The following is a 122,444-nucleotide window of genomic DNA, read 5'->3' on the forward strand; positions in this document are numbered from 1 at the left end:
GCGGCCCCCCTCCCCCATGGCAAATATCCGGTCTGTAGATCCAAAACTAGGACATCCTACGATGGCACCATGCTACTTCCACTCAGCAATCTGACTTGGTGGACCTAGGTGGCCTCCTAGCAACTACCCTCTTGATTGCCTCGTGGGGTGGTCGATGTTCTACATAGACCACTACCAAGGAGAGGTGTACTAAGGAGCTTTGTACATAACCTCATCTATCACTTAGCTCTATCATTGTACCTAGCTAATGTTATCGTACTCTCTCTCTCTCTCTCTCTCTCTCTCTCTCTCTCTCTCTCTCTCTCTCTCTCTCTCTCTCTCTCTCTCCCCTTAAAATATATATGCTCATGTCAATAATATAAAATCAAATTTATCATGTTATAAATTCTTTCATGAAAGAATATAGAATCAATTTTTTCATATTATAAATTCTTTCATAACCTAATTATGTTGCTAAGGGAAACGAGTCTCATTTTTTCATTCTTTTTTAATAGACTATTAAAAAAAGTAGTTTCATTTTAAAAGCTAGCTATGTCTAAAAGACCATATGTTATAGTTTACAATTATAGTTTTTCCATGTGTAAAGCCTTTTCTAACTAGCACAAGCAAGACAAGTTAGTGAAATTATAGCGAATCTAGGATCATTTTAATTTTTACTTATACATGTCGAAATGTTCTCAAACACAAAGTACATGACTTTTACATCACATAAATTATTTTGTGTGTTATCAATCTCTAAATATTTTGAGGAGCTTGAGGTAGCATATATGTGACTACACTTTAAATATTATCAAGAGCATCCAAATTTTAATAATTGTGGCTATCTACAAATAAAATAGGAAAATATAATTACATTTCTCGTGGGTAAGCACACTATTGTGGCTATCTATAAATAAAATAGGAAAATATAATTAGATTTCTCGTGGTAAGCACACTATGTTTGACGAAAGGAAGGTGAAAAAAGAAAATCATCTAGTACTACTTAGAGATCTTTCCTTCACCACCCACAGGAATATCACCCTCAAAATATGAAATTATACTAACTCATTCTTATAATTTCATTTTGGCATGTAGTTCAGCTACATAATCACAATAACATGGGCATGTTGATTATATGGTTTTCCCCTAAAGTGTGTGTGCTTTGAAGGTTCTCAACAATGGCTCCTTTGAAGCTCCAAACTTCATAATTAAGATAAACCACTTTGTTCTCGTATGATTTATATTAGCATTCTCCTCCTTGAATATTTGGTGGTCCATGTATTGAACATTCTTTGTCCTTTTGTGTTAAAAAGTCAATCAACAGCACTCATTAAAAAGTGACAGTATCAAATCCTATGTATCACATTGTGTAAGAAGATGGTAAATTTTGTTGACACATTACTTAAGGAATGAAGAGTCTTTGAGCATAACTTCCATGATGCAAATCGTTGAATTGTGTGGTTCTTTTTTCAAGTCACCATGATAACTTTCAATGTTTTCAAAGTTGTTCCATGTATGAAATTTTATTTCCTCAATTCCTACTACCCTATCATGTTTATCAAAGAGATATCTCGACCTCACCCTTTTGACGTAAAAATGAATTAAATGTGACTTATGAGAACTTCTTTAGTATTGGGATATCTTGTAAAGTCCTAAATTAATATTATGTTTGTGTGTGAGAGACAACACAAATTACATCTTTCAATGTTAGAATTTTAAATCATGGCCTTGTCTTCACTTGTTACTTAAAAATATATAAGAGTTTGTCCCTTTATAGCTTTAAATTTTTTAAATAAACATTATTCATTTGATTTCTTTGTTCATTCAATATAATAAATTCCAAAATAATGATGGGAGTTTTAAGTAAAGCCTACAATATATTAAGATACTTCTTTTTTTTTTGGTACTAGTCAAATTTTTTATTAGAAAAACTCACTATCACTTTGAGAAGCATCTATGTGCCAGCTCATTCTAGGGTACACATTGTTCAAGAATCACACATCTCAACGAGCAAACAATTGGTGCCTATGATAACCCCGTACAATAATTTCTAGTGGCTTTCCACAAATGATACTCTCTCTCTCTCTCTCTCTCTCTCTCTCTCTCTCTCTCTCTCTCACACACACACACACACACACACACATAGGAAAACATACATACGTACATGCAAGGTGCAATAAATGTCTTGTGTTACATGTTTTTTGCACATGCACATGCATGGAAATGCTCACTTTTAAGTTTTCTTTTATTATTAATTAAACCTTATGTTCTTGACCTTGATTTTTTTCAAAGTACTACCAAGGTTTTAAACTCACAACCTCACTTTGTTATAGCGGTTATAGCAAAGTGAAGCAAGCTAACCACTCAGAGGCAAGAGTCGACTAACCTATGACAATTTAAATTATTTTTCTCAATTTCTTTGTCCATCGTTTGTAATCATTTATCATTGCTAATATTTCTTCATGTAAATAAATATGGTACATTAGCATTTTATTTAACTCAAAATTCATCTAAAAATCTCTTCATGGAGGATACTATTGATTATGGCTTTATATATAAGCACATGATAATACATCGTAAGCTTAGTTTCATGGTGACAAAACCACCCATCTTCATTCCAACATATATGAATAACTTCATATTATCTCAAAGTTTATTCTATTTTATAAAGTAGTTACTTTTGTTGATTTTTTAATCATTTATTATCTTTTATTTTACAAAGTAGCTAATTTTTTTTGTCAATTTTTATCCTTGATTTCAATTGGTTGCCTCCTTTTTCAATGAGAATATATATGTTTTACCTTTTCCAAGTAATGCCTCAATTCTATCACCTAGTTAATCATAAAGCTTTAGTCAAAGACTCTTATAATTTCTTATGCTTACATAGAAAACCCACCAATTTCACATCTTCAATGTTTTCCTTCCCTAATTGTGGATGACTATGGATTAAAAACTCCCAAGGGTCTCACTCTTAAGAAAACCCCCATATAGCTTTTGTGTGGAGGGTATTAAAACTTCCAAGGGCCTCATTCTTAAGGAACCCCCATATCACTTGTGGGCAAAGGGTATTAAAACTCCCAAGGGCCTCAATCTTAAGAAACCCCCATATCACTTGCATGTAGAGGGTATTTAAAAGATGTCATACATGGTTTTTAGGAATGTACATATCATTTCCTATATGTATACATTCTTTCAAATACATTGGCAACTATTAAATACGATAATTTCAGTGTGAATGTAAAGTATAAATTGCCTAATTAAAAATAAGGTAGCTCCACTGAATGTAAAACTATAAATGGCCTAATTAGAAATTAGTCCCTAGTTGAACTCACATGATATCATTTTTTTTTCATGTAAACCCCTCAAATAAAAACTACACCACAAATACTAAGCATTGTTATCACAAAATATTCATCATGAAAAAACAAGAAAAGCTAATCATAGATCAAGTGATTTTTCCTTCCTTGTACATAAATCGGAGGACTTATTAAATGTCATTAAGAATCACCGTAATACTTTGCTTATTTAGCTCATCAAAAAGGTAGGGTAAAGCATATTTACAACTACTATTGTCCTACCTTGTGAGAGAAGATCTATATTTGGATAGATGACTAGGATTTGTAATTAATATTCATTAACTATGTATTTTGATATTAAACCATATATAGTAAAGGCTATGCATGAGATAGTAAATTGCTGAAAAGACATAAATTTATGTTAGGGAAGTTAGGTAATGATCGCAATCAGCTTGATTTCAAAAAGATAACCTAAAGTTTTAAGTTGTAAATTAATGCAGGGAAAAATTTTAGTTTGGGTTGGTAGGGTTAAGTAAAGTATTTTTTAATTAAGTTGAAGACACAATAGACAACCATAAGGTCATCCATAAAGGAAAGAATTAAGGAAAAAATAACTATGGGAAAATTTGGGGTGTAAAAATCTCTCTCTCTCTCTCTCTCTATATATATATATATGCTTTTATATATACAAGCTGGTTTAATTGAGGCATTCACATGTGTCAAAGTGTGTGATTGTGTGATTGTGTGTGTGTGTGTGTGTGTGTGTGAGAGAGAGAGAGAGAGAGAGAGAGAGAGAGAGAGAGAGAGAGAGATAATTTGTGTATGGGAATAAACACGAAATGTAATATAGGTATAAATATGTAAGGTATAAGTGAGTGAGTGTGTGTGTTTGTGTATAAACATGCACATGAGTGGTGCCTACAATAAAAAACATAAATTTATATTGTAAAATCCACAAACAAAAATTTGCATTGGGAATTATTGTACACACACACACACACACACACACACACACATGATTATGATTACCTTTTTTGGGACCAATATAAATATATATTAATATACCAAAAAGCAATTACATCTCATATGCCGACTTGACAACCCTCAATTCCCATTCAGCATGTTACAAATCATGTTCCATCTCTCATCTTCAAATATAAAAGAAGAATTTTCCCAAGAAATCTGAAATCCTAGTTGAATGCATGCTTCCATCAGAACCTCTCAGCAATGCATCCTTTGGGTGACTGATTCTCAAAAACATCCCCCTTCTTTGCCCACACTTTGACCACTAGCCTTGAACCCAGTGGATTTTCAATGAAAGCCAATTATGATTACTTTTCATGTCTACTTTAGTTTTTATTTAATCATGTATTCTCAACTTCATACACAAAACAAAAATAGATGATTATATTTAAAAACAATTACTTTAGTTTTTAAATTTAGTCACATATTCTCAACTGTCACTAGATTGAGAATATGATTACTTTAGTTTTTATTCTCAACTTGAACTTTCACTACTTTTTTCACCATTGTATTTTTTGGTCCATTTCTTACTCCTTTAATTAATTGCCTTACCCTTTTATTTAACTCCACCACATCATTTTTTTTCCCATAAAAGCCACCATTAGGTAATCAAATAAAGAATGTAGATGTCATAAGCTTAGGATATATGTACCATTGTGTATACACCCCGTAGGTGGTGTTTAATCAAATAACTAATGTAGATGTCATAAGCTTAGGATATATGTACAATTGTGTGTGGTATTAATCTATTAAATACTGTAGGCTTCATAACCTTAGGATGTATTTATACTAAGCTTAAAATGCTTTATATTGCTATCTTTGTTGATAAAAAAGGGTGCCTAGAAAAGCTTTTAAAGTGCATAAAGTCTTCAACAAGAAAATTTAACTTGAATAGCTTCATTAAGAATTATAGTGTAAATTTAAATCAAAAGTGCATCAATGCTAGTGTAACAGTTCCAACACATAAGCTTCAAGCTTTCTTTTGCATATTTGAAATTAGTATCTTCTCAAACAAGTCTCATTTTTCACTCTCTTTGCGAGCCATTTCAAAAAAAAAAATTGATCCATTTTGAAATTGTAAATCACAAAAGGAAAAGGAGCTATAAATTATTATTTCAATTTTGTAACTTTTTTGCCAACTTTTAATATTTGGTTTCTATTTGCTATCTCTCTATTGCTTTTAAATTAAAGGGTTTGTTTTTCTTTGATTTTTGAAGATTGACTCAATTTTACAATATCTTTTTAAAATTAAGATTCGAATTCAAATTTCAATATGATTTCTAACCCTAGCACCATAGGAACATATCATTTACACATCTTTAGTGCTTTTCTTTATTTCATCATGGATTGATATGAGCTGAAAACTACATCACAATAATAAGAGTTGCTATCATAGAATGTTCTTCATGAAAAAAAAGGAAAAGCTATACGTGAACCAAGAAACCATTCCTTCATGTACACATGAATTTGCCAATGAGAAGTTTTCTCAATCACATGTTGTGCACTCTCATCGTATCAAAAAGCTAGGATGTAACTTATTTACAACTTTTGTGCTACACCTTCAGAGAATATCTTTACTTAGACGACTAGGACATATGATAAAGAATATATAATGACCATCTATTTTAATTATAAAATTATATGTCAAAAGCTATGGATGATATATAAGATGATTTTAGACACATTGGAGGTTCAGTTTGATACGATAACAATAGTCCTATTAAACTTAAAATGAATCAGTTATCTCAAGAAAACGCTCCCAAAAAAGAGCCATGAGAATTTGGAAAGGAGGTAAAAACACAAAAAAAAAATAAAAAAAGGTAAAATCTCCAAGGTGGACATTATTAAAAGAACAAGCTTGGTATAAACAAACAAAAATGAGTTTGCAAATGTAAGTCATGGTCATACTCACACTTCTCGTACAAGGGGTATGTACCACTTATTTTCATTCTTGACAAGAACACAACAACTCTAACAAGGATAATTTGCAAGATTAACATGTTGTAAATTAAGATTGCAAGAAGTCCATAATAGCTCCTTTCACCCTACGATTACATCTAAGCACATTTATTATGTACAACGCTACCATACTACTTATTTACAAAATCTTATCATGAAAGAGATATATTATGTATAACACTACCATACTACTTATTTACAAAATCTTTTCATGGAAGAGGAGTAGCACATTATTTATGAACATATAAATGCTATATAGAGAGTATGTTTCTTTAGTTTAACTAGCAAAGTAAGAGCACGAAAAAAATAAAACTAAGTTTCTATGTTGCACCTAACAAAAACATTAATGTTATCATCCTTGCTATTGTAACCTAGTTGTTTATTACTTTTCAATCATGCATAAAGAGTAATTTAAATACTATTTCCTTGCAAAGAAATAAATCCCACACTATGTATGGTGAGGAAATACTTCAAGCATGTAATAGGGCTTAACTTTGGCATATCTTTTTCTACCCAAAGATGTAGCCTTTGAGGGCACAAAGTATCTAAAATTTTGAATGTGAGGACCTTGTTAATTGTAGCATTATATGGTAGTGATGTGTGAGGACCTTGTTAATTGTAGCATTATATGGTAGTGATGTGTGTGAACACACTTAGGACCGTCGAGGTACTTTTTCCCTCACTAGGAGGTTTTTTTTCCCCCGTACACCCTCTTATCTACTTATTTTTGGGTGTGTACTTATCTTTTGTATCTGGCACACATTTGTTCATTCTAAATCTAGTGAGTTTGTGTGCTCTCAAGCTTCTCTATCTTGTGTGTGTGCATTGTTGCAACCCTAACCCTAATTCCAACAATTGGTATCTGAGCTAGCTTCCTCAACACTTGATCTACTAGTATGCCTCGCTCCTCACGACCCTGTTTTTCTATCTTCGATTGAGATACCCTCTTAGGAGAAGAAGGTATATACTGTAGTGTGCTGTATATAGAAATTTTTGGGGTTCGAAGCGTGATTTGGGCGCATTTTGGGCACCGCAAGGTTTCTGCAGGCGTTCTAGAGAGGCATCATTTTGGATTGGTTATGCTCGATTTTGGGTGTTTGGGTTGTGTAGTGGTAAAGATTTGGTGTGCATCAGCATCTACAGTGTCTTCAACAACATCGACCATCATACTTTCACAAGTAACACTCTATTCTCTACTCTGTGTTATTTTTCATACACTTTGCAGGTCATTTAGTCAGAGTTGGTAGCCATCCAGGGTTGCATTCATACTGTGTACTTGCACTTTGTTGAAAGATTTTGTATTTAGTAGAGAGTCATGGCTGGTAGTAGTGATGTATTCAACATGTTTGTTTGCTGAGGACAAACTTGATGGGATTAATTACCCATTGTGGTCCTATATGATGAGGCATGTATTGGTTGCTAAAGGCCTTTGGAATATGGTCAGTGGTAGTGAAACTCGTCCTGTTTCACAAATACCAGTGCAACCAGGTGCTACAGGTACATCTGAAGTACAATCTGATACAGATGTGGCTCCTCCACATGCACCACCAGTACCTCCCACTGCTGCTCAAACGAGATGGTATGGAAGAGATGCACATGCACATGCATTGCTTACACTTTGTGTGAAGCGAAGCATTATTCCTCATATTCAGTCACGTAAGACTTCAGAACACATGAGTGCAAGCAAAGGCTAGAGAAGGAGAAAAAGAAAGAATCGGACATGGCTGTGGTGGCTGATGCATTTGCACCAAGTGTAGAGAAGAAGGAATCTGCAAGTTTTGTTCAAGATGATTGGGCATGGAATGTACATTGCAGTTATGACCCTTTTGTTCATGATGTACGCATTTCAGTGGTGGCAGAATCGGATGTTTGGTACTTTGACAGTGGTGCTAGTAAACACATTACTTCACAAAAAAAATTATTCTCATCTCTGGACTCTATCCCAAGTGCAGGAACCATCACATGTGCAAATGGTTCCTCATATCCTGTCAAAGGAGTTGGTAGAGTTGTGCTCACTGCTGTAAATGGGGGTGCATTCACTCTTTCTAAAGTTTTATATGTGCAAAAAACAATAGAATGTATGCTTACAGGACATGTTTGATTCACTCCTACCTTTGTTTAATGGAGGGCAGTCATATGTAGAGCAATTGAATGCTCAACCAAGTGCTGAAATTCAGCCTTTGCAGGTGCAAATCAGCCTTTTGATGAGGCAATTATTGAGGATGTAGTGGATGAGGAGAGAGTAGCCATAGAAGAATCTAAGCGTATGCCAAAATGGCTTGTGTAGACATTGAGGGATAGCAAGTTGGCAGTTCCTTTACTTAGCAAAACTTGTGCAGGTTCTCATCATGCAGATTATTCTTGTGTGGATCATGTTCTCATTTCTACTTTATGTAATGAGGAGGAACCTGTTTCCTTTGAGGAAACACATGATGATGATCATTGGGTGCATGCTATGCAGGATGAGTATAACTCTATACTCAAGAATGACACCTGGTATTTGACAGATCTACCTCATGGCAAGAAGGCCATTGGTACTAAGTGGGTTTACAAGTTAAAATGCAAAGTAGATGGTAGCATTGATCGCTACAAGGGGTATGCCTAACAAAAGGGCATTGATTATGATAAAAACTTTGCACCCACATCTTGTATGATTACCATTAGGTGTCTCATTGCTTTAGCAGCACATCATGGGTGGAATGTACATTAGTTGGACACTAAGACTGCATTCTTGAATGGTGATTTACATGAGGAGATGTATGTATCGTAGCCTCTTGGTTTGTTGTGAAAGGAGAAGCGTCTAAAGTATGCAGGTTGAAAAAGGCTCTTTATGGCCTTAAGCAGGCTCCTACAGCATGGTATGAGAAGATTCATACATACTTGGTTGCAAATGATTTTTATAACAGTCCAACAGAGAGTACCCTAGAGGAGTAAGGACACATTTTTGGTCATCGTTCTATACGTTGATGACATGCTGCTCACGAGACTCGATATAGATCAGATTTTAGCCTTAAGGATTTGCAGTCATCGTTTGAGATGTCAAATTTGGGGCCGTTGCATTACTCTTTGGGGATTCAGTTTATGTAGCACAATGATGGCATTGTTATGCTGCAGTCTAAATATATATAGAAGCTATTGAAGAGGTTTAATCTTGAAGACTGTAAACCTATGGCTACACCTATGGAGACAGGTACTCGACTTAATCTTCAAGATGTAGGAGACTGTTTTGATGTTAGATTGTATCAGTAGGCTATTGGATCCCTTCTTTATGTATGCAACACGAGGCCAGATATATAGTATGCGGTCTCATAGTTAAGCATATTTATGCATAGCCCAGGTATGAAGCATTGGCAGGCTGTTAAGTTGGTTTTCGCTATTTATAGGGCACTCAGTATTTTGGATTGTTTTACCCAAAAGGGGGTGAATCACAACTACATGCTTGTAGTGATTCAGATTGGGTTGGATGTTATGACACACAAGTGTCCACTAGTGGGTTTTGCTTTCGCCTTGGTGATTCATGTATATCATGGCTCAGCAAGAAGCAGCCTACAGTGGCCACTTCTTGAAGCTGAGTATAGGGCAGCTTTTACAGCTACAGTTGAGTGTGTGTGGCTAATTTGGGTGTTGGATAGTCGTCTAGCACTACAATTTTCACTGACAGCCCAACACATTAGTAGTTGCGAGGAACCCAGTGTTTCATGCTTGCACTAAGCACATTGAGGTACATTACCACTATGTTAGGAAAAGACTCTGCAGCAGCAGAGATCAGTTTAGTCTATGTGCCTACACATGACAATATGGCAGATTTATTCACAAAGGCTCTTTCTCATGAAAAGTTTGAAGCTTTTCATAAAGCTTTGGACTTACTCCCTTTTCAGTATTGATCGGCCATACCCTGTACATGTTCACATCATCACTTTAGGGGGGATTTGTGGCATTATATGGTAGTGATGTGTGTGAACACACTTAGGACCACTGGGGCACTTTTTCCCTCACTAGGAGGTTTTTTCCTCCCGTGCGTATGTACACCCTCTTATTTACTTATTTTGGGGTGCTCATTCTAATCTAGTGAGTTTGTGTGCTCTCAAGCTTCTCTATCTTGTGTGTGCTCATTCTAATCTAGTGAGTTTGTGTGCTCTCAAGCTTCTCTATCTTGTGTGTGTGCATTGTTGCAACCCTAACCCTAATTCCAACATTAATTACCCACTTAAGGTCACATTTCTTCTTAAAGTACTAAAGATGTAACCTTTGAGGAACATTAAGAGGTTAAAATGTCTAAAATTTTGAATGTGAGGACCTTATTAATTACCCACTTAAGGTTACATTTCTTCTTAAAGTACTAAAGATAGTAAATTATGTATTTCTTGCTAAGGAACTTGGGTATAGACTTTACCCAACAAGCTAAAGTTTAGAATTCTCATCTTTAATTGGAAATTCTTATTTATTGGTAAGAGCATATTCTTTGACAAGCATTTCTCACCAAGAATGAGTTATATATATAATTTCTCTCCCTTCCTCCTTCATTCCCCCCCCCTCTCTCTCTCTCTCTCTCTCTCTCTCTCTCTCGCTCTCTCTCTCTCTCTCTCTCTCTCTCTCTCTCTCTCTCTCTCTCTAGTTCGCAAACTGAAGCCAAAAGTGGAGAACTAGAATGGAAATCGACATGTTGAACGATGAACAGCCTTAAGAAGGTGCAAGGAGAGATTCAACCAAACCACCTCTCTCTCTCTCTCTCTCTCTCTCTCTCTCTATCTATCTATCTCTATCTCCCCCCATATTATTTAAATACACATTAAATACACATTGGTATTATTTAAAAAAAATCTAATACCCCTTGCAAGGCTTTTTACTCTCATTTGCATCTTAAAATTATATGAGGAATTGACTTTGATTTTTTGGACTATGAGAAAATATGTAATATTAAGAATTTAGACATAAGAATTGGTGTGTGCATATTTCAAGGGCTTGAAATATTTAATTTATACCTTTACTCAAAGGTTGTTTATTAATTTAAAATCTAAGCCCTTCGAGTAAGGTTGTTATGAGAGGATCAACTCTTTCAAAAAAGCATGGGAGCCCATGCATTGATGGGTACATGCTCGCTTTAAAAAGGTTGTAAATCTTAGTCTTCACTTCCATGTACATCTAGTCCAAATTTCCTCATTAATCTTGAATTCCCATAGCCATTTAAGTGGCACATGGCTATCTCCTTGGAAATTTGAATTCCCATAGCCATTTAAGTGCTACATGGCTATCTCCTTGGAAATTTGAACCCCACAAGTGGGAGTCCAAGTGGCACTACCTCTTTTGTTCACATATAAATTGGGCATACCATGCATTGTGTGCGTGAGCCACATGTTTTCTTGATCTTACTCAAGTTAAACAAAAAACTAATCATACCAAATAGCCATCATCGATTATGACCATTCGTTAAAAAGATGGTATCATCTATTGTGAATGTTCCTTAAAAGAATAAAAAACTAAATCATATCAAATGGGTATAATCGATTATAATTGTACATAAACTCAATGTGTGTTAGCCTTAGAAAGGTTCATGCTGCGTTTGTTTGCGATCATTGTCCTTTATCTTATATACAACATGTGTTGTAGAGAGTTACAAGAAAGGAAGCTTATAGCTTCATGGATGGCTTCTTTGGCTATAATCAAGTCATAATTGACCCTTTACCAACACAAGATAGCATTTTGGGAGTATATGCCTATAGCAAGTCAAAATTGACACTTTACCAACACAAGATAACTTCAACGATGGCTTCTTTGGCTATAATCAAGTCATAATTGATCCTTTACCAACACAAGATAGCATTTTTGGAGTATATTCCTATTGATGCCAAGTGGGTTATGACATTTGCCTAACCAATGCTCTTCCTACTTTCTAGAGATTAATGTACACTACCTTCAAGGAACTTTTAGAAATCATTGAGATATCCATGGGTGACCTTTGTGTCAACTTGTATTGGAACGAGCACCTCACTTGTCTCTTTAAAGATGCAAATTGTATTATATCTTGCTAAACCCACTTAAATTCCATTTTAAAGGTTAAGAATGGAGTGATCTTAGGATACATTTCCTCCAAGAATCACAATTCCACTAATGATAGTAAAATCCAATTTATCCAAGAATTAACACCACTCTTCCTATATGCTACATACACCTAACCACTATATGACTTGCCATTTATCTTTGAATAGAGGAGTGCCAATAGGCATATGACAAACTAAAAAAGTCATTAGTAAGTGCACAATTATGTTATGGATTATGAAAATTATTGAAATATTTTTGTGGTATATTTTTCATGGATATTTATTTTTGATTATTTGCCACATGGTCTGTGACTTACCATCAGGTGTTTTGGTCGCACCATGTTAGGTAGATAGTCACTGGATATAATCTTGTGCATGTGTTTTTGAGATAGCAGATCAGTGGTGGCAAGGCTAGTGCGAGTGGCATGATGATGGTTACACATTTTTAGCGTGCATACTAGATGCACATTTTTGCATCACTATGTTTATGGCGATATTATGTTTTTGGTGACATTATATTTATGCGACATTTTATGTAGTGGCTTGGTGGCCATCATTATCTTGTACATAAAATGGTGGCACACATATTTATTATGCACATTTGTTATAGGGACATTTTTATTCAAATGGTTTGTTAACCCTTAGTAGATGGCCCATATTAATTCATGCATGACACTTTGCTAAATTCAAGGCCCAAGGATGGTTCACATTACTTCATGCGTAATGTTCACTTTTCTAAAGTTTAGGGGCAAGGCCCAAAGTGGAGTGCAAAAGTCATTTTTGGCTCACAAAATAATAAAAAAATATATCTAAATACAGTTTCTTGAAAGCATGAGCCATCAAGCAAGTGAGAGTAGATTGTACCCAATGTGTGTATCGTGCATCTTCTCTTCTTTCATGTTCATGTAAGTTTATTTCTCAATAATCTATGGTGTTTTGAGAGAGGTAGAGTGAGCTTTGTCCATTATTTTATTGAATTTGTGCATGAGGACAATAACCCTCCTACAACAGTGGTACCAGAGCCAGGCCCATGTCTAGAAGTGCTGCCAACAATCAGTCCTCGGTAAGCATGCCACCTGCCATAGGGCAAAGAATCAATCCTTAGTAAGTGCCACTTGTTGCACAAAGAAGCATCCAAGAGTCACGCTGCGTGAATGCGACAAGTGCCAGCCTAGCTTGCAGAACCAGGTACATCCTAGCACATGCCCATACAGGCTCAAGGCTTTGTGAAAGGGTCAAGGTCATTAGTAGGAGTAAGTGAGTAAAAGCCCACAACCTCTCTCCCTTCTCTTTCACCTCTTGGATACATGCGAATGACTGTTAAGGCTAACCCTAACCCTCCTTGAAACACATCCAAAAAGAGATTACCTGGTGAACTGCAACTATCGTGAGGATCTTTCCAATGGCCGAGCTCGTAACCCTTGAGGTCTCTAAGCTCTACAACTCCTTGAGAAGCAATTCCATCGCGTCTCTGCGAGCGTTGTCACACCGCCGCATTGCACTACGGGTCCTCGTCTCTCCTCTCACCTCACTTCACTCACACACACTCACTAGCATGCATTAGGGAGAGAGATTAGCAAGAGCAAGACTCAATTGCACAATGGGAGAGTAAGTTGTATTATAAGATAAATTCACTTATATACATGACCATAAGTGTTCACACTCATTTAAACTATGGCCGGTCGGGCACTTTAGGCTCATAAGAGACCTAATGCTATTACAATGACTACTCTCATAATATATCCATGAAGTACATCACTTTTTAGGACTTCATCCTAACTTGCTACCACACGCTCTTGAAGCGGGAATTGCCATAAATACTATGTCACACCATTATGAGCACCCATCCAAGTTGTAGCTTTGGAAATTATTGCTTTATATCTTGAATGTATGACCCTTTGGTGTATCTACCATGACTCCTTGATGTAAGATAATGGCGGTAGCTCTTGTGAATCCTAGAATTGGATTAACATTCCCCCCTTCCTGATGATGATCATGTCTACGTGATCGTGTTGAAGATCTTTGCGTGGGGAGAATGAATAAGCTTGTCAATGGCTTTGATGTTGAATGACGTTCAATGGTCTTTGTTCCTTCGGAGGAAATAAGAAAAGCTAGTTAATGAATGAAGAGGTTAGTTGTGTATTGGGAATTTCTAACGGGGTGGGGGGTTTTTGTGAATGATTGCATTTTTATTTTTGTGTGAGCTCTTTTTTTTTTTGGCCCACTTTGTTTTTGGCAATCATCGGCAAAGTTACATGTGATTTTTGTTAGTGGGGACACTAAGAGATGCTAATAATGGGAGAGAAGAGAGAGAATCCGGAGGAATGTAGACTTAATCATCAGAACGAGATGGTGATTCTCAATTTCTCATTTGATTCATTGAAGTGACATTCATCATTTGAAGTAATTAGCTTGTGATGATGTCTCTTTGTGTGGCAGGATTCTTGTCAAATGTTGTTGAGTAGGACTTGATCATGTCTTCTTCTGCCCATGTGCTTTTTATGTTTTTATGCATAATTAAGTGCTCTTAGAAGCAAATTTTCATGAAGTACAAGAATTGAGTCATATAGACTCTTATTGAACTACTCTATGTTGAAAAGTAGCCACTTGTTGGTGAGGATTGAAAGATTTACATCGACTTGCGAGGCTAATATAGATATCTTCACTAAGGATTGAAGATCATTGATTTGTGAAGATGGTGGCATCGTTTGGAGAGGTTTGTAATTTGAAGTAAAATTCCAGGTGATGGTGGGTTGTACCATTGACCACCAGGCTTTCGCCCACCATGGCCCCCCCCATCCCCAGAGATGTACCTGGAAGTTGTCGATGGTGAGGCTTTGGTGCAAATGTTCTCCAGTGCATGAGTATGGATTCGTACTCATGGAGCAGTTGCTACATTAATTTAGCCAAAAGAATAGTAAGCTATAAGCTTAACAAATATATAGTGGCTATTGTGTGATATGGCTTAATCCGTAATGAGGCTTAAATGTGAAAGTGCAGGTTCTTAAGTTGTGAGATGGAACTCCGTGAATTGTAATTCCGTGATATGGAATTCCGTGAATTTGTAGGTTTTGACTGGAGGTTTTTTTTTTGGTCTTCTAGGTCATGACTTGCAAGCAACAACTTCTTGTGCGCGCTCATTTCTCACTACCAGAGGGGTGATAAGAGCATTGTTATTCTATTCTTGATGTGCTCCTAAGTATCCGTGTTGATTCTTGAATTTGTTGTGCTGAAATGATGTTGTGGTGGCAGTAGGGAAGACTGGTGATTGTTTGCTTGAACAGACAAGCTCTTGTGTTGGTGATGAATGCACGAGAGTGGTGGAGGGATTTTCTTGCTATTGCTTGGGATTCATTCTTGTCGAACTATAGGTGAAGTTGTTTGGGTTGAAGCTGTGGTGAGGTTTTCTTCACATTGTTCGATTTTGGCAACCATATGATGGAATTAACATCATAGTATCCTTGTTGTTGAAGTACATGCATAGGCACCCATATTTGATGAACACTGTAATTTGGTTACCGATGTGCTTGGTGTTGAGGCTTTCTTCTTTGTGCAAGCTTAGGGGACTTTGTGATGTGCTTGGGGACCCAAGCTTTGGTATTTCTTTGGTAGTACCCTTGTGCTTGCAGCAATGTTTTTGGTACCCACACTTATTGCATTGGTGGAGTTCTTTGAGGAACTCACATAGACTCTTGTGGACAGTGTTGTGGAGTACTCTTCTTTTTCCTTGGCTTTCGAGTGCTTCGTTGAGGAAGAGTTTTTGACTGTCGAGGCACCCAAATTTGATAGTAGCCTTGAGCTACAAGTAGCTGCTTCTCCACCCACATTTTGATACTATTAAGATATCGTGATTGTAGGAATCTTGGTGGAGTTTTCTTTTGGGTTGGTGTGGAAGTTTTGAGGCCCTCCGTGACTTGGGTTGGCCCTGAGGCTGCAGGTTTAAGACTCATTGGCATTGTTGATGATGAGGTTAGAGTCTCTTGTGGAGTGGTTGTCGATGACGAGGCCTTTGAGCATGTGGCTGTCTCCTTTGGTGAGGTTTGTTGATGAAGATGAATAGGAGCCGGGGCCTTTCCTTTGAGTTTCCTATTAGAGTTAGATGGTTGGGGGCTCTGGGAACTTCTTCAGGAATAGCTGCTGATTGCGAGGTTTTGGCATCGAACTTCATAGGTGAGGATGGGGTTGAAGGAGTAGAGGCTTAATCGGAGTTGGTTGTTAACGCAGATGGTAGGTCATTGTGTAGAGGGGCTTTTGTGGAAGAGACTTGTATCCTTTTACGTTCAGCATCATAGATATCCATTAAAGTTGGATCCTCTTCGTGGCAGTATGATATTGGCGACTTTTTGTTGTTGATCGACATGATGAGTCTATTGCTAGCAAAGCACAGTGGTGCTTGGGTAGCAACAATCCATTTATGCCCCAAGATTAAATCTGCTTCCAACACATACTCAACCAGAAAAAACTTGCAAGTGAGGGGGTTAGTTTCAATATACATTGTATATTCAAAGTACCCCAGACATGGCATGTTTAAGTCTTGTGTAAAGGTAATCCTTTCAGGATGTGCCATGAGTGTTGGTTGACCTAACAAATCCCATAGCTCGAGGGTCATGAGATTGTGTTCTCGTGTTGGATAAAGCTATGCTTGAGCTATGGTGATTTTATTTGCAATTTTCAATCCAACCAAAATCCTAGGGATCTTTTCAGTAAGATATGTTGGAAGTTCCAGCTCTTGCAAGGTTTCTTCCTCCCATAATAATAGCAATTGTACATTACATGCAGGAGTGTTCAAGGTGATTGTTTGCATGGATTCATCTAATGAATACAATGATTCACTTATCCAAGGACCACCAAAGACGACATCATACTCAAGGGAATCTAGGGTAACATGAAATGTAAATTCCATATCGTCACATCGATTGTTCGAGTAGTGTATCTAAAGTAACTTGGAACTTCAATGTTTTGTTCATTGGTTCCTTTTGCAAGACTATTCCTTGTCGAGGTGAGTTTAGGTTGTCCCAATGACACCCGTGTCTATTGTCATGATGTTATGACTTGCTTGAGGGCTAATTAATGCGCGTTTGCTGAACATCATTGCATGTAGGAAAATCCAACCATACCATGATAGAATCTTCCAAAGGAACCATGGGTGTTTCGGTTATTGTTTCAGCTTTAGATCCTGTGTTTGTTTCATATTCCCATTCACTTTCATCCTTTGTTTGGGTCTCAGCTTTTTCAAGAGCACCCACAATGCGTACAATGTCACACTTGGCCCTCTGACAATCCTTAATGAGGGTTGTTTGGAAACTTGCGAATCCTGACATTCTTGTTTTATGTAGTTCGTTATGTCCTTATATAACTCAGGTTAAGCCATTAAAGGTGCAAGTGTTGATGTGATGTTGGCTTTATTATTAGAGAAGAGCATTCCTCCAAATGAGGATTCGAGAGACTGTTTTAATCTAGTAAGGGAATTATCGAATTCCTTACATGCTTTCTCAAGCCTATAGTTCGTATAGTCTGTTTCAAATGACTCTTATGTAGAGAGTATGTCTTCCTCTTGAAAGGGAAAGTGGTACTCCTCTAGGCTTTGTATCTTGGTTGCTGAGGTTTGGTATTATGAGGTTCAATCACAACCGGTGACCTTGTAAGACATTTAACCAAGCTAAGAATACTTGCCTGAGCTTGCTTTTTGCGTTCCGCATATGTCATGTGATTATTATCCATTTGGGGTCGTTGGGTGGGTTCTAGTTTCTTGCTTGGTCTATGTGGTGTATTGAGCAAAGAGCAAGAACTTGTTTTATCCTCGCTTAGTGATGTACTAGAACTTGTTTCATTCTCTGACTTTCTTTGGTTTGTTAGTTTTTCATTATGTTTACCCATGCGACGAGATCTAATTTTCTTTTGGGTTTTTGTATCCTGTGTCGCACGTATGGGTGTTGAGGTTTGTGTGGTGGTCTTTGAGTTGGATGCTTCTGCATCATGTATAGCTTTTGGCTCTTTTGGGATTATGTCCCCTTTTGGGTTTATGTACTCTATAGACTCCTTTTCCCTATCTTTTATTAATGAAATACATCATACCTTTACCTTGATGTCCCATACCATCAAGAGGTATAACTCCAATCCAATAGCATGTAGCTATAGTGTGAAATGGTAGGTGAGTAGATATGTTCCTCTACACAAGAGAGCATAACATAGCCTTGGCCTCACAAGCCTCCAAGCCCCCAAGCCTCCGTTGAGTGTGCCCCATGCCCCTACTATATAGGAGGGCCCTCAAGTGACTCTTGACTCTCCATTTCCCATGTATGACCCTTGGATGCCTGACCCTAACCTTAACCCTTAAGGTTAGTCCCCTAACCCATGCTCCACTAGAGCTTGTTCCCATGCTCCCATGCTCACAAGCCTAATGTGGGTTAGCCTCCTAGTATATGCACACATAATGTGCATATAACATACTTTCCCTCTCTCTCAAAACATTGCACTCTTGTAATGAAAATAAGGAGAATTGCACTGAACAATATCAACCGACTCCCAAGTCGAATCCTCTATTTCCCTATCTTTCCACCTAATTTTAACCTCAGGGATTAGTTAACTACAAAGTTTCCTTTCCCTGAATTCAAGTACCTTATCAGGTTCATGTGGAACATAGGATAATTCTTTGACTTCAACGAGTTCTTGAGGAGTAACTATGTTATCCTCACCTCCCAGTTTCCCTTTCAATCTATTGATATGAAAGACTGGATGAACTCTAACAATTGGAGGTAGTTTTAGTTCATACGCAACCATGCCAATCCGATGTATAAATCGAAATGGACCGCAATATCTAGGAGATAAATTCGAGCATTTTCCTTTTGACAAAGTCAAAATCTTTAGGAACTTTTAAATAAACCAATGCTCCTGGTTCAAAAGACCAAATTGAACGTCCTCTATCAGCATTGAACCGTGCCCTATCCTGAGCACTCCTGATAGAATCCCGAGCTTCGGTCAGCATTTCCTACATATCACACAAGAAATCCCTCGATGCATCAAGCTTGATGTCCTTAAGACTGACATCAATAGGTGCCCTGGGTTGATACCCATACATAAGCATGAACGGACTAAAACTAATAGCCGTATATTTAAAACTGTTATAGGCAAATTCCATCATTAGAAGATATTTTTCCCAATTTGATGCTTTTCCAGAGACATATGCACGAAGCATATACTTTACAATATGATTCATACGCTCTGTTTACCCATCAAATTGCGGGATGATCATAGGAATTCATACTCAAAGTAATTTCCTCATTGTAAACCATTCGAAAATGTTATAATAGCAGAAACCAGGGATTCATCGGCGCCGCGACGTACCCACATCTGTTCATGGAATAATCGACGTCCCAAGTTACCCATATCAACATAGAGAGCCATCAGCGTCTCGATGAGTCACATATGTCCATCCGTAAACCAGCAGGTTGACTGTATAAATCACCTAAAGTACGGAACTAGAGAAAGAAATGCCAACAAAGGAAAAATCCAAATTTCCTTAATCCGAACACAACAAGATAAACTCATTGAACTCTAAAGAAAGAGATTCCAACAAGTGAAAATGCCGACGAGATTACACTCAATCATCAATACATGCAGACTATAGATAAAAGAAGTTTATCTAGAGAATGCCCACACTATAACTTCTAGTGAATTTAGAAAATGAGATTGTCTTTGAATGTTGAGGTCAACATGCTAAGTGATATAAGCAAAGCAATAATCTTGACCCCAAATTATTCCATAAGATAATATATGTGAGAGATCGCTAGTGTCCCATACCACCATGATACCACCCATACATACCTTAACAATTTGAAACTCCCTAGTATGCCGTCTAAGAAAATATGAATAAACTCTTCTATAAAAGGAATAAAATGGCCTTATCCCAGACTTTCACGTACTAAAATCTGTCTCTATATAACTGAGACTACATCAAGGAATAACTCTTTTCGAGTGCATCATTAGAAAAGAAATTGAATTATTGGCACCTTTTTAATGATAACTACCCAATAAACAATAAAGTTAGGGTAGAAAAATAACTCACCTAAGCAACTAGGTATCTGAGTTGGAATATGTACAAGAGTAGAAGAAACATAGTCCAAAATTACGTGCAAAAAACGAAGGCAAATGCTACCTTCAAAGCACATAAAATTATCCAAAAGATCAAAAGATCCTTATAAAACCATGGATAAAAGCATAGAAACTCCTCGAATCCATAAAAACCATAGTTGATCATAAAAATCAATGCATACATCTAATGGACATTAATCATGCCAAAAGAAGCATTAAAATTGGTGGCTAACTCATCAATCTGGAGAATATGAATGTAGTGTTGTTCAAACAAAACTCCAAAGTAAGCACGTGAAACACGTGTGTAGCACTCATTAAAAAACCCCTAAACACAAGTGATCTAGGCAAAACCTGATGAGTCCATATAAAACTTGGAAAACATCCAATAAAATCCACCAAAACAAACAGATCAACTAATCCATGATAGAATTTATCTTAGGCTTAAGAAATTAAGCACAAACCACACTTAAACAAGTACAAAATAAATTATCATGAAAAAATGTCAAAGGTGAAATACACTTTGAACGTGAATTATAGCCATCAAAAGAAATTAAGCAACATGTCCAAAAAGAATGGCTAAACAATGATAAAAAATCATGAAGATATCGTTTAGAATTAATCCAAACAAAAATATCTACTAATACGAGGTATAATCGTATTAATAATATGGGAATAACCTGCAGCACCACAAGAAAACGTACTTCAATATTAAATAACCCTCAAAAATATTAAATTCTCAAGAAAAAAAATTATCATGATTTTTTTCTGAATTTTTCTAATTTTATAGGGCCTTAAAATACGATAATCATGATAATTTCCTAATTATCATGATTTTTTTCTAATTTTATAGGGCCTTAAAATACGATAATTTTGAATTCCACCAAACCTATCTTATGGCATTCCAAACCTATATTTTTCCAGAAAATTTTTAGCAAATAATTTTAACAAAATACCATTGATATTTTAAAAATGCCAATTTTTAGGATTTCTAAAAATAATTTCTAGAATATTCCTAATTTCTCTTGAGAATCCCACCGTTCACGAAATTTCCAATTTCGCCCGACAATTCTCAAATCCAATGAAAAATTACAATTTTAATGAATTTTTTAAAATTTTGGGTCAAAAAATATAATTTTAAAGTAATTTGAATAGTCACGGGCGCCCGAATGGACACACCACATGCCAATCACCAACCCCACATTTTCCATAATTTTAAAATAACCTTTGTCTAATTTTTCACTAATTTTTAGAATTTTTTTTAAAAAAAATTAATTAACCCTGAACGCATTTAGAATATGAACGGTCAAAAAATTTCGGAATCCCAACGGTTGTCCCGGAATATGGAAAGCCAATAGTTTCGGAAAAATGAAAAGACAAAAAAAAAATCGGAATGTGAAAGGTCAAAAGTTTCTGGAATCTTAAAGGTCAAAAGATTTTCCGAAATGCGAAAAGCCAAAAGGTTTCAAGAAAGCAAAAAGCCAAAAGGTTTCTCGGAGGATGAAAAGCCAAAAGTTTTTAAGAGAAAAAAATTCAAAAATTTTGAGAGATTTTTTTCTCAAATCCCATATTTTCTCATAAATTTAGGCTTTTTCCAAGCTTTTTTTTTGAAAAAAAATTCAAAAAGCTCTTTTTTTGTAATAAAAAACTCATTAAAAAAACCAATTTTAATAAGCTTAACTAAAAGCTTATAAAATTTTCTTTATGGGGGGAGATCGTTTTTTGCCGGTGGGTTGCTGTGCAGTCCCCCCCCCCTCCCCCCCGCCTGTGCGTAGAATTGAGAGAGGGAGATGAGGTCTCCCTCTCCACTCTCCTGTCTCCATCTTCTCCAAATCATTCACTCCTCCCCCTCCTTCTCTGTAAGAGGAGGATTAAAACTTGATTAAAATTTTGATTTAATTAAATCACTCCTAATCATAATTATCAATTAATTATGATTAAAGCTTAATCAATTTTAAAAAATCCCTTTTAAGAGAAATTCACACGAGTGAGAGGAAAATAGACGAGAAAAATCAGATTTGAGAGGCGAAGAGGGTCCTACGCACATGAGAGAGCATTTCATGCATCAACATGCTACCCTCTACTGCATTTCAACAGAAAATTGGAAGAAATTTGATCGGATACTCGTGGAAAAACCCACAAAAATGTATAAAAAATATATTTTAACCATAAAAATGCTCAAAGTTTTTCTAAAAAATTAGGAAAAAATTCCTAAAAATTCTAGAAATTTAGGGACTCTGTTCTACCAAAAATATCCACATTAAAATATGTGGTATTTTCCTAAAAATTTCTATTAATGCTTATTTTAAACCACAAAAATAGAGAAAAATAGCATTAAACTCACGGAATTCGCCCGCAACATCGATTCGTTCATTGAATAGTAGTAACAGGCGTTCCAATCTCCATATCGATGATCCACGTGCAAATCATCAACACAAATCAATAAAATAACATTTTTATTAATAAATATCAAAATTTACTTCAAAAATTACCAAAAAATATATAAAAAAAGAAAAACTAACAACAATTATCTAGAGATTGCTCTAATACCACTGTTAAAACCCTAAGATCTCTCTAGATAATTGTTATGCATAAACATGTATAAATCATGTATAAACTCATCCACCCGACCACCCCCGAGCCCAAGGGATGCACACAACATGAGATATAATGAAATACATCATACCTTTACCTTGATGCCCCATACCATCAAGAGGTATAACTCCAATCCAATAGCATGTAGCTATAGTGTGAAATGGTAGGTGAGTAGATATGTTGCTCTACACAAGAGAGCATAACATAGCCTTGGCCTCACAAGCCTCCCTTGAGTGTGCCCCATGCCCCTATTATATAGGAGGGCCCTCAAGTGACTCTTGACTCTCCATTTCCTATGTGTGAAGCTTGGATGCCTGACCCTAACCTTAACCCTTAAGGTTAGTCCTAACCCATGCTCCACTAGAGCTTCCTAGTATATGCACACATAATGTGCATATAACACATTAAGTGGCTAGTTTCTGCCTTGGCTAGAGATTATTACAAAGCATCAAAAAATATATCTCCTAAAACTCAACACCCTTTGACCTATGAAATGAAGACAAAGATTAAGAGATTGGTTTACATGTGTATGTAGAAGATGCTACAAACTTGAAGATGTAGTCCAGATGTGTTGATGAAGCGCTTCACGAACTGTGAATGTAGGCATGTGCTGCATATTAATAGTTAGTGAGGGTGTTATAATTGTGAGAGTTTGTTTTGTTGAAGAGGTTGCACATGTAATGCATGTGCATGGGTAAAAATAAGAAAAGAGTGCCTAATGCAAGCGCTTGAAAGGTGCAAATGCCTATATGTTTCACATAAAAAAGCAGTATCATGCTATGCAAGAAAAGCATATATAATAGGGTTATCTAGGCAAAGGGTAGTTCCTTGGGCGGCCAATGTTTCCCAATGACCAAAGTCTCCCCATTTGGTTATGTACTTGGATGACTTTTAATGTCTAGGCTTCTTACTTATTAGATGTGTGTATAGTGTCAGCCTGGAGAAGCCATTAGTGAAACAAGTTTTTAATAGTTTTTCTTTCTTCTTCTTTTTAAGATTTTTAAAAAAGTATAAGAAGCATGAATGCTTATAATGTAAGACTTAATGTAGGACTATGCCATTCACTAAAAAATCTCAAGCGACTTTAGACTCTTATTCTAATACCCAGATTGGTGGCTTCTTACATGTTTATGCAAAATATGCAAAAGTGTGACTACAATGGTCAGAAAACCAACTCTATTCATAAAAAACTTTTTATGGCATTTTGGGTTTTTTTTTTTGCAAGTGCTGTGCTAGAAAAAGACGATGCCTCCAACAAGATTGATAGGGACTTAGACTTTTAACACATATATGTAGATCTTTTTATGTACATGGAACAAGTTTTTAATAGTTTTTCTTTCTTCTTCTTTTTAAGATTTTTAAAAAAGTATAAGAAGCATGAATGCTTATAATGTAAGACTTAATGTAGGACTATGCCATTCACTAAAAAATCTCAAGCGACTTTAGACTCTTATTCTAATACCCAAATTGGTGGCTTCTTACATGTTTATGCAAAATATGCAAAAGTGTGACTACAATGGTCAGAAAACCAACTCTATTCATAAAAAACTTTTTATGGCATTTTGGGTTTTTTTTTTTGCAAGTGCTGTGCTAGAAAAAGACGATGCCTCCAACAAGATTGATAGGGACTTAGACTTTTAACACATATATGTAGATCTTTTTATGTACATGGATAACATTAATATTAACATATATGCAGATCTTTTTATGTACGGGGAAAACATTCATATTTACTTATAAAAAATGGTTTGTGGAGACTTACCAATATAAATGGTGAAGCTCTAGAGAATATTGACTTTTCCTAAATGCTTTGTAGGGAGGCCGAAACTATGCATCCACCATCGTTTTTCAAAGTCGTAAAGAATATGACTAAGTAAAAACCATAGATGATGGAAGTAGAAAGCTATCTGTTCTGAATTTGGTCCTTCATTTAGGTCAAATAGAAGTTTCGTGTCTCCCCATTTTTGTGCCTTTTTGTGGTACACTTATTAGAGTAATGATTAGCTGTAGAGCTACAAAATATGGATATGGGATTTGATGCCATGCATAGTGATAAACCTTCAACTATTGGTGTTTCAGGTCTATCTCCTAGGGTAAGGCATGTAGCATGGGTTCACCCCACGACTTCTAGGAGAATGGAAGTAAGCGTAATATATTGTTTTACCTTTAGATAGGGAATCCTCCATTCAAGCTCTTTCCCTTGCCATCCTTTGGGCTTATCCCTGTAGCTCTATGGTAAAGAAGTATCCACCTCTATCTTCAATGTATGATGCCTCTTCCACCTTTTAATGGAATATTCTATTAAGAAAACTACCACTTGAATAGCTAATAAATCTTCAATGTGGGTTCCACTTGTGCTTTTGTACATAATCTTTCATATTATCCACTAATGGATATGCCAAATATGGCCTCTTTTCAGTGAATTTTTTTACAGTTGGCGTCTGGACTCCCTAAGTGGGATCATAAGGACAAGTTGGATCACGGGTGGTGATTTGCATTAGGTTTTGGAAAAGCAACGAAGGTTACAACCATGGGTTCCCTTCTATAATCACCTAAAAATATTCCCTATTTAGAATTTGTTCCGTTATATCTTCTCCTATAAATAACATTTCAACACTCTCAGGTGCATTTTTGATCCTTGTAAATCTTGTAAATGGGTTACTCCTTTGGCATTTTATTAGCTATATTCTTAATAGTGGCAGTATCATCTGCCTTAAATGCATCATCTTACCACCGTTTGTGTTATATGCACATTATGTGTGCATATACTAGGAGGCTAACCCAAATTAGGCTTGTGAGCATGGGAGCATGGGAACAAGCTTTAGTGGAGCATGGGCTAGGACTAACATTAAAGGTTAAGGTTAGGGTCAGGCATCCAAGGGTCACACATGGGAAATGGAGAGTCAAGAGTCACTTGAGGGCCCTCCTATATAATAGGGACATGGGACACACTCAAGGGAGGCTAAGGCTATATTATCTTGAGGCTAGGTTATGATATGATGTTCTCTTGTATAGAGGATTATATCTACTCACCTACCATTTTACAGCATAGCTACATGCTGCTGGATTGGAGTTATACCTCTTGATGGTATAGGACATCAAGGTAAAGGTATGATGTACTTCATTATAATCCATGTGTGTATCCCTTGGGCTCAGGGGTGGTCAGGTGGATCGTATTCTAATGCATTCGGGGTAAATTAATTTTTTTTAAAAATTCCTGAAAATTAGTGAAAAATTAGACAATGGTTGTTTTAAATTTCTGAAAAACATGGGGTTGGTGATCGGCATGTGGTGTGTCCATTCGGGTGCTCGTGACCATTCAAATTCCTTTAAAAATATATTTTTTTGACCCAAAAATTTGGAAAATCTATTAAAATTATGAATTTTCATTGGATTTGAGAATTATTGGGCGGAATCAAAAATTTTGTGAACGATGGGATTCTCAGAAAAAATTAGGAATTTTCTAGAAATTATTTTTAGAAATCTTGAAAATTGGTATTTTTAAAATATCAATGGTATTTTGGCAAATCTATTTGCTAAAAAATTTCTGGAAAAATATAGGTTTTGGAATGCCATAAGTTAGGTTTGGTGAAATTCAAAAATATCATATTTTGAGACCCTATAAAATTAGCAAAAATTTGGAAAAAATCATGATAATTCTTTTTCTCGAGAATTTAATATTTTTGAGGGTTATTTAATATTGAAGTACGTTTTCTCGTACTAACATTAGATAAATGCGGGTTATTTGTATATTATTAATACAATTGTACCTCATATTAGTAGATATTTCTATTTGGATTATTTCTAAATGATGTTTTCATGATTTTTTTACTATTGTTTACCCATTCTTTTTGGACATGTTCGTTAATTTATTCAATGATGGCTAGAATCTGCATTCAAAGTTTGTCTTACCTTTGACACTTTTCCATGATAATTTATTTTACACTTATTTAAGTATGGTCTATGCTTAATTTCCTAAGCCTAAGACAACTTCTATCATGGGTCAGTTAATCAGTTTGTTTTGGTGGATTTTATTGGATGTTTTTCAACTTTTATTTGGACTTATCAGGTTTTGCCTAGATCACTTGTGTCTAGGGGTTTTTTAATGAGTGCTATGCACATGTGTTTCAGTTGCTTACTTTAGAGTTTTACTTGAATGACACCACGTTCATATACTCTGGATTGATGAGTTGGCCACCAATTTTAATGCTTCTTTTGGCATGATTCATGACCATTAGATGGCATGCATTAATTTTTATGATCAACTATGGTTTTTATGGATTCGAGGAGCTTCTATGCTTTTATCTATGGTTTTATAAGGATCTTTTGATCTTTTGGATAATATCATGTGCTTTGAAGGTAGCATTTGCCTTCATTTTTTGCACATAATGTTCCTTGTACTTTTGTACATGTTCAAATTTGGATACTTAGTTGCTTATGTATCTAGGTAGGTTTTTTTTTTACCCCAGCTTTATTATGTTTATTGGGTAGTTATCATTAGAAAGGCGCCAATAATTCAAATTCTTTTCTAATGATGTACTTGGAAAGAGTTATTCCTTGATGTAGTCTCAGCTATATAGAGACAAGTTTTAGTATGTGAAAGTCTAGGATAAGGCCATCCATTCTCTAGATAAACTTCTTTTTATCTATAGCTTGCATGTTTTGATGAGTGTAATCTCGTCAACATATTCACTTGTTGAAATATTTTCTTTAAAGTTCAACGAGTTTATCTTGTTGAGTTCAGATTATGAAAATTTTAGATTCTTCCTTTGTTGGCATTTCTTTTTTCTAGTTCCGTCCTTTGGGTGATTTATATAGTCTACCTGATAGGTTTACGGATGAACGTATGAGACTCATCGAGACATTGATGACTCTCTATGTTGATATGGATAACTCGAGACGTCGATAATTCCATGTGTAGATGTGGGTACGTCGGGCCGCCGATGAATCCTTGGTTCCTGCCATTAATGCCATGTTTTCCTACTTTATTTCGAATGGTTTACAACGAGGAAACAACTTTGAGTATGAATTCCTCTGATCATCCACAGTCTGATGGGAAAACAGAGCGTATGAATCAGATTGTAGAGGATATGTTTCGTGCATATCTCTGAAAAATCATCAAATTGGGAAAAGTATCTTCCAATGATGGAATTTGCCTATAACAGTTCTAAACATATGGCTATTGGTTTTAGTCCGTGCATACTTATGTATGGGTATCAACCCAGGGCACATATTGATGTCGGTCTTAAGGACATCGAGCTTGATGCATCGAGGAATTTCTTGCATGATATGTAGGAAATGCTGACCAAAGCTCGGCATTCTATCTTGAGTGCTCAGGATAGGGCATGATTCTATGCTGATAGAGGATGCTCAACTTGGTCTTTTGAACAGGAGCGTTGGTTTATTTAAAAGTTCCTAAAGATTCTCAGACTTTGTCAAAAGAAAAATGCTCAAATTTATCTCCTAGATATTGTGGTCCATTTCGATTTATACATCGGATTGGCACGGTTGCGTATGAACTTAAACTAACTCCACATGTTAGAGTTCATCCAGTCTTTTATATCAATAGATTGAAAGGAAAATTGGGAGGTGAGGATAACACACTTACTCCTCAAGAACTCATTGAAGTCAAAGAATTATACTATATTCCACATGAACTTGATAAGGTACTTGAATTCAGGGAAATGAAACTTTGTAGTTGACTAATCCCTGAGATTAAAATTAGGTGGAAAGATAGGGAAATAGAGGATTCGACTTGGGGGGCGGTTGAGATTGTTAAGCACAATTCTCCTTCTTTTCATTGCAAGAGTGTAATGTTTTGAGGGAGGGGAAGTCTGTTATATGCACATTATGTGTGCATATACTATGAGGCTAACCCACATTAGGCTTGTGAGCATGGGAGCATGGGAACAAGCTCTAGTGGAGCATGGGTTAGGACTAACCTTAAGGGTTAAGGTTAGGGTCAGGCATCCAAGGGTCACACATGGGAAATGGAGAGTCAAGAGTCACTTGAGGGCCCTCCTATATAATAGGGGCATAGGGCACACTCAAGGGAGGCTAAGGCTATGCTATCTTGAGGCTAGGTTATGATATGATGTTCTCTTGTATAGAGGATTATATCTACTCACCTACCATTTCACACTATAGCTACATGCTGTTGGATTGGAGTTATACCTCTTGATGGTATAGGACATCAAGGTAAAGGTATGATGTACTTCATTATAATTCATGTGTGCATCTCTTGGGCTCGAGGGTGGTCGGGTGGATGAGTTTATACTTGATTTATGCATAATAATTATCTAGAGAGATCTTAGGGTTTTAACAGTTTGTCCTACTTAGGCTAATAATAATCATTGGTTGTGTTTCTCCCCATCACATATGGTATGATTTCAAGACCTCTTGTGTAACAAATTTGCTTTGAGGGAGCAAGAGCTTCTAGGTTTTTATGTTCAATTTGACAGGTGTCTATAAGGTTTTCTAGTCTCTTTACATCTAGGTCCCACAGATAATGGTAATTATCCTATAATTTTGTAAGTTTTTGAGGCCTCCACCTATGGGTAGTTTCCTAGCTCTTTATTTACTTCCTTAGTAATTTGTGAGAGCATGTTCTTCAAAAAATTTAGACTTTCATAGTACAGTTTCGCAAAACCCAAAGGATGGTAGAAATTGCTCCCTTTTCCCAACAAGTGTTGGTAAACTTTTTTGACTTTCTGAACTCCATAAATTTCTAACCACAAAATATGTTCCTAAATCCATTTTGTCTGATAGTAGCAGTAGTATAATTCTGCTAGAGTAGCAAAAGTATGATGGGTTCCACATCTTCATTCCATACATGTGTAAGTAAGAGGAGTCTAGCCCAAGCTATAAGGTCAATCTCAAATGGATGGGTGTATTCCTGAATGTCTTTGAATCTGTAATCACCCAAGAATATTCCCAAGACTAGTGTGGACAAGGCATATGTGAGAGATAAGACATCAAAGTTTGTTGAGATATCGAGCTCATCTAGTGAGGCAGTGGACACTGATGACCTGCCTAGGGGATAGGCCCCACACTTACGCCACTGGCATGGTTGGTGAGATCATGGGTGATATGCGGCCAGTGGGATGACAGGCTGTGTGACAGCCATTCTACTGGCATAGTTATAGTGCCAGCTCATTTAGTTGGGTTCACACTATAGAGAACCCTAGTATATATTTGGTTGAGTACCTTTTCATATGGTGTGTACTCTTATCTTTGTATATGGTGTGTTGTGTTGTGTGAAGAAGAAGAAGATTTTCAGTCTCTCACCTTGTGTGTTCTTTTTTAGGGTTTTGTGGGTGTGTGTGTGCTTGCAAGAGCTCAAGCTCTCTTCTCCCCTGCATCTTTTCATGGTATCAGAGCTTGGTTCATGCTAAGGGCTGAGTTGCAAGCAAGAGAAGCACAAGAAGCGGTACGAGGATAGAGCTTCATTTACTCTTCCCTATTTGTGTTGGCGACTACACCCTTGTCAGGAGCTCTACGGGAGGCACTGGCAAACGATCTCTGATTGAGGAGCTTTCTTCGCGGGAGTAAAGCTATTGGACAAACTTTTTCGGGATGAAAAAGCGTTTCGGGCACGTTAGGACCTTCGTGTTTCGGAAAGCAGGCGATTTCGAGCACTGCAAGTAAGTCATCGATTCTCTGCTGCGCAGAACTCTGTTTTAAGAACTGCAAGAAGACAGATTGGTTGTGCAGACATTGTGTGTGTTGCAAGGAGGTCAGCAGTTGCCATTGGGTGTATGTATGCACATTGAGGTCACTGGTTGTGACATTAATACAGTACCACTGCAAAAAATACAGCAGTTTGTGCAAGACAAACCAGAGTGTTGTTTCTGGTAAATTTGTGTGTCTGGCAAGATATCAAATGATGGCATAAACCAGATTGTTGCTGAGAAGCTTGATAAGAACGACTTCCATGCTTGGAGGTTCAGGTTGACAAATTTCCTGATGGGAAAGGGTTACTAGGACTACATAGAAGGTGAGCATGAAGAGGCACCGGAGATACCGGAGATCAATCCGACTGCTGCAGATGTGAAAGAGTTCAAGGATTGGAACCAAGGAGCCAGAAATGTTATGTATTAGTTCTCTATCAATATACAGGACACCATGATTGGGCACATACAGGATGCCAAGTCCCCCACAGGAGGCGTGGGACACCTTGGTAAAACTCTATGAAACGAATACCAAGGCATGAAAGATACAGTTGAAGAATGAACTTCATACTATGGAGAAAAAGAGTATGTCTGTGAATGACTATGCATTGAAGATCAAGGGTATTGTGGAATCCCTTGCATCTATTGGCGTTTTAGTAGATGATGATGATAAGGTGGAAGTCTGTCTATGTGGTCTCGGGCCACAATACAAGGCGTTCAAGACGTCTATTTAGACTCGGGAAAACATTCCCAATTTCACAAATTTGGTGTCTACGTTGATTATAGAAGAGAAGAGCTTGGGTGAAGACCAAGAGTCTTCACAAAACAAAAACAGTTCAGAGCAACAGGCCTTCTACACAAGTTCAGGAAGAGGACAAGGTAGAGGAGGCCGTGGATGCGGCCAAGGAGGTGGCAGAACAGGTAATCAGAATTATGGCCAGCAGCAGCAACAATAACAGTCCCAGAATTCAAAACAACAACAACACATAGGTGGAAGAGGCCAATTCAGAGGTAGGGGGAGTCAAACAGGTCGTGGAAATTGGCAAAGGCAATATAATGATACACGTGGATGCCTTTATTGTGGTAAGCCTGAACATGTGCAGGCAAATTGTTATAAGAAGCAGGCTGACATGCAAAATGGAAAATTGCAGCAAAACAACTATGCATCCTCGAGCAGAAACAATGAAGATAATGAAAGGTTGTTTGTTATGCAGTATGTCGTTAATGCCATGTCTGAAAATGTTAAAGCAGCACATAAAGATGATGTATGGTATGTTGATTCAGGTGCTTCGAACCACATGACAAGTCATGGGGAGTGGTTCAAGGAGATGAAAAACCTTGAAAGACCAGGTTTTATGGAAATAGGGGATGACACTACTCATCCAATTGCCCATGTTGGAGATGTGCCGTTGTCTATGCAGAGGATGGCAAAGTGAAGTACCTTGCAGATGTACTTCATGTTCCTGGTCTTTCAAGGAGATGAAAAACCTTGAAAGACCAGGTTTTGTGGAAACAGGGGATGACACTACTCATCCAATTGCCCATGTTGGAGATGTGCCATTGTCTATGCAGGATGGCAAAGTGAAGTACCTTGCAGATGTACTTCATGTTCCAAACATAACAAAGAATCTGGTTTCAGTTGGCCAAATGATTGAGCAGGGTTTGTAGGTTCGGTTTGTTATGTTGAAGACTTTAAAGACAAGTGCAAGTTGGTTGCAAAAGGCAACGGAGTGGGCAGAATGTTTACATTGAATGTAAACATGTCTGAAGTGAGTGCTGCGATGTTTGCAAATGGTTCAGGAATTGTTGCAGACACAGACATTTGGCATAAAAGAATTGGACATGTGAATGTGTAGAGAATGAAGTCTATGCAGACTAAAGGAATTGTGACAGGGCTGCCAAAGTTTAAAGTTGAAGATATGCAGAAAATATGTGAAGCATGCCAATTTGGAAAGCAAAAAAAGCATGTATTTCCACGTCACAAAAATGTGACCAGAAATGCACTAGATGTTGTGCATTCAGATGTATAGAGTCCTACGAAGACCATGTCTATGGGAGGCTGCAGGTATTATGTGACATTTATTGATGACCACACAAGGAAAGTGTGGGTATACTTCATGAAGGAGAAGGGTGAGGTGTTCACTCATTTTTAGAATTTCAGAGTTATGGTTGAAAAGCAAATAGGGAAATATGTAAGTGCCTAAGGTCAGATGGAGGGGGAGAGTACTTCTCAAATGAGTTCTCTGAATTTTTAAAGAAGAATGGTATTCGGAGATAGTTTACATGCAGATACACTCCGTAGCAAAATGGAGTTGCTGAGCGGAAAAACAGGCACATTGCTGAGATTGCACGAGCATTGATGGGAGAGAAGAATATGCCGCATAGCTATTGGGCTGAGGCTGTTTCTACAGCAGTTTATATCATGAACAAGACTCCAACTATAGCCATACATGATGTAACTCCAGAGGAGAGGTTAACTGGTAGAAAACCTGATTTGTCTTATCTGAAAGTCTTTGGATGCATTGCATATGTGCATGTGCGAGATGAGCTGAGAACTTAGCTGGATCCAAAAGCTGAAAAATGTGTGTTTATTGGGTATTCCCTTGAGCAAAAGGGATACAGGTGTTATAACCCTGCTACACGTGAGTTGAGGGTAAGCAGGGATGTTGTTTTTGATGAGATGAGCAGCTGGTATGCTGCTGAAAAAGAAGATGTTAGGGCTAATGTGAGTGGAAATGTGGTTGCACAGAATACAAGTCAGTAATCACAGTCTTTGAGTGGACCAAGAGAGTCCTCATCTAGTGGTTCAGTTGATAGACCATGGAGTGGCAGGCTGCATCATAATACCAGTCCTGCAAATATGATTAGTACATCACATAAAGGCAAAGAGAAAGTGGTTGAGTCCCTTAGTATGCCTGACATTTCTCCAGGGCATTCTCATGTTGATGGAGAGTCTAGTGGCTCAAAGATGAGCCTTGATGAGGATCTTGGGATACCAGCTATGGGAACACCTAGTGTAAAGAAGGCTATGGAAGTCATGAATGCAAAGCTGCGAAGATCTGGGAGAGTAAAGAATCCTGTGCAGAGGTTTACCTATGATGGTTATGTGGCACATCACTATGAATACATGGCAAAAGTTGTGCAGGTTCTAGAGCTCACATGCATTGATGAGGCTGTTGGAAATGTGTGTTGGGAGAAAGCTATGGATGAGGAGATGGATGCACTATATGGAAATGAGACTTGGGATTTAGTGCAATTGCCTAAAGGCAAGAAAGCCATTGGTTGCAAGTGGGTGTACAAAGTAAAACATAACAGTGATGGAAGAATAAGCAGGTACAAGGCTAGATTGGTAGCCAAAGGATATGCGCAGACATATGGCATTGATTATGAGGAAACTTTCAGCCTAGTTGCCAAGATGGCAACAGTGAGAGTTGTGATAGCAGTGGCTGCGTCAAAGCAATGGTCTTTACATCAGATGGATGTAAAGAATACATTCTTGCATGGGGATTTGCAGGAAGAGGTGTATATGTTGTAGCCACCTGGTTATGAGGATGTGAGTCACCCCGAGCATGTTTGCAGGTCGAAGAAAGCCTTGTATGGCTTAAAACAAGCACCAAGCATGTTTGCAGGTTGAAGAAAGCCTTGTATGGCTTAAAACAAGCACCAAGAGCATGGTCTAACAAGATTTTTGAATATCTTGTCACTATTGGCTTTCATGTAGCCAATGCAGATTTCTCGCTGTATGTGAGACATAGTGAGAGACACAGTGATAGAGGGATTGTGCTTGTTGTCATCTATGTAGATGACCTGATCATTACGGGGGACCATGATGTAGAGATCTTTGATGTAAAGATCTTGCTTAGATAGAAGTTTGAGATGAAGGATCTGGGGGAGCTCAGATATTTCTTGGGCATTGAGGTGATTAGGTCACCACATGGTATTGGATTACTGTAGAGACAGTATGGCTTGGACATGTTGTCCAAGTATGGTATGACAGGATGTAAGCCTATCTCAGTGCCATTAGATCAGAATGGCAAGTTGAGTGTAGATTCAGGAGAGATTTTGGAGGATCCTACTGTATAGGCGCATATTAGGAAGCTTGATCTACATGACGATCACCAAGCCAGATTTGAGCTATGCTGTTGGGTTGGTGAGTCAGTTTATGCAGGTTCCTCAAAAGCCGCATTTGGATGCATTGTTACGCATACTGAGGTATGTGAGGTCTACTTTGCATTGTGGAATATTTTATGAAACTGGGAAAGAGATATGTGTACATGGGTACACAGATGCTGATTGGGCTAGTAGTATCTCAGATAGAAGATCTACTAGTGGCTTCATGTTTTCTTTGGGGAGTGCTGCTGTGACTTGGAGCAGCAAGAAGCAGCCTACAGTTGCTCTATCTAGTACTACAGAGGCCGAGTACATAGGTGCTGCTATGGCAGCATGTGAGGTAGCTTGGTTGAGAAAGCTACTTGCAGATTTGGGTCTATCAGTGGATAGACAAGTTGTCATTTTCTGTGACAACATTAGTAGTATACAGTTGGCTAGGAACCCACTTTTTCTGCTCGCACGAAGCATATAGAGGTCCACTAACATTTTGTTAGAGAGAAGGTGGCAGGAGACGTTGACCTTGTTTATGTCAGCACATAGGATCAGGTTGCTGACATCTTCACCAAAGCATTGGGTACAGAGAAGCTCTGCAGATTCAGGGTTTCACTTGGTGTACATGAGATGGAGTTGAGCTCGAGGGGGAGTAATGAGATATTGAGCTCATCTAGTGAGGCACTGGACACTGATGACCCGCCTAGGGGATAGGCCCCACACTTACACCACTGGCATGGTTCGTGAGATCATGGGTGATATGCGGCCAGTGGGATGACAGGCTATGTGACAACCATTCTAGAGACTGGCATAGTTATAGTGCCAGCTCATTTAGTTGGGTTCACACTATAGAGAACCCTAGTATATATTTGGTTGAGTACCTTTTCATATGGTGTGTACTCTTATCTTTGTATATGGTGTGTTGAGTGTTGTGTGAAGAAGAAGAAGATTTTCAGCCTCTCACCTTGTGTGTTCTCTTTTAGGGTTTTGTGAGTGTGTGTGTGCTTTGCAAGAGCTCAAGCTCTCTTCTCCCCTGCATCTTTTAAAAGTTAGCACATTATCTCTTGTCAGATCCTATGAGTATCCCCTTAATATCTCTATAAAACTATAACACTAGACTAAATCTAAGGGTACAACAACTCACTAGGGGCCTCATGTATCAATATCCTCATGTTTGGCTATCTAGTAGCTTTCACATCATAAAGCTAAACAAGAATAATCCTTATAAAAGGAATTACACATGATTCCTCTAGGTCAGTATTCTCTTCATAATTCCCTCAAGTAGGACCTCATTTTCAGATGGTTAGCTTCCACATGGTTTCTCCACCCTGAGTGAGCAACTCTTGTAATTTTTAGACAAGCTAGGGCCATCTTACTATGATTATAACTAGCTATGTAGAAAATTTATCCATATAGCATCAGACGAGTTTCAAACGGCTTCGGCAAGGTTATTAACTTCACCTAAGAAAGGAACAGGTTGGGATTTATGTAGTGCTTCTCAAATGTCATTATCCAATTCCTCCATGACTGGCACTACTTTTGAGTGGACTTTCACGTGCAACGAATAACGATAATCTTAATAAAGACAAATGATAACATCTTTATTATTCAAATCTTATTACATCACTGGGGAACACAACCCTTCGTCTTCTAAATAATTGAAAGTATCTATTTGTCCAACTATTACAAATTTTTAATGTGGGAGGTATATATGGTTTAACCTAAACAAATACTCATCTAAAAGGTGAATATGCTTCTACCACAAATCTTATACTCCTTTATAAGGTTTAATCTTTCCATAATCATGGTCAAACATAAATTTGAGGTATAGAATGGTAGATAATCAATGCCTATCTTTACACTAAATTTTTCTTCTATCTCATTGCAAATGATATGAATAGAACCGGGTTGACCAAAGTAGTACGAGAGTAGTATTCTCTAGTAGGCAACTACTAGCACTCTATTATTGGCCAAGTGCTGAAATACAACTTCAATAGCTTCTTGCTCATGAGCATTGGGTAAGTTCTGGGCCATTGCTGTATTATTTAATTCACATATTAAAACAAAATACAATTATAAACAAAAGAATAAGGAAACAAGTTTCTAAATTTTTTATAGAGATTGGCTTTCTTGTTTGGAAAGGCACCCATAATCTCGAATCCACCCGGCTTGTTGCTTTCTAGTTTTGATTTGTTTACGACTTTGACCAAATCCATAGACTTATCCTAGCCTCGTATAATCCCATGGGTCTAGCCTTCCACCCAACTAGATCCATAGACTTAGCCTATCCCCATCTAATCCCATGGGTCTAGTGGAAGCTTAACCCCATCTAATCCCATGGGTCTAGCCTTCCGCCCAACCATTGGGCCTATGGAGTTGGTGTGAACTCATTCATCCATACTTTTTTTTTTCATGACACATGCACAAAATTGTATACAAAGTTCACTCATCCACTCCATGACAACATTTCATTTCTTCCATAAGACATACATAATACTTTAACTATCTAATACATAAAATAAATATCCAAAATGTATCAACATAGAATAATGTAGATTTTTACAAAATCCACTAAAATATCCCATCGACTCCATGACCGTGATCCTAAGACTAGTCCTAAGACTAGGAAGATATGTGCTAGTGAGCCCGAATACTCCTGCACCACCAGTGTGCTGACCAAAGGAGCCCAACAAGTCTCACATCCGATTGTAACAACCATAAAAAACATCCAAAGGAACTGCTTTTCATAGCCATTCCACTCCCATAAGTATAATTACTCTAAGCATTAACTTTAGAAGCCACATAGTGCGTCCAAGCCACTTGACCTCCCCTGCCCATCAAAGTTGCTTCCTGTCCCTCATACCAATCATGTAATCTAGTGCACCCACATCTCACTGAGATGGGTCAAGGTCTCAAGCGATCGTCTTCCTGATGTGACTCACCAGTCAGATGACATAGCATGAACCTACATGGTACCTTTACAGGCTTCCACCACAAAAATAATATCTTAAATGAAGACGATATCAAACAATGTAAGACATGATTCATACAACCATACATCTAACGTGCAATTGAGATTATGTAAACTATTGTAAGTTTGATGAGACATTATGTGCTTTCCTTTATAATTTCGAATGAAATTATTACAGCCACATGATTTTGGTGAGGTCTTCATAATAACATAAGTCAAGTCTGGTTCTTAGGGGTTTGTCCAGACTTTCTTAATCTTTCCATCAACCCTTGGATTTACAGCGTATGGTCACTAAGGTCTTCATATTACTTAAGATGAAATCTTCTCTTTGTTTTAAATATCTATAAGGATCAAATCAAATTAAGGATCTAAGATTTTACACATCTAATCATTTGCCTTGGATTCTTACGAAAGTCATTATAAACATTTACCTTGAATTTCATCATTTGCATGGATTTAATCATTTGCCTTCGATTCTTACTAAAGTCATTATAATCTAAGGTCTTATAAGTAGATTTAATAATAAGAATATTTTTCATGATTCACACCTCTTCTTCCATTTTGTTTCCTAAAGTTCAAAATAAGGTTTGTGCCTTTAATTACTAAATTTCTCGTTTTAGAAATCTAGAGAGAGAGAGAGAGAGAGAGAGAGTTTCTCATATTTCTCTCTCTAAAACTATACTCCTAAATTTATTGAATTTATTCTTTCAAGGTTCCCTAAACTTGCATCGGAGATATAACCCTATATATTGAGTAGGACACTCTAAATCTCTTGATTAGAGGTTAACTAGGACTTTGTCTCTCTAAAATTATGCATTCTTTTAGAGAATTGGGGTTTAATCTATTTGTAACTAAAATAATCTTGATAATCAAAAATTAATTTTAGGGATTCAATTCTATCCTCGGCCTTAACTTTATTTGTTTTGAAGGTCATTTTCCTTTCTCTTACTAAAATTTCTTCTTCTCTCTGTAGGAATTACTTCCTTTCACATGGGCAATCCTACCTTTCTTGATTACTACCCTTGATATCTCTATTTATTTATTTCTACATACATTTAGGATCTCTTCACCAATTTATTTCTTCATAAATTGGTGAAGTTTATTCATTATCTCTCTAAAAATATATATAACGGTTACCCTAAAGTTCAAAAAAGATTAGGTCTTTGATGATTAAGCCCAAGGACTTCTATTTATGTTCTACTTACTATTTATAAGAAATTCAAATAAAAATTTATAAAAGTTTGAAGCAATACAAATTTACAAATAAATTTAAATTTAAGATAAGAAATTAAAAGAAATGCTAAATTTACTTATATAGGCATGATGTACCTTTGAATATTTGACTCGGGGGATGTGTAGGAGGATGAATTTGCCTTCCTCTTCAAAAAAGCTCATGCCTAGAATTGTCTTCTCCCAAGGTACAAAAAGTACCCTCTTTACTATACAAGTGTAAAAAAGTGCAAGTCCAAAGCTTACAAATGGGACCAAGGATTCTTACACAAGGTATGACAAGGATCCTTACACAAGGTACGACATTGAAATTTATACAATTTTAACTCTCTAGCTCTCAAGAAGTACGTGTGTAGAAAAAGAGGCCTCCTCGCTCCTTATTTATAAAAAAATGTGGCAATTGGGGAGTCTAAGATAAGCTTAGGTCATATTAATTGGCCTCCATTGCTTTCTCCTTAATTTTGGCTCTGTATTATACAAGTGCAAGTCTAAAGTCTAGGTATGGAACCGAGGACTTTTACATAAGGTATGCGACTAAAATTTAAGTAGTTTTAAACTCTCTAGCTCTAAAAAAGTAGTAGTGTAGAAAAAGAGGCCTTCTCTCCCCTTGCATTTATTGAAAAATGTGATGGTTGGGGGGTCTAATATAAGCTTGATTGGCCTTCATGTTATGAGGAGTTAATTCATGGAATTTTATATTCCCATGTTTCCCATTATTTACCAATTCTCCTAGATGGGTTTAGATTGGGATGCCTTTTTAAATCCGGTGATCGTAGCTTACTTTATGAGTATGTGGGCGATTCCATACATGTGTGAGAGTATAGGTTACATCATCTAGATTTTATGAGTTTCATATGATTATTTATATTTTTAATCAATCAATTTATTAATTGATTAGCATAGTTGATGTAAGTGCAGATCCTTGGGTTGGATAATGAAGGCAAGCTAGTAGTGGTGTGGCGAGGAAGATTTTGAGACACTTGATTTTGGGTGTTGGTGGAATACTATTTGATTTTGTGATAATGCACACCATTATTCTATTTTGGATGACGACCATATTTATTATCGATGTATATATTTATTGGGACATGTAGGAAAATTGGACCCAATCTTGTGTTATGTGTAATTTTTATTCTATGCTTTGTGATTATTGCTTTACAATTATTTTATTGGATAGTTTTCCTCCAACATTCCATTTCTTTCTCCTTTAGCTTAATTTTCTAATTCTTCTAGCTCTTTAGTCTTTTACCCATTATTTTAACTAGTCACATTTAGCCATCCCTTTTTCCAACTTTTATGGGCTAGGATGTATATGACACCACTCTTCTCCATTTATTCTCCATAAAATCACTCTCTTTACTGCTTGAGGTCTATATAAATTCATTTTTCCTTTGTTTGGACCACTCAAACTTCTAACCTTATAAAAATAAATCTGGATTCTACAAATGCATAGTTTATCATTTATTTGACTTGGGCACCATCTACACATGTTCTAATATCATTCTTATGTCCCTTTCTATTTTCTATTGTAATTATTATTATTTATTAGACTATGTTTTAACTCTTTTTCCATTAGTCAAAATTTTGACCTAATTGTGTGTAGTATGTGCATGTGCACACTTTAGGGGATTATAGTTATTTTCTATGTACATAAACTTTTAATTTTACATAAAATAATCCTTTTAAATTAATAATTTATTTATAAGATTTTTAACAAAGGTTTACACATTTTTCTGTGTAACACATTATTTTTTTCAAACTTTCTCTCTTTAGAAGGGGCTTTATAATAAATTTTCATTATCAAAATGACGTGTAAGAGAGAGATTACATATTATGAGATGAATTGTAGCCAAAAAAGTGTCAGCAAGATCTTCTAGTTCTTTCTCATTATGGAAAATGGTCATGAATAGTGTAGTGTGTTATGGAAAATGGCCATGAATAGTGTAGTGTGTTATGTCTACAAATTTTCCTAATCATCCACTCTATGTCTTTATGCTCCACAAGTGACTCCAAATCTATTTCTCTTTCAAACATTGATGACAACATGACATATGTAAAAAAGGCTCAAGTTTGCTCAAGGGTTCTAGGTGAGAAGCATGAGAGAAGAGGGTGTCCATGAAATTACTCATTTTCTTGGGAGATGAGCTTGTGTCTTCATTCTTTGCCTACTTTCAAAGAACCAATTCAAGTTCTTTAGCTTTTGCTTCTACTTCAACGTTGTAGCCAATTAAAGGGCTTCATCCATCTTTAGGGATACTTGCTCATATTTCTCTTTTGCTCTTATGTTACCTTTTTCTTATCTTCTTGGTGCTTTTAGAGTTGTTTTAGAAAATTTTCCCATGCCTCTAGAAGTTATCTTTCCATTTAATTTCTCATAAGACTCTTGGCACTCATCAGTCTAAGTAAAGACAACCAAAAGTCGGTATAGAGAGGACATGCATATCAACATACATGAAAATGAATCGTCGATAGTAATTGGCATGTCCCATAAATCTTTATACTCCCTTAGCATTAGTTGGAGGTGGCAATTCCAAAATTACTTTGATTTTACTATCATCAGTTGAAAAACCATTCTTTGACATAATGTGTCCTAGGATCACACCATGCTTCATCATAGACTGACATCTTTCTAGATCCAAAGAGATCCTATAGAGCCTGCATCTAAGAAATACCTTTCTAAGATAATCCAAATTCTCTTTCCAAAGAGATTTCAAAGCAAGTAGCTAGGAGATTGTGTATCCTTGACATCCCACTTGGCTTTTTCTGTTGAGAGGTATGGAGGTGGATGCCATAGTTACATCTAAACTAGCATCACCATCCAAAGTACTAGTACTATCTAGCACTTATAAGGTAGAGTGTGTCTCAATGCCATTTCCAAATCCCTTTGGCAAAACCAATACTACATGACGCATCATATAGGACAATAAAGGGTAGTTGGTCCCATCAAACTTATCTTCAATAGACAAAAAGCATCCCAAATACATCATTGCCTATCATTTCAGCTTAGAAATAACAAATCTTTGAAATAAAACAAGAATATTCTAATAGCCTACAAGTACTCTCAATGCCCACGAATGCAATTGAGATGGCTACCAATAGAGCACTGATGATGAAGAGACCTACAAAGTATATGAAAAATGATAGAGTGTAAAGTTTAGAAATGTTCTAACAAGGATGCAAAAGTTGATCACAATGATTTGATGATAATGATAAAAATGATAGAGTGTAAAGTTTAGAAATGTTTTAACAAGGATGCAAAAGTCGTTGACAATGATTTGATGATAATGATGACAATATTGACAAAGCTATTGATGACAAAAAGTGGTGATTATGACCTATAACACTTATAGCATATGCACATAATGTCTACACACCAAATTTATGTTGTTGCATTATAGAAAAACTTAAATCAAATCAAGACAATTGAAATTGACACCATAGTTCTAGCTTTTACACCTCCAACTCTTTGATTGCTATGGAAGTCACCCCAATTCCTTTTACCACTCCTTCTCAAGTGATTTCATTTGACCCAATCTTTTGTTCTTTTGCCTGCTTTCAGCAGCCTTTTCATGCTATCCATTGCCCCCATTTGGATTCAGGTTTTCTTACTTATAGGGAACAACTTGGTTGCAGGTGGGTGTGGGTGCTTCCATCATTTCCTTTATAGATAATCTATCATTTGGTTCATCGATTACACAATCTTCCCATTCCTCCATCTTGGCTGCATCTAACTCGTACACTTTAGTAGGTGTATGGTCCTCATATACTGCTAGTCTGACCTCCATCTTGATGAGCCCACTTTTATCTTTGTTTTTCATTGTCTGGATGTCTTTGACTACCTCCAGATGCCCAACATAACTTCACCACAACTTCTGGATTTTGTTCTGTTACTACTCGATTTGCAGTGGCTTCCACCAATCTTGCCTTGTCTCTTGCTCCTACCTAGCCATTGTAGGCTTTAAGGACCCTATTTCTTTTGCTAACTTCTTGTTGATTTCTTGTAAACCCAACATTTGTGCTTAGATACTTTGGTGCTATTATAGTCCATATTTCAAGAGTAGGAGCTCCTTGTGGTCTTCTTCATTTTCTTCTTCTTGCTTTCCCCCACCATGCAACTCTTTCAAGATTAAATTGTCAAGACTTTTAGATCGTATTTCAATTGATCCGTTTCACATCTTCTTCAATAGGGAGAGTAAGTATGGGTTTTCTCTCAAGATTTGGTCTTCTTAATCATCCTCTATGCTTTCCAAGTAGTTCAACCTTTCGACGTGCAAAGGGCTAGCCGAAATGTTTTTCCCTTGGGTGCTACTATCACCTTGACTTTCTTTTGCCTTTTATAATGGAAATCCAATTAGTTTCCTAGTTGTTCTTGATCCTCTTGCTCTTGAGCCATGACCTTCCTAAAAGAATGGGGTAAGCTTTTGATATTTCTACCATTTGCAAGATAATAAATACCACATAAAATTTACAGCTTGCTATTTTAACGTCTTCTCCCCTAACAATGCCAATTCTCCTTTTTTATCCACTACTAGAGTTGGTTGAATTGTTGTGATCCCCAACTTCTTTGCTATAGTAGGCCCTTCAACCATATGTTCACACTAGACCCTGTTACACATTGTCATTTCAAAAGAAATGAAGATTGAAAGACTTCACTATATTCACAATGTATTAGTCAATTTTCCTCCCACTACTAAATCAACAACCACGTACACAAAATGAAATACCTTTTTTGTGATGGTCTTTCTCTCAGACCCCTTATCTACATATGGAATATAACACATTGCTTATTGAATTGGTTGAAAGCAAATCCATATGAATGTAATAAGCAAATCCACACAAATGTAATATACACTAGTCAAAAGTAAATCCACATGAATGTAATACAAACTGGTCAAAAACAAATCCACATGAATGTAATATGAAAACAAGAAAATTGTTTAGCATGGGGGATTTTTCAGAGAGCAATTACGGGCGAGCATAAACCCAAATATGGCGAGCAATTTTTTAATAATGGGAGGCTCTTAGTCTATTCTCAACCTTTATCTGTCTCTCTCTTTCTCTTTTATCTCTCTCTCTCTCTCTCTCTCTCTCTCTCTCTCTCTCTCTCTCTCTCTCTCTCTCTCTCTCTCTCTCTTTGTCTCTCTCTCTCTCTCTCGCTCTCTCTCTCTCTCTCTCTATTTTTGTCTCTCTCATCTATCTCTCTCAATCTCTATTAATAGCAAAATAAAAATACTCCAATAAAATCATACAAGCTCAAATAAAATTACTCCATGGAAATTGTTCCAATAAAATGATACCTCATAACATTTTTGCACATCCCATACATCTCTAAAGATAAATTAGGAACATGAGTTGTCCACTAAACCAATTCAAGGTAGGTTCATTCTCTGCATAGACATTCGGTTACCTCCCTTTCTGTCAAAATTAGTTGGTGAATAAACATATTTTCATTTTGGCTCAATCCCATGACTCTCACATTGTGTGGGGGATGGTCAATGCTCTTTTCCACATCCCATGTATGCATAATGTCATTATTGCAAAACCACATCATTTGACTAGTCTTCCTAGCAGCATGGGACCTTGTTGAAAAAAATTATGATGCAGGTACTCCTTTTGCACATCCTAAAATCATGCGACCACACTTACTACTACCTATATAACCCAAACACTTTACTTTGCTCCCCTTTGGAGTTCTTCTAATTTCTCAAAATATCTTGTGTATGGGTGCTTCCATTATGACTTTGTCACTCGATTCATTTCTTGTGTCCACATCTTCATCCATGAAGTGTATTTTACTGCGACATCTAATAGACTTCCTATCTCTCACGTGCACAACGGGGTCAAGAGACTAAACTATCCTTCACCTGATTAAAATAGATAGAAGGAAAACTATCACTGACTTAATTTGAAGAAATCAACGTTTTTTTTCTAACCGAAATCAGGCGCACAACCGTTGATCTAATCATTTGAGGAAATCAATGGTTTTTTCCTAACCGAAGTCAGGCACAGCCATTAATCTACTCATTTGAGAAATTCTTCAGGTTTTTATTTAACTACTCCAATTCTAAGCATATTCCTATTATTTTAATTTCATTATTAAAACTCCACTGATTCCAACCTAACCCCATCCGGCCCATGGGTTAGCCACCACCCAACCACTGGAATCGGTAAAACTAGACAATTACTCGCCCACCCATAATTGAATGCTTTTCTTAACTTTTGCTTTCGAATACAGATACGCATACACTCCTCTTTAAAACTTTAACATATAAAATAATCCATTGACAAACAGTTATTGGTTACAGATGTCATAACTCAAAAATTCCATCCAGTTCCTTGTTTCTCAAAAAACAGTATCACTCTAGACTCTCCGACTGGTCAGCCACAACGAGATCCAGTAACAGATTACAATAATCATTTTGTCCATCATACATATCTTCCACAACATATGCATGGGCATCCGCGAGCCCGTGCATCTCCTAGTCAGAACCTTCCAGGATCCTCCTTAGGTGTCCTGGCACTTCACTGAGGGACCGCTTCATCGGCCCTCGCACATCATACCGAAAGCGCACCATTTTTCGAGGTTGGTCAAGACTTGGGCATGCTTTGCCGCGTGAGCCATCCTTTGAACACTCCCCGCCAGCTTTTGCAACTGAACTTCCCTTAGAAAAACATATACCAAATGCTCCCTCCAGCATTTTGGCGTAAGACAGTCCTTTAAGAAAATAGGGTTTAAGCAAGTTTTCAGTTTGATTTTCTTTTGAATACAAGGAGCATTTCTTGAATCAGTATCCCCAAAACTTCTTGATCGAAATTCTGAATTTCATACCAGAATTCCTCGAATTCTATAACCTTTATCCACATATCAATTCGAAGGGTCTCAAACTTAGTTTCAGATTTGGCGGGAGTTTTGAGTGTATTTTTCTAAACTGGTCACACCTTCTTTCCTCGAAACTGACGAAAGAGTTTGGTCTTGGTCATAGTTTGATTCAAGGTTCGTGTCGGATAAGATTTTTCCTGGACTATCTTTCTCCAAAAAGTTTGATAATGCAGTTGCTATTTTACTGAATTTCTTTCTTTGAATACTCACTTAACTGATTTCTAAATTAGTTACGAATTCCAATGAGGAATAAATTAATCATTTATCTGAATATTTTGATCTCGATAGATTCCTGAATTTTCTTTTCATAATCCGTGTGACTATAAAACGATAAAAATTTCTCTCTTAGAGTATTTAATTATTCATTTATCAAATACTCATAGAATTTAAACATAGAATTTAAGAGAATTCTAATTTTGATATAAAAATTCTTTATGCATAAAAATACATTTCAATGGGAATAACACTTTTATTTAAAAAAATCCTTTTATTCATCTATTTATGCATAAAATCAATTTTAATAGGAATAACACTTTTAAAATAAAAAGAATTTCTTTATGCATCTTTCTATGCATAGAAATCAAATTTAATAAGAATAACACTTTTATAATTAAAAAATTTTCTTTATGCATCTTTCTATGCATAGAAATCATATTTGATAAGAATAAAATTTTTATAATTAAAAAATTCCATTATGCATCTTTCTATGCATAGAAATCAAATTTAATAAGAATAACACTTTTATAATAAAAAAATTCTATTATGTATCTTTCTATGCATAGAAATAAAATTTAATAATTAATATCAGTGATATCCATGCATATTCATAGGTGAATATGTACATGGAGTAATTAGAATATTTCTTTTAGATGCAAAAATGGTGGAAATTACTCTTTTGGAATAACATAAAAACAAACTTTCTTTTTCGCCATAACCTCCTTTGTATGGCTGACCATTTCTCATTTTTATCTTTCTTCACTTAACTTAATTAACCCAATTTAGAATTATAGAGCTCTAATCTACACAATTTTTAAAATTCAAGAGAGTAAACAATAAGAAGAGTTTAATTAATCACTTAGTTAATCTTTCTAGGATTAAGAAAGGTTGGAATGTAAAGAAGAGAAGGGGGTGGCCTTTTCATCAAAGGCATAGCATGTGAATTTAATTCAATCATTTGCAAAACATAAAAATCAAGACAACCATAGATTTTTCATTAAAATTCATAAACAAAGTAAGAAAATTAGCTTACATGGAGCTTGTAAGCTCTCCTTTGGCTTGAAGGATTGAGGGTTCTACTCTTGTTTGAAGCAATAGTGGCCACCAATTCTCTTTGGAGAGGATTAGGCAAAAAATAATTGAATTATTAAAAAATTCAATGTAGATGGCTCAGGACAGGAGTAGAGTAACAGTGCATAAACACCATTAAGCTTTTACAAAGGGGGAGCCTTCTATTTATAGGAAAAAGTGGCTACCAATTCACTTTGGAGAGGATTAGGCCAAAAACAATTGAATTATTAAAAAATTCAATGTAGATGGCTCAAAACAGGAGTAGAGTAACAGTGCATAAACACCATTAAGCTTTTACAAAGGGGAAGGCTTCTATTTATAGGAAAAAGTGAGCCTCTAACCAAGCAAACTAATTCTAGAATTTTCCAGATCAGTTTGGTCAATTTTTGACCATTTTTGGGTCAGTTCAACTTACTTTTTGGATCTAGATTTGAAATAGGAGAGATGAGAGATGAAAATATCTCATTTTATTGATTAAAAATTGGGGGTAATGATGAGAAAAAGGCGCCTGCTTCATGAGGAGAGATCCCCACACTGAGGTGTCAAAATTCAGTTTTTTTACTTCTTTTCTTTGGTCCTTAGTCCACTCTTTATCTTATGTGAGCATTTACTCATTTTTGGGGGGTTTTTCTTTTATTCTTCAATTTATCTCCTCCCTACATTTGGATTAATCTCGTTGGCCTGTCAAACCTTTGTTTGGACCTTAATCCAAAATTTTCTCAAAACAGGAGCCCTTATAATTTATTTCTAATGCACATTATAATTTATTTTTTTAAACTTCTGTTTCAGGAAAATTTATTTTAATAAGAAGGGATATTTGTCCATCCAAAGATATCTAAAAATTGAATTACTCTCTCTAGAATATTTTCTCTCTCTAGGCCAAAACAGGTAGAAACAAGATCTTCTTTATTATTCTGAAAAGGGGATTGATTACAGGGGAAGAAACTAGACATCTTGAGGGGCTGGGGAGGAATCTTACATCCTCTCCCACTTGAAAAACGTGAGATATCCTCATCTCGCAAACTGGAGGTAATCCCGCATCTGTTCAGCTTCTTTCTCTCCCAGGTGGCATCTTCAAAAGGATAGAACTTCCATTTGACTAATAATTCTCTCAGAATTCTGTTCCTGAGAACCTTCTTGAACATCAAGGATTTCTTCAGGTTAGAGTTCCATCTGCTCTTGGGTTGAAGAAGTTAAGAGTTCATCATTAAGCACATGATTCGAGCTTGGAACATACTTCTTAAGTAGGCTGACATGAAATACATTATGTACTTTAAGATGAGGAGGCAGAAGAAGTTCATAGGCTAAGTCACCTACTTTCTTTGTAATCAGATATGGCCCACAGTATCTGAGGGATAACTTCTTGTACTTCCCAAGAGATAGAGAACTTCTTTTGGGGCGTGCTCAAATGAAGACCATATCTTCTTCTTCGAATTTTCTACCTGACCTCTTCTTATCTGCATATTCTTATCTGCATACTACTTCTGTCTATCCTGGGCAGCTTTTATATCCTTGTGGATTGACTGCATCTGCTGCTGCTCCATGATGTCATCAAGCATCTGTCTGGACATCTCGACCCTAATCAATGGGTCGGACCAAGTTAATTGTGTTAGGCAGTCTTGTCCATACATAGCTTTGAAAGGGCTCATCCCGATACTTCGGTGATAAGAAGCATTGTAGGTGAATTCGACTAGGTGCAGATAGCTTAGCCACTTCTTGGGTTCCCTGCCACCACAGCATGACCGAAGTATATCTTCGATTACTTGGTTCACCCTTTCTATTTGATCATCGGTCTCAGAGTGGTAAGCTGTGCTGAGATCCAAGAAAGTTCCTACTGGTTCGAAGAATGCAGTCCAAAATCTTGACGTGAATTTGGGATCTCGATCACTTACTATTCTCCTGGGTAGGCCATGCAGTCTGAAGATTTCCTTGAGGAACACTCTGGCCACATCCACTGCAGTGTAGGTTTCTTTTACTGGAATCAGATGGGCAACTTTGGTTAGTCTGTCAACTACCATCACGAAGATGGAGTTGTAACCTGATTGCATTGAAGGTAGTCCAGTAATAAAATCCATATTGATACATTCCCACTTCATCTGGGGGATGTCTAATGGATGTAACTTCCCAGGCATTTTTACTCTCTCGGCTTTGACTTTCTGACATATCAAGCATTGACGTACATGATTAAGTACATCCTTTTTTAGTCCAGGCCAAAAAAGCTTTTCTTTAACATGTAGGTCTTGATGAAACCTGGATGTCCTACTATAAGGCTATCATGGGCTTCATTCAGAATTTGACCCTTAGTTCCCTCATCATTGGGAATGCATAGCCTGCTATTATAATACATAATTCCTTCATCCAGGCTGTACCCTTGAACTCGGTTCAACTCCTGAGGAGTTTTGCTTTCCTGCATAAGTAGGGTAGCAATAGGGCCAAATAATCTATCTTGCATGATCTTCTCTCTTGCTTCAATAATCAATGGATTTGACACCACTCTGATTGCAAGCAAGGAGGCTTTTCTGCTGAGGGCATCTACTACCACATTTTCTTTGCCTAGGCGGTACTTGATTTCAAAATCAAATTCTTGCAGGGTCTGCATCCACCTTCTTTGGCGCATGTTGAGATCCTTCTGAGTGAAGATCCACTTTAAGCTCTGATGATCTGTCACATCAAAGTGAATCTTTGACCCAGTAGGCAATGTCTCCACAACTTTAGGGCATAGACTACTGAAAGTAGCTCCAGGTCATGGACAGCAGAATTTCTCTCATGCGTTCTGAGTTTTTGCGATTCATAGGCCACTGCATGACCTTCCTGCATGAGCACACCTTCCAGGACAAAACCACTGGCATCAGTTACTACCTCAAAGGGTAGAGAGAAATTTGGCAACTTCAGAATGGGATTGGTTACCAAGGCGGTCTTCAGCTTATCAAAAGCGCTCTGACCATTGAAACAGGGTATTCTTGAGAAGATTAGTCACGGGAAGCTATGAGCGCATACTTAGGTATAAAAATTCTATACCAACCAGTTAATCCCAAGAATCCCCTGACTTCATTCACTGTCTTTGGTTCAGGCCAATCTATGACTGCTTGGATTTTTACGAAATCTGGAGAAATTCCGTCTTTGGATACCAGAAAGCCCAAGTATTCAACATGGTCGACAGAGAAAGTGCATTTGCTCTTTTTTGCAAAGAGTTGGTGCTTCCTTAGAATCTCAAGAACTTTACGGACGTGAGCTTCATGGTCAGTAGCATTTTTTGAGTAAATCAGAATATCATCAAAGAAAACAAGAACAAAATCATCCAAGTATTCTCTGAGAATGTCATGCATTAGGCGATTGAATGTAGCTAGGGCATTTGTCAATCCAAACGGCATGAATTTAAATTCATAGTGTCCATAGCGAGTATTGACGTGGCTGTCTTCGGGATATCTTGATCATTAATCTTGACCTGGTAATACCCTAATTTGAGATCTATCTTTGTGAAGATCTAGGCTCCATTTAGCCTATCCAAAAGCTCATCAATTCTGGGGATAGGATACTTATTCTTAACTGTCAGCTGATTGCGAGCTCTGTAATCCACACAGAGTCTTAACGTTCCATCCTTCTTTTTCTGAAAGAGAACTGGCGCTCCCCAAGGTGAAACACTGGGTCTTACAAACCCTTGTTCTAATAGCTGCCTAAGCTATTCCTTGAGTTCAATGGCTTTAGGGACTGGCATTTTGTACGTGCGCTGGGCTACTGGCTGAGCTCTGGGGGTCAATTCTATTTTATGATCTACTTCCTGAATTGGAGGCATCTTAGTTAGCTCTACTGGGAATAAATCATCATACTCACTTAACCATTCTGGTTCTTTAGCCTTTAACTTTGTGTCTATCGGATTCATTTTGACAACATAAATGAGCTGCTTCTTTCTAAGTCCTTTCAGTAACCTAGAAGCTTTTACTAATTGCAGATCTGGGGATCTAAAAATTCAAGTTCCTTGAACTTTGTTCCCGTGAAGGTCATCACGGAAGGAAATGGTTCCATTGTGACAGTGAATGTCAGCTTGATTTACGTGGAGCCAATCCATTCCAAGGATTCCATCGAAAACTCCCAAAGGTAAGACTCTGAACTGAAAATCAGTTACATTTCCATCTAGATTAAACTGAATACGATCTGTCTCATGGTGAGTGAAAAGAATCTTCCCACTAGCCAATTCAACTTGCATAGGTTTTTCCCTGATTTATGTTCTAAGACTAACTTACGCAAGCATCCTGGGGAAATAAATGAATGAGTACTCTCCCTGAATCAATCAAAAGCTTAAATGTCTTACCCTTATACTCAGCTAGAGCATGGATGACAAAGAATTGACGATTTGGTCCTTGGTTTTCCATCGCGGCATAAATCTGTCCCCTTTCCTCTTCCACTACTTCTGCTATCGTAACTGCTCTGGCTGCTGCAGATTGGGGCGAAACTCTTTCTCTTTGGTTACCCCAGTTCTGGGAGGGAGTTCTGAGATTACTCTGAACAAAGGCAGATGGTTGAGCTGGAGTTCTCTTGGGATTGCCCTAATTTTGACTGATACAAAGGAGCTAGTCTCTGCACTCTGGGTCCTTGACTTTCCTGTCCTCTTGACATGGCAAGAGTCGGGCAGTCTTTAAGCTGGTGACCGAAACCCTGACACCCAAAACACCTGTTCTCACTTATAAGCTCATCCCTTTGAATCCTTAAAAGAGGTGGGGCTCCTGAGAAAGTGTTCTGAGGGAAGGGTCTTCCTTCACTTCTAAATTTCCCAGCATCTTGATTATTCTGATTAGGGCCTTGTTGCCTCTTTAGGGATGGAAAGTTTGAAGCACTTCCTAAGGTTTGGAACCTTTTAAAGTTTGAGGGTGCAGGCTTCGGCGGGACCTTAACAACAATTGCTTTGGCAAAGTCCTTTTTTTCTCTTTTTCATTTATTTGTTTGAAAATTCAATCCCTTATTTACTCTCTTTTTTTCACATATGGCTCCTCACGTCTCCCTCTTGTTATTTTTCCTAATTTCTCATTTTTTATTCCTTCCAAATCTTTTTTCAAAATTTTTTTAATCTCTTCCACCACCCTTCCCTCCCCCCCCCCCAAAAAAAAAACAATTTTCACAAATTTTCCCTTCCTATTAGAAATACATGGTGTGCAAGAGTTGTGAGAGAAATACCCCTATATAAAGAAAAGCACAACTTTTTTTTAAACAAATTGTTTGGATAGAACACTCTTGGTGATGAGATGCATGCAAGCAATGAGGTCATGGATTAAGGGTGACAAGAAGTGAATTGACCTTGGGACACAATGACAAGGTGTCCCTCAATTGTAAAATACTACACGCATGCAATGCCTAGGCTCACAAGAAGAGAGTAGAGGGTGAGAAGGGAGAGATCATAAGCAAGGCATTGCCTTCTTAAACCCTAAGCAGTAACATGCACACACACAATCACAAATGTTTACAAGAAAGAGAGATTGAGAGAGATAAAAACACTCAATTATATTTCACAAATGAAACCCGAAAATGAATTACAAACATTAGAATTAACTTTTAAACTCCATTACCATTTGATCAATAGGCCACTTGAGAGCCAGTGGACAAGTGGGTGCCCACCATTTACAAAGCCTTGGCCTTGCTTTGTACTTCCTCAAGTTACAAGGTTGACACCCAAGATATGTAGCTGTCCTTTAGATGCTTAGTATATGGCAAATTTTCTTTTACAATATGATAATATCATGACAAAGACACCTTTGATGGAATCAATCCAAACACTGTGAATATGGGTTGTTTGTTGTAGATCCATGTCGGCGAAGTACTCCATATCAACCCAAGTGGTACACATGCCCCCCTTCATAAAGTTCATTATCTTGATCGGTTGGGAAGTCTTGTGCAAGGGGGAGTTGATGATGATGTTATCGACGAGGTTACCATAGTAAATTGCATTACACAATTAGTCTATGTCCCTCCAAAAGTGACGAGGTGAGGGACTGGCCTTGCTCTTTCTTGAAAGCATTCATTTCACTTCTTATTGACAACTACTTACTAGAGTCAACTTCCAGTAGCAGTAATAGAATTCCTAGTGAGTTCTACCTTTTCCAAGAGAATTGTTACCACCTAGCAGTACCTTCTCATCACAGAGTGAAATTCCAAGTAAAAAAGAGTAGTGTTTTGGGTTCAGGATAATCTAACCTTAGTAAAAATAAAGAACTTGAATGGATTAGTGACTAATGCTACCTTTAACCTCCTAGTTCCTACTTACAAGGTAGTATTAAATTCCAATGGTATTAAATGATATCAACAACTTGATGGATTAGTGACTAATGCTAGCTTTAACCTCCTAGTTCATACTTACTAGGTGGTATTAAATTGCAATGGTATGGATTACACTCTAAAGTTATAGCTCAATAATTACAACCACCACCCTTTCCAAATGCATATAAAATTGGATACAACCTTTATTCCCAAACATATTACAGTACGCTAACCACTATTGAATCTTTGATGTCGATCTTTTACACTAGTCCCAACTATATGGATCCACATAAACGGTTTCTGGCTTCAGTGGGGTAGATAGGCAGGTAGAAATGTGGCAAGCTTTCTTCTTGCATCTGGATACACCACCGCCTTTGGATGCGGCGGGCTACTGATGACCTCTGTCAAGATGGCATCCTTTTCCTCTGCCATGTGGCTGCAGTCTTCCACTCCTTTGATCATCTTTATAGAGTACTTCTAGAGCTCGATTCTTATACAATATATTCTATGCGAGGGGAAGAGAAGGGAAGGAAGAGAGGGGCAGGGGACAGCTGCAGGTGCGGTACGGAATGTCTAGGGAGGGGAGGCATGACTCAACTATTTACGTCCCAAAACATAGAATCGTTTCTTTTGACAACTCTCTCTCCCCAAAAACCCAAAAACACACACGGGCATGTGTAAACACAGGTTTTAGCTTATGCATGGTTCACAATTTGCTTCCAAAATCAATTCCTCCTTGCAAATCACCTTCACGTTGTTCTCTTAAATACTACATAACAGCTATCCTCCCCAATACAGGAGAAACAATCCCCAATATAGGAGAAACAAATCCTGCACTACCCCCTCTAAAAGCTTAACTTCAAAATTACATAAGGAGACAGAATGCCAAATGGCATAAGACGGCCTTTGTACTAAGTTCTTGAGTTCGTGAAACATTGTTAAACAACACAGAAGGGCTGTCGAACAGCTCGACCTTCAATCAAGGGCATGCCTTACAACATTAGCCACAGTTGTTATCCCACATGCCATACATAACTTGCATTCTTGACCACTACTCATGAGCTATACAACATGTACATGAGTTTACACATCCCACTGTAGCTGTCGCATCCATAGGAAAAAAGACTTAAAGACCATTTAGATGAGCCCAAATTTCTGAGACAAGCGGGCTTTGGACAGGCAACATTGCCAAAACATATGGATTAGATCTCTCCTTTCTAATGGGCAAACCGCCTGTAAGCAAACTGTCTTACATAGGAACACCTACGCAAAACACTCATCTCGAGAATTCACCTTCAGAAAACCTTATATTATTTCAAGGAAATCATGTTCTTGGCATTGAGACATTTTTTCTCAACCCTTATCTTCATGAGATATCAAAAGAACATCACAAAGTAACTGCACAAGGCAGTTGCTAATCTACATTGCTTAGAAATGAAGTATGACAGATGGACCCTTCATAATTAGAAAAGGTTGTTCTTATGGGATTAATTTGTGATTTGACCACCAGAAATTGGGCATTATTAGGAATGCCACATCTTCACTGTTGATCTTAAAAGCCAGGCTTAATTACGAATGCTGCGTCATCTTCACCATTGATCTTATTAGAGCCTTTGTGATCCGAGCTTATTCTCCACCTCCAAAGTGCTAGAAGAAAACATAAACTGATCTGCTACCCGAAGGCTTCTTGCTATTTGGAACACACAACCTTCCACAGCTTCTTCAGTGGGAAGTAACTCTTTTGGTAGAGAGGGTAGGCACCGAGGTAAATACTCCCGCTTAATTCCATAAACCCTGTGCAAGGCAAAGCAAGCCCTGCAGAAGATAAACCTGCACCAGACCGCTCCAGCATTAGGGTCTTGAATTCGCACGTCAATAACTAGGGGAGTCTTAGTATACTTGCAGTTGGAACTTTTTGCTGCTTAAATGCATAATAAAAAGATATACCTTAGAAGCAGCTGCCTTAAGAATGGGTCCCACATTACACGCACCCAAACAGGGTCCAAGGTTGTCACAGATAGTGTCTTCCCCCACTCTGCAATCAAAGAAGTCAACAGCTTCTGTAGCTGCTCACTTGCACCCTAGCCAAAGTACAGACGCCTCTTAAAATCACACATCATCAACAAGGTTTATATGCATAACTGAAGCCTGTCCTCTTATCGACTGCCGAAAGTCCAACCATTTGCAACATATGTTTATACACATAAATATATACATTTGCATCACACACACATATATGAACCAGCCTCCTCGTGTTTAAAACTCCAAAATCATTCAAAAATGGAACTATTCCATTGGCTACCTGTGCCAGTGTTGTCACTGGAACATTGACCAGTTGGCAAAATGCCAGCAAAGGTGCAGTAAGAAAAAATGTAAAAAAGCTCCCCGCCCCCTTCTGTTGATAGGAGGACAGCTCCCCATGCTCTCCAGCCGGCTGCATTGTAGGAGAGAGCAATAATGCTGCTGGTTCCCCTCTTTCTTCACCATGGATAACCTGTTAAGCCAGCGAATCAAGAAACAAAATTACCTCATATCCACACAGAAATAGCATCTCCTCTTACCTACAACATATGCAGGTTCTTACACCATATCAAAAGAATCACCTCGAAAAACACACTCTTATCGCTATCGATGATAATGAAGAGGGGTCTTCTTGTGAAAGGAAGTATGTCAGCAGGATAAAGATAACTCAGCTCTGCAAGAAATAGACAAAAGGAAATTAAGAATTTCGTGTGCACACCACACAGAAGAAAAGAAAATTACGACGAGGGTCTATGAGACCATGGTAATACATCAAGAGTCTATCTATCATGCACATTTGTATGAATACATGTCAAGGAAAGGTAAAATAATTAAATAACTACTTCACAATACATGCAGAAAATCGTCAACGACTACTCGCCCTCTCCAATAAGAGTGTTCAGGTCATGAGCAGCCCGTGGTGCATCCCAAAACCTCCAAATGACCATTATTACCTGTTGCTGCATGTCCATCTGAAGTCGTTTGGTGCGAGGCCTTGGATGCCTAGCGCCTATCTCTTTGATGGTAACATCCTTGTTGGTGTTGGACTCACACACTCACACACAAACCTGCACATTAGGGTAAGGTGCAGGATGGAGAAGCTCACACAGAAATGAGAGAGAGAGAGAGAGAGAGCCAAAAGTGTGGTAGCCACAAAATGCAAGTCAACCCTTGCATGTGTGTCACATCCATATAACATAGAAGTCCAAAATATTATATGTAGAGTGTCCTTTCACACTTGATATCCAAGGGAAAAACCACATGGGAAAAAGTGCCCTTGGTTAAGCCCTGTTCACACATAGCACTACCATAAGTAAGCATATGCCTACAAATCCCCCCTGTAGTAGAAGTGTGAACCTGTACAAGGTAGCAGATCACTCTCTATATGAGAGTAAGCCCAAAGCTTTGTAGAAAGCTTCAAACTTTTCTCGAGGTAAAGCCTTTGTGAATAGATCTGCAACATTATCCTGTGTAGGGCAGTAAGATAAATTGATCTCCCCTGCATGTAACCTCTCTCTGACATAGTGATAATGAATCTCAATGTGCTTGGTATGTGCATGAAATACTGGATTTCGTGCCACGGCCATAGCACTCTGGCTATCAGCTTTCAAATATGAAATTTGTGCTTTGCTAGTACCTGTAATGAGCATGTCATCTACATACAAGATGACTATGAGAATATCGGCACCGGTTTTCTTCACATACAATGTGCTTTCAGCTGGACTATTCACATAACCTTGGTTGGTTAGATGAGCATGTATTTTATCATACCAAGCTCTTGGAGCTTGCTTTAACCCATACAATGCTTTGTGTAACCTGCATACTTTATGTTCCTCACCAGGAACTACAAAACCAATGGGCTGATTTACATATACTTCTTCTATAAATCCCCATTTAAGAATGCAGTTTTGATGTCCAATTGATGCACTTTCCATCCTTTATGTGCAGCCAATGCAATCATTGATCTTATTGTGGTCATTCTTGAAGTAGGAGCAAAAGTCTCCTCATAATCTATTCCCTTTTTCTGGGAGTAGCCTTTAGCCACAAGTCTTGCTTTGTACCTGTCAATAGTACCATCAGACTTCCTTTTGACTTTGTACACCCACTTTGTTCCAATGACATGCTTACCTTTAGGCAATTCCACAAGATCCCAAGTATTGTTCTTCATGATAGAAGAGATTTCAGCTTGCATAGCTTGCACCCAATGCTCATTCTCATGTGCTTCTTCATGAGAAGAAGGCTCTTTTGAATCAAAGAGACCACCCATGGCTAATGCAGACTCCCCACGATGTATATTCAATGCATGGCTGGAACTAGCCCTTGTTCTACCTGTGAGTGGAGCTGCAAGTTTGCTTTCTTGCAAAGCTTTCAGCAACCATCTTGGCACTGACTTGGCTGTGTCTATGGCTGTTTGCTCTTCCCTGACAAGATCTTCCACTTCTTCCATAGAAGGGGGCTGAATGGCTGGCTGTTCTACATGAGGATTTTCTTGTGTAGGGGCTGGCTGATCTGAATCCCCCCTAATTGCAATGGGTAATAGTCCATCAAACATGTCCTGTATGCCTGTATCATTACTTTTATACAAGCTGTACATGGGCTGTTCTGAATTTTCAACAAATACCACATCTCTACTGACAAAAATCCTTCGTGTTGTTGGACTATAAAGACGGTATCCTTTGCTCTCATTGCTGTAGCCCACAAAAATGCATTTCATTGCTTTGTCATCTAGCTTTGTTCAAAGTTGTTCTGGCACATGTGCATATACCAAACACCCAAATGTACGCATATAATCCACTGTTGGCTTTCGGCTATACCAAGCCTCAAATGGTGTTATGGTTTTCAAAGCTTTTGTTGGACACCTGTTCAACACATGAGTTGCACACATTATAGCTTCCATCCAAAAATTGTGAGGCAACTTTTGTGCTCCATGAGAGAGCTATTTTTCCTTTCAGCTACACCATTCTGCTGCCGTGTATAACGCACAGTACATTGGTGTTTGATGCCCTTTTGAAGCATATAATCCTTCAATGCATTTGACATGTATTCTCCACCTCTATCTGAGCGGAGTGTTTGGACTTTACATCCACACATATTTTCAGCCATTGCTACAAAGTGTCGAAAGCATGTAAACACCTCTGCTTTCACTTTCAAAGGGTAAACCCAAGCAAACCTGGAGTAGTCATCAATGAATGTGACGAAGTAAAGATGCCTCCCTATGGATGGTGTCCGCATTGGACCACATACATCACTATGTATGAGCTGTAATTTACTTTCAGCTCTAACAGCTCCATCTTTGGGGAATGGTTTTCGTTACATCTTTCCCAAAATATACCCCTCACATACATGCCTTGGTGGAGACTCAAGAGGCGGCATATTATCAACCATATGATGCTTCTGCAAAAGCATCAAACTCCAAAAATTTACATGCCCAAAACGAGCATGCCATAGCTCTGCATCATGCATAGCAGGAGTGTGGGCAGCCACTGTATTTGCATCATAAGTACGCTTGTCATAGCTGTCCAGGTTATACAAGCCTTTGTATCGTGTTCCAGAAGTGACTATTTCATAACCCTTTGATGGGTCTTTTACTAAACACTTCCCATCTTCAAATTCAACCTTTAAACCTTGGTCGTTTGTGGCTGAGACGGAGAGCAGATTTTTCTTCATCCCTGGAACATACAATACATTTTTCATACATATATTGGCACCATTGGCTGCAATAATATGACATTGCCAATTCCCTTTACTGGATATGTGGTATGATCTGCACATGATATAGTGTGGCCATTTGAAGCATAAACCAAGTGCTGAAATACATCTTTGCATGAAGTGATGTGGCTCCAAGCACCACTATCAAAATACCATGATACATCCTGTCTGTCAGATGCAATGCAAGACATATCATTGTCTAAAGCACTTGGTGTGCCACTAGTGCATGTGACCAAAAAAGTGTACTCTTCCTGAATTACATTAGCTGATTGCTGTGCTTTGTCATCAAAAGAGTCTGCTGCTGCATTGCCTGCTTCTTTCCTTTTCTCTTTTGCAATCCGCTTCCTACATTCACTGATGTAGTGTCCAGGCTTATGGCAGTAGTGACATTTGCCCTTCTTTTTGGGCTTGTTTGCATCCCCTTTGTCAGACTTTTCACCACCAGAAGAGGGCTGTCCATGACCAGCCTTGCTAGACTATTGTCCCCCATGCTTAAAGCTCTTTGCTTTACCCTTATCCTTGGCTGTAAATGCCTTGTCTCCACCACGGTTGCTCGATAAGTTTGCTCTTGTTTGCTCTTCCTGCAAGAGTAAACCCACTAGCTCTTCAAAAGTGACGGAATCACCACCTCCTCTCATAGAGAGGTTGAGAGAGGTGTGAAAGCCCAAGTAGGAAGGTGGTAAAGAATGAAGAGTGTTGGTGACCAGCTGTCTGTCTGGGATAACCTCATCAATGTTGAGCAATTGTTCCTACAAATCTTTCACTTTGGTGAGATGATCTGCCATGGAGTCACCCTCATCCATAGAAATAAGATCCAATTGCCTCTTCAAGTAGGCAACTCTTGCCTCGTTGCGTACATGATACATTGCTTCCAATGTGTCCCATGCAAGCTTCGATGTCTTGCCAGAACGAATGTGCGGAATAATAGTCCTTTTCACTGAAAGGGCTATCAATGACATGGCATGTGCATCCCTAGAGTCCCATCTTCTGCTCTTGTGTGGGAGCAAGTTCTGCTTCAGGAGCTCTTTGAGCACCTCTCCTTTGAGGCGTGGCTGGCTGTATGGTAAGTGGGCACGTGTCATCACCACACACGATGCCCCAAAGCCCTTTGGCTACCAGCAAATTACGGATCATGAAACTCCAGAGGGAGTAGTTAGATCCATCCAACTTGTCCTCCTGGGTGAGCACACACAAATACATCTGTAGCATTTTGAGCCATGTCAACAAAATATACCTGCAAGCAAACCAAGCACCAATGTGCACTGCCAGGGAACCAAATGTCCTGTGCAAATGCTTGTCTGCAAACTGAAGCAAATGTATTCCTACACCAAATTGTCCAATTACACACAATGTGTATACATATGCGACAAATCACAGCTGTAATGCCCAATTACATGCTCCAATATGAAAAGCCCCAATTTTTATGCACTCCAATCGCTTCAATGTGAGGTTAATTGGCCAATTTTCACAAAAGCCCCAAATTTCGCCGGCGGAGGCGGTTCACTGGCTAGTAACGCAGCCGGCTGGATGGGAGGCGCCGCCTGCGAGCTGAGCGGCGGCAATCCTCTGCGCAGTAGTGCCGCCGGCTTTCGGTGGTTGTGGTGGCCAAGTCTAGGGGAGCAGAGGCGGACGGAACAAGCTACCGGACGGAAACTGCCAACGGACGGTCTGGTTCCGACGACGGATCTATTCGACGGAATTCCACAGGCAACGGAAATTCGCAGAAAGCTACAAAGACAGAATTTCCAAAATTTGAGAACCTCCATTGCTCTGATACCAATTGTTGGTGTTGGACTCACACTCTCACACACACACAAACCTGCACATTAGGGTTAGGTGCAGGATGGAGAAGCTCACACAAAAATGAGAGAGAGAGAGAGAGAGAGAGAGAGAGAGAGCCAAAAGTGTGGTAGCCACAAAATGCAAGTCAACCCTTGCATGTGTGTCACATCCATATAATACAAAAGTACAAAATATTATATGTAGAGTGTCCTTTCACACTTGATATCCAAGGGAAAAACCACATGGGAAAAAGTGCCCTTGGTTAAGCCCTGTTCACACATAGCACTACCATAAGTGAGCATATTGTTGGAAACATGGATCCTCCCACTTCCCGGGAGGCCACCCATCCCAGTTGTGTTCTTGCGCAAGCGCGCTTAACTGAGGTGTTCCACAAATTGGTCTAGCGATCCAGACCCCAAACCCTTAAGGTGTTTGGTGACCTCCGGTAATCCAATTTGTAGAAACCTCAACTTGCCAAGATTCAAACCCAGTCTCACCACGTGAGCTGGTTCTCTCTAGAAGTGTGGATTGCTTCTCCAACACCCCCCCTCAAGCCACACTTTGGTTGAGGTCTTAGCTTCCAACATCACAACCTGGGCTTTGATACCAATTGAAGGGAATGGGTGTTAGGGTTAGGGTTTACAGGAGCTTCGAGCAGGCGTGGAAACCAAGAGAGAGAGAACACAACTTCAGTATATGCTTGATTGATCAAAAGTGAAGTACAATAGCCACATAATAGTGACCCTAAAGATAAGTGTTCACATGTCCGGCCATAAAATGTGCCGGGTGGACCAAAACACTTATAAACTGCATATAAGTGAAACTGAACTAAACTGGGGGAAAAAACCTCCACTAACTGAAGTAAAAAGTGCCCCAGTAATCTACTGATGATCACTAGCACTCCTCTGGGTGCATACACAGCATAAAACCCAACACATATGCCTACAATCCTCCCTAGCTCTAGTTGGTGGACCTAGGCTGCAGTGAAAAACATATCCATGGAGCACACTCATATACTATCATGCAATACCCTACAAGAAACTAGTCCGATGCTCAAAACTAGAAGCTTCCCCAGTGCCTTGTGATTGAACACATGGTCCCTTGTGAGTCCTTATCCAAGGATGTCGGCTTGTGTCACCACGAGAAGGTCAAGGTCATGTGTGCACATCCCGCACTTGTCCCTCGTGCTGGTCCCGCACACCAATGCAACCCTCTTGAATGATGTATTGATATTATAGGCGCTTATTAGGCTAGTAGCCAGCTGTATGTGCATCTGTCACAGTCATGGCACAAGAGCCCATGAGCGTGTGAACCCATTTTGTGTGATGGAAACTAGCAGCACTTGAGGGGGCTATAGTGGCTTTTGGGGCCATGGACTGTGGGCAGCCCGGCCGGTGGACAAGAGGCCAAGGGGGCTGCCCATGCATAGGCACCCAGCCTCGGAAGGCCACATGTGAAACACAATAGATAAATATTATTTATTTGTCCAATTCAAGGTTGTTTCGCGTACTAGTACGGACCTATTCGTACCGTACGGTTCATACGGTACGAGATCGTACGGTTTTGTATGGTACGATCCCCCCCCCCCCCCCCCCCCACCTTGAGAGAAAAATTCCAAATGCTCAAAAAATATATAAATCCTCCCCAACGAAGATCCCAAATGCCCGCAATACTTCACAACTTTCGTGTCCACTCAATATTCCATATGGATGGGGTTGTTGAGAGACCTAAAAATTTTGGCAAGGTAGACTGGTAGTGTACACTTGATTGGTAGGATGAGAGAATCTTGCTACACCACTTGGAGATCCCTTGTATAGGTAGGCTAGACAGTCAGATCCTCAAGTTATGTAATAGGGAGAAGATTTGGACAGGGCCATTTTGATCTACAGAGGAGTCCCTAAACCTATCACCCTAGATGCATTGCCTGTATTTGTGCAAGGATGGTACCTTAGTCATAAACGCTACACTGGGAGACCTTTGGTATCGCATTACCCATGTAGAATCTTTTTTGGAGACAATTGGGAGATCCAACTGGGAGAGACACATCTCCATGTTCTGGTTCCTCAAGCATTGTAGACTCCTCCCTCCCCCCCCAACCTTTCCTCACATTCAAGCTTGAAGCTCCATGGTTTGTAAGTGTTTTAAAAAAAACGTATTTTATCATACAGTATCCCAAAATTTCATATCATACCAAAATTCCCGTACGGTATCATATTTTCGTACCGTGACAACTATGGTCCAATTTCAGGTCAGCCAACCTCATGCACCAGTCGGCTAGTATCTCCACAGCCATCCAGCCCCTATATAAGGGTGCTCCAGCCCTTATGACTGGCATCTAACAACCCTGCAAGTTTGACCAAGATTGTGAGCGGCCCCGGGCAGCCCACACACCATAAATGCAAGGAAAGGAAGGTCCAGCAGAGAGGGACCGGATTCGGAGCCTCGTGCGTGTATCTGTGTGAACACTCCCTATGAATGTTCGTTTGTATGCATGTGTGAACCCACTCGTATAGGGTGGATAAGTATGCATTAAATGCGAGTCTATGAGGTAGATGATCCTCAAGCTATAAAAGCAATGTATTTGGTGAAGGGCTGAGATCAATCAATCTAATCATCATTGAGTTTCATGGCAGTGGGACGAGATGTTCTCCAAGAAGGGGTTTCCTCACAAGTTGGAGAGCTTCATGTGCTGAACCTCGGCATGTCAGAATATGCAACGGAGATGAAGACAAGATCTGAAAACACAAGAGCAAGTGAACTGCAGAAAAAACACAGCAATAGAGATGGAGAGAGAGAGAGAGAGAGAGGCGTGTAACTTTGCTATATACACAAGAAAATCCCGAATACCAAATACAATGTGTGTGGGGGCTGGGGGCCATTTTATATGGCCCCTACGAGCCAATCGGCCAGCACAAAAGGCAGCCAACAGCAACCAAAAAGCTCACGACCTGCTCCACCATCAGTCGGCCAGCACCTATCAGTCGGCCAGCATACAGAGAGGGTCGGGGAGCAGCAAGGGCAGTCAGCCTATGTCAGAACACTCAGACCAGCAGTCGGCCAATGTCTGGATCAGCCTGGAGCCACAGGACAGCCTCCCACACCTGAGGAAAAATAGGGAAAAAATATGGAGAATAGGGAAAAATGAGAAAACACCTAAATCGGGCGGGCACACCCACAACAGAGGCCTTGGTGTAAATATACAGACAGGAGATGACTGCTAACACCCCCTCTCAGCTCCTGGATGTGGAACCAACCCCAGTGAGCTGGAGTGCCACCGGAGCAAAGCCTAAGATAGAGACTTCGTGAAGAGGTCCACCGCACTGTCCTCTGTCGAACAGAACTCTAGCAAGATGTCATCAACAACAATCTTTTCACAAACAAAATGCCTCTAGATGACCGTGGGTTCCACCAATGGAAACCCAATCCTGCCAAGCAACCTCTGCAACCTCACCCCCTCGCAAGCAGCACCACAAGCAGCCCGGTACTCTGCCTCTGTCGACAACAAGGCAATAGTTGGCTGCCTCTTACTGCTCCTGAGCGAAGGGAAAAACTGTAGCCTGATGTCAAGATCCTCGTGTTTGGCTCTCCTCCCCAAACTGAGTCACTCCATCCGCGGAGTCTTGACTCCATGCATCAACCCCCCTCCTGTGTAAAAGAGTCCAAGATCCTTCGCATGCTGCAGAAACCACAAGATACACAATCCTACCTCCCAAAGAGTCCTCTGCAAACATGAGCTCAACAGCCTCATCAGGAAGCTCCCGTCCAATCTGGTATTCAGCAACCAGATCAATGAACCATTCTGCTTCCGAGTCAAGGAGGCATCATACTGCTCACAAGGATCAGCAACTGTTACGGTGGGATGCCAAGTCTTGGAAACCTGCTGAAGACCACTCAACTTTCAAGGCCTTCGAAAACCTATAAACCACCCCCTCTGAATCTGGAACCAAAAAGCCTAGAGAATGTGCAACATCCACCTCCTTGTGCAAGTAATCAACTACCACCTACCTGGCCTTCCAATAGGTCCCCGTGGAAAGAACTTCCTCATCTATAGGAGTTTCTTTGTCCCGAATGCTACGAGACATCAGAGCATAAGTAACCTGTAAAGTTTCCTCTGACTAACGAGTACAAGAACTACCAACATCTGTACTGGAAAGTTCTTGCCAACTGCTGCCATCGTCTGGCAAGCTATCCACCATCTGGTACGGGAAAACCTGCACCTGCAGCGTATCCACACTTAAGTGGCCATTACCAGACTGCCACTCATCACAAAACTGAGGAGAGTGTTGAAAGTTTATAAACTTCATTCTCCACTCCGCCTTCCCAAACAACCTGGCCAGTTGCTTTGTCCCAAGAGCAACAAATTGCTCATCAAACTCCACCCGTATGCCAGTCTTGCAAACTTGATGCACTGCCAACAGATGAAACTTGGGAGGAATGCTTCCCCCCTTTCCCATTGGGAACTATCTCCAACCTGCCCTCACTGTGAACTGGGATAGTGGATGTATCCTCAGTAAGAATGTGACCAGAATACCTGCAGAGATCCTGTAAAGCCGAACGGGAAGGAGTCATGTGCCTAGAAGCACCACTGTCTAGAATCCACTCCCGAGTATCCATAGCGGAGCGTCCTCCAACCTCCTCCCAACACGAAGAAAAAAAAACATCGGTGTCCATTACCTCCAGGTGCACAAAAGCTGGAGTCTTTGATAGGGAGAAACAGTTAGGGTTTCACTTGTGGGAGACATACACAGACAAGCAAGGGAGAGAGAGAGAGAGAGAGTTGTGGGGATAAGTCAACTCATGAGGCATGAGTGAGTGACTCCCCTATCACACATGTATATTGCACTAGTACACATAGTGCACTTAGTACATTAAAAGTACTAAGTGTACTATGTACTATAACTTATGGGCTTGTACACACTATAAGGGTGGGCATAACGCCTTTACCCCAACAACCTCCCACTTAAAGGCAAAGTGCCCTTAAGTAAAGGAAAAGAAAAAATCAGCATGTACATGATAATATACAAGGCCATATCAAGGCTGAAAATGGCCTCATCCAATGCCCATTAAGTGTCTGCAATGAGCAAACCGCTCCGGAGGCAAACTCTTCGTCAACAGATCAGCCGGGTTGTCATCCGTATGAATCTTAACAAGCTGAATTTGCTTGTTCTCTATCACCTCTCTGATGAAGTGATACTTCACATCCACATGCTTCGTCTTTGCATGAAAGACAGGGTTCTTTGCCAACTGGATGGCACTCTGACTGTCACAATGCAACAATGGAATATCCCCTGTATAGCCCAAATCAACCACTAACCGAGATAGCCATAATGCCTCCTTGCAAGCCTCTGTGGCTGCAATATACTCGGCCTCTGTAGTAGATAAGGCAGTGCACTTCTGCATCCTGGATATCCATGACACAGCACCTCCTGTGAATGTAAACACATAACCGGTAGTAGACTTCCGGTTATCTGGATGACCGGCATAATCCGAATCCGTGTAACCATGCACTAATGCATCCTGTTTGCCAAAGCAAATGCACAAATCCTGTGTGCCCTTCAGGTATCTCATGACACCTTTCACTGCTTCCCAATGCTTCTTGCCAGGGTTGGCCATGTATCTAGAAACCACTCCCACTGCAAATGCAATGTCCGGCCTAGTAGCAACCATGGCATACATGAGACTGCCACAAGCTGAAGCATACGGAATCTTGGCCATATCAGCCCTGTCTCTATCTGACTGTGGGCTGTCCATAGCACTGAGTTTCACATATGGAGGCAAAGGAGTACTAGTCTTCTTCCCCCCATCCATATTGAACCTCTGCAAGACTTTGCCAATGTATTTTTTCTGAGACAAATACAACACATGCTGATTTCTGTCCCGAAGTATCCGCATACCCAAGATGTGATTTGCATCACCCAAATCCTTCATATCAAAGGTTTCATGCAGCCTCTTCTTCAAGGCATCCATCTCTTTACGAGATTTCCCGGCAATCAACATATCATCAACATACAAAATGAGAATCAATAGACTGCCATCCAAAGCCTTCTTGGTGTACAAGCAGTGATCTATGTCACTTCTCCTGAATTTCTGTGATTTCATGAATGTATCAAATTTATGATACCATTCCCTTGGTGCCTGTTTGAGCCCATAAAGACTCTTTTTCAGCTTGCATACAAGCTTCTCCTTTCCACTTACTGCATAACCCTCCGGCTGCTGCATATATATCTCCTCATGGAGATCACCGTGAAGAAAAGCAGTCTTCACATCCATCTGAATCAAGTCCAGATCATCATGTGCAACCAAAGCTAACACAGCTCTAAGTGTGGTCATTTTGACCACTGGAGAGAAGATCTCATCAAAGTCCACAACATATTCCTGCTTGAAGCCCTTAGCCACTAACCTGGCTTTGTATCTTGGCTTTGCATCTGGTGCAACTTTGAGCCTGTAAACCCACTTGCATGGCAAAACCTTCTTGCCTGCAGGCAAAGGCACCAACTTCCATGTTCCATTTTTGTGCAGAGAATCCATCTCTGACTTCATGGCACGCTCCCATAGAGCCTTGTCTGCCCTCTGTAAAGCCTCTTTATAACATGAGGGCTCCCCACAGTCAGTAAGCATCAAATAGTCAACCCCTGGAACAAACCTGTCAGGGGCTCTGGAGGGTCTTGTGGACCTCCGTACCCAATGACCATCATTTGCAGGTTGCTGTCCAGCCTGCATATCACCCATTGGTGGCTCCTGTTCCATGCCATAAGGCTGAAAAATCATGCCCGGTATTTCTTCTAACTGTGGTATATCCATAGGGATATCTTCTGCCATATCTGGCTGTCCATTTGGACCATTTTCAGCACCATTTAAGGGCTGGTTTTCCTGCTGTAATGGCTAATTTACAGCCCTTTGTTGTTGTCCATGATGTCCATCCTCATCAAAGATGACTCTGCCAGGCTCCTGTTGCCTTGCAGGCTCCTTATACATGCATGTTTCATCAAAAATGACATCATTGCTGCGTATGATCTTTCTATTCATGGGATCCCAAAGTCTATACCCCATTTCACCTCTGTCACCATATCCTAGGAATATGCATTTGTGAGACTTAGGATCAAGTTTGGTGCGCATTTCCCTGCGTATGTGCACGTACGCAACGCAACCAAACACTCTCAAGTGCTTGTATGACAGAGGCTTCCCTGTCCATACTTCTTCTGGCACTTTCCCACCAAGCCTCGTGTTAGGTGACCTGTTTATAAGGTGAACGGCTGTCATAACAGCTTCAGCCCAAAAACCATGAGGTAATGCAGCATGTGACAACATAGAACGGACCTTCTCCTGTATGGTCCTGTTCATCCTCTCTGCTGTCCCGTTTTGTGGAGGATCATAAGGAGTAGAGAGCTCCCTCTTGATGCCTTTAGCATCACAAAAGTCCTGAAACTGTTTGGACATATACTCTCCACCATTGTCGGAACGCAAAGCCTTCAGTGTTTTGCCAGTTTGATTCTCAACAAGAGCAACAAACTTCTCAAACACTGAGAATGTATCACTCTTCAAACGAAGAGGATAGACCCACACCTTGCGTGTGGCATCATCAATAAAAGACACAAAGTATTTTGCCCCTCCCAAAGAAAGCTGAGGCATCTCACATACATCTGTATGCACAAGCTCTAACTGAGCATCTTTCTGTCCAAGAGCTTTCTTGTGGGGGCACTGTAGTTGCCTACCATATATACAATGCTCACAAAACTGAAAACTTGAAAACTTTAGAGAAGGCAAGTAACCCAAACGAGACAATTGCTCCATTCCTTTGACACTCATATGTCCCAACCGGCTATGCCACATAGAGATTTCCGGCAGCTCGGTTGCATTTACATTAGCATGGTGACAAACACCTGCATGCATGAAGTAAAGAGTGTCCACCTTAGAGCCTCTGGCAACAACCAGTGAGCCCTTACTAATTTTCCACTTTCCACTACCAAATGTGGTAACATAATCAGCATCATCAAGCTGTCCAGTAGAAAGCAGATTCTTCTTGATCTCAGGCACATGCCTGACATCATGGAGCATAAGCTGTGAGCCATCTGAAAACACAAGCCTCACATCACCTCTGCCAAGAATCTTGCATGCATGGTTATCACCCAAATAAACCACTCCTTCATTGCCAGCAGTATACCTGACAAACAAGTCTCTGCAACCTGTGACATGAAAGGAGGCACCTGAATCAATGATCCATGAGTGCATACCATGACCACCTGTAAGAAGTGAATGGACATCAAGTGAAGAAGTAAATAGGACCTCATCCTCACTGCCACCTGCATGTGACACATTGATTTCTTCAATCTTGACTCCACTTTTGCCCTTTGGCTTTACATCTTTGGCTTCATCTTTCTCTTTGTCTTTGCCTTTTCCCTTTTCCTTTTGATCATTTTTCCATTTGCAGCATTGCTTTTTAATGTGTCCCTTCTTGCCACAATAATGGCATTCCATATCCTTTTTGGAGCGAGACTTGCTCCTTCCCCTTTCTTGGCTTTTCCCCCTTTGCTGGGATCTCCCACGTGCATTCATTGCATTGGACTTTCCAACAGAGTTGTTTTTCCTGTTCATCTCTTCTTGAAGAAGAGCACCCTCAACATCTGCATATGATAGCATAGCATGCGAATTGCTAGTGGCTGTCCTAAATGTGTCCCAACTCTCTGGCAAAGTGCATAACAAAAAAGTGGCTTTGAACTCATCATCCATGGCCAACTTTTGATTAATGACTTGGCTGACAATACCATTAAACTCATTTAGATGGGCTGTCATAGACGCCCCTTCCTTCATCTGAAGACCTATGAGTTTCTTCAACCAATACACTTTGCTTGAGGCACTTTGTTGGGCATACAAGTCCTGCAATCTCTGCCACATTCCCCAAGCTGTCTTCTCTTCACGAATGCTGAAAAGTAATGAGTCTGACACAGACAACATGATAGTAGATCTTGCCAGCTCATCCATATCTTCCCACTCTTCAGCAGTAAGAGAAGCGGGCATCACACCCCTTTCTTTGATAGGCTTGTGCTGCTTTTTCTGGAGCAACACATTGTAGCACTGGGTTTGCCAAATATCATAATTATGCGAGCCTTCAAGCTTCTTGATGTGAAGCAATGAAGAGCTCTCACCTGTGGTTGCCATAGCAATATGCAACCTGTCAATGCCTGACTCCCTGCAAAATGTGCAAACACTGCACCAAAAGCACACAAAGTGCTCACAGTTGTTCTCCCAAGCTTTATCTCCCACTGCGGAAGCACAAATGCAACTTTTCTCCCACTTTATGTGATGAAAACACCAAAATCTGGTTGCTGCAGATTTTGGACAGCACCTTAAATGTGCTCTTTTGCCCTTCCAAGTACTGTACAACAGTACCAAGTGCTTACAAATGATGTACCAAACCTGTACCGGCAAGTACAGCAACTGAAATTGAACCTTTTGGTCACTCAAAACAGTGTACAGCCATGCCAAAACATGCACAAAGCTGTGCCAAATCTGTACCAGCAGGTACAATAGCAATAAATGCTCTCCTGGCTGTCCAAATGAGTGAAAATCAGACTTTTACAGTCCCGAACACTGCATAAAACAATCCCGAACAGAAATTGGGCAAAAGCCCCTTGACTGCAAGCTGATTTTTGAGGATTCAAGGCATAAATGTCTTGCCTGCTGCTTTGCCAAGCTCAACAAGCATACAAACTTGAAAAGCCCCTTGATTTAAGATCAATTTCTGATCATACATGGTACATTGGCGCACATGAAGGCATCCAGAGTGTTCACGATGCTTCCCCCTGGCCACATATACATCCAAATAATGAAAGCCCCTTGATTTACAGGCACATTGAGTGCTTGTAAGGCATCAACACATTATCCACAGCATCAACTGAGATTGCCTGCATGCAAATCAACTCAATCGGCACAAAAGCCCCTTGATTTGCACTGCAATTTGCTGCAATTTTGCCCAAATGTGCGATTTTTCACATCATACAGCATGTATGAGTGCTTAATTGCACAATTACATCAAAAGCCCCAAATTTCGACATCCAATTTCCTGCAAATTGATCCTGATTGTGACCAATTTCCTGCAAATTGATCCTGATTGTGACCAATGTCACCCAATTTTGCCAATTTTGCTCAAAATTTGAGCAATTTGGCACCTGTACTGCTCAATTGCAAATAATGGACATAAAAATTCTCGAAATTGAAGCAAAATACCTCTAATTTGGGCTGAATTTGAGGGGCAATTCTGATTTGAGTGCTGATTTTTGATTGCAGATGCTGTTGCAGGAGAGGGGGGCAATTCTTGCTGATGTTGCTGCTGCTGAATGACAAGAAGCTAGTGATTGATAATGGATTTGTCAATGGACTGCGCAGCATTCTCTGTGACTCAACCTTAGACAAGGAATTTGTTGCAAAGGCAATAACCCTCCTTCGCACGGACGCACGGCGCCCAACTTTTTAAAAAAAACGCTGACGTGTTTTCGTTTGTTGACGCCGGGTTCGCTACGATGCGCCTTCGCCACGTTGGATCCAGCGCTTCGCTCGCCTAGCGTATGTTCGCCTACGGCTGCTGCCTTCGCCTCTGGCCTCTTCACCGAGTAGCAGCGCTACATACGACCAGTTGATGGTTGGGCAGCCTGGGCAGCCACGTGGGCTGGCTGCGTGGGTTGTCCTGGGCAGCCTGGTATGCTGGCTGGGGCAGCTGGTTGGCCAGCCCCTTTTGTGCTGCAAGGAGCAGGGCGACCAGGAATCAGCAGGGCGACCAGGAATCAAAAAGGCCCAAGAGCAGGCGACCAGCACAAAGGGGGGGCGGCCAGCAGAGCAGAAGAGGGAGGAGAACCTGGTGACCAAAGCTCTGATACCAGTTGATGGGGAGAAACAGTTAGGGTTTCACTTGTGGGAGACATACACAGAGAAGCAAGGGAGAGAGAGAGAGAGAGAGAGTTGTGGGGATAAGTCAACTCATGAGGCATGAGTGTGTGACTCCCCTATCACACATGTATATTGCACTAGTACACATAGTGCACTTAGTACATTAAAAGTACTAAGTGTACTATGTACTATAACTTATGGGCTTGTACACACTATAAGGGTGGGCATAACGCCTTTACCCCAACAGTCTTCACGATCGCTGCTGAGGATTCTCCACCCTTCTCGATGCTGCGCTTGGGACACTGCCTCCAATAGTGGCCTTTCTCACCACAATCATTACATGTCCTCTCTGCCTTCAGTTTCTTGCGGTCTGAGTCGGACTTCTTCTCAGAAGACTTCTCCGATGAAGCCTTCCCTTTGCCCTTGTTGGTACGGCCTTTCGACCGTTGGCCAGTTAATGAAAGAGTGCACAGAGCAGAAGCAGAATGGCACTAGAATGTGCTGAACAGAGAGTGCAAGAGAGAGAGATATATGGAGAAAACTATGCTGAATATACTGAAGCAAAACAGTCCCAAGCAAGAGACACTACAAGTCTAATAAGTGCAACAGGAGAAACAAGCTCCTCAAATCCAGTGAGCAAAACTGGCCCACTATCCTTTGATACAGGAAAATCTCCAAAAGAAGTATCCATAAGATCACCGACTACATAGCACCCAGAAGCGAAAAGCATTTGCCGATCACTGGCATCACCATACAGGTCACAAAGCAACTACCACACATAGAAAGTAGAAGCATCATCAGGAGCATAGATGAAGTGTCGAAGAACCGAATCCTAACAATTCAGGAGGAGAAAGCTATAGATCTGTCCGTCAGTCTTTCTCCACCAACACATCCTCCGCAGAGGCAAGGTCTGGCAAGCACCGATTCTTGTATGAGAGAAACTCCATCAAACCATACTCCCTGAGAATAGAAGTAACCTGCAACTTCCATGACTGAAAGTTACCACCATCCAACTTGTCTGCCTCATCAAGGAAATAACAAGAGAGTGGTACGGGAGCCAAATCTGAAGTTGTCATCATTGATCCAATCAAAAGGACCAACCCTCATAAGATTAAACTGTCCAAATCAGAAAACGCTGATATAGGGTCTTTCCTCCCACCAAAGCGCAACCCTAAGAGGCTAGACAGCACCCGAAAATCCTCCTGTAGCAAAAACCGCAGAAGCTTCTGTCGACTATACCTCCAACCTTGAGGTCACCAAAAGAGGGAAGCAAAAAATGCGGATTTGATATAGAGAGAAAAGGCAGCCACACAGGGCCAGGGAATATGTTGTAAGAGGGTGCAAGAGGGAAAGGCAACAACAAAGACAATAGCTTGGGCTCTCCTCAAGAAAACACACAATCTCTGAAGAAGAAGTGTCCTCCACAGGTACCAAGAGTGCCACCAAAGCCTGCAACACCAAAGACCCCCTCTGCAAAGGAGCAAACCCACGGGAGAGGAAAAACGCAGCAAAGGAAGCTGCTGTCCTGAAGAAAACAGGCTGCCTATGTCCCAAACTCCACGTGGAACAGAAAACACTGGTCAAACACTACCAGAAGGCTGTGTTGATGAAGCCAAACTGAAAGGCGCAACAACCAGCAGGTTCAGTCCAGAAAATGCAGCAAAGGAAGCTGCAGATCTGAGAGAAAACACAGAGGCAAAAGGACCAGCAGGTTCAGTCCAGAAAACGCAGCAAGAAAGAACTGCAGATCTGTAGGAAAACGCAGAGAAGGAGGTGCTGAAAACAGTGCTGAATCTGGGGCAGCAGAGAGGTTGCTAAACCGGGAGCAATGATACCATGAAAGAGTGCACAGAGCGGAAGCAGAGTGGCACTAGAATGTGTTGAATAGAGAGTGCAAGAGAGAGAGAGAGATATGGAGAAAACTATGCTGAATATACTGAAGCAAAACAGTCCCAAGCAAGAGACACTACAAGTCTCATAAGTGAGGGAGCAAAATATGTACAAGACTGAATGAACAATGAGAGGCCAGCACCCACTATATATAGTAGATGTAAGCTGGCCGACTGGAGCTGCAAAACAAGCCAACTGGAGCTGCTGGACATGCCGACTTGAAAATGCCAGAAAAGCTGGGAAAAATCCCAGAAAAATACTAGAAAAAGGGGTGGCCAGCCCACAAGCAAGGGCCATGCAAAAGGGACCAAATGGGCACCATAAATGAGCAGAAACTAGGGATGAATATGCTAACAAATAAGGCCTCCGAACCTCCGCCTTGTGGAGGGTTCGTGAATCTTTCCTCCTGGTCCAAGACCATGGGCACAAGCTCCTCCCATTGTGATGGTGCTGAGCCTACCACTGGTAATCAAAGAAGAGTAAAATGCTGAGTACTGAGAGGGCAAATGTGACAGCAACGTGATGGCCATATCCTCCGATGATATCTCTTTCCTAGCTTAGAGAACTTCCAGCTGAAGAGCCTGTAGCTCGTTCATGTGCTCCTGCATCGTCGACGACTTTGCATCACCCGCATCTATACTTCCAAGGAGATCCTCTTCATGGGCGATACCCTGTTGTAAAGAGAAGCCAAATGTTGCCATATACCTCTCGCCAGCATTATATGCTTGATATGATTGATTACCTGTGGTGTGCAGTTGAGGAAAATGAAAGAACGGACCCTGGCATTGACATGATTCCATAACTGTGCATGTGCCTCACATTCCTTCCGAATTGAGGGTAACTCCCCTTCCTCTAACTCCGGCCGTGGAACCCCAACAACAATGGGATCAGCAAGGTCGTAAGACTCCAAAACAGATTCCATCATTACATTCCATATGTCATACTTGTTCCCGTCCAACTGACGGTCCACTGGGAACGTGGGGAGTGTCGGGATCTTCACATGCCTCTCAGCCATCTCAAGTAAATCTGCCATTGTGGGGGTGTAACTGAAAAGGGTGGGTGGGTGGGAAAAATGAAGAACTTAAACCTGCAAGTGGCTGTCCAGCAAATCAGCCCGCCTTCCTCTTGCTTCTCCTCTTCCCGAACAGTCCAAAACAGTCCACCAATCAGCAACAAAATAGCCCCCCTCTTGCTCACACAGTTCCCCAAGATCTTCCAAGAGCCTAGAGCTCTGATACCATGTCAGAATAAACAGCGGAGATGAAGACAAGATCTGAAAACACAAGAGCAAGTGCACTGCAGAAAAAACACAGCCATAGAGATGGACAGAGAGAGAGGCGTGTAACTCTGCTATATACACAAGAAAATCCCGAATACCGAATACAATGTGTGTGGGGGCTGGGGGCCATTTTATATGGCCCCTACGAGCCAGTAGGCCAGCACAGAAGGGCAGCCGACAGCAACCAAAAAGCTCACGACCTGCTCCACCATTAGTCGGCCAGCACCTATCAATCGGCCAGCATACAGAGAGGGTCGGGGAGCAGCAGGGGCAGTCCGCCTATGTCAGAACACTCAGACCAGCAGTCGGCCAGTGTCTGGATCAACCTGGAGCCACAGGACAACCTCCCACACCTGAGGAAAAATAGGGAAAAATTAGGGAAAAATATGGAGAGTGGGGAAAAATGAGAAAACACCTAAATCGGGCGGGCACACCCACAACAGAGGCCTTGGTGTAAATATACAGACAGGAGATGACTGCTAACACGGCATGCCTATGAAACATGTCCTTTGGGTCCCTTATGATAATCGGTTTGTGGACTTTGATCCTGGGATCCTTGGAGGCAACTAGCTGTCTGGAGGTTCTGATTGTTGGTCATGACCACTCCCGGCTAGTTCAGGTGTGAACACAGCTTACTCACGAGCACTTTTTCCCTAAGACTGGACACAGGTTTTTTTCCCCATGTGAACACACTTACGTGTGTTGGGCACTTTGCCCTAGGCTACTTCATGTACTCACATAGTACTTTCATTACTATTATTGAGTACATCTTTTCCAGCACTCTTGAGCTTCACTCGTTTTCTCTCTTGCAGCTCTGTGTGTGTCTGTGTGCAGGCTTCTCTCCCCATACCCAACATTGGTATCAGAGCCTGTCAGATAGGGTTAGGGTTTCCCCTACTGCCCTCTGCTCCTTGCCTAGAGCTCGCCTGAAGGCACTGCCCGTACAGGTCACCGCCATACTGCGCCGCCTTGTGTACCTGCCCATACTGCACCGCCGACCGCCGCTGCCCCGTACACTGTGCATTGCACCAACTGTACTTGCCCAACTGCCTTACATGTGTACTGTTGTACCTGCCAAGCCGCCGTCAACGACTGTACTACTATACATGTTGTCCTACGCAGCTGCTGTGCGGCATCTACACAGTCGCCTGCTGACCTGTGCGCCCAATCGACTGAAGCGACTATACCTGCAGTACAAATCGTGCGCACTACTGTACCTACCCGACTGAAGCTGCTCCACAACATTGATATTTCTGCATTTTTTTTTTCAAATACTCAGAAATTACTAGAAACTAGCAAATGCACTGCATTAATTTTGGGGCTTTTCACCATTGAGCTCAAAATTGCAACATTGGTATACATTGACAATGATTTTGCCCAATTCGGTGCGTAATTACACTTGAAATTTGGGGATTTTGCAAAAAATGACAACATTTGCAGGTCTTTTATAGACATTTGCAGGCATTTTGGGTGTTCCAAGCAGATTCAGTTGACATTGGGGCATTTCCCCCAAACATTTCCCCCAAATTTTTGGGTGTTACAACATTACTACTTGTGTGTACACACTTGTGACAACCATGTCTAGGAACACTAGTGATTTATTTGGAATGCTCTCCATTGAGGATAAGTTGGATGGCACCAACGATCCTATGTGGGCATACATGATGAACCATGTACTTGTTGCAAAGAATTTGTGGGTTTATGTATCAGGGGCTGATGTCAGGCCTATTGATCCTGCACGAGCAGCAAGTACTTCAAGAACCATTGATGCAGGTAATGATGTATCTTCAAGTGGTGCTACATCTTCTACAACTTTGCCACCCACTCCATAACAGCTCAGATGGGATGCCAAGGATGCTCAAGCACATGCTTTGATTGCCCTTTCATGCAAAACGCAGGTTATACCGGACATTCGTTCATGCACTTCTGCTAAGGGTGCATGGGATGTACTTGCTTCTTTTGTATCAGGTTCGCAATGAGGCTCGTGTTGCGTATCTTCGTAAGAAGATTGAGTCTGAGCATATGGATGAGGGTGATTCAATGGACAAGTTCCTTACCCGCATCAAGGATTTGCGAAAGCAGCTCACCAACATTGATGAGGTCATTCCAGATGGTTCACTTAAATCTACAATGCTTCAGGGTTTGCCAGAATCCTATCAAGGTTTTGCTACTACTCTTTGTCTACTCATGAAGGGTAATCCAAACTTGTATACCTTTGATGAATTGGTGACTCTCTTATTGCAGGAGGAGCAGTCTTGTTCTAATAGGACCACTATGCTTTCTGCTGATCAGGCATTTGGTGCCTTTGATCGAAACAAAGGTAAATTTGGGGCTACATCTAGTGGTAAGCCTAAGGGCAAACCACATGCCCATTCAGATTCTACCTCGTCTAAAGAGGGTGAAACCAAGAAAAAGAAGAGATGCAACTATTGCAAAAAACCTGGCCATCTTATTGAAGAATGTACGCAGCGCATTGAGAGTGAAAAGAAAAAGCAGCAGCAAGGTTTGGTTGCTACTGTGGACACTAAAGAAGAGGCTAACTTTGCTCACGAGGTATATGCATTAGTGGTTACATGCAGTTTGCCTGCTTCTTGTATGTCTATCTCAGCTGGAGATCGGTACTTTGATAGTGGTGCTTCTAAGCACATCACTTCTTGGAGAGATCTATTTGCCAATCTGCAGGATTCACCTCCAGGTGGCATAGTTATGTGTGCCAATGATGCCTCTTACTCCATCAAAGACATTGGCAATGTGGAGCTAACAACACGTAATGGGGATAGTTTTACTCTTTGTGACACTTTATATGTACCAAGCATTAAGAAGAATCTCATTTCTGTTTCAACCCTTGCATTATATGGGTTTACGGTTCAGTTTTCTCACCATTGTTGCTCAGTGTATGACAGCAGAGATTCAGCTTCTCTTATGCTTTCTGGGACATAATGCAATGGCTTGTATAAGCTTGATATGTATGACAGGAGTACTTATTCTCATGATACTATGCTTGCATCCACCTCCCGCGTGTTGAGTGACACTGAGTTATGGCATGCTCAGTTTGGCCACTTGAATTTCCCATCTCTTGTACGCTTGCAGAAACAAGGTATGGTGGCTCTGTATGTGAGGGATTCATCCTTGGAAAAATGCACAGGAATTCCTTTCTTAAAGATGGTGCTATGAGGGCTGTCCGTCCATTACAGCTCATCCATAGTGATCTTTGTGGCCCCATGAGGGCTCCATCTTCTGGAGGACACTTGTACTTCATCACGTTCATTGATGACTACACTCGGTTTTGTTGGGTGTATGGTTTAAAAATGAAGTCAGGTGCCTTTGCAGCTTTCAGAGACTTCCGTCCCATGGCTGAAAATGCTTGTGGACACAAGCTTGTCACATTGCGTACAGAGTGGGGGGGAGGGGGAATATTTGTCAAATGAGTTCACAACTTACATGCAGCAACATGATATTTCCCATCAATGTACTAACCCCTATACTCCTCAGCAAAATGGAGTTGCAAAGAGACGTAATCGTACACTTATGGAGATGGCACGTTGCATGCTCAAGAGCAAGGATCTGCCCAGAAAGTTTTGGCTTGAGGCGGTTATGTGTGCCAATTATGTGCTTAACCGTTGCCCCATTAAAGCCTATGATTGTCTATGAGGCATGGAATGGCAGGATTCCAGTGGTGACTCATATAAGAGTCTTTAGGTGTTTGGCATATATGCATATGCCCACACAACAAAGACATAAGCTTGATGCAGAGGCAATCAAATGCATTTTCATTGGTTATAGTACTGAGAGTAATAGATACAGACTCTATGTGCCTAATACAGGCAAGATCATTGTGTCAAGAGATGTTATCTTTGATGAATATGCATCTCAACCACTTGTCTCGTGTACCAGACAGCCATCTATTGGGCCAGAAGATGCTTTGTTGCCTTTATTCAATTCCAATGTGGATAATGTAGAGCCAGTTTCAGCTTATTTACAGCCACCTATGCCTACTGAAAATCAACAAAATCAGCAACTGAACTTGCCCCGAATTGATCCTCAAATTGATTAGGATTCCTTGGGTGATGCATTGGCAGAGGAAGATGCAGATACTAGGAAGTCAAAAACTGTTCCTAGATAGCTGGTTGAGACTTTGCGTGACAGCAAACTGTCTACATTTATGCCAGGTCGTACTCGTGTTTGCTGCTTCTCGTCATGCATCTTCACATTATGTGGATACAGCTCTTGTTGCCACCGCTTGTAATGAGGAACCCATTTCTCATGTTGATGCATTGGAGGATGACCATTGGGTGGCAGCCATGCATTCGGAGTTGGACTCCATTGACAAAATGGTACTTGGGAGTTATGTGACTTGCCTCCAGGCAAGCGTGCTAATGGCACAAAATCGGTTTTCAAACTTAAGCGTAAGCCTGATGGCTCAGTTGATCGCCATAAGGCTCGCTTGGTCGCCAAAGGGTATGCCCAACGTGAGGGCATTAACTATGAGGAGACCTTTGCTCCCACTTCACGTATAACTACCATACGTACTGTTATTGCATTGGCTGCCCACAACCAATGGCATGTACATCAATTGGATGTCAAAACTACCTTCTTGAATGGTGATTTGAAGGAGGAAGTTTATGTATCTCAGCCTCCTGGCTTTGTTCAAAAAGGTGCAGAAAGAAAAGCATGACGTTTACATAAAGCACTATATGGTCTCAAACAGGCTCCTCGTGCTTGGTATCACAAAATTCATGCATACTTAACTGCCAAAAGGTTTCAGTATAGTTCAGCTGAAGGTACACTTTATGTTCGCCACATTGGGAACAATATTCTCATCCTCATTCTTTATGTGGATGACATGCTCGTCAGTGGCATTGGGATGCCCTAGAGGACTCATAGGATGGATGTCCTAGAGGACTCATATGGATGCCCTAGAGGACTCATGGGAAGGCTATGGATGCCCTAGAGGACTCATAGGAGGGATATGCTGCCATTGGGATGCCCTAGAGGACTCAGGAGGGATATGGATGCCCTAGAGGACTCATAGGAGGGATATGGATGCCCTAGAGAACTCATAGATGCCCTAGAGGACTCATAGAAGGGATATGGATGCCCTGGAGGACTCATAGGAGGGACTCATAGAAGGGATATGGATAAGAGGGTGATATTTCAGCTTTTAAGGCTGATTTACAGCATGCATTTAATGTCACAGACATGGGGCATTTACATTACTATTTGGGCATACAGTTTATACCTTTTGAGGGGGGTATCATGTTATCTCAGTGCAGATATGTCGAACACCTCCTTGAGCATTTTCACATGACAGATTGTAAACCTGTTCTACTCCTATGTAACCAAGTTTAACCTGTTTCTACTCCTATGTAACCAAGTTTAAAATTGTCACTTGAGCATGCTGGTGAGCCTTTTGATGTTGCCACCTATCAGCAAGCTGTGGGATGCCTTATCTATTTATGCTCTACTCGTTTGGACATACAACATGTAGTTTCTCAATTGAGCACATTCATGCATTGTCCGAGCACTATGCATTGGCAAGTGTGTAAGCGTGTCTTTCGCTATCTTAAAGGCACTACAAACTTTGCCTTGTTTTATGGCAGCTCTTCTACACTAGGCTTGCTTGCATTTACAAACAGTGATTGGGCAGGTTGCTATGACACACGAGTGTCGACCAGTGGTAACTGTTTTCTTCTTGGTGACTCATGCATCTGATGGCTCAGTAAGAAGCAGCCTACAGTGGCCACTTCTAGCTGTGAAGCTGAATACAGGGCAACCTTTACAGCTACTGTGGAATGTGTTTGGCTACGACGCCTTTTAGCCGATCTTGGTTTTGGACAACAGTCCCCTATTACCATTTACACTGGCAGTCAGAGTGCTTTGGCAATTGCATGAAACCCAGTATTTCATGCCCGCACAAAGCATATTGAGGTTCACTATCATTATGTCAGGGAAAGGCTCCATGCAAGAGAGATTGACTTGGCTTATGTGTCTACACATGCCAATATAGCAGATGGGTTTACAAAGCCTCTTTCAAGGGAAAAGTTTGAAGCTTTCCGCAAAGCTTTGGGCTTACAACCTCTACCAGGGTAGTCTGCTGCACCCTGCCTCCTTCACACCATTCACTTGAGAGGGGTTTGTTGGTCATGACCACTCCTGGCTAGTTCACGTGTGAACACAGCTTACTCACACGGGGACTTTTTCCCTGTGACTGGACACAGGTTTTTTCCCCGTGTGAACACACTTATGTGTGTTGGGCACTTTGCTCTAGGCTACTTCATGTACTCACATAGTACTTTTATTATTATTATTGAGTACATCTTTTTCAGCACTCTTGAGCTTCACTCGTTTTCTCTCTCTTGCAGCTGTGTGTGTGTGTGTGTCTGTGTGCAAGCTTCTCCCCCCATACCCAACACTGATGAGGTGGGGGTCTCTCAAGTCTTGTCAAGTGTGGCTGTTTCTCCTCCTCCACATATGCCTCCTAGCTCAGCACTTGCCAACGTTCTGGAAGAATGATGTAAGCACTGGCTATTGTTTCCTTGTCCTCTCTAACCTGTCATAAGTCTATCTAAAAGCTTTTGTATCTCATGGAAGAGTAATGCCACATTTCTTTGATCCTCATATTCCATGACCAGTCCAATCGGAGAGGACCAAACCCCTCTACAAAGGCAGTGCCGATTTCATAGCATTGCCAGAAAAGGACAGTGTGCTACACAGTATCAACCTCATGCATATCACAAACCTGGCATACTCAAAGCTCTTGCTACTCTCAAGTGACTGCCTTCTCTCTCCCAGATTCAATGTGGATCCTGTGTGATGACACTCTAATTTGACCCATGGAAATCCGGAGTGCATGTCACATGTGAGTTCCCAAGTATCTTGGGATCTTAATGAACCTATCTGCCGTACGCATAATGAACTGATCTTGGTATAGGGCCTAGGCTCGTCCACAAGGGTGGGGTTTCTGACTGTATCCATGTCTTATGAAGGTCTATCTGCCAGATGTCATCTCTATAAATCTATGCAATTCTCGGTTGTGTAGTACATGTAGCTGCCCTTGGTACTAAAATGGTGGTTGTGTGTTGTCATCCATCTCGATACTTTGGCATACCAACAATTGTTTATTCCCTATGAAACAAAATGCATAAATTAAGACAAAGCCAACCATGGGAGCTGTTGTGTGGACCCTCTGTAAACAACCAAAAGAGGCATCTGTGTAAAGAGCAAGCACATAGCCAGCAACCTCTCTAGCGAGCTCCACTCTAGTGATGTTGAGGAGAGAGAGAGAGAGAGAGAGAGAGAGAGAGAGAGAGAGAGAGAGGTTCCACTAGGAAAAGTTTCACCTTTCCACATGAACCAAACCAAACAACTGCTTGCATCTACGTTCATCCACAAACACAACACACGTACACGTTTTACTATGAAAAACATTTCACCTGTGCTTCCACGTGAACCAAACCAAAGGCCTGTGTCATGACTGCTTGGATCAGTGCTCATTGTTTCGCCACTAGTAGAGGAAACATGATCAGGAGAGCTTGATGGAGATATCTCATTTGTCTCTAATGTCACCTCCTGGCCTCTTCCACCATGGTCTAATGAAGATGCTGTATCGCTGGTCCGAGGCACATGTGGAAGAGCTATATCTGATCCTGAAGATGCTGTAGATACGGATGCTGCAGTAGATGTAAGTAAAGGGACTCGACTTGTCCCACTCTGTGCTGCCTTTCCTGCTTGTTGGTAGAAACAAGGAAAAGTTCATGATCAAAACCTTAGAACACCACATCTACAACAGTACAAAAACTTGTGCCATAGACTCCTTACCCAAAGCTGACAAATACAACAAAATGATGCTGTCTGCTGGAAGCTCTTCACATGTTGTTGCCATCACCTGTTACCAAATATCTATGAATGAGTCAGTGGTTATGCAGGCCATTTGGTGTACAAGTGAAAATACATTCTTTAAAAAAACTCAAAAAACATATACATACATGTAAGAGCTGCAAAACGCTAGGCCGATACAAGATATATTTATGAGGATTAGGAGGCAGCGATTGATCCATTATGTCATCCAAGCGCATAGGTCCAGAATGTCCAGGCATAGTCCCATTCGATTCCACAACCCTTGATCGATAAAATGACCCACTTGGCTCCCATTCCAAACATTGAAGGAATCTGAAAGTATCCAGTGTGAGCTCCGAGAACTTGACCTGAATTTTTTGACAGATGGAGAGAGATGAACTATATGAGCAAGTGATAAGACAACGACAGAAGGGGGTTAAGTTGGCACCACTTAGATGCATTCTTATTCCAAGACTTGCAGTTGAAAGGTTCCCAAGATCCAACTAGTCCATTCAGGAACATGTATCTGATCCATGGCTTATATATAAAAGTGAACTCCTTGACCCTTACCTCATTATGGTAGTAGCTCGCAAGTATCACATCCTTTAGATTCAGAGGTTTGCCTCCCCCCAATCTTGCTACAGGAGGGAAAGAATTTGGTTGTGGATCTAGCAGCACACTGTATCGTAAAGGCCTGCTATTTTGACAAGGGGCATCTGCCTTCATAAATCTACTGATATCTAGTAAGACACGCTTCCACTCCTTAGAATCATTGCCCTGGAAGAACAAGTGCTTTCAGAAATGCAGTGCCCTTAGCAAGAATCAGCAGCATAAATTTCAATCACCATTTCCGTCATGCAGACTCCATAAGGTTAAAATTTGAGCATACCAGCACACAATCATGGCAACAGAGAGACAAACTGCAACATAGGATCTTAACATCACGAGCATCCAAATGCTGTGACAAATTGACTTATGCCACTAAAATAATTCCTTGATTCTTTAGGATTCAAAAAGAATTAGGGGTGTGGGACAGTAAGTTTCGACAAGCCCTAAGAGTACTATGGTGGCCTGAGGCAATCGAACAAAGAAATGGCAGTACAGCATGCCCACCTGAATTTTCAGATGGCCTAACCACTACTGCTCTTCACAATGGTACTACAGCAGGCTGTGACCTTCTCATGTACATGGTGTCATTAAGTAGCGCTCGCCAAAAGCTTCAAGTTGACACCCAATACGTCATGCGACTAGTCAGTATGCCATGACAGCATCCCATGTCGGTGCACAAATGTGGTATCATGTGATGCAAGTAATTATGCAAGCAATGTCATGTGCATCCCACACTCAGATGCCATGTGGACTTTTCTGTACAAAAGTGCAAGGCATAGCTGCGATGAAACATGTTTCATTCAGTTTCTTTGAAACGAAACATTTCATACAAATGAAACGCGTTTCATTTGTTTGAAACGAAACATTTCATACAAATGAAATGCGTTTCATTCAAGTCCACTGGGAGCTATACGATTTAGGCGTTTTTTATCCAATGAGCTCGTTTTTCGAAGAAGAAGAAGAAGAAAAAAACGCCTACTTGCGCCTGTGAAAACGTTTGAAGGAGATCCTATGTTGTTAAAATCAGCCCCTTCCAACTCCTCCCGCACTTCTCAAGTTCTGTGCCCGCCATCTCTCAAGTTGGTTGTGCTTATTTGTGCCTTTTTTCTTCGATTTTGCCAAAAAAATACAGATTTTGAAACTTGGGGGTTTTCATGCCAAGGTGCCAATCTTGCCCTGTCTTTGTCAAGATGCCTCGCAATAGGGATGCCATGTGGGCCCATGTCACTCCTATATCAAGATATGGTGGTTCAGGCACCCAAAAGTGGAAATGTAATTTTCGTGGGGTTTGCTCAAGAGGATCCATAATCCGTGTTAAGGCACATTTCACAGGTTTAACCACGGAAGGCATTGGTGCATGCAAACATCAAAGCCAAGCTACAAGAATAGAAAAGACAACGATTGGTAGGGCGTGGTTGTGGGCCTCTGCTTGAGGATATTTAGGCTACTGAGGATACAGGTGATGCATTAAAGAGAACACGGTTGGGTTCAGAGGAAGATGCACAAAACCAAGTAGGATTCGAGGGTGCTGGTAGTTCCACTCCCACAACAACACGAAGCCCTTTGCCTGCAGGACCTAGAGCCTCTCTAAAGAGAGCAAGCATGCAAAAGCAAGCAATTAATGATGCAACAAGGAAACTCACTAGGTGTTTCATCCAATTCGCTTTGTCTTTTCACATGGTACGCACCCCACGATTGAAAAAGGCCATGAGGGTGATCAGCCACATTGGATGTGAGTGGGAGGGCCCCTCCAATGAGACCTTGTGCACTAAAGAGCTCAGAAGAGAGCAACAAGCAGTGGAGGTGGAGATGGAGCCATTAAAACCACTTGAACCATGTATTGTTGCACATTGTTATGTGATGGGTGGTCAAATATACGCAAGAGGAATGTGTACAATGTTTTGGTGTCCTCTTGCAAGGACACTGTTTTTGCGTGCCATTGATGCATCTATGCATGGGACAGTGGTGATAGGAGAGTTTATATGGTCACACCTCCGAGAGGCTATCATGGAGATAGGCCCACAAAATATAGTGAAAGTGGTCATTGACAATGGTAGCAACTGTCTCTATTGGATGGGTGCTAGAGGATGAGTTCCCACAGATTGTATGGACTCCATGTGCATTCCATACCTAGACTTGCTCATTGAAGATCTTGCAAAGATTAGGTGGATTGCTGACATCTTTGACACTGCGCGTAGCTTGGTGAAGTTTGTTACCAAGAGGCCCAAGGTCTTGGGAATGTATGGTGCCAATAGTGAGCTTGAGCTTCTGGAGCCCTCACAAACCAGATTTGCATATATGTTCATTGTGGTTGAGAGAGTAGTGAGAGTCCGACATGGACTCATAAGCATAGTGGTGTGCCGAGTGTAGATGAGCTAGGAGAAGCATGAGCACCCAAACACAGTTACTTTTGCACGTAAAGTGATGCAACAAGGTTGGTGGAAGGAGGCAGGGGCTTTGTTGAGCGCTCTTCAGCCAATCTACAGTTTTCTTCGCATCACTGACATGAAGAGCAGCACTCTTAGACTCTTGTACAAGTTCATGGACCGGATTGGAGAGGCTCTTAACCGATGCACTCTCTTGACAGATGAGAGGTACTCAATATGCCAAGTTTGAACTTCCAACTAGTTGCCTTCTGGCTTTAGCTACGAGCTTTGATCATTCATGGCTAATTTTCAGAGTTGAGGACATTCGACGAGTTTGGAACGACCAGTGGGATTGGTTCCATAGACTAATCCACGCAGTTGCCCACATATTGCACCCTCTCTAGCGGAGTGAGGCACAGTATGTTAATGAAGAGTTGGAAGATAGATGGCAAGATTACATTCAGAAATGGACAAGAGGCGACGTGGAGCTCATGAGATGCTTGGAGAATGAGCGGCTAGTGTATCGGAATGCCAGCCATGCATTTGGTAGACAGACTGTTGTCATGGGAGAGAGACAGCTGTAGCCAGTCTCATGGTGGGAAAAGTATGGGATCAGCAGCCCTCACTTGGTGAGTACAACTCTAAAAGACGAGACTGTTATTTCAGGTTATAAGTTTTAACATGTACATAATAAATTGATCGATGATGATTATACTTACAAAGTTTCCATCTTTTAATGACAGAAACGCCTTGCCATTCGCGTCCTCTCACAAGATTGCAACTCGGGTCCTTGTGAGAGGAACTAGAGCAATAGTAGCAGGGGAACGCCATTTCCACCCCTTGGGAATGGTGGAATGCGTTCCCCCAAGGCTGAGATGCCTAAACCAGGTGGAACGTGCATGGGGGAATGATTTGGCATGGGAACAGCCAAGGGAACGTGGGGGAACGGTCACATGGAACGTCTAGATGCCGTTCCCCCTTTGGGGAACGTTTTTTATGTTTGGCCAAGAAAAAAAAGAGAGAGAGAGAGTGTACCTGTTGTCGCGAGCCGCCTATGGATATCCTTGAAAGACGTACCATATTGTCGCCTGCCTGCATACTTCCTAGGCCCGTGCGGCGTGCGTACTTCACAGCTCTGATTCACGAGTGGCCTCTTCTCTCGAGTCTCTTTAGACTTCGACTCCTACTTTCCAAGGCAAGGCAGCAAGGCAGCAAGGCTACTTACTTTTCCCTCTCTCTTTCTCTCTCGTTCCCCCTTACCGTTCCCCTCATTCTCGTTCCCCCTATGGCCCATTCCCATTCCCCTGATGGGGCTTTCATTCTGTTCCCGTTCCTGTTCTGTGGAGCACATGAACCCTCTTCCATACAAAGAAGAGGAACAAGTTGTCTACAGCTCAGTTGGAGCGGTTGGTATATTGTCATTGCAATCTTTGCCTAATTGAGCACTTGGGCAATCCGATAGAGCCTTGCCAAGTCAATGTTAATAAAATCGACATTGGGAAGGTAAAAGATGTCCCACAGATTCCTCAAGAGGAGCGCGACATATATGCCACGTTATATGAGGAGTTGATGGCACCTGCTCATGCCACATGAGCATCAACACAAGCATTATCAGGCACCGGTGCTCTCTATCGCTCCACTAGACACTTGGCATAGTTTGTAGCCACTTCAAGGCTTGGTGGTCTTTCTTCACAGTAAATTCACTTCCATAAAGAAAAGATTTCCACTATTTCAAAACTGTGACAACCCCTAGCAACTCTTTGTCATAGATAGAATAATTTTTTTCTACATCATTCAATTTCTTGTTGTAATAATATGCCACGGGTCTTCCTTCTTGTTGCAATTCGAAGGTTTTTTTTCGAAAGGTTTTGTACGTCGCTAAAAAAACCGCAGGTTTCGAAAAATTATATACATATGCATACATACATATAGAAGCAAAGGGATTGAAGACCTCGAGAGCACAAAGCATGGATCGTCTACCCGCACTCCCTAAGGACCAATTCTTCTCACCAGAAGTTGATTCTCCAAACTCTGATCCACACCACACAAGAAATGGGACTTCTTACTCAATGGAGAGTCCCGTTCAAGATCTTACTTTGGGAGACGATCAACCCATCTACATCACCTTCACCACCTTTGCCATCACGATCGCCCTCTCAGACTTTATCAAATTTTGTTTCCAGAAGTGGATACATTCCTTCTGCCAATGTGTCAGTGTGGGACCCTGGCATCCATCATCTTCTCTCATGGTCCCCTTTTTGGCCTGAGAGGGGGTGTGTCAAAACAGCATTTTTTCCTAGCCCTAAAAAGGAGATTTTACTGGGCTTTATTGGTTTTATTTTGGATTTTGTGTGTCTTTGCTGCTAGCCGACAGCCTTTAGGCTGGCCGACCAGCAGTCCCTCAGACTATATATAGCTTTGCCTCATCATTCATCATTGTGTACCACATCATAGACATATCAGGTACCATCTGCTGCTCACTCCTGTGAAAGCAGGTTGGCAGGAGTTTGGATGCACTATTATTTCAGATGGGTGGGCAGACATTCGCAAGAGGCACATAATCAATATCCTTGTGTCATCTTACCTATTTCTTGCGTGCCGTGGATGCAGGGAGAGCAGGAGACAGGATCACAGGGGAGTTCATTTATGGCCACATTCGACGGGCTATCCTTGAGGTTGGGGAGGACAATGTTGTGCAGGTGGTGACCGACAACGCCTCTAACTGCAAGGCAATGGGTCAAATGGTCGAGGCAGAGTTTCCACATATAGTGTGGACTCCATGTGCTGCCCATTGTCTTTATTTACTTATGGAAGACATTGGGAAGCTTGTTTGGGTGTAGCCCATTGTTGCAGATGCTGTAAAGATCACCACCTTCTTCCGCAAGAAGCATCAGGCTCTTGCCATCTTTCGGAGCCATAGCCCTTTGGATATGGTGAGACCCTCCAAGACCAGGTTTGCCTACATATTCTTGGTCTTGGATAGGCTCTACAAGATAAGAGATTCACTATCATCAACAGTTGTGGATCCAAGGTGGCGATAGATGCATCATTCAGAGGATGAGCGTACAAAATACTTGCAGAGGTGGATCCTGGATGATGATTTTTGCCAGCAAGTTCATAGCCTTTCAGTTGCACTTAAGCCCGTGTATGTCCTTCTCCGACTTACAGACATGGAGGGTCAACTTTGGGGCTGGTCTTTCATTTGTTTATGCAAATGAAAGACCATGTTGCTCAGTGCTCCATGGAAGATCATTCATCAGACTCATAAATGTTGCAGGGGCATTGGTTAACCCGAATGGCATGACCAGGTACTCGTAATGACCATATTTTGTGTGAAAAGCTGTCTTATATTCATCACCTTCGCAAATGCCAATCTGATGATATCCAGACTTAAGATCAATTTTGAGAAGACTTTTGCATGGAGCAATTGATCAAACAATTCATCAATGCGCGGAAGAGGATACTTATTCTTGATAGTCAACTTATTAAGGGTACGATAGTCGATACAAAGGCGCATAGACTTATCCTTCTTTTTCACCAAAAGTACTAGAGCTCCAAAAGGGCTTTTGCTTGGTCGAATATGTCCTTTCTCCAAAAAATCAGTAAGTTGTCGCTGTATCTCCTGAGATTCCATAAAAGAAACTTGATATGGAGCACAAGTAGGTGGAGCACTGCCAGGAAGGATATCAATAGCATGGTCGACTGGCCACCGAGGTGGGAGAACCGCAGAAAGCTCCTAAGGAAAAAGATCCAAGTATGGAGCAAAGAAAGGTTGCCTGAGGTACATCACCTTTGTATCTATGTCCTCGGGAGGATCGTTGGCTGAATAGACCATTAAAATACAATCACTCTTGCGAACCCACCGTTTCACTTTAAGGGCTGAAAGGGTTGGTGTAGAAGGTTGGTCTCTGATTCCTTCGAGTGCCATAAGCATATCATTTTGAGCAAATTGTATGGAATGGTTCCGGAAACTGATCAGGGGATCATATTGATACAACCATTCTTGACCAAGGATCATATCATAATGTGCCAAATTCATGACTTGGAAATCCAATTTGTCACGATAGTGCTGAATTCGGAAGGAGAGGTGTTTGGCAACGGTGTTACACAAGGATGTGGAACCATCGGCAAGCTCTACCTCATAAACAACGGCACTTGGAGAAGTCCGAATCTTCAATCTCTGAGTCAAGGTGGTTTCCACAAAGTTATGAGAACACCCACTGTCAATGAGCACCTGAATAGGGTGATTGGAAATAGAACCTTGAAGAACCAAAACCTGAGTAAACCGCTGGGGCAACGGTGAAGAGACAGCTTGTGCTGTGGCAATAGCAGTAATCACTGAAGCATGTGCAATAGCATGGTGATTAACTGCACGCTTTTCTTTGTCGACAACTAGGGGTTTCTCCTCGGAAGTGGAGGGTTCAGCATTAGAATTCTATCGATGGGTTGGTCTTTTGGGGCACTCAAACCAACGATGAAGTCCATTATAAATTATGCACAATCTTGTCTTTTATTGATCCCGTCCAGAAGGAACATTGGAAGAACAAGGGTTGCGAGATTGGTCACGTCCTTGGTCCCGTCCACGATCCGAATTGCGTGGTTGGAAGGATTGAGAACGTCGGGACCGAAAAGAGAACGATCCTTCTGATCGGCGAGGGTGTTGAGAATTATTCCATTGGGGATTAAGCCGGGAGGTAGAAGTGCCAGAAGATTCTCTGCGACTATCTCGGTTCATATGAGGTCCATTGGCTTTCTAAAAGGCATTAGCTTGACCGGAAGAGGCCGAATTTCGAGAATTAATGTCTACAACACGCTCGGTGTATCGTATGGCATCGGCAAGATCGACAGGGTTATATTTCTGAACATCGGCACGCCGTGTGGGATTAAGACCTTCAACGAAGGCATGAAGTTCGTCCGCTGGGGACAAAGAGTCAATCTCCAGTATCAAGTTGGTGAACTAGGAGATATAAGAGGCCAAGGAACCAGTTTGGTCCAAATGGCGTAAGCGAGTACGGGCTTACAAATCGGCATTGGCAGGTATGAACTCCTTACGGAGGACCCGCTCGAATTTTTCCCACATTGTAACCGATTTTCCGACATGCTGTCGTCGTTGCCACCACAATAAAGCAATGTCTTTGAGGAGGGATACCGAAAAAATCACCTTTTTGGAATCAGAAAGGGTCATGGTTTCAAAGTATAACCGCAGTTTGTAGAGCCATTGGTCTAAGATGCGCTTATTGCGCTGACCACCATAAGAGTCAGGGAGTTTAATTTCCAATTTCTTTGTTTAACTGGCTTGTAAAAGATGATAAAGAGTTTTAAGGTCGTTGCCTTCTACCTCGGACGGAATGACGTCTGCGTCTGCTGGTACTGTTGCTGAAACATCTGTTGCTGGTACGGAACTCGTGTAGGAGTGGCGATCCGTGTGGAGCTACTGGATCTACGAAGCCAAGGATGCCATAGACTCCTGGAGTTGCTATTGGAACTGCTACTGAAGTTGCTGTTGGAACTGCTGCTGAAGTTACTGTAAAGCTGGCTGCGATTCCGGAGGGGCTGGTATGTCAATAGGTTTTGCCATGAGAGAAGATGTTGATGTAGAGACCTCAGGGTGACGAGGCTCTGGGGGTTTTTGCTGTTGATAACGTCGCTGAGCTCTAGTAAGAACCATCGGCTCGAGGGTGCGGCATCTGGAAATCCCGATAGGAGAGACTACGTATTGGTGAAGCGGCTATAGACCATCCAATATAGTAAGAGCAATCCTCTGGGATTGGACTCGCACAAGAGTCTGCTACTGGTGAAGAAGGTACAGGGGTAGGGGCAGCTACTGGTATCAAGGGTGTATATTCTGGTATAGAGGGGCGCACCGTGAATGAAGATGGATAAATGTCCTCAGAATAGGTGCAATATTCATGAAAAATGATGCTACACTCGGGGAGGATAGCGCCCAGATAAGGACGACGCCTGAGTATAAAATAGTAATGATTCAGATCCTGTGCAGAAGTACGAACACGGATCACCCACACGTCGAATTCTCAGAAGTGAGAAGTCAGTGTGGCTATCTGAATGCGGTAATGAGTGGGCTGGAAAAAGGGGGGCACACTCACTGGAACAGGGGTTGAGACCGGTGGAGAAACACGGATAGGAGAGGACACTATGGACTGAGAGGGTGTATCCTGTAAATAACTGAAATCATAGGTTTCCTCTGCCATATGCCGTCGAAGAAGAGGGTAATGTGTGTCCACGTGATCTGAGAGGTGCTCTTGAACCCGTAAAAAGTGATATTGGCCCTGGATGAGTGGAGGGCCCGCAAAAGAATGAAATGGCGGGTTTTTGATATTCTAATACTCCACATTATGTGATATTTTTATGCCCAGGAAAATGGAAAAATCACACATGAAGGAGGTTGCCATAATGAATGTTGTTGCGCAAACGATGAAAGACCGATTTCAGAGGGCTGAATATGATGAAGAGAGGCGGCAGGCAGGCCGATATGCTGACGGTGTGTGCAAGGTGGCGACGGGCGCTGGCTGAAAACGGCTGTGGGTTCTCCTTCTTCTTCTTCTTTTTTTCTCTTGTGCGTGGCGCTCGTCTGCTGGCCGTCGGTTCTCCCTTCTGTTTTTTTTTTTTTTTGGTGAGTTAGCGCTGGTCGCTGCCATGGGTTCCCCTTCTTTTTTTCTTTTTCTTTTTTTTTTGGATGTGGGCATCCTACAAGTTGGAGCTTGTTTGCTCTGATACCACTGTGAGGACTTCCTAGTCTATTAAGACATGATTAAAATTGAATACAAGAACTAAAGATAATTAGAGAGCGGAAAGCTGAGTTGTTTGCATTGAGACAAAGGCCTTTCTTAAATAGAGGCCGAAAGGGTACAAGTGAAGAGACACATCCCTGGGAAGGGGTGTGGCTCTTGAATCAATGGTTATGTATTTTGGACTTAGGGGTGTGTCTTCTAATGAATAGACATGTCCTTTGATAGTGACCCATGTGTAAGGGTGTGACCCTTCACAGGTGTCCTTTCAGTTAATAAGAGATTAAGAAGTAATTAAGGAGAGATTAAGAGAGTTAGTCACAATCGTGACATTGATGGTACATATTCATGGCTTGTCACGTGTTAGATTTAATAAATGCATACTTACCTTCTGCAAAAACTAGACACAAGCTAGTCAACAAACAAGTATGCATCATTCGCGTCTACTGGGTACTCCAAGTACTAGCCAGATAGTCTGGAGCCCAGTGGACTATCACATGCCATAAATCCAAGCATTGTCCACACATCAAAAACAACACACAAAGTCAAAGAAATCCAAACATACATCAGTATGCAGTGCACAAGTAATGATTCTCCTGTTCATGGATTGTCCTGTCTGGACTCTGGTTTCATCAGAAACCGTGCTGAGCTATGTGGCTCCCAAGGGAAACCGCTCAGACTATCCTCAAGGCCATCTGGTCACTAAGACCGCCCAAAAGTTCATCAATCGTCATCTGCACCATTTGGTCACATTGATTGCCCGACTATGAAATCCAATATAGTTATCTAGGACACTTAAAGTATTTTTTAAGTGTCGTTCCCTCCCCCATTCCCGTTCCCGCCCCCTATCCCTTGTGACTCTGACTCCCATCCTTCTTCTTTTGAGACTCAGCTCTTGATGGGGATCGATCTTTAAACTTCTTCCTTTGAGGTGGATCCCAATTGTCGTTCTTTGTCTTGTTGTCCATCCAAGGCATGTACAAGGCCTCAGCTTGTAAAGCTTTGTCTTGGGCTTCTTCTAACGTTTTCAGTCCAGCCATATAAACTAGTCCAGCCATATAAACTGCTTGAATAAGTTTACGTTGCAATCCATTCACCAAATTTCGCATCTCCATTAGTGGTGGAATGGGAGTATATGAAGTAAACTTCAAAGAAACTACTAAAGATGCCACATTCTCACCAACTTTCTGTTTTACCTCATCCCATTCTTTCTGCACATTTGCTTTAAAGTTTGTGGGTAGAAACTTCAAGTTGAACATAGTCTTGAAGTCGGTCCATGTCTTCGGCTCGGTCCCTTCCTGTACCACTTTAAGCCACCAATTCAAGGCAGCATCCTTCAAATGCATACGAACCATTCGAAGCTTTGACTTTTCGCAATAGTCATCTCCTCCAAAAGCGGCATCAAATTGTTTAACAAAAGATAACGCTTTTTGTGTATCCCGCTTTCCATAAAAAGGATCAAACTTGACGCTCTTCTCTCCAGGCTTGAAGTCCATCTTGCCGGTTAATGTAGGCTCCTTCGCCTTTCTTTCCTTTACCTGTCCCGAAGAAGCTGCATCTGAGAAAGCAGGCATAGAAATAGCCTCCCTATCTCCTCCACGAGGAGCGGAACGGGTAGCTCTAGATCCTTCTGCGATATATATATATATATATATATATATACCTAGATGAATCCAGGAACATGCCCAAATTCACCTTATAAGTAAGTGCAATTTATAACCTTATGGTAGTCATCCACAAGACAATAAACCATCAACTACATCATGCATAGTATGGACTAGATACTACGACATCCCCACTAACGTCATCAATGCCCAATAGTGGGTGTAGAACTTGCTATCAATATATGTCCCACACACGCACACACACAGCATACATTCATACAAAGGTCTGTGTATTGAGTTCTGTTAGAGCTCCAGAGATATAGAGTAGACTCAGCCATAATGAAGCCTAGCACCAAGGATCCTTATGCAATAGTGACTTCTTTGGCCCAAAGATAAGCTTTAGCAGCTTCTACTCCTTCGGCTTCGATGGCTTGATCCTTGATGATATCAAACATCCGAGCTCTTCTATGGTCCTGTTCCTTCTTGGCTCTCCAAGCAAGGATTTCTTCATCTTGGAGAAACTGTCTGAACTACTGAAAATCTCTGTACTCTGCCGATGGCATGGCCGTGGTCTCATGAGAAATGGTCTTGGTTCCCATCTTGAAGTCCTGTATTGGCCTCATAATTGTTCCCTTCATTAGGCCATTGGTATCCCTCTACTCTTGCCATGGTTCTGTCACCCCAAGAAAGTTTCTTCAAGAGAAATCCTGCTCTGATACCACTGTAAGCCCAGCGGAGCATGCCGTGACAGATTCAACCACTTGTCCAAGAGACAAAGATAGAGAAATGAAATGAAATGAAATGAAATGTTATATTAACGTCTTTAAAAGGCCATAATGACCTATGAGACCAAAAGTTACATCATGGTGGATCTGATACAATGTCTGGATAAAAAAACCCACAAAATGAAAAATAAAGATGATACTACTGGCACCTAGAAAATGAAACTGGAAATGGAAGGTAATCAGAAACCCTTATAGGGTGTGAATATGGTGGGGGGGGGGGGGGGGTACGCTATGGAGGTGAGTGGAATATAGTGAGGGGATACAATATCATGTGGGACGGAGGGGTACACTATGGATGTGCCTCCATCTCATAATATGTGCCGCATCGGACGCTGGCGGATCTCCTCAATATCCTCTGTGTTCAGCACCCTGACTGGGTGTCTCGCATGCCTCGCAAGAATAATCCGAATCCGCCGCTGCAACCTCCATCTATGCTGGGATGCCCTCCTCCGTAGTCGTGGGCGTCTGGACCACCCAAGCTCAATCGCACGATCAATTAGTGTACCTCTGGTGTGGGCGGTATCCATGTCCTGCTGCTGCTGTGGTCAATCTGGCGCAGTGATGGCTGGACTGAAGAAGTCTGTAATGTGCCTCTGAGTCTGGCTCTCTGTGCGCCTAAGCAGGCTATCTCTATGTCTCCGCAGCTCAAGCAAGAACAATCCCAAACACCTCTGGTCCTGGTACCCCATGACTCTGGAAAGTGGTCCAAAACCCTCTCTGAATAAACAGTGGAAATGACCACGTATCTCATAATATGCAGTACAATGGTATATATAATGCAGCTCTGTCTCTGGCTCCCCATGGCATACTCGGCATATCCTGGCCTCAGCTGATATACCTCTATATCGGCCAATCTCAATCTCAAGCTGGTGTGAGGATGTGCGAATCTGACCAATAGCACATCGTACTGCATGAGACAAGTGTACATCCATGTAACTAGGTCTGATCACAAAACCATCTGCTGTGAGCTGAAGAAAATGCTCTCTGTAGAAAGCCATCTTCGTGCCCAGCTCCTCAGTCGGCTGTATCCATGTCCTCCTAATGTCCAGCTGAACTAAATCCTGACGGATGAGTCTGGTAATCTCTGTCCGTGTGAGAGTGAGAGAGGGTGCCTCCAGAGAATACTGGAAGGGAGGCAATCTGTCCATGCTAAAACCATGTGCCTGGAACCAAGATGTTACCAACAAGCCGTGTCTCCCTGTAAAGCTAACTGTCGGGAGGACTCCAGGGCGAGGCGTGCATATCTGTCTCGGGGGAGATCCCACAAGCCATGTATGTAGGAGACTGATCTCGTAAGAGCCTCAATCACCAGAGGGGCAGCCGCCAGCTCTGCTCAAATAATCTCATGAGGTACCACGGCCTTGGCTCTAATAATCCTAGCAATCATAGATACCAAAGGCCTCTCCATACCTCTCCACCTGCCTGCACTGTGATGGCCCACTGAAGGTCCCCATATTTGCACTCCATAAAGCATAGCTGATGTCACTAGAGTGTCAAAAAGCCAAAGTTTCGTTCGAGGTTCCTGAAACTGAACTTGCGAACACATCCTCTCCAAACCACCTAGGGCTGCATGTGCTCTAGTCAATCTAGTCTCTGCTGCTCTCCTCATCGAAAACACTGGCCCACTGAATACTACCCCAAGATATGTATATGCATCTGTATACTCCACAATCTCCTGCCCATATGCAAATGTGGAAGCTGATCGCCTAACCCACTGTGGCGTGGTGTTAAACACCATAACCTTGGTTTTGCCAAGGTTGACAGACAATCCACTATCATGTGCAAACTCATGTAAAGCATCCAGATGACGCTGCATACCCACAGGGGAGTCAGAGATCAACACAATATCATCAGCATATAACAATAGTGGGATCCATGTACCTGCTAGCTAGGCTCCTCTGTCCCCCAATCTCTCAATGTAGTTAGAAGCCTCATCCACATACATACCAAACAATGAAGGAGATAGCGGGCAACCTTGCTTCACTCCTATAGTGGAGTGAACCAAAGTAGAGACCCCCTCTGGGGTGCATACCTGTCCTGCAACTGATCTATATAAAGCCATAATCCCCCATATGAGCTCTGTGGGTACCCCCATCTCCTGTAATCGCCTCATCAATCTGGCTCTGGGCACTGTATCAAATGCTTTGCGAAAGTCCACAAAGCTACAATAAATCCGTCGCCCATGCGACCTGCCCTCCTCAATAATGGCCCGCAGAGTCAAGATGTGGTCAAGAGTAGAGAAACCTCTCCTGAACCCTGCCTGTCCCTCTGCTCGAATGCCCTCTCTCTCTGCCCATCTACTCAACTCCTGCTCAAGAATGGATACATACAATCGTGCTAGTGTGTGACCAATCATAATAGTGCGATAATTCCCTGGCTCCATAGGGTCCCCTGACTTGAAGATAGGCACGATGGTGGACCTACTCCAAGTCTCGGGTAAGCCTTCGCACATAGCACGATTGAACATCACTGCTAGAAGCTCTGCCAGCATGTCTCTCGCATGAATAAAGTGCTCAGCGACCAATCCATCATGATCATATGCTCTCCCAGTCTTCATCCTATCAATGGTCTTCCTTACCATCTCTGCGGTAAAGAAAGTACATGTCTGTGGGCATGGTGCTGGCGGGTCAAGAAAAGGTGTCTGTCCAGGAACTGTATATAGAGATGCTCCATAACTAGCCCAGACCTCTGTAGAAGTGATGGCCAAAGCAGGGGAGGACTCATGAAACAGACGCCAAGCCTCCCTCGAATCCTGGGTCAAGAACAGCTGGTATAATTCCTGCTCTAGCTGAGCAAGGAAGGCCCGCTTCTTCCTTCGCACAAGGCGTCGGAAGGCAATACGTGACTGTCGGTGAGTAGTGACTCCCAAAGCAACCTCCCGCTGCAGTCGGGCTCTTGTCTCTCTGCACTCCTCATCATACCAGCTGTTCTGGGACATACATCCAAAACGCTGTCTCTGTACAGGCTGAGTATGTGGATATGCCTCTCTCGCTGCATCCTGTAAAGTCTCTGTCAGTATATGGGTCAACTCCTCCAAAGGTCTCCCTGGCTCCTCTGTGTACAGACGTCTATAAATCCCATCTGTGTAGACAGCATCAGTCTCTGAGGTAAAAGTATATCGAGTGTGATCTGCCACTCGTGTCTTCTGAGCTGTGGTAAAGTGAAAAGAGATAGTCAATGTCAACAATGCATGATCCACTACTACCCCAATGGGCCGAGATCCAACTGTGAAGTCCTCAATGCATGAAACAAAGCTCGGCATAGCCATAACATAATCCACTATGCTAGTACCATGTCTATGTGGAAAGCAAGTAAATCCAGCTGCTGACGGAAACCTCTGCAAGCCATTAAGTATGGCCAACCCATGTGCAGTCCCCATATCTACCAAATATCTCCCATACTCTGTGCACTCCACATCCTGTGAGCGTCTGTCTAATCCCATATCCAGAGTGTCCAGCTCTCTCAGCATCTCCTCCGAGGTATCATAAAAGGCTGTCTGGCGGTTGCCCGTCCGGGCATTAAAGTCCCCTAATAGGATGATGTCTCCATCCCTAGAGAACTCCCATATGTCATCATCTAGCACAAAGAAAGGAGACTGCCCTCTAGGTGCTGCATATGTCGATGTACTAGGAGCAAAATAGCATATGGCAATATACAAGAATCTGCCTGTGTCGGCCCTCAGTCTCACCCACATATATCTGGCCTGATCATCTCTCCGAACGATGTGTAGAAGCGGTTGCAGCTCCTCCCTGAAAAGAACTACCACCCCCCCTGATCCTCTACTACTGTGTACCGATCTCGTCCCTACTCTGCAAGCTGTCTCCCATCTGTATCCTGTCACCTGTGGCATCATCTGACTAGGGGCCTGGTGAGTCTCCAAGTAGAAGACTATATCTCTATCTCTGAAGCTGTCCTCAAAGGCACCTACATCAAGTCTGAGGGATCCATTGCAGTTCCAGGCTGCCAGCTTTAATTTGGTCCCATAGGTCTCGCACCGTCATGTAGAGCATCGCTCCACGATGACCACCCTCCCTTCTCTATAAAATGCTATGTTTCCCTTTTCTCTTGCCGCCCTAATCTCTGGCATGACTTCCTTCATATGTGCAAGCTGTGAAAGAGTAAGATCATCACCAAGAAAAATGCCTGTATTCTTTAAAGTGGGTCGTCTCTTCAAGAACTCCTTCTTCGCCTCAATAGAGGGGAAGCGAAGTATGAGAGCTCTTTCCTTTGATGTTTCCCCGTTGCCTCCGCTTTTTTTGCCCACTCTCCAGGCTTTTGCGTGTGCCGGACTATCAATCCCCATCAACACCATAAGCTCTTTCACCTCCTCTTCAACTTTATCCCCGTCTTTAAGGCCGGTAATCCTCACATGCAAAACACGTGTACGTCTTCGTTGTTCCTCTTCCAAAGTCATGTTAATGATTGTAGGTGTAAGGGTTGTTATCTCCTTACCTTTACCCTTCTTGGCGACCTCTATCCACTTCTCCGCTTCATCCATCTTCTTTTGAGTTTTGGTGATGACTTCCACCCATGAGGAAGTCTTTGCTTCGTGTTGCTTCTCTTCTTCCTTAATTGCCCGTACTTGTTCCTTGATAACCTTGAGCTCTTCTATCATGGATGGCTGAATTTCACCTTCTTCAAGTCCACCATTTGCCTTGGCCTCTGCAAGCTCCCTCTGAAGAGCTGAAATTACGCCTTTGAGCGTGTTGACTTCCCCGTGAAGGTCTTTGACTTCTGCTATGAGGTCCTCCTTCTCCTCTTTCCACCGCTTACCCTCATTGAATACCATTTGGAGAAAGTTGGCTTTCTCCTTCCACCATCCCTCCATCTCTGCCTTCCATTCCTTCATCTCCTTTTCCACATTTGTTATCCTCTTGTTTGTGACCATAAAGGTCGCCTTTGTCGGGTTGCGCAAGGGGGAAGCCATGGAAGAAGCGAGAGAGAGAGAGAGAGAGTTATGTTGCTGCCTTGGGGGCCTGAGCAAGGGTGGGTGGGGAAAGGGGGGCACACAGCCTAGCGGATAGAAGGCTGGCCAGCATATTGCCAGCAGAACTGTGCGGCGAACAGCGAACAGGGCAGCAGGCGGGAGGGGGTGAAAGCAAGTTCGAACAGAGAGGGGGCGGCGAGCAGGGCAAACAGCAGGCGGCGGAAGCGAACAGGGCGGCGGCGAGCAGGGCGAACAGCAGGCGGGAGGGAAGGCGGCGGAAGCGAACAGGGCGGCGGAAGCGAGCAGCAGGGCGGCGGAAGCGAGCAGGGCGAACAGCAGGCGGCGGAAGCGAACAGGGCGGGAGGGAAGGCGGCGAGCAGGGGGAACAGTAGGTGGGAGAGAGAGAGAGAGAGAGAGAGAGAGAGAGAGAGAGAGAGAGAGAGAGAGAGAGAGAGGGCAGAGAGAGAGAGAGAGAGAGAGAGAGAGAGAGAGAGAGAGAAGGGTATAGAGAACTTGCACATTACACCACACTGGGCGGGGAACAGGCCTTGCCTCCTTTCAGGAATTTATTCAGGAACAATCCATGAGCTTTTCCAAGCCAAGACCAATACAATCAATGAATATATCAACAAATTTGTTGATGAAGGTATCTGGGTCGAAGTCAATGCCAAGGCACAAGATCTCTAATGCCGAGCACACCACAAGGATGACCCACAAGAATCTCTCACCAGGCTAGTACCAGATCCAATATCCTAAATCAAGATCCGAGTCTAAGTCCAAGTTCAAGTCCAGATTCCAAGCCCAAGCCCAAGCCCAAGCCATTGGAAGAGCTCGGCTGTCCTCCTACCAGATCTACTCTTCTTTGGTGTGACAATCAGAGTTGCATCGCCATCGCCAAGAACCCTGTGTTTCATGCTCGTACGAAACACATTGAGATTCAGTATCACTATGTTCGTGAACGGGTTCTTGCTGGAGATTTGCGTTTGGAGTATTGTCCTTCCGCAGAGAATGCTACAGATTTGTTCACCAAGCCTGTTTCTCAGGCTTTCTTGGCTCCTCATCTTCGAATTCTCGGAGTTTGTTCAGCATCTGGTGCTGAGAGGGGATGTTGGCACACTCATCCCCAGATTCTGCTCTTTTATGGTGCCCATTTGGTCCCTTTTGCATGGCCCTTGCTTGTGGGCTAGCCACCCCTTTTTCTAGTATTTTTCTGGGATTTTTCCCAGTTTTTCTGGCATTTTCTAGTCGGCCTGTCCAGTAGCTCCAATCGGCCTGTTTTGCAGCTCCAGTCGGCCAGCTTACCTCTACTATAAATAGTAGGTGTTGGCCTCTCATTGTTCATTAAGTCTTGTACATATTTTGCTCCCTCACTTATGAGACTTGTAGTGCCTCTTGCTTGGGACTGTTTTGCTTCAGTTATTCAGCATAGTTTTCTCCATATCTCTCTCTCTTGCACTCTCTGTTCAGCACATTCTAGTGCCACTCTGCTTCCGCTCTGTGCAGTCTTTCATCCCAAACCTCAAAGATGTTCAAGGGAACTCAATACCCATTCTGAAGCAGAACCTCAAAAAAGCAAAACACCAAAGTGGCGAATAGGAGTGCCCAACTACCAATCTCTCTGTCGTGGTTCTAGAGGAAGTTACTGACAGCTTGATGCAGCGGGCGACGCTGCACAATGGGGGCGATAGCGATCAGAAGTGGCGGCGATGGCACTACACAGGTGGCGGGCGGGCGACGGCAGCAACAGCAACATCGCTACACAGCTAACCAAGGCGGTGTAGCAAGGTAGCGCAGACGTTCCCAACAAATGGAGAGGGTGGTGAGGCTGCAGATGGTGATGGTGATGATGATCTCCACACACTGACACTCTTCACCCACTTGATGCCCAAACAAGAGGGCTCTAGCTTCTTTTATACTTGGAAAGGGCTTTGCTTTTTGCCAAAAGCAATACTTTATGCTTTGCTTTTCTCTTTTTGCTTTAATATTTTAGTAATGATAAAATATTGCTCATCTTTTGCCGAAGTTCTTGATTTATTACCTTTCTAGCTTCAGGGCCTTCCTTTTTGGCCCTGAAGCTACTTTTTGCTTTTTAATCTAGGTCAGTCTCCTCTTTCCAATGGTGCCCTTGGCTTGCGGTCAACCAAGTTTGACTTTTTGCTTTTCTTTGCTTTTTGACCAAAACTGGTGCTTTTTCTCGTGCCAATTTTATAAACCATGTTTCCATGCTTTCATCAATTTGTCCAATTGTCCAAATAGCATCATTACCCCGTTGGATCCGTAGCAAGTCCGTAATGAAATCCATTGTAACACTTTCCCATGGCTGCGTGGAAATAGACAATGGCTGAAGCAAACCTAGTGTCTTTTGCGTATCAAATTTCACCTTTTGACAGGTGATACATGCACGTACATGTGCCTCTATGTCCTTCCGCATACCTGGCCAAAAGAAATACCGCTCAATCATGTGCGTAGTAGGCATTATGTCTCTATGACCAGCATATGGAAGAGTATGGCACTCGTCCAAAACCTTTTGCCTCAAGTCAGACACCACACATAGGCAATTATCTTTCATGAGATAACTCTCGTTGATCACATATGAGGCATGTGCATGACCAGCCATCAAATCAACCCAAATAGTGGAAAAATCAGCATCCGTATGATACAAATCACACATGGCAAACAAGTCCCCATGAGAGGCAACCGAGATAGCTGCTACATACGGCTTTCGTGACAATGCATCTGCCACTACATTCTTCTTGCCTAGGTGTGCAAGATCTTAAAATGAAACATAGAGAAGAAATTGGCCATCCTCATATGCTTCTCCGATAATTTAGTTTGGGTAAGAAAATACCTCAAACTCTGGTGATCTTTCTTCACAGTGAAATCAGCCCCAAGAAGGTAATGTTTCCATATAGTAAGTGTATGAATTACAGCCAAGAGCTCTTTCTCATAAATGCCAAGAGAGAGCTCTACATCATGCAATCTATGGCTCTCATAAGCCACGGCACGTCCCTCTTGATTTAGGACAGCTCCAATGCAATTTCCAGATGCATCACATTCCTGTGACATGTGAGGTCTTCGACCGTAGTAATCACAACCTTAGTCTAACTAAACTGCACTTAATGATGTTTAAGAGATAGACAAATATGTGTCAATGCAATGTAGCTATATTAGATGACGAATGTGGTTACAATGAGATCTGAATAGATCTATGATGCTGAATATGCTGCCTATATGCTCAATATACTAATATACTGAATGAACTGCTGTCCCACTGTCTTTCCCTTGTTTCCTGGGAAGGAAACGCTGAAGGGATGGCTTTGGGACTGAAGCAATGCTGAGGTGATGCTGAAAACGCAGATACTCTCCTGTTACCTGGGAAGGAAAACGCTGAGGAGACAGATGCGTTGGCTGATCTGGATGCGTTGATGGACTGAATGATGATGATGATGGATGCGCTGCTGTTCTCAGCCCTTCTGGAGTAGAAACGCTGAGGGACACTTGGCTGAATGCTGGAATGATGAGGCGCCTGCTTATATAGGTAGGAATGCTGCTGGTCGGCCAGCATAAATGAGCCTAAAAATTGCATAAATGCCTGTAAAATGCCTGATAACTCCTGATGATGTTTATGATGCTACAATGATGCCATGTCACTGTGCACCTGAATGGTGTACACGTGACAATTCCACACTAAAAGGCTTTTGCAAATCCGGAATGATCAACACTAGACCATGAGTAGTTGCATCTTTCAATCTAAGGAATGCATCTCTCTCTACATTAGTCCATTTGAATGTAGTCTTCTTCTTTGTCAAATCATGTAAAAGAAAAGCAATCCATGTAAAGTGCCGAATAAACCTGCGATAATAAGAACATAATCCAAGAAAACTACGGATCTCATGCACCGAACTCAATTCGGGCCACGAATTGCATCAATCTTTGCAGGATCCATTCGCACTCCATCTTTGGACACAATATGCCCAAGATAATGTATCTCTAACAAAAAGAACTCGTTCTTCTTTGCATTTATGAAGAGTTTATGCTTGCGGAGTTCTTCAAAAACAATAGCCAAATAAGCTCTATGCTCTTCTTCGATCTTCTAGAAGACCAGGATGTCATCAAATAAGACACCTGTAAATTTCCTATACCCACAAAATATACAATCCATCATTCTATTGAATGTAGCCGGGCCATTCGAAAGACCAAAAGGCATAACAAGATACTCATAAAGCCCAAATGCTGTCCTGAAAGCAGTTTTATGTACATCCTCAAGCACCATACGCACTTGATGATACCCACTCTTGAGATCAATTCGGCTAAAGCATGCCGATCCATCCAACTTGTCAAGGATGTCGTCTATGCGTGGAATCGAAAACCGATCCTTGATGATAAGCTAATTCAAAGCTCTATAATCCACATACATACGAAAGGGTCCATCCTTCTTTTGAACCAAAGGAACGGGTGAACAATATAGGGAAGAGCTTGGCTAAACCAATCCCTTCTTAAGAAGCTTGTTTACTTGCTTCATGATCTCCTCTTTTTGGAATGCACTTACACGATAGGCTGGCCTATTAGGTGGTGAACCACCCGGCACAAGATCAATGTGATGATCTTCTAGTCGTATAGGTGGCAACTCATTTGGTAACTCATCAGCAAAACAATCATTGTACTCTTGCAAAAATTTCAGCCTATCATTACTAAGAGTGTTTACATGCACATTATTTTCCTCAACATGATCCAGTACACAAAAACACTCGTTTTCATTACTTTCTTAATTTGTACATGAGATACAAGGAGAATGGTATCACCCTCTTCACCGACATCAATTACATGCTCTCAGTCCTTATGCATGAAGGTGATCATGTTAGTCTTGTAAGCCTTGCAGGATCAATGCGTGTGTGCCAAGGCTTTCTAAGCAATACATCACAACCATTCAAAGGCGCTACAAGAAAATCCTCATGATCCACATAGCCTTGAACGTGTATGCACAACTTACCAATAATAGGCATAACCTGCACTTCTCTACCAACAAAGGCAACCCCTGCTTCAATTTGAGGTCCAATGTCCTCCACTTCAATACCCAAAGCAACTGCCATCTGTGTAAATATGAAGTTCTTAATTGCACAATCATCAAACATGAACAAAGCGGGCTGATCCTTAAGCTGTCCCCAAGCTTTACATACAACCCTGTCTTTGCTATCATGTGAAGTGTTGCCTTGCACATCCAGAACCATTTGCACATTAGGCTTTGATGCATTTGCATTATCACGCTTCTTCTTGTTTGGACATACATTTGCAATATGCTCAGTGCTACCACAAGTAAAAGCATTTCCCCTCGCTCATATATTGCTTTTTCCGCTCCGGAGTGAGACCATAGTCTCTCACTTTGAAGGAACGCTTCTTGGTAGAGTTATTTTCAGCCTTTGGACCATTTTTATCTTAGTTTTGGTTCTTTTTAGGTGGTTATCAATTATTTTGCAGGTTTTGGACAACCCTCTCTTTGCCTTGAAATGAGGGTTTAGTCTTATTAGTTTGACTCAATTTTTTAGTTCCAATTGCTCGGCGGCAGCGGCGGCTGCAATTAGTTGGTGTTAAGGTGTGACCAGGATACATTTGTAGTCCAGCTTTGTACACGGATTGCAATCCCAATTGAAGCCTTCTCTTCCTTTCTGCCTCGGTTACGTGCATAAATAGAGACACCTCCAAAAGCACTCTCCAAAACTTTTACACATATGCATTCATTGTTTCCCCCTCATTTTGCTTCACCCAATCCCACTTCATTGTTATCTCATCCAATGCATTGGGAGGCAAGAATTGGGCATAGGACCTCTACTTGAACTCTTTTCATGATCTAACAAGATTTGGTGAGAGCTTCTCTGTGAGCCACCAATGGGCAGCAGTGCCTTTCATGAGCATGCTTACATGCCGGATCATGGATTTCTAAGTGAAATCCTCATCACTGAAAGCAATATCAAACTGGGCAATAAAAGCAAGTGCCTTTGATGCATCATATTCTCCATGATATGTGTCAAACTTCACAGATTTGTCTCCGACTTTGAAGCCACGAGATTTTGATGCATGAGCCTGCGTCTCAACATGTTTTCCCGCATGTTTATCCATTGGGACAGCCCTTGTGAAGCAAAAGGTGTGCCCTGTAAGCATGAGGCATGGCTGGCCCCTCAACATGCATTGGTGCATTTTCACCCATAGCTTCTTCCCCACGAGCACACTCCAAGGCATGAGTGGCATGAGAGATACACGGAATATCTACACCAACAGAAAATTACAGCCCATGTTGCATGCGCTGCACATGCACATTTTCAACCGACAATGGCATTTGACATACATTTTGACCACTGCCATAAACATTGCATCCTTCACAAGCTACATAAGATACTCCTCCATGGCGTGAAGTTGCCGATGGTTCCTCTCCCATAGCATGGAGATTCATCCTCTTAGACATAAGTTCTTTTTCGAGCACCTGGGGGATTCCAAGACATGTGGAATGGTTGCCTTTTTTGCATAGACATCCTCGGTACGAACCAAGTATACACGTGCTACATCCCTCAGATGCATGTGCAACTCTTGAGCAATCATTGCCATTGCATGATCCATATAAGATTCAGCTTTCTTGGCTTTCAAACGGTCATGTACCAATGGATCCTCGCGGCGGTAGAGCTTCAATTCTTCTTTTTGTGCATGGAGAAGAGCCTGCATACAAGTAAGCTCAGCCCTTAAGATTATGGACTCTTCTTCCTGTATTTTCTCTTTACCATGGGATAGTTGTTCCACATATTCATATTCCCTAGTGTGGACCACATGAGTTTAATCATCCTGTAAAGCATTAAAGGCATGCATTTCATTGTCCCCATCTCTTGTGTTAGCATCTCCATTATTCACTGTATGGCTGTCCATAGTGTTCTAAGTGTAGAGACAGCTAATGTTCATGGTGATCATCTTTCACAATAGAAGTGAAGAGAACCGTATGCTCTGAAACCAATGTAACTTGGTTGCACACAATGCTAATTAATACACTTAAATACACCAAGATTTAATGGACAACATGCTCAATACACTTAAATACACTTAAATACACCAAGATTTAATGGACAACATGCTCAATACAAGAAGTAATTTGCTGAATTGACAAGAGACGCACAATGGGCCGGAACAGCCCCTTCCCTTGAATAAAGTATATTGATCTTGGGAGAATCAAGTACATAGTATCATGGGCATTTCTGACTAGATTTCCATACCAATGCATATGAATACAGTATTGCAAACAATGTGGTTGTCGCTGTAGACTTGCACCCATGTTCCCTACCATCTGCTCTCTATTGTTCCACCAAGCAACAATCTGCAAGAGAGTACGTAGAACAAGAGAACACTACACAGGGTATGTGCTCATAATCCGGTTCCTCCCTCCTGCTACTTGCTTCCATATTTAAGCATAAAAGCTTACCAATTGCAAGTAGAGTCGCTGACAACGGAAGTCTTCGCGATGGAAGTGCTTGGAGTGTTGAAATCTTCGTTTTGTCGCAATCCTTCGCAACAAAAGTCTTTAAGAGGATGAAGGGAACCCTGGAAAAGTTCCCCTATGGTTCAACTTGAGAAAGGAAAGCTGAAATTAGGGTTTTCAACAAAAAGACCAAAAATTACAGCAAAAATGAGAGCTATTCTACTGAATTTCAGAATTTCAGTCATTAGGAGTGTGTGGGAGAGTGTATAGCACTTGGAAACACTTTGAGAAGCTTGGAAAACACCCTAGCAAGCTTGGATAGGAAATTGGGAAGGAGAAAGAGTAGAAAATACAGCCAAAGAGGCCTCATGAAGGAGGCGCCTACTTCTAGAGAGAGAGGGAACAGTGAGCTGGTGAGTTGTCCACTCTAGGTGGCACGTAAGTGCTTTGTGGTGCAAGCTAGAACGGACACATGGTTGGTTACTCCCTTTGTGCAAAGGAGATAAGGTCTGGGCAGTGGACATTGGGTTTTGTCCACCTCGGGACATCATTGTGTGAACACAGGGCTAGTCATAATTTATAAGTGAGTTTTGGTCGCCCAAAACTTAATGAAGTGTGTACACACTCACTTATAAATTAGTGCTAATTCCTAAGGCTAGGTTTATGACCAATACTTACCACCTACCACATGCCACATAACCATGTCAGCAAACAGTTTCATATGCACAGTTCACGGGCAGGCATCCCCTTACCCACAACTACACATTGGTCAAGCAAGCATGAAAACAGTATGCAATTTCAATTGCAAGCAAGCACATAAAGATGCTATGCAATGCAACATTGGTATGGACAATCCCTGTTCATGAGACTATACCAAATAGATGTGCTCCAGGCAAGTACATGAGGTACTAGACCCAATGCACCAGGCATTTCCGGGCATGTACGCAGAGGCACAAGTCCCAACGGAAAGCCAATTCCACAGTATCACATGAGTGGCATCAATCCCCGGCATATACAACTACCCTGGACACCAGTCCAATGTACATACATGATGAGAAAGCACAGATGGACCAATCGGGTGGCCAATAACAGCTAGAGATCCCTCGTCTTTTTATGTGTCTCAACAATGAGAGAATAGCTGAATTTATAGTTCTTGCCCAAAAGCACTTAAGAAAAGTGCTTTAAAACTCACTTATAGCCCAAAAAGCATCTTTTTAATAATAAAAACTCCTCTTTTTAGTATTTAAAATGCTTTTAATCTTTTACTTTCCACAAGCTAGTCGCATCATTCCAAGCTTGTAAGGTGGCCTTGTAGTACTATCCTACCACGTGACAAATGCCTATGTTACTTTTTTCACCTTTTTTTCCCAAAAGTCTCCCCTCTCTCCCCCCAAGACTTTCCCTTTTTTTTTGCGTTGCATTGCATTTTTGCATGTCAGCAACCTCTATTTTGATACTTTGGTGACATTAATGATCATCGAGCAGACACAACAGGGCTTTATCAAGGATCCTATTTTTTAGAACCTAGTATTGATAAGTTTTTTGAAAATTTCCTTTATATGGACTATCCTAGCTCATGGATATTTGTGACAGCTACCAAACTCCCAATTACCACTGTCCTCGCTCATTGATGCATTTAGTCCAATGGTGGATGTTAAAAAGGGGGATTTTCTCGGAAGTATGAGTAAAAGATTCCAAAATCATGCTAGGTAGTTGGTTACTTGCTCACCCTGCTCCTGGACAAAGCACTCCCAATGCCACTTTAGCTCATGGTAATAGTCCACCACAAGAGGGCAGCTACGTGTCAAAAGCCATACACACCAAATGGAGCTGAAAAACATCTGAACCGCCTATTGCTCCCAACGTGGCATCCGTCTCATGAGTGCACTTGGTGATGATTTCTATGGCCATCTTCTCATTGAACATGGGAGGCTTCAAAAGCTTGAATAACTAAGTTCGTTCCTCACAAGGCATGGAGGAAGAACTCAACATACCAATAGCCCCCCGACATCAAGCCAATGAAGAGACACGAGAGAATTGTCCGCAAAATCCAACGGAGAGACTCCGCGGAGGAGACCGTCAATGACACGAACGGCATCTCTCCTGCCGATTACACGCAAGTGTAGAATGATGACTACTGGACTAGAAGCGAAGCTCGTCCTATATATCCTTACCTGTATCCAAAGGAGTGAAGAAACCCTCCAAAAAATTTCACCACTTCGTCGTCTGAATGTCATGCCTTTGCTAGAAAGCACGAGCCTTGATAGACTCCAAATATGGAATACTACGCGCTCGAGGTGCCAACTCCACTCTATTTAGACAAGTACACATGGCCGCCATACTTACCTCCATACAAGAAAGCATTTCCATAAGTGTTGTTGAATCCATGACAAGCAGCCCAAAACTAGGGATAAAGAATGATGATGAGTATTACAACCATTTGCATTGAGAAAGGATGGGTGGGGTATAGAAAGCACAAATACACCAGAAAGAACCCAATTAGTCACTTTTCCCAAACCCGGACTTGTGCACTCCTACGACCCTAGGGGCTCTACCCTATTCAAGCAATCAACACACAAGGGTGCCAAAAAAGAAAAAATTTGCAGGTTCACTAGGCTCTGATACCAGCTGTAAAACACTTGTGCCCATGTACTAGGGTTAAGAGAAACACTCTATAGAAGTCTAGCACCGAGAAATGTAGATAATTTTGGTGCGTGAAACTGACATTTTTCCCAGCCCTAAAAGGGGTTTTTTGGTTTTATTTTGGGTCTTTTTTGCTGCTGGTCGACAGCCCCTATACTGGGCCGACTAGTAGCCCACCCCATATATACATAGCATCGCTTCATCACCACATTACAGATATACTACCATCTGTTGCCTGCTCTGCCAACGCCTGCTCTACATCAGCTTATCATCATCGTTGACAACTCCAACATTTTCTTCTACAGCAGATCATACCTTGGGACAGCAGCCCACTCTCTGCACTTCACCGTTTTTTTCTGCAACAGATTATATTGTGGGGGCAAAAGGACGAAAAACAACACAGCACGATATGGGTGATTGAGTATATATATAATGGAGAGTGAAAATATGTACAAGAGGCCCTCTGATGTAAGGAGACTCTATGAAGAAGACCGATGCAAACGCAAAGACGATATCGGAGTTGAGGCACGGTCGATGATAAAAGCTCGCGTCGATGTGAGGCAAAGGCACTCCGAGAGGTGGTCGATGTCCAAGGTAGAGGCACTCCAAGGTGGTAGTTGGTGTCGAGGGCTCGCGTCGGTGGATGCAAAGGCACTCCGAGGTGGTAGTGGGCAACGGAAGGTGAAGTGATGAGGCAAGGCTATATATAGTGTGTGGGACTGCTGATCCACCCAGCTAAAGGCTGTCGGCCAGCAGCAAAGACCCACAAAACAAGAAATAAGACAATTAAAGTCTAGAAAATCCCCTTTTTAGGGCTTGACAAAATACTGTTTTCACACACCCCCTCTCAGGCCAAAAAGGGGACCATGTCAGAAGATGATGGATGCCAGGGTCCCACACTGACACACTGGCAGAAGGAATGTATTCCCCTTAGGAAACAAAGTCTGTCTGATAAATTCAGAGAGTGCGATCGTGAAGACAAAGGTGGTGAAGGTGAGTGAATGTACATGGGTTGATCGTCTCCCAAAGTAAGATCATGAACGAGGCTCTCCTCTAAGTAAGAAGTCCCATTCCCTGTGTGGTCCAGATCAAAGTTTGGAGAATCAACTTCTGGTGAGAAAAATTGGTCCTCCGAGAATGCAGGTAGACGATCCATGCTATGTGCTCTCGAGGTCTTCAATCCCTTTGCTCACGATAGCTCTGATACCATGTGAGGGCAAAAGGACGGAAGGACCAAATGTATGAGAGATCAAAGCAAAACAACACAACACAAAATGGGTGAGTGAGTGTATATATGATGGAGAGTGAAAATATGTACAAGAGGCCCTCTAATGTGAGGAGACTCTATGAAGAAGACCGGTGTAGAAGCAAAGACGATATCGGAGCTGAAGCACGGTCAATGACGAAGGCTCGCATCGATGTGAGGCAAAGGCACTCCGAGAGGTAGTCGGTGTCAAAGGCTCGCGTTGGTGGATGCAAAGGCACTCCAAGATGGTAGTCGGTGTCGAAGGCTCGCATCAGTGGATGCAGAGGCACTCCAAGGTGGTAGTGGGCGACGGAAGGTGAAGTGATGAGGCAAGGCTATATATAGTGTGTGGGAGCTGGTCGGCCAGCAGCAAAGACCCACAAAACAAGAAATAAGACATAAAAGTCCAGAAAAATACCCTTTTTAGGGCTTGACAAAATACTATTTTCACACACATACCTTGGGACAGAAGCCCACTCTCTGCACTCCAGCGTTTCTCTACTGCAACGTATCTTGGGACAACAACCCACTCTCTGCTCCATCACATCAGAGTTTTTCTCTTGCAGCTCACCTTGGGACAGCAGCCCACTCTCTGCTTCATCATCTTCACATCATTGGGACAGCAGCCCTCTCTCCTCATCATCATCATTCAACATCAGGACGGCACCCTCTCTGCTCATTCGACATCCACTCACGAAGGCAGCCCTCTCTGTTCCTCACCACTACTCAAGTATTGCAACACCCTCGTCACCAGAGCCTGCACCACTCGGGACAGCAGCCCTCTCTGCTCTTCGTCACCCCTGAGGTACCGCAGCACCCTTGTCACTAGAGCCTGCACCACTTCACCTTCCGCTGCCCACCACATCTACCACCTCGGAATGCCTTCGCCTCACATCGACACAAGCCTTCGTCACCGATCGTGCTTCAGCTCCGACCTCGTCTTTGCTTCTGCACTGGTCTACTACTCAGAGTCACCTCACATCAGAGGGCCTCTTGTACATGATTCAATTCACCCTCATACATACACTCATTCACCCATTTCATGCTGTGTTGAATTGCTCTGATCTCTCATACAGCTGGTTCTTTCGTACTTTTGCCCTCACATTTGGTGATTTTCTAGTGCATGTATATATATGATACATGTATGCTGGTCAGCCACCTTATATTGCTGTCAGGCTGTTATTACAACCCACGACCAGCCTGTCTGATGAGTGTTTGCACGTGGCACAGGAGCCAGTCTCGAGGATGCCCATAGGCCTGCGCACACTTGGCCGCCTTTGCTACTGCCTACGCACACCTTTCCCGTATCTGCCAGACACCTGCACGTGCTGCCATGTAAGCCCTAAGGTAAGAGGTAAGGCGCTCTGATGTGTTGTCATTTCCTTGCTCATTGCTATCATACATCACATGCTCATGGAATCCTTAAAACTTCAACCAAGGATAGCTGAAGTACTGAAAACTCAAATGACCTTCAATGTGAGTGTGGTAGACTTCAATGGCTCTTTCTCGCTGCTACACAAAGTGCAGTTATAGGATAATCGGTACAATTACCGTATGTTGCTGGTTTGAACATTTTCTGCGCTAAGTTTGAGATTATATTAAAGCATGGATTTCATAATAGACCATACATTTGATGAATATTTTCCTTGGTGACGTATGAAGTTATCCATTTATTTGAATGACCATTGATGTGATCTCTTAGGCGCCTGTATTTTACAAATTAGTTGCAAAAATCATCTCATGCTGGACATAAATGGCCTACTAGTGGGCACTTATTTTCATTAAGAACCACTCCCAAAAGGATCACCATATGCCATACATCTTCGAATTCAGTAAGCTTAGTTGTAAAACTATTCATATACATAAAAATCTTCTCATGCTGGATGTAAATGGCCTACTAGTGGGCACTTATTTTCATTAAGAACCACTCCCAAAAGGATCACCATATGCCAGAGTTGGCAGTCCGGTATATAGCATACACCTTTGAATTCAGTAAGCTTAGTTGTACAACTATTCATATACATATAAAGTTCACACGTGTATATACATATGTATGTAATACACACGTGTGTGTGTGTGTGTGTGTGTGTGTTACAAGCATGAATATCTACTTGATGTGTGTCATGAAATTTACTGATATGTGTCATGCGATTGTGGAATCCAAAGGGAAGACACAAACCTGGAAAGTGCGGCGATACTCGTCAACAAGTGCTCGGAGCTGACGGGTGAGCTGAAGGGCTATTTCTCTGCGGTTCAAGAGCAAGCAGACCACAATGAAGCGGGCATAGAAGCGGAGGTGCTTGTTGGCAAGGGCGGCATCCTTGCCTGTGTCTTTGAAATACTCCCTGCTCATGATGGCCTCGTAGAAGATGTAGGATTCAGAGAGGAAAGCCGCATCACTGGTGCGCATGTAGTAGTTGTAGTAGAGCTGTCCGATTCTCGAAGCAATGTCTCCAATCTCCCATCTCTTCAAGCCGGCATCCACCAGAGCCTGCCGATTCTCCTGCTGAAACTTCCATAGCTTTGTGTAGACTTGGAAAGCTTTATTAAAGTAGGAGTCCCATTTATTGCCACCGTAAGGGGGCAGGTCCCGAAGGCGAGCAAACTTCTTGTCTGCCTTGTCTGCAAGAGTCCAGAAGACCTCGCTGACAGTCCCCATTCTGAGCTTAATGGGAAACGTTCATGATGCAGGCATGGGGCAAGGTGCAGGACTAGGTTAAGCCGCAGAGGTAGGGCAAGAAGCAGGATTAGATCAAGATACAGAGCTAGGGCAAGACGCAGGATTAGATCCTGGGGTAAGATGAGGGCAAGATGCTGAAAACGCAGAATTAGGGGAAGATGCAGACACAAGGTCAAGATGCAGAGCTAGGGTAAAATGTCACTCTGCAGAAGATGCACAGTTAGGGCAGAAAGAGTCAGAAAATACACCTTTTTTTGCTACTCCATATCTGTGTGCTTGCCCAAGCTGTCTCTAACCCCGATCCGCTAATCTCGAAGCTTTCTTAATGTTGAAATGGACGGAGATAATAAGGACAAGGCCATTGGTCCAGCATAACCAGGTCACAGAAAGCTCCTGTAGCTTTCTACAAGAGAAGAACAAATGGGTGGGGGCGCACAGTGCCACCGTGGTGGGTGAGTGGGGCCCATAGTCATGCCAAGTGGCACTGGTACCCGCGGGGCCCAGGCCCTCCTCAACTTATGGGGTGGTTCAATTTTTCCTGCCCGAGAGTCGATGGGCTCATTGCATTTGCAGACAGTGTAGATAGACAAGAAAGATTACACTTTAAATTCATGAGAAGACAAGAAGTCACTGAATTTCCACACAATAAGATTGTACGATGGGTATTGTTTGCCAACCCAAGGACGAGATTCTCATGTCCATGAGGTTTTTTACATGTGGACTTAGGAAACCCCACTGGATGAGGTATCTTGCCCATTAGACTTCATGCGATGTAATGAGCGATCACCATCTGGTGTGTTGAGTTGTTGTGGCCTAACATGTCACGTGTCTTTCCAAGCCCCAAGTCTTCATCTGTGTGCTTTTTCTTGCTACACCGTGAATAAACTTCTACCACTATGACCAATATCCACTTACAGTGGAACTTGGCATGAAACTTCTACCACTGTGACCAATCTCAACATATAGTCTCCACGTAGTGTGGAGAGCTAGACCTTGGCTTTGAAACCAAAGATAGTCTCATAAGTATCAAGGGTACCCCTTTGAGATTTTTCATCTACTTTAAACCATGGATACCAAATAAGAACGAGAAGAAAAAGAGGAACATGAAAGTTTATACAACACAACATTAGAAAGGTCTATATTAGACACAAAAGGTCACGAAAGCTCATCATATTTATGTTGGTTAAAATGTCATTTTTGCTACCATGTTCACAATACAAGACTTATTCATAGTTAGGCAGACTTCATAATTACATCTCTCTCTCTCTCTCTCTCTCTCTCTCTCTCTCTCTCTCTCTCTCTAGGATGACAAGCATCTACAATAGTGGAGACAATGGTATAGATACTCTTCTCTCTATACATGATGTGGCTACACTCCTCACACGTAACAAAGAGGTTGCAAAAACACTTGAAAGTCAACCTTGGCAAAATAAAGGTCATATGACCTATGGAAGGATGCAAAATTGTACCTTTACTTTAAGGATGACACCATGGAGATAATGAAATATCACACCTACTTGTTGGGAGTGCTTTTTGGATTATATTTAGCACACACTACCATATAGGTTACATGCTACACTTCACCATTAGCTTGGACCATTATCTCATAACCGTCACACTTTCTTGACATTGTGCAAGGCTCGAACGAGGCCCAAGATGAGCTTGGATGGCAATGGGAGGTGGCACCGACTATGACCACGGACAATGGCACCAACTATGACTGAGAACCTACGGGGTCATGTTATGGCTGCCCCCCACATATGCAAGCCTATGTAGATGCATTCTACACAGTTCATCGGTCATCTCACAAGTTTACTCCCTAGCTTCTACTGGCATAAAGCCTCAGTCTTATCTGTTTTGGGATCAACCATCGATGTTCCCTTGACAAGAGCATGCGAGTGCGAGGCTTTGCTCTCTAATGTATCACTTTAATAATACATTATTATTCTCTATCTCTATTATTGTGCAATTTTGATTATTAAAGTTTTGCGTTGTTAAAGATCCTACTTCTCATGAGTGTTCTCTTGTATACACCACACGTTACACCAAAGGATATGATATTAGCATGGCTATTACATGTAATGTTTTTAGTTACTCATTTAACAAGTGCTTTAACAAGAAGCCTCCTCCTCTATCACACTCACTTATGAGATCATAATGATTTATGGGATAGCTTTTAAGCAACAGATCTCAAACCTTTGAAATTGAGCCAAGAAGAGATATGCAAGTCACGATGTTCTCATGACTTATATATAAAATCCACCACTTCGTTTCTCTCGTATAAGGAAAATATGCATAGCTACAAGAGATGACATTTATGTTCAAATAATCGAACAACTCCATAAACCACTACTAAGGAAAACAAACATAGCTACAAGAGATGACATAATAATTAAACTCACTCCTCATGAGATGACATTTATATTCAAAATAATTGAGCCCTCACTCCTCATGACACATGGCACTTGGTCGTATACAAGGTCGTGTACGAGGTTAGAGACACCATTGGAGTGGTATATGGGGTAGAGACCATTCTCTTATACATCCCTTTTCCCGAGGAAGCATGGATTTCTAATCCAATGGGTGGCCAGGTGGTCGCAAGCACATTCAGACTAGAGCATCTTGGGAAATTGTGACCTATGTGTATGTCACCTTGTGACTCTCACTCCTCATGACACATGGCACTTGGTCGTATAGGAGGTCATGTATGAATGAGGTTAGAGACTCCATTGGAGGGGTATATATGGTAGAATTGTTGGGGGTAGAGACCATCCTCTTATACATCCCTTTTGCCCACGAAGCACGGACTTCTAATCCAATGGGTGGCCAAGTGGGTGAGTGTGGGACCTCAAGCACATTCAGACTAGAGCATCTTGGGAAATTGTGACCTATGTGTATGTCACCTTGTGCAACCATTAGCTGTTGTTATGTGACCATCTTAGTGATCCACTAGCGAATGTGAGTTTGGAGCAAGCTTTTCTTGACAACCAATCTCTCTCTATACCCGTATCTCCATACTTTTCCTCTCTTTTTGTAATGAAAGGGGCTTGAGTGTGTACATAAGGAGAGGCTCCTCGGCATGGATATGGCCGAGCAAGTATGAGACCCAACATTAATGAGTGTGAAAAGGTGGGCAAGTGTATAAGTGAATATTGTAACTAGGAGCATTTATCACTTTTGACTAATCAAATCATACTTCTTGGAGCTCCATGCTTCTATGGCTATGGTGGTACTCCCTTGAGTGCATGTGGTACTCCATCATGAGTGCATGTAGTACTCCATTATGAGTGCAATCTCTTTCTCTCTCCATCCTTACAATGGTATCAGAGCCTTGTCTTTGATCCAAGCTTTCTGAAATTTTTCGAGATTCTTGCATTTTCTTGGAATTTCTTGGAAGTTTTCTTGATTTTGATCGATTTCTTGATCAAGAAATGGGGCATGGGGAGTGTGGAATGTTGGAAATTCTCTTGGATTTTTGAATTGATTAATGTTTTGGGGGGCGCTATGGGTCATTGTGGACCAAAAATTGGGGCAATCACTCTAAAATCTAAGGGACAGGACCAAAATTGGGGAAATATTGAATTAATCATGATTAGTGGCCTTAATCTAAAACGTTTATGCTTCTTTCTTCTTCTCCACATGCTGGATTCTCAGGGAAAATAGGGTTCCATCTTCTTGCCATTGAGCAATATTGTTTTAGGATCTTGATATTGCATCTCGTGAGCTTCCAAGCGATCTTCTCAATTCGTGCTTCCTATTTTTCTTCATGGAGAAATTGCGATCTATTCGCACACTATTTCTGAGGTTGTTTTGGTGTGTTTCGCTTCGAATCCGAGTCAGAGAGCAAGCAAAAGCTTGCTTAAGCTTGGCAACAAGGACTCAAAAGGCTGCGATTTTACTAAGCTTGAAGATGGACACGCTGCCATGAGGAAGTATGCCATTCAAGATGCGATTTAGCATGCTTATTATCATCTCCTTCAAGTCTTCAACACTCAACAACTATGCAAGGAGTAAGGATTTTGTTTATGCCTTTGAATACCATTGATGAAAGCATGGTATGATGGCATTTCCAGCTCTTTGAGCACTAAGGTTTCAAGCCTTTTGTGAAAACTTCTCTTCAAGCTATTTGAACACCATATATTGAAGTCTTTGATTGCCAATGATTCAAACACTTGCATGCTATATGCAATGGTGGAATGCTCATGACATGTGGAAGCTTTTGCATGGCCATTATATCCACCATTGAGGGGATTTTGGAATGCATCACATGAGCTCTTGCTTTGCTTAAGCATTAAGCAAGCATTACTCTTTTGGTGTTCATTGAACCATTGGAGTTCTACTTGCCATTTTGTTGATAGCTTGTTCATTGATGAGGGCTATGGAGTAAAGGAAAAGGGCTGAAGTGATGCAAATCAGTGAGATGTGGTTCCATAATGTTGTAGCCTAATGAAAGCACATGCATGTGTCTACATGGACCAATGATTACATTGATCTTCAGGATTCCAACTTGAAGCTAATCCTTGCAATTCATTTGCCTCGGGATTCACATGATGTTGGATGCTATGTGGATGTTGTTTTTGTGGTGATTGGTGTAACGGAGCTACTTTGGATGATTGAGGAAAAGCATGAGTACATGCTCTTTGTAATGATGAAATGAAAATAGCATGAGTCATGCTAAACACATTGTAAGTGTTATTAACTTATCTTTTTGAAACTACATCCACATACACCTCACTTGTACTCTCACTTCAATTCATAGTATCTAGTATGCTTGTGAGGGTACCTCGGGCATTGGAGGAGGAGAGGCTCGGGGGGAGAATGACATGAACTCTCCTTGTCATGAGTGCTTTTGGTAAAGTGGCAAGGAGGGGGATTAGGTACTTGGATGTGAAGACTTGGCCCCAACTTGTGCCTAGAATCAGACTAGGTACGAGAGTGGGAAGGCTTGGCCGGGAGATCGACAAGCATAAAGCGCTCCTTCGACACGCACTCGACTATATTGCAAGCATGCTAAGGCTATGGAAGCCAATTGTCACTTGATTGGGCATGCCATGGATACTTGAAAGTGGTCGAAGCATAAGAATTGCATGAGCAAGTATATGCTTTTGATAGTGATCATTTGGGGCATTATATCATGATTGGATATTGGGCAAGTGCTTATGGATTTTGATTGAGATTTGGGCCGAATTGCGGGGAGACTATGGCAAAAAATTTTGTGATTTTCCTACACTCTACAGTGGGTACAGAAGTGCAATTCAGTCCCAATCCGTGTTCAAGATCTCTCAAGGGTCTTTGGAAGCCTTAAAAGGGCATCTTAAGGTGAACCTAACTAGCCATCAAGTGGTTGATTCGGACACCATCTCAAGGTACAAAGGGGACAGTTTTGTCAGGTTGAAAACCCTAATTGAGTAAAAAACAGCACGGACTGAATTGAAGGTGTTTACATAGCTTAAGAACACTACCTAAGAGTCTCCAAATGAGCCAACAAGTTTCCAATTCCGTTACCGTTTGGATGGTCAACCTCTCATAGTTGACTTTCAGCTAAAAGGCAAAACAGAGAGGTATAGGGGTGCTCAAAGTGGTGATCCAGGGTGATAGAAGCGTTCATCTCATCAAGGCAAACACGGCAAACTAAAGAAATCCCAATTTGGTTGCCGTTTGCTATATTAACCACTTGGTAGCATGGGAAACTGGGAAAGGCCATCGAGATCTCACGCACAAGTGCCCGTGGAAGAAAACCAAGCTCATGATGTTGCCAATGAAGTTGTTCATGATGACATGGTACATGTGGATGTCGCTCCATTGGATGAGAATCCACATTCGATTGTTGAACATGGGCAAAGTTCAAGGGCTTGTAACAAGAGAGAGTACCTCTTCATGACATTAGTGGACAAATAGTGAATGAAGGAATGCCGGTGCACACTAATGGACATGATCAAATCTCATTGGGTAGTAACATTACTTTGGATATGTTAAGGATTTCCCTCACAGATGCAATCAAGGATGCTCAAAGGGATGCTCAAAAAGAGGTGCTCTACATTAGTAGCGAGATTGTGCGGCAAGGCAATGCAAAGGCCAAGTTGATGCATCAAATGGTGGTCAAGTTGGATGAAAGGTTTGCAACTCTTGAAGACTGGATTTTAGGTGTACAAAGGGGTGTGGACAGGTTTGATCATGTACCGAATCCACATGGGAAACGTAGTGGTATGCAAGGAAAGTCAAATATGCCTTTAAGAGACCATCAAAGTGGGCATGTTCCGGGTTCTAGGTTAGATCACCTCATTTGCACAATCTTGAAACTCAGCCTCATCCACATAATCCAATGGTGCCTCTTCATCTTCAACCACCTCAAAGATCATGTTAGCTCTCACCTCCTTTGCCTTGCAAACCGTTTTATGCTCGGGACTCCATTTCTCATTGCAAAGGAAGCAAACCCCTTTCTTCCTCTTCTCCTCCATCTCCGCTTGTGACAATTGCTTAATCACATTGCCTTGAAGGGAAGAAGATTTGGCATTGCTTTTGAGAGGAGGTTTGGCCATAGAACCACTCCATTTCACATTCCTTGGCTATCCAGACACACTAGGATATCATTGTATGGGAGTAGAAGTTGGAGTGAAGTTTGTACGAGGTACATAAGGTGTTGATGAAGAGGTAGAAGTTGGCCATTTTATTGCATTTGGGCTGAAAGTAGATGGCTTAGTTGATCCCGCATTCCATCTATTTGCAACATTCCCCTTATACTTAGATTCAAAGACCTCCACATAATACATGACATCTTACAAAGTTTTAGGTCTTTGAGCCTTCACATCTCCAAGCGAGGATTGCAATCCATGAATGTACTTCACCATTTTGTTATGCTCATTCATTCCTCCAACAAACATGGAAAGCTTCCTAAATTGGTTGCTATATTCCTTGACGGGACTTACCTTTTGCTCCATTTCATACCATTGTCCCACCAATTGAACCCGTTCCAATGGAGATGTGAAGTTTTGAAACATAGCATCTTTGAATTCTTCCCAAGTGTCAAAATGCAAACCTTCATGTTGAGTAAACCGCCACCATGAATGGGCATAATCTTCCAAATGCAACACCTCAAATTGTACTTTGTCCTCTTCCTCACATGGATACAATGCAAGTACATCTCCATCTTGCTAGTCCATTCCTCTAATTCCTCGGTGGTCGTGTTCACCCCTTTGAACATGGGAAGTGTAATCTTGTCTTTAACATCTTTGGCTCTTGGTGATTCCAATGTAGAAGCCTACTCTTGACCCTTCTCAAGAGTTTCCTTTTGATCCGGGTGGAGAGCATTGGGTAGAAGTTGAAACAAAAGAAAGGGCAGCCATGCTTTGTGCCATTTCACAAGAAGCTAAAGCAGGATGCAAAGGTTCCAACACTTTGAGGCTTGTGGGGAAGATTGGGGGCAGATCCATTCATATACTTGTTGATTCAGGGAGCACACGTGGTTTTGTGAACTCTAAATCAATAAATTCTTTGAAACTATGCCCAATAGAGATGATGAAGCCTCTAAAAGTGGAGGTTGCAAATGGACAGCATGAGCTAAGCAAGAATTGGGTTGCAACAAGGATTTCTTTGTCTTCCGAACATGCCTATGATGCCCGTTTGATTGTGCTTAATATGGGTCCCATTGACGTGGTGCTTGGATGTGATTGGTTGCACACTTTGGGCAAGTTCTCAATAGATTTGAAGCGCATGAAAATGTGGTTCATGCATGAAGGCCAAGAGCTATGCTTGGATGGAATTTGCAACCATGCTTTAACCTTGGTGTCCATGAAGCAAATGAAGAGACAGTTGAAGAGTTTGTGCCTTGTTTACATGCTACAACTCACTCATCAAGAAGAAGACAATGGGCTGCAAAAACATGATAAAGAGATGGATGCCTTGTTGCAAGAGTTAAAAGATGTGTTTGAAGCACCCAAATTCTTGCCACCTAGTTGATCATGCCATAGAGCTTGAGAAGGATGCAAAACCAGTCAATAAGCCTCTTATAGGCTTTCAAAGGTTGAGCGGGAAGACATGGCAAAGCAAGTGGAAGAACTTTTGGAAATGGGATTCATACAACCAAGCCAATCACCTTTCGCAACACCAGTTTTGTTGGTGAAGAAGAAGGATGGATCTTATGGAATGTGCATCGATTATAGGGATCTCAACAAGATCACTATAAAGAATCGATATCCCATTCCAAGGATTGATGATTTACTTGATGAATTGAAAGGAGCACAATACTTATCCAAGATATATCTCAAGTCCGGGTATCATCAAATAAGGATGAAAGATGGTGATGAGTTTAGGACGGCATTCTGGACTGAACGGTCACATTTCAAGCTCTCACGAATAAAGTTTTGAAGCCATTCCTCTACAAATAAGTTTTGGTCTTCTTTGATGACATACTTGTGTATAGCAAGTCAAGGGAAGAGCACTTGATACATGTGGAGCAAGTGTTGAAGGTATTGAGGGAGCACAAGTTGTTTGCCAAGCAAAGCAAGTGCACCTTTATGTCACAAGAAGTGGAATACTTGGGTCACATTATGAGCAATGATGGTATTAAGATGGATCCCAAGAAGGTACAATGTGTGAAAGAGTGGCCTACACCATCCAACACTACT

At 41.4% G+C, this 122,444-nt stretch overlaps 1 protein-coding gene across 3 annotated transcripts; it reads right to left on the reverse strand.

Annotated features, from left to right (window-relative positions):
* Positions 1 to 54,657: 54,657 nt before the first annotated feature.
* Positions 54,658 to 114,420, reverse strand: LOC147618397 (signal transducer, putative (DUF3550/UPF0682)). Of its 3 annotated transcripts, none has more exons than XM_086774830.1 (9): positions 113,320 to 114,420; positions 83,332 to 83,538; positions 82,911 to 83,129; positions 82,744 to 82,810; positions 82,359 to 82,652; positions 55,967 to 56,058; positions 55,666 to 55,857; positions 55,311 to 55,444; positions 54,658 to 55,193 (listed from the first exon to the last, which is right to left on the reverse strand). In XM_086774830.1, the coding sequence occupies exons 1-9, from the start codon at positions 113,797 to 113,799 to the stop codon at positions 54,968 to 54,970; spliced, it is 1,911 nt and encodes a 636-aa protein (XP_086630956.1). In that variant the 5' UTR covers positions 113,800 to 114,420; the 3' UTR covers positions 54,658 to 54,967. The 3 variants fall into 3 exon arrangements, 2 of the variants coding, with proteins under 2 accessions (XP_086630956.1, XP_086630957.1); XM_086774831.1 differs by having other exon boundaries at positions 82,359 to 82,649; positions 113,320 to 114,395; XR_015262118.1 differs by having other exon boundaries at positions 55,056 to 55,193; positions 55,311 to 55,398; positions 113,320 to 114,391.
* Positions 114,421 to 122,444: the final 8,024 nt, after the last annotated feature.

This window comes from Cibotium barometz, chromosome 35 (genome assembly GCF_041138505.1).
Source record: "Cibotium barometz isolate CiBa-2024 chromosome 35, ASM4113850v1, whole genome shotgun sequence".
Classification (NCBI taxonomy): Eukaryota; Viridiplantae; Streptophyta; class Polypodiopsida; order Cyatheales; family Cibotiaceae; genus Cibotium; species Cibotium barometz.

What these genes read in the sequence shown, in the direction of transcription:
- LOC147618397 (XM_086774830.1), bottom strand. Translation starts at nt 113,799, where the DNA reads ATGGGGACTGTCAGCGAGGTCTTCTGGACTCTTGCAGACAAGGCAGAC. An exon ending in AGTATCGCCGCACTTTCCAG is followed by an intron (nt 83,539 to 113,319) that starts GTTTGTGTCTTC and finishes TTGTTCTTCCAG; the next exon opens with GGCAATGATTCTAAGGAGTG. An exon ending in GCGTTTTGCAGCTCTTACAT is followed by an intron (nt 82,811 to 82,910) that starts GTATGTATATGT and finishes ATTTGGTAACAG; the next exon opens with GTGATGGCAACAACATGTGA.